Source organism: Clarias gariepinus, chromosome 19 (genome assembly GCF_024256425.1).
Source record: "Clarias gariepinus isolate MV-2021 ecotype Netherlands chromosome 19, CGAR_prim_01v2, whole genome shotgun sequence".
In the NCBI taxonomy this organism is placed as follows: Eukaryota; Metazoa; Chordata; class Actinopteri; order Siluriformes; family Clariidae; genus Clarias; species Clarias gariepinus.
This window is the reverse complement of record NC_071118.1, coordinates 18,473,489-18,617,667: the sequence shown is the minus strand read 5'-3', so window position 1 is coordinate 18,617,667 and position 144,179 is coordinate 18,473,489. Positions and strand designations below refer to the sequence as shown.

Sequence of the window (144,179 nt, the reverse complement as noted above, 5' to 3'; positions counted from 1 at the left end):
TACATACATACACCTAGGACAGGACTGAATCAGCTCCACACACAAAGACCCACAGAACATACACAGAAACATTGCCAATAAGAGAGCCCAAGTCAACACAACTTAAATCAAAATATAAACTAAACAAAGAACAAAAACAAACTAAAACAAAATGCCCACTCGGCTCAGGTGTGCACTTGCAAAAAAAAAATTGGCTGGTATGCAATGCTCACCTATACAATTCAATAAAATTTTATTTGTATAGTGTTATGCCTTTTGTAGTAACACCTTTTATATCCTGTACCCAGACAAGTATGCGTGCAAATGGCTCTTGTCCGCTAGAACCTTTTTGTTTAATCAGGAGAATGCAAATGTATTCCTCTCTCCTGTCTGTCTCCGGGTTCCTCTATGACTGATATGTTAATGACTTGTTCTTTTGATGTTCGGGACGTAGCACTGTTTAAATGTGCTCTCTTTGCTGAAAATAAACAGATCTTCAGACATCATGTCTGCGTGTGTGTGTTTTTCTCTCCCGGTCGATCGGGCCTGGTTCTTGTCTCATGTCTGCATGTGTGTGTTTTTCTCTCCTGGTCGATCGGGCCCGGACCAGTAAGTATATCAAGGTGCAGCAGACACAACAAGCAATAACTCTTCTTAGCTTAAAACGTAGCTCGGACACACTTCTTCTTCATTTTAACCTAACAATTTTGGGGCTCCGTCCAGTCTTCCCTCTTCCAAGCTTTATATATTTTTTGTCACGACAAGAAAAATCTGCAGTGTTTTGAATTAAAAAGCGTTGTTGTGGTCTCAGTTCCGTCGTGTTTTATAAAAGCATTATTTATTTTTCAACTAAATTTATTCCATGTTTCGAGTCGCGCTTTTAAATAACTTGTTAATTAATCTGGTAAACAACAATTGAAATGAATATGGTATGTATGACAAGCATGCGAAATACTCTTTCCTTAGTGGAATAGAAACATAACGCTTCTGTCGCAGAGTACCTACGTCATCAAAACTGCGTCCTGTTAGAGAAGACGCGCTCCTTCGGGTGTGTTTTAAAAATGTATATGTTCGCAAACTTCTTTTGTTTACATAATTTATGCATGTCATGTCCTGCATTATGGAACAGGCGAACGCAGATGCAGGGTGAAGTACACAGATTTATTCATTGTTCAGTTCAAAAGAAAAAAATAATAAATAAATGACACGCTGGTCGTTTCACCAGGCTGGGTCTGCAGACGGGTTCACGTACGAAAGGGAAACCAGGAATAACTCAGATCTTTCATGAAACGAACACGAGGGCTAATATTCTCTCAGCCTTGACGATGACCTTTAAGAAGGTTCTCCAAAAATGTGCCCACCTACGCCTGCAGACACTGCTCAGCCCTGGGGAGAAGAAACACACACACACACACACACACAATGGCGTTAGTGACACAACACATGAGATTGCACAACAGCGACCAGACGATGTGGTATGGGTTCGGCTGGGTTAAATAGTGCAACACACGAGGTAGACACAGGTGACTTTATTTTGGTGTTAGTAGAACTTAATGGGGAACAATTACACACGCCAGGTTCTTGTCTCATGTCTACTCATGTCTAGGGGGAGACAAAGCGGCGGCTCAGTAATCTGGTGAGCCAGATCTTACTCCCCAGGGCTAAGGTGGCTTAGATGTGACAGTAACCCCCAAACCCCCCCGAGGACCAGCTTCCCGAGGGGGATGTGGGTGCTCTCTCTGCATTACCAGAGGGAGTCGGGACCCACTGGCCTGATGGGATTGCCCGCGGGTGGGTCGGCCTGGGGGTCGTGGCGTATCCTCTCCTCCGGGAGTCCAGTAGTTGTTGGACTCTGAACGCAGGGGCACCCGCTATCTCCATAGCCCCGGGGAGCAAAGGCTCTGTGACGCCTTCATCCAGGGGCCCCCATATCACTGGCCTGAGAAGGGAAATATGAAAGACAAGGTTTACACGCAAATGATTGGGAAGCTGTAACTTAAAAGAGACGGGGTTGACTTGTGAGACAATATGTTCTTTGTAGTAACATATGTCTATGGCACAGGCGTTTGGTCAAACATATATAAACCCCATCTTTTGCTGTTAATAAACAGAGACCTTTCTGACAGACAACGTGTGTGTGTGTTTGACTGAGTCTCTCCTGGCGCCAGAGAAGCTTACCGAAGCACAGCGGACAGACCGAGCAACTCGCCTCTCCTACTACGTAACTTTAGAAAAACGTTACAAGAGCTTTTTAAACCAGTGATTTTATTTATTTTGCATGAAATATAATATTTAAAATGATCTTGTATGTAACGCTTTCTCTTATGCAGCTCCTTTCGCACGTCACGCACATTGGTCACCCCTCCCTGCTCTGCTGTGTTTGGTTGCCCTACCATCACATGACTCAGCAGCGCCAAAAACAAGCAGCTGCAGAGAGAGTGAGAGCGAGGTGCGTGTCTGCCCTGGTATCATGGAGCTGGCAGATAAGAAACGGAGCGCTGTGTGGAGGTATTTTACTGCTGTGAATGAAAACCTAAAATTGCTATGTCTATAAAAAGGTCATTCGCTACCGTGGTAACGCCACCAACTTACAGAAACACATAAAACAACATGACAAAGAGAGCTCGGAACTACAAAGAGGAAGACAGGAGGCAAAAACTGAGTCCTTTCACCCTCAGAAATATCCAGGTAGCTAACACTGGTGAAGAGATGTTTTTAGTCATATTGGATCGTCAGCATGAAGTGTCATCACCATTGTAACAAAACATAACCATGGGTAATATAAACCACAAATTAACAATGCTTACACTAACCATAGTTTAACTGTGGTATTTTTTGTAAAACTGCGGTTTTATATTAAAACTAAAGTGATTATTTTGCCGGTGTTGAAAAATGGTAACACTTTACAAATAAAGTGTCATTTGTTAACAATGTATTAATGGACAACTAAAAATTAATAATACATTTTTTACAATATCTATAAATCTTCATTAATTTTATTTAATGAAAACTAAGATTAACAAATAACTGCACTGCGCCAGGTGTGTTTTCACGGTGTGTGTGTGTTTATTTTTAACCATGAAAGGGACACTATTTTTTTTAAGCTACAATGAATAGGCTATAGACTAAAATAGATTATTTTGTAGATGTATTTAGAATTTATATTGTGTGCTAAAAATTTAAAAAGTATCAGTATCAGTATCAGTATCGGCGATATTGGCCCTGTATTTACTTGGTATCGGATCGATACAAAATTTTATATTTTATATTCTATTTTATATAGACAGTTACGTTTTCCAATTAAAACAGCAACGGCATGATTGTTTTATAAAGTAGACTACAGGTTCATAGAGTGTGTATTAAGGGTGTAAGGGTTAACCCCTAGAGGGCGCCAAAGCACCCAAAGACTGCTTTTCATTGTGTTTTATGTTTGTAGTTTTGTTTAAGTTGGACTTCGTGTCCCAGACTGCACCTCGGTCAGGTGACGTAAGCATTCACCTGAACCGAGGAAAAGAAATTAGGTTTATTATAAATAGCCTGACTGAAGACTCAGGCGTCTAGCTTTAGTTGTATTTTTGGTTATGTCGGTTTTGTTTATGTTAAGTGTTTACATTAAAGCTGCATCCGTACTCTTAAGGAAGAGCTATACGTTTGTGCTTGTGTTTCGCTTAAAAAAAACCTTTATTGAACCGCCAGCTCGCCTCCTGCAATTATGCCACTAAAACACTCGCCGACTGTGGAACCATGACAAAGGGCTTCATTTTCACTAGAGGAAACAGCTGGTGTGATGAGGGTGAACACAGCAAAGATTTAACTGATTAATCCCTCATGATATTTTGTAAACTGTATTGATGAGAAAGGACTGCACTGATGCAGATATAACAATTTATCAAAAACCACACACCTTGCCTTAATCCTCCCTCTGTGATGGCGAATTAAAGACAGCGCTGAAAGATGGGGAGGAGCCGAAGGAGCCAAAGTCTGCCGGCGCTTTTATATCAAATTTAAAGGGGACGAAGGGCGATGAGCAATTTGTGCGAAGTTTATGGAGAATTTTTAGGGGGGCTGAGTACAAAAAATGGCCTAGCGACGCCCATGGTTCCGCCGCATAGTTGTACTTTGGCTGTGTGCATCTCAACCCCCAGTGGTCCTATGTGATAGCCCAGAAATGCAATCTCCCTTTTGTGAAATTCACATTTCTCTGCCTTCGCATAGAGACCATGTTCGCGCAGTCGATAAAGAACGGTGGTAACGGAGTATACCAGGATATCATATAGATATACTATAACAAAACGGTTCAACATATGCCGAAACACGTCATTCATGAACCCCTGAAACACCGCAGGTGCGTTTACATTTACATTTAGGCATTTGGCAGACGTTTTATCCAGAGCAACTTACATAAAGTGCTCTAATGTTTACATCATTGGATACATACTTACACTGGGTTAACTAGGTTAATAACTAAGTTCCATTAGTCAAACACAACTGGGAATAGTTTGTTTTTTTTGTTTGGGGGGGGGGTGTTTAGTCCAAGTACTGGTGAAACAGATGCGTCTTGAGTCGTCGTTTAAAGATAGTCAAAGTCTCTGCTGTACGGACATCTAGAGGAAATTTATTCCACCACCTAGGTTCCAGAACAGAAAAGAGCCTGGATAAATGCCGCCTTGATCCCTGAGAGATGGTGGGATGAGACGAGCAGTGCTGGAGGATCGGAGGGAACGTGGTAAACGTGGTGTAATTAGCGCAGAGAGGTAAATGGGTGCTGGGCCATTTTTAGCTTTGTAGGCAAGCATCAGCGTTTTGAATTTGATGCGGGCAGCTACAGGAAACCAGTGCAGGGAGCGGAGGAGTGGGGTGGTGTGGGAGAACTTGGGAAGGTTAAAAACGAGTAAGATTAGTGATGTGTGGGGAAAATGACAGATGACTGTCCACGGTTACCCCAAGATTGCGGGCGGTGGCTGAAGGAGTGATTTGGTGGTTGTCCATGGATATCACAAGGTCTTGACCTAGGGATAAGTCACAAGGGATAAACAAGAGTTCGGTTTTACTGAAATTGAGCTTCAGCTGATAAGCAGCCATCCAAAATGAGATGTCTGCCAGACCTGCTGAGATCCGGGTGGAAACATGAGTGTCAGAGAAAGGAAAGGAGAGAACAAGTTGGGTGTCACCTGCATAACAATGGTACAGTATGAAAATCCATGCGATGATATGACCTTACCAAGAGACCGGGTATAAAGGGAGAACAAAAGAGGACCAAGTACTGAGCCCTGCGCGACACCAGTAGAGTCTCTACGTGGAGCAGATGTAGATCCCCTCCGTGTTACGTCATATGACCTATCTTCTAGGTAAGAAGCAAACCATTGCCACACTGTTCCACAAATTCCAAGGCTTGTAAGAATAGATAATAGAATCTTGTGGTTCACCGTCTGTCAAATGCAGCTGACAAGTCTAGGAGCATGAGGACAGATGACAGTTTAGCAGAAGGGCAGTCTCTGTGGAATGGGCCACTTTGAATCCAGATTGGTTGGGATCATTAAGGTTGTTCTGTGAGAGATAAAAAGACATTTGGTTATAAACAGCTCTTTTAAGAATTTTGGAAATAAAAGAGAGCAGTGATACCGGGCGATAGTTGTTAACTTCTGATGGGTCCAGGCAGGTTTTCTTGAGGATGGGAATAACCCTTGCCTTCTTAAAAGCAGCAGGTACATAACCAGATAATATGAAATGGTTGATGATGGCTGTGGTGAAGGGAAGGAGGTCTCGTGAGATGGCCTGGAGCATTGTGGAAGGGATTTGGTGTAATGAACAGGTGGTGGGGTTAGATGACGAAATGATTCAATTCAATTCAATTCAATTTTATTTATATAGCGCTTTTAACAATGATAATTGTCTCAAAGCAGCTTCACAAAAATGAAAGAAATTCATAGAATAATAATAATAATAATAATAAATTGTGTATGTGTGAGAAAAATGTGTCTAGATAATAATGAGATGGATGAATAAAATTTCTCTGATAAAGCCAAGGGTGACAGCGACAGTGGCAAGGAAAAACTCCCTGAGATGGCAATAGGAAGAAACCTTGAGAGGAACCAGACTCAACAGGGAACCCATCCTCATTTGGGTAATAACAGATAGAGATGATATAACATCATGTGTGTTATGCAGCTGAAAGTACAATATAACAGAAATTCTTTAAATTAACATGAAGTCCAGTTCAGCATAGGGATGAGTCAGTAGGTGCAGAGGGCAGATGGGGTCTGGATCACAGGAAGCAAAGGAGGAGGATGTGAAAGCTGTAGTGAGCTGGTTTTTGGGACGATGAGTAATGTCTCTGTTTTGTCTGAGTTTAGTAAAAGAAAGTTATTGGTCATCCAATCTTTTATGTCCTGGAGATGATCTGTTGAATCTCATTAGATGACAGGTTGGAGAATTTTGCTAAGGTTCTGCCGTAGGAGTTTGGTTGAGAGCGAAGGACTGGCGGGTTGCTGCAATCTTCCCATTGTAGAATGTGGCAAAATCGTCAGCAGTCAGAGAGGAAGGGGCAGGAGGAGTCGGTGGGTTGAGTAGTGAGGAGAAGATGGATCATGTGCAGAGGCTTCCAACTTTTGTCTGAAGAAGGTAGTTTTGGCAGAAGTCACGTCACATGAAAATTTGGAGAGAAGAGTCTGGTAAGAGATGAGATCTGCATCAAGTTGCGATTTCTTCCATCTTCTCTCTTCAGTTCTTAATTCTCTCCTGTTGTTGCACAGTACATCAGTTAGCCAAGGAGCAGGACAAGACGTCTTCCTTGGTTTAGATGACACCGGGCAAAGGAGATCTATGGATGAGGAGAGAGAGGAGAGGAAAGTTTCAGTCTCAGTCTCTAGTGGTAGAGAGGAGAAGGAGTCTGGGTCTGGGAGGAATGATAGGGTGCATAAAGACACAGAGGAAGGGGAGACAGAGTGAAGGTTTCTGCGGGTAAAAGAGACATTTTTGGTGGTTAGGTTTACATAGAATAGGAAGGGTTATGGTGAAGGATACCAGGTAATGATTAGATTTATGAAGAGGAATAGTAGTGATATCTGTGACTGGGAAAGGACGGCAAAAAACAAGGTCTAGAGAATTCCCTGCCTTGTGGGAAAGAGGATTGGAGTTTATCAGATGGAAGGTTGAAATCTCCTAGAACAGTGAGAGGAGTGTTAGCAGAGGGAAAAAGACTAAGAAGCATGTCCATTTCATCTAGAAAGTTTCCTAGAGAGCCAGGAGGACGGTAAATAACTAAGATGTGGAGGTTAATTGGAGAGGTTACCTTAACTGCATGAAATTCAAATGATAAAAAACTGAGATGGGACAGGGTGATAGGCGAGAAGGACCATCTCTTGGACAACATGAGACCTTTCTTTACAGCAGATTGGCAGTTCAAGAGCCCACCTACCACCAGTGCAGGGCAATGAGACAGTACTGGAGGGTAGATGAGGTTTCTGGGAGATCTGCCTCTGCTGTGGGAGTAAAAGCATCTTGGTCTGTGAGAACTGACAGAGATAGGTTGAAGACACATGCTAGACTGAGGTAACTGCCTATTAAACTTGTAATTTCGTGGTAAACAAGAGTTTGAGTCAATTCTCTGTGCACTACCTTTGTTGCAGGATATGCTTATTAACACCTTTAATATATGTAGCTAAACCCTGCCCACAATTCACACCTTAAGGAAGCCTGAAACTACTCTTGATTAATTACCTGAGAACAAATTTCTTTAGACCTACCTCAATCACACTGCAATCAACACTACCAAACAGCAAAAACTAGGTACAGTATACAGTATGAATCAATTGTGTTTCAAAAACAGTACAAAAGTTAAAAACCTACCTTACCAGTGGAGAAGAATCCAATTTAGAAAACTAAAGCACACTAAAGTTGTCAAGAACTAACCTGAGATGACCAGAAGACGTAGCTTTAGCGGTTAGCCCTGTGTAGCGTGACTGGTAAACCCAAACGCGGAGTGACACGAATAGGCAGGATAATCACGCAGTTAGTCTAAGGACTCTCACGATTGGGGAGCAACGGAAAGACACAATCTAACCCGCGTCCTATAAATACACACTCAGCAAGAAAGCGAAACCAAAAGGTGAGTACTCACAGTTAGATGACCGCAAACGAGGCAACATCGGGCAACTCAATGACTGAGCGTTGTACTGTGGTTTGTTTACTCCTTTTATACTTCCTGGTTTGCGACCGCCTTACTTCCGGGTCCTAGTGCCGGTCGTGGCTTGAGTGTGCATGACAGTACCCCCCTGTCCAGGACTGGCTCCTGACGGTCCTGGGGTGGAGGATACCCGACGACGGTAGTCTTGAATGAGTTCGGGGTCGAGGATGAACCGGGCCGGAATCCACGATCGTTCCTCGGGGCCGTAGCCTTCCCAATCGACCAGGTACTGGGTGCCTCTGCCCCGAGGGCGTGAATCGAGGATCCGACGCACGGTGTAGGCGGGACCACCGTCAATGATGCGGGGAGGAGGAGCAGGGGGGGTGGGTGGAATCATAGGAGAGGTGATGAAGGGTTTGAGTTGAGATGTGTGGAAAACCGGGTGGATCCGGAGCGCCGCAGGCAGCTGGAGCCGGTAGGTGACAGGGTTTATCCTTAGGGTGATGCGGTATGGTCCTATGAAGCGAGGTGAGAGTTTCCTGGATTCGGTATGAAGGTGGAGGTTCTTTGTGGATAACCATACCTTGTCACCTACTCTGTACAAACGTCCCGGAGGGTGTCGACGGCGGTGTTGAGTGGTATATTGTTGATTGGCCTTCTGGATAGCGAGGTTGGCTTGGTTCCAGAGCCGTCGACACCTACGGACCAACTGTTGGGCTGATGGTACGTCGACCTCCGGTTCTTGATGGGCAAACATCGGAGGTTGGAAACCATAGCATACCTCAAATGGGCTTAGATTGGTGGCTGAGGAGACGTGTAGGTTGTGGGAAAGTTCTGCCCATGTGAGGTAGCGGGCCCAGGAGTGCTGGCGGTCAGCCACAAAACATCTTAGGTAGCGCTCCAGTTGTTGGTTGGTCCGTTCCGTCTGACCATTAGTCTGAGGATGGTATCCGGATGACAGACTACTGGTGGAGTTGATCAGACGGCAGAAGGCCTTCCAGAACCGGGCGGTGAACCGGGGCCCCCTGTCCGAGACGATGTCTTTGGGGAACCCATGCAGGCGGACTACGTGTTCCAGTATTAGCTCAGCGGTGGTTTTGGCTGATGGGAGTCCGGTGAGGGCCACCAGGTGCACAGCCTTGGAGAACCGGTCAACAATGGTGAGGATGGTGTTCTTCCCTTCGGAAACCGGCAGGCCCGTGATGAAGTCCAGGGCGATGTGCGTCCAGGGCCGCCGAGGAACAGGAAGTGGTTGAAGCTCTCCCGGGGGTGGCTGATTGGTGTCCTTGGCCCTGGCACACACCGGGCACGCCTGGACGAACTCGATGATGTCCCTTCTCATGAACGGCCACCAGAACGCCCGTTGGATGAACGAGAGGGTCCTTCTCGTCGCTTGGTGTCCGGCGACCGCGGAGGAGTGGCCCCATTGGAGGACGTCTGATCTCACGTTCTGGGGTACGTAGAGTCGTCCAGGCGGCACGCCTGCCGGCCCGGCCTCTGCGGCCTGTGCCTGGCGGACCCTTGTCTCCAAGTTCCACTGAAGAGGTGCGATGATCCGGGAAGCGGGGATGACAGGCACGGGATCCGCCCGGGGAAGGTCTTCGTCATGTTGTCTTGAAAGTGCGTCGGCCTTGGTGTTTTTTGGATCCCGGGTGGTACGATAGGTGGAAATCGTACTGTTCGAAAAATAGAGTCCACCGTGCCTGTCGTGGATTCAGTTGTCTTAAGTTCCTGATGGTGATGAGGTTCTGATGGTCGGTCCAGACGATGAACGGCTCACTGGCGCCCTGGAGCCAGTGACACCATTCCTCCAAGGCCCACTTTATGCCCAGCAGTTCGCGGTCCCCTACCCCGTATCGCTGCTGAGTGGGGTTGAATTTTTTGGAGAAGAAACCACACGGGTGCAGTTTCTGGTCTGGACCTCGTTGAGAGAGAACGGCGCCAGCGCCCACATCCGACGCGTCCACCTCCACAACGAAAGGTTGGTTGGCGTCTGGGTGGAGAAGGATGGGAGCGGTGGTGAAACGATGACACAGATCTTGGAAGGCGGAGATGGCAGCAGGTGTAAGGCGAAACGGGTGAAGCGAGGGCCTGGTCAAAGCAGTTAATGGTGCTGCAACTGTACTGTAGCCCCGGATGAAGCGACGATAGAAGTTCGCAAACCCCAGAAAACGTTGAAGCTGTTTGAGGGTCCTGGGTAGGGGCCAGTGACGCACAGCTTCGAGCTTCTGAGGATCCATGGCCACACCCTGGGGCGAGATGACAAAACCCAGGAACGTGGTGGAGTGCTTGTGGAAAGCACATTTTTCCAGCTTGCAGTACAGTTGGTGAGCGAGCAATCTCTTAAGAACCGCCCGAACATGTTGGATGTGCTCCTGGAGGTTATGGGAATAAATGAGGATATCGTCCAGGTAGACGAACACCCATCGGCCCAGCATGTCTCTGAGGACGTCATTAATAAATTGTTGGAAGGCCGAGGGTGCGTTGCAGAGTCCAAAGGGTATGACCAGGCTCTCGTAGTGTCCAGTGGGGGTGATGAACGCCGTCTTCCACTCATCGCCCTCTCTGATACGCACCAAGTTGTAGGCGCTCCGGAGGTCCAACTTCGTGAAAATGGTGGCACCAGAGAGGGCGTCCAGGGAAGAGTTGGTGAGTGGCAGCGGATGTCGGTTCTTTATTGTGATCTTGTTTAGCCCCCGATAGTCGACACATGGGCGAAGTTCGCCCCCTTTCTTCTTCACGAAGAAAAACCCCGCGGCGGCTGGTGAGGAGGAGGGCCGGATGGTACCGTGGCGCAGGGCGTTGGCGACGTACTCCTCCATAGCTTGTGTCTCGGTGGTCGATAGAGAGTAGAGATGGCCGCGGGGGGGGGGCGGAGCCTGGCTGAAGTTCAATCGCCAGGTCGTATGGGCGATGAGGTGGTAGGTGAGTGGCTCTTTTTTTGCAGAATACTTCAGCCAGGTCTCGATACTCAGGTGGAATGGCGCAGGTGTCGACGTCGGGGACCTCGGACTCCTTGGAACACGTCCCAGCCGGTGCCCGGAGGCAGAGCTCGGTGCAGGTCAGCCCCCACTGAAGGATCCGGTTCTGTGCCCATGAGATGAGAGGGTCGTGCTGCAGTAACCAGGGATAACCGAGGATGACCGGAGGTGATGAGATAGGTGTGAGGAAAAACTGTAGCTGTTCGTGATGCTGATCGATGATGAAAGAGAGAAGTTGGGTCTGGTGAGTGATGGGGCTAGATGACAGGGGCCGACCGTCGACGGAGGTGATGTGAAGCGGCTGGGATAACGCCTCGATCTTTACCCCCATTTCTTTGGCATACGTGGAGTCAATGAAGTTCCCCGCGGCACCGGAATCGATGAACGCGGTACTTCGGACCCGTTTGTGGCCAAATTGGAGGGTTACCTGAACCGTGAGACGCGAAGTGTTGGTGTGGGTGGTGGTGGAGAGGTGGATGGCGCCCGGTGAGTTTCTCCCCTTGTTCACCGGGGCTGCGCGTTTCCCGGGCGTAGCGGGCAGATCGCCCGGTGATGGGCCGCTGACCCACAATAGGCACACAGACCTTCTCGGAACCGGCGTTCTCGTTCTGTCACGGTTAGTGAGGCGCGTCCTAGTTGCATGGGTTCTGTCGTGGCAAATTTTTTGTGTACTATGCCAAATTTCCCAAACAAAATCAATAACTACTCAAGCACTGAAATAGCAAAAGAGTTTATTGCAGCCAAAAGTAAATGGACAGCACTGGACCAGCCAGACAAAAGACAAACAGACAAACTGCGAAGCTGTCTATCTCTCACCTCCTCTAACTTCCCTAATTTTACATGGTTTATATACCTTCATTTAACACTTACATCATTGTTTGCTCCTCCTTAAGTCAAGAAATCACTTAATATTTATTAGATGTAAGCCATTTTTGCCTAGGTTAGGTTGGTTAGGTTGATGTAGCGCCTCCCAATTGCATAATCTCCTTTTTTCCTTTTTTTTTTCATCTCATATTTATTTAAGTCTGGGCCTACGAAGTCTTATGCTTTCCCTTTTTTGGAGAAAATTTGGTTTGTTCCTGTTTCTTGACCAGAGCATTGACCACCGCTGGTGACTTGAGGTTTTGTTGCAGCCGCAATCAATTTTTCTAAAATTTCCTCATCAAGATGTGTAAGTTTTTTATTTTCATAATTACATTTAATTTTTTATTATTCTCATCACAGTATATTTTGTCTTATTTGTTTTTAACTGTCCATTATATATTTTAGAGATTTTAGCTATTCTTGAGACATTTATAGAAATTAGTTGTCTATTGGTACTTTAACATATGTTCTGGTTATTCCTTTAGATTATGCTTATACTAATTAATTTAACAGATTATTTTAATGATTTTTTCCCTTATATTTTAACTGAGATAAGCATTGAAGTATATTTAATCGGCTTAAATCTGATTAAAGTATTGAAATGACTTTAATCAGATTAATTCAATCAATTGATCATGTTTGTGTCAAGAACTAACCTGGAGTGACCAGAAGACGTAGCTTTAGCGGTTAGCCCTTTGTTGCGTGAATGGTAAACCCAAACGCGGACGAACACGAGTGAGCAGGATAATCACGCTATTTGATCTAAGGACTCTCACGAATGGGGAGCAAGGGAAAGACACAATCTAACCCGCGTCCTATAAATACACACTCGATCAGGATTTTAAACCAAGAAGGTGAGTACTCACGGTTTGAAGAATTCCGACGTAGCATCGGCGACTCAATGACTGAGCGAGGTGCTATGGTTTGTTTACCTCTTTTATACTTCCTGGTTCGCGACCGCTTAACTTCCGGGTCCTAGTGCTAGTCGCGTTCCGAGTGTGCATGACAGTACCCCCCTGTCCAGGACCGGCTCCGGACGGTCCTGCGGTGGAGGATACCCTGTGACGGTAGTCCCGGATGAGCTCGGGGTCGAGGATGAAGCGTGCTGGAACCCAAGACCGCTCCTCGGGGCCGTAGCCTTCCCAATCGACCAAGTATTGGGTGCCTCTGCCCCGAGGCCGCGAATCAAGGATCCGTCGCACGGTGTAGGCGGGACCGCCGTCAATGATTCGGGGAGGAGGAGCAGGGGGGGTGGGTGGAACCATGGGTGAAGTGGTGAAGGGTTTCAGTTGTGAGATATGGAAAACCGAGTGGATCCGGAGCGCCGCAGGCAGCTGGAGCCGGTAGGTGACAGGGTTAATCTGTAGATTGACGCGGTATGGTCCGATGAATCGTGGGGAGAGTTTCCGGGATTCTGTGTGGAGATGGAGATTTTTGGTTGAAAGCCAGACCTTGTCACCTACTTTGAACAATCGTCCCGGAGGGTGTCGACGGCGGTGTTGTGTGATGTAACTGGCGTTGGCGCGCTGGATGTTCCGGTTGGCTTGCTCCCATAGCCGTCGACACCTACGGACCAACTGTTGGGCCGAGGGTACGTCAACCTCCGGTTCCTGGTGGGCGAACATCGGAGGCTGGAACCCGTAGCATACCTCAAATGGGCTCAAGTTGGTGGCTGAAGAGACGTGAAGGTTATGAGACAGTTCTGCCCAGGTGAGGTAGCGGGCCCAGGAGCGCTGGTGGTCGGACACGAAGCATCGCAGATAGCGCTCCAGTTGTTGGTTGGTCCGTTCCGTCTGACCGTTAGGGGTGGTAGCCGGAGGACAGACTAGTGGTGGAGTTGATCAGACGGCAGAAGGCCTTCCAGAACCGGGCGGTGAACTGGGGCCCTCTGTCCGAGACGATGTCTTTGGGGAACCCATGCAGGCGGACTACGTGTTCCAATATCAACTCAGCGGTGTCCTTAGCTGAGGGGAGTCCGGCGAGGGCCACCAGGTGGGCTGCTTTTGAAAACCGGTCGACGATAGTGAGGATGGTGTTCTTCCCTTCGGACACCGGCAGGCCCGTGATGAAATCCAAGGCGATGTGCGTCCAGGGCCGGCGAGGAACGGGAAGAGGTTGAAGCTCTCCGGGGGTTGGTCGATTTGAGTCCTTGGCCCTGGCGCACACCGGGCACGCCTGAACGAACTCCTCGATGTCTCTCTTCATGGAAGGCCACCAGAATGCCCGTCTCACGAACTGCAGAGTTCTTTTGTTTCCCGGGTGTCCGGCGACGGGCGAAGAGTGACCCCACTGGAGGACCTCAGCTCGTAGTGGTGGTGGAACGAAGAGTCGTCCAGGCGGCGCACCTGCCGGCCCGGCCTCCGCAGCCTGAGCCTGGCGAACCCTCGTTTCAAGATCCCACTGGAGGGGTGCCACGATACGTGAGGATGGTAGGACAGGCACGGGGTCCGCCCGGGGAACGTCTTCCTCCTGTTGTCTTGATAGGGCGTCTGCCTTGGTGTTCTTGGACCCCGGGCGGTATGACAGATGAAAGTCGAACTGTTCGAAAAATAATGCCCACCGTGCCTGTCGTGGATTCAGCTGTTTGAGGTTCCGGATGGTGATGAGGTTCTGGTGATCCGTCCAGACGACGAATGGCTCACTGGCGCCCTGGAGCCAGTGACGCCATTCCTCCAAGGCCCACTTTATGCCCAGCAGCTCGCGGTCCCCTACACCGTATCGCTGCTGAGTGGGATTAAATTTCTTGGAGAAGAAGCCACATGGGTGTAGCTTCTGGTCTGGACCTCGTTGGGAGAGAACAGCGCCAGTGCCCACATCCGACGCGTCCACCTCCACAACGAATGGTTGGTTGGCATCAGGATGAAGGAGGATAGGGGCGGTGGTGAATCGGTGGCAGAGTTCTCTGAAGGCCGTGATGGCAGCAGGAGTGAGTTGGAAGGGGTGAGATGCAGGCCTGGTCAGATTGGTCAATGGTGCTGCAACTGTACTGTAGCCCCGGATAAAGCGACGGTAGAAGTTCGCAAACCCGAGAAACCGTTGAAGCTGTTTGAGCGTCCTGGGTAGGGGCCAATGGCGCACAGCATCTAGTTTCTGCGGGTCCATGGCCACACCCTGGGGCGAGATAACAAAACCCAGGAACGTGGTGGAGTGCTGGTGAAAAGCACATTTTTCCAACTTACAGTACAGCTGGTGGGCGAACAATCTCTTTAGTACAGCTCGGACATGTTGGGTGTGTTCTGTCATGGTGCGGGAGTAGATCAGAATATCGTCCAGATAAACGAACACCCATCGGCCTAACATGTCTCTGAGGACATCGTTGATAAATTGTTGGAAGGCCGAGGGTGCGTTACATAGTCCAAACGGGATGACCAAACTCTCATAGTGTCCTGTGGGTGTGATGAAGGCCGTTTTCCACTCATCGCCCTCTCTGATGCGCACCAAGTTGTAGGCGCTCCGGAGGTCCAACTTAGTGAACACGGTGGCACCAGAGAGGGCGTCCAGGGCTGAGTTGGTGAGCGGCAAAGGGTGACGGTTCTTGATGGTTATCTTGTTTAGCCCCCGATAGTCGACGCACGGGCGAAGTTCTCCCCCTTTCTTTTTCACAAAGAAAAACCCTGCGGCCGCAGGAGATGAGGAGGGCCGGATCGTTCCATGTCGCAGAGCGTTGGTGATGTACTCCTCCATCGCCTGAGTCTCGGTCTTGGACAGAGAGTAGAGATGTCCACGGGGGGGAACGGAACCCGGCTGGAGCTCTATCGCCAGGTCATAAGGTCGATGAGGTGGAAGGTGGGTGGCTCTCTTCTTGCAAAAGACTCCAGCCAGGTCTCGGTAGGCAGGCGGGATGGCGTTGATGTCGACATCGGGGGCCTCGGACTCCGTGGAACACGTCCCAGCCTGGGCCCGTAGGCAAAGTTCAGTGCAGGTCGGTCCCCACTGGAGAATGCGATTCTGATTCCAGGAGATGAGGGGATCGTGCTGCAGCAGCCACGGGTAGCCGAGGATGATGGGAGGAGATGAGATGGAGGTGAGGTGAAGTTGGAGCTGTTCCTGGTGTTGGTCGATGGTGAACGTGATTGGTTGGGTCTGGTGAGTGATAGGGCTGGAGGAGAGGGGCCGACCGTCGACTGAAGTGATCTGAACTGGCTGGGATAACGCCTCGATCTTCATCCCCAATTTTTTGGCATAAGTTGAGTCAATGAAGTTACCAGCGGCACCGGAATCGATGAACGCCGTACCTCGAACTCGTTTGTGGCCAAATTGGAGAATTACCTGAACCGTGAGACGTGAAATGGTGGCGTTGGTCGTGGTGGAGAGGTGGAGAGGGCTTGGTGAGTCTCCTCTCGAACTCACCGGGGCTGGGCGTTTCCCGGGCGAAGTGGACAGATCGCCCGGTGATGTGCCGCTGACCCACAATAGGCACATAACCCCTCTCTGTACCGTCGTTCTCGTTCCGCCACGGTCAGGGAGGCGCGTCCTAGTTGCATGGGTTCCCCGGCTCCGGTGTCAACCACGGCAGGAGGTGGAGATCCGACAGATCCAGTAGTTGGGGCGGTGAAAGTAGTGGATGGTCGTGGTACAGTGTAAGAGAAGGTGGGTGCAGGCGGCAGGGTCCTCGGGGCTGGCTTCGGGCGAGAGAGGATACGCTGGTCAATACGGAGGGTGAGCTGGATCATCCCCTCCAGGGTGGCAGGAAGCTCTCGCCCGGCGAGCTCGTCTTTTATGCGTGGAGCCAGTCCCTCGTAAAAGGATGTCCGGAGCGCGGCATCTCCCCAGTCGGTCTGCACAGCGAGGGTCCGGAATTCAGCTGCATACCGGCTCACGGACGATCCTCCCTGCCGCAGGTGGTAGAGTTTGGTGTCGGTCTCCACCTCGCCCGCTGGGTGTTCGAAGGTAAGCCTGAGTTGGCGGGTGAACTCATTATATGAATGCGCGGTGTCTGTATCCGCCCGGAGAACTGCCGTGGCCCACTCAGCTGCCTGCCCGGATAGCAACGAGACCAGAAGCGCGATGCGTAGCCGATCGGTGGAGTACCTGGTGGCATTAAACTCAAACACCAGATCAAGCGATGTTAAAAACACATTACACTTTCCGTCCGTGCCATCCCATTTATCAGGAAGTGCCAGAAATACATCAGAAGGAGGGGGGGGAGGTTGGGGCGGCGCCGCGGCCGCCGCGACGGGGGAACGGCTAGCCGCGCTATCTACAGCCGCCCGGAGATCCGCGTTCTCCTGCCGAAGCTCCGCGACCTCGCGGCGCAAGGCCGCGACGTCTTGGAGGTCCCGGCGCAGATTAGCGATCTCCCCGGTTAGCGTGTTGATAAGCTTGGCATGCTGATCTACCACGTCGCAGAGGTGCGCGTAGTCCGCTGGGTTCACCGCGGACGGCTCAGTCATTCTGTCAAGAACTAACCTGGAGTGACCAGAAGACGTAGCTTTAGCGGTTAGCCCTTTGTTGCGTGAATGGTAAACCCAAACGCGGACGAACACGAGTGAGCAGGATAATCACGCTATTTGATCTAAGGACTCTCACGAATGGGGAGCAAGGGAAAGACACAATCTAACCCGCGTCCTATAAATACACACTCGATCAGGATTTTAAACCAAGAAGGTGAGTACTCACGGTTTGAAGAATTCCGACGTAGCATCGGCGACTCAATGACTGAGCGAGGTGCTATGGTTTGTTTACCTCTTTTATACTTCCTGGTTCGCGACCGCTTAACTTCCGGGTCCTAGTGCTAGTCGCGTTCCGAGTGTGCATGACAGTTTGTTAGTTAGTATTTAATTTTTGTTTACTTACTATTCCCATATTACGTGGGAATATAAGGTTAGTTTAAACAATCACATTACTCTGATCATTGCATGATTATTTGTAATTATTTGCCAGTTTTGAACTTACACTACTAAAATCAAGATTACATGATTACATGTATACATATATGTAGATATTACAATATTAGTTTAATTTGGTTACTGGTTGGTAAAGAGATAATAATTTTTTTTTTTGTTGTGCATGTTTGCTTTCTTTCTGTATGCTTTGTTTTGTTATATTTCTTTTAATATGTGCAATGTGCATTTATTTCAGATTTTCTTATTGTTCTAGTTTGCAGGCAGCACTCTTCTCGTCTACGATTCTGGGAGCAGGTGGCTACATCTTCCCTTACCCAAATCGTCACCATTTGCGTCTGATTCAAGCTCTGATGGGCCTAGTCCGCCACCTGGAAATTGTGATTTACTTCAACAATTTACCTGATATACTTCTTATATTTTTCTTAACAATTTGATAAATCTGATCTTGTTTATCTGTTTTTCAAAGCAGAAGTCTGGCTTTTTTGCACTTTGTCCCAATTAAAGCGGAACCGAAAGTTTATTTTTATATTTTGGATCACTGCCTGCACTTTCTGAATTTTCCATTCCAATAAAGTTGCACAACTTTTTTGCACTCTGTGTGTACGGGTTGTTCTTGGGTCACACTTTGCACATTTTCTTTAATTTACATTACCCAACCATCGTTAATCATCCTAAGCGTAAACGTAGTAAATATTATTAGTATTATTATTAAAGATTACAGGTTATTATTTTTCCTAATGTTAGTTTTCTTATCTTATTGCTCTATTATCTAACTCCTGCCTTCTGCCTGCATGTTTTTTTCACTTCCTCAATTTGTCGTGCAGGCTGCGAGGATTAAGGCCTCTTGAACTAAGGCCTTCTGAGTATTTGGTACCTTCCACTCAACTTCAATTATAGTTCAATAATTTTTTTCCACATTCCCCCCTGAAAGCCATGATTATGGCTTTACTCAATTTTTTCCACAGTTCCCCGGCTCCGGTGTTAACCACGGCAGGAGGTGGAGATCCGACAGGTTCAGTGATGGCGGGAGTGAAGGTGGTGGATGGTCGAGGTGACGTGTAGGCGTGGATTGGAGCAGGCGGCAGGGTCCTCGGGGCTGGCTTCGGACGAGAGAGGAGGCGCTGGTCGATGCGGAGGGCGAGCTGGATTAGCCCCTCCAGTGTGGCGGGGAGTTCTCGTCCGGCCAGTTCATCTTTGATGCGTGAAGCCAGTCCCTCGTAGTAGGATGTCCGGAGCGCGGCGTCTCCCCAGGCTGTCTGTACTGCGAGGATGCGGAATTCGGCAGTATAGCGACTCACGGACAATCCTCCCTGCTGCAGGTGGTAGAGCTTTGTGTCGGTCTCCACCTCGCCCGCAGGATGTTCAAAGGTGAGTCTGAGCTGGCTGGTGAATTCGTTGTAAGAATGGGCGGTATCTGTGTCTGCTCGAAGCACTGCCGTGGCCCACTCAGCTGCCTGCCCGGACAACAACGATACGAGAAGAGCAATGCGAAGCCGATCGGTGGAGTACTTGGTGGCGTTGAACTCAAACACCAGATCTAATGCTGTCAAGAACACATTACATCTTCCGTCCGTGCCGTCCCATTTATCTGGTAGAGCTAGAAAGACATCTGAAGGGGGGGAGGCGGCGCTGCGGCCGCCGCGACGGGTGGCCGGCTCGTCGCGTTAGCAACAGCCCGCGGAGATCCGCGTTCTCCCGCCGGAGCTCCGCCACCTCGCGGCGCAAGGCCGCGACGTCTTGGACGCTCTGACGCAGAGTAGCGAGCTCTCCGGTTAGCTGATTGATGAGCGCGGCATGCTGATCCACCACACCGCAGAGACGCGCATGCTCCGCTGGGTTCACCGCGGAAGGCTGAGTCATTCTGTCAAGAACTAACCTGAGATGACCAGAAGACGTAGCTTTAGCGGTTAGCCCTGTGTAGCGTGACTGGTAAACCCAAACGCGGAGTGACACGAATAGGCAGGATAATCACGCAGTTAGTCTAAGGACTCTCACGATTGGGGAGCAAGGGAAAGACACAATCTAACCCGCGTCCTATAAATACACACTCAGCAAGAAAGCGAAACCAAAAGGTGAGTACTCACAGTTAGATGACCGCAAACAAGGCAACATCGGGCAACTCAATGACTGAGCGTTGTACTGTGGTTTGTTTACTCCTTTTATACTTCCTGGTTTGCGACCGCCTTACTTCCGGGTCCTAGTGCCGGTCGCGGCTTGAGTGTGCATGACAAAAGTTTGACCTAGATCTACCTTCAATATATGTAGCTAAGCCCTGCCCACAATTCACACCTTAAGGAAGCCTGGAACTACTCTTGATTAATTACCTGAAAACAAACTGCTTTAGACCTACTTCAATCTCACTGCAATCAACACTACCAAACAGCAAAAACTAGGTACAGTATACAGTATGAACCAATTGTGTTTCAAAAACAATACAAAAGTTAAAAACCTACCTTACCAGTGGAGATGAATCCAATTTCGAAAACCAAAGCACACTGTTTACCAGTGTGCTTTAGTCCATAAGCCATTACGCTTATGGCGTTTACCAGTCCATTAGCCATTACGTTGTATTGGTAATGACCTGATGTCATGCTAAACGCAGTCTTCCACTCATCGCCCTTGCGAACACGAACAAGGTTATAAGCGCTGCGGACGTCGAGCTCAGTGAAAATGTGATCCAGCCGAGAAATCACAAAACATTTTAATTCCTCGGTGTGACCGGGGGAAGTTAATCGTAGGGGCACGGAAATAAGTTCAACGGGCGATTGTTTTAAAGATTAGCCATCTAGAGCTTTGATTATGATAGTGTCTGGAAGCTTCGACACTGGAGCTCGCAGCGAGGAAAAAAGAGAAGATGAAATGAAATTCCCAGCCGACCCGGAATCTATTAGGGGGAAAACAGAGACAGTGTGGTTATTATACAACAGGAAAGCACGTAAACAAAAAGAGTGATGTGCGCATTAGTGATGCGCGGGTCGGTATTTTTCCAACCCGTGGGTCCCGCTTTTATGTAATTATTTGGCCTGCACCACTGTATCTTTATTTTTACGCCCCGCACCCGCGACTATTAAATAGACATACTAGGCATTGTAATTCATGTAAATGAAAACAGCCGTTATTTCAGCCTGAAAGTGCTTGGAAACATTGCCCTGTAAACTGGCAACAACATATGATTATGAATATGAACAATAAATCAGGTCATATTAATAACAAGATAATGATACACATTTTAAACATTTACAAAGCATCGTTTGTAATCTAGGCTAAACATTTTTTTATTTTAGATTTGTATGGGGCAGGCCTACAGTTTACAGCCTACGCTAAATAACCACTGACATTTTTTTTTTCATTCATCACACGGAAATTTAGCGTTTTTATGCTATGTCTGAGAACCGGTCCCAAACATTAGATTTAGCAGCCTGATCTTTTTTTCTTTTAATGGTGTAAATTCCCGACCTCAACTTCTCTCGCACCCCCTCTTCCATCTTCACTTTTATTTCTTTGTTTTTGTTGCGACTGGCAGCGGTAGCTGCTTGGCGCTTTTGTGACTTGTCACAAGATGTAACCTTATCAAAGAACTTAATAAAATATGAAAGTAGATATTTCCAAATATTTAATATAGGCTATAGGGAATTGCACGCAACATACATGAATTTTTTTATTTAATTTTGTTTTTACTGATGCGCCCCAACCCGCTTGCAAATGAAGCGACAATTTCTCTACCCGCCCCAACCCGCGGGTTACCAGACAACCCGCGCATCACTAGTGCGTGTGGTGGTGTGCGTAATGTTACTTAAATCGGCGGGCAGTCCCAAATTAGGTGTGTCGTCGGTTCGACGAGAGCTTTGCTGAGGCTGTCCTGTCAGTGGAGATCGGACCTCCCCCCTACTCCCTTGGGTGGGGGGGGGCCTTCATTGGCCGCGGAGGCGCTGGTTCAACTTGATCACTTGAGTTCTATGCATTCGTCAAGTTCAAATCCTGAATCTCGACATGCCAGTTCAAGCTGTATCTCCGGCTGTAATCCATCCCGGATACACGCGAGTAAGCTTTTGCTGCACCACTCGCTCTCCGCGGGCAAAATCCTAAATTTGATGGCATAATCCGCAACGGTTAAGTGTCCTTGCTTGAGCCTCAGCAATTGTTGTTCCTCCGTCTTCCCATGAACTGGGTGATCGAGAATCACGCGAAAGGCGTGGATGAACCTGTTATAGCTGGACGTGACAATCCCGTCGCCGCTCCACACTGCGGTGGCCCAGTCCATTACCCGCCTGGTAAGTTGTTGGGTGATGAAACTGATTTTCTTTCTGTCTGACAGCTCGGGATAGTCTGTGAGGTACAGCTCACAGGCCAGGAGGAATTTCTTGCACCCCTGGTGAGGGTGCGGAGCGCCGCCGAGGAAAGGAAGGGGCCGACTGACCTGCAGCGATGTCACAAACACTGGGGGCTAGGTCATTAATTGCTCTCGCTAGGCTGTCCATCTGCCATCTGTCATGTCCTGCATTATGGAACAGGTGAATGCAGATGCAGGGTAAAGTACACAGATAATGATTGTTTAGTTCAAAAGAAAAAGGAAGAAAATAAAATAAATGACACGCTGGTCGTTTCACAAGGCTGGGTCTGCAGGCAGGTTCACGTACGAAAGGGAAACTAGGAATAACTCATATCTTCCATGAAAGGAACATGAGGGCTAATATTCTCTTAGCCTTAACGTTGACCTTTAAGAAGTTTCTCAAAAAATGTGCCCACCTACGCCTGCAGACACTGCTCAGCCCTGGGGAGAAAAAACATACACACACACACAAACACAATGGCGTTAGTGACACGACACATGAGATTGCACAACGGTGACCAGACGAAGTGGTATGAGTTCAGCTGGGTTAAATAGTGCGACACACGAGGTAGACACAGGTGATTCAATTTTGTGTTAGTGGAACTTAATGGGGAAAAATAGGGGGAGACAAAGCGGCGGCTCAGTAATCCAGTGAGCCAGATCTTACTCCCCAGGGCTGAGGTGGCTTAGATGTGACAATGCATTACAATATTTGTAATTTAGTGAGGCATTTGTAGCGTGCACTTTGTGTATAAGCTGGCCCTGGCATAAAGGTGCATTTAGTTAGAAAATAACAAAAATAATTAGTTATAATAACCATATTCCTTAGAATGTTCTTTGAAATAGGAAGCGGCGTGCAGTTGCAGTTATACACGTGTGATGTGCATTTTTGTGTTGATTTTGTGTTGATTATTTCCCTGACGTAGAGGTGCGCGAACTCGGCCCGACGCACCCGAGGTTAATTTTTCTGAGAGTGTTCTCAGAAACGGCAAATTGGCAGAATGCGTTATCAATTTACTATATTTGTATTTGATAAATGTGTAGATAATCTCCAAATTAAAATAGAATTCATATTCCTGTGAGTGTTCTCAGGAACGCAGAGCTATTGCACATTTTGATAATACACTTATAAATTACAGTATTCTTTAGTTTTAAATATATACTTATACACTCTGTTCGAACATCACACTACCCTTAAGTTGAAGAAACAAACAAACAAAAAAAAAGTATATTGTAGCGTTTTTTTACCGCTAAGAAGGATCTTGGAGAGACGAGTGGCCTTGCTGCCCAGTGCAAATGGCTGGGAGTACTTTATTAAGCACAGCACTGTATAGCATTAACAGCACCTTCACAGAAGAACCACGTTCAATTCAGCCTCAGGACAAATCAAAACATTCAACAGAACACACACACCTAACACACACATACACACACACACAATATGGCCGAAGCCACTAACCCAAACATCTTTCCCCAACAGGGTGAACACAAAGCAACCACAGAAAAAGGAACTGACTGACTGACTTCAACAATATTTAAACTAACACACCTAACATGACAAACATTTGTACAGATTCTATGTGACAAAGATTCATGTCTTCCATGTTGTATGTGACTGTACTCCTGTTTACATAACTATATTGCTTTTACAGACAAAACAGCAGCAGCAAGATTTAATCCTAATTTCCTCAAGAGAAAAAAGCACACTGGAAGGAAGCAGGCCGCATAACAAATTGTGACAATGTGTGATGCCATTAAACAACCTTCTCTTTTATTTTAGATACAGAAATTCCATTGGATCAGCTGATGGTTAACTTTACTATGTTCAATGAAATTTTGAATGTTGTTTATGTCTAACCAAGGGCTATCTTATAGCAGCATTAGACAAGGAGGAATTCTGGCACAATTCATCAGAGATATCGCGAAATTGTCCATATGTAACTCTAATCTAAGATCTTACTGATTCATACTGTATGCTGATACACATCTTCTATACTGAAGGATTAAAGGCACAGGCCTATAATGAAGTGCTAGTAACCTCTCTTCTGGGCTCCAGCTGACTCTGATATGTATAACTATACTGGGTCAAAGAAGAGATCAGCTTGAAAGATGACTTGGATGTTTTGGACACAGGTTTTTCCTCACCTTACCCCATACACATATAGTAAACACTACTGTATTAGTCTGAAAACACACATGGCAGAATTGTAACCACAATATAGATTATATTAAGTTATGATTGGCACATTGACATGTTATATCTGATGTACAGGTAGATTAGTCAGACTTTAAGTCTTTTACCCTTTCCTAGTCAATTGTGGAGAGAGATGTTTGGCTTCATGGTCTGGGGAACTGGTTTTGAATGGAATTTTGATAAAAGACTAAAAGGACTGGAGATGGCCTGCTGAATTCTTAAACGGTGGTTTGGAGTTCAGGGCTCAGTTTCTAGAGTTAAATATTACACTCACAGAGAGGAAGTTCATTATCAGTTCCTGTAGCTTAATAGAACCACAGGCGTCATGAAGACACAAAAGGGGGCATATCTTCTCATTTCTTTACACAGACACTGAGTTCATTCATTGTCATTTTTATTGAAAAAGAGTAGTAAATTCTGTAAGAATTTAAGGGGGTACTGTAAGGTTTTATAACATTGTAAGACATTGTAATTTAATAAGAAGATTCCTGTGCTTGAGAACAGACCCCTCACTGTGCTTCCTCATGCCTTCTGTGGTAACACCTTCTATATCCTGTACCCAGACGAATATACGTATAAATGGCTCTTGTCCGCTAGGACCCTTTTGTTTAATCAGGAGAATGCAAATATATTTCCTCTCTCCTGTCTGTCTCCGGGTCCCTCTATGACTGATATGTTAATGACTGGTTCTTTTGATGTTTGGGACATAGCAATGTTTAATGTGCTCTCTTTGCTAAAAATAAACAGAGATCTTCAGACATCATGCCTGCGTGTGTGTTTTTCTCTAGCAGGTGTTTGGGTCCGGACCGGTAAGTGTATCAAGGTGCAGCAGACACAACAAGAAATAACTCTTCTTCTCTTAGCTTAAAACTTAGCTCGGACACACTTCTTCTTCATTTAAACCTAACAACAAGTAAGTACAAGTGTGTCCTTTACTGTAAAGGCTAGCAGCCTGGTAAAATATTACTTCCATTCAAATATATGTTATACTAAACTAACTAGGCAAGGGATGTTCAAGTCAAAGCAGAATTTGTGATGAAAATTATCTGAAATGAAGATGATTGCAGTCATTCTAATAAACATTCCAGTGGAATGCTTTTAGGAAAAACGGACTGATATGATCACCAAAGGCAGGAAAAATTGGAATTTTGTAAAAAAGTAAATTTTCTTTTGGAATTTAATTTAAAAGTGAAACTTGTGTATGCTAGACTCATTATAGGTAAAGTGAAATATTTTATCAAGCCTTGTTTTAATTTAATGTCTCAATGGTTACACATTTAATACTCCTGTAACAAGAAAATAAATAGTTGACATTTATTTATGTTTTTATCTTCATTCAACTTCTCTTCTTTAGTGGTGTTGTTGCTGTGAATAAGATAATAAGGGAAAATAACAGTCCCTATAACACTAATATCCAGAGAAGAAAATAAAGTAAAATTAAATAATTAAAATGCATAATCTGGTGGAACAACATATTCCATGCTACATTTATTAACAGCAAAAAATTGGGTTTTTATATGTTTGACCAAACGCCTGTGCCATAGACATATGTTACTACAAAGAACATGAAGCATTGTAAATGTCCTGGTGAGATCCTGAAGAATCAAAGGAGAGGAAGATAGAGAGGTGTTTGTCCAGAGATGGATCACAAGATGTTGGCTCGAGTTAGGGGGAGAGGGGGAAGGAGACAGAGGGAGATAGAGAGAGAGGGAGGGAGAGAGACATAAAGAGTATGGAAGGGTGAGCATGGGAGCGTTCACACCTTATAGAGCAGATGCAAGAGGAGAAAGGAAGATAGCAGCAGGAAAGATTTAACACATTAATATCAGATCTACGAGGAAGAGAGCAAGGGAGTAGAAATAACTTCTTTATATATAAAACAATTCTAACACCGGTTAATCGCGTTAAAAGTAGGTGACACTGGCGCGGCACTTCTAGTGTTAAAGCTACCTGCGCATTGTTTTCTTAGTGTGTTGCACTAGTTATTGTACTGTTTGTTTGCCTTTTCTTTTTATTTTCACTGTTATATAAAGGATGTGGGGTTTTATCAAATAAGTCAAATAAATATCGGTGGTATATTGCACAGTACTATTGCACATATTTTTATTGCACAGTAAGAAGAACGTTTAACTGTTCATGAGGTAAATTGGCTGTGGGGAAAAACTGTTCCTGTGCCTGACTGTCCTGGTGTTCGGTGCTCTGTAGTGCCGACCAGATGGCAAAGGTTTAAAAAAAAAGGTGGCTTGAGTGTGAGGGGTCCAAAGTGATATTCTATTCTTCACTCTGGATATATACAGTTCCTGGCCTGGTTGTTCATGGTCCTGTCCGCACTCCTGTAGGCATTATCTGTTTTGCTGTAAACCATGGTTTGCCATTGTTGTATGTTAAATAACCCAAGTAAAAAAAAGTATGCTAAGTATATTAAATCCTTGTATACCAAAGCATACTTTAATTTACTTGCAGCCAGACTAATGACTAGTATACTTAAAGTTTTTTATTTTGGAACAACTAATTTTGTACCAAGTGTATTTAAGTTGTAATTAAATTATACAAAAGCACAATTGTTTAAGTATACTTTTGTGTGGTAAAAGTGGAACAACTTAAATAAAACTTTGTACACTTAAAGTATATCGCTGTATGTGTACTAACGTACATACCAGACAGTTATTAATTAAATAGAAGTATACATTTAGGCATTTGGTAGATACTCTTATCCAGAGCGACTTAGATTTTTTTTTATCTCATTACACATCAGAGCAGTTGAGGGTATACTGTATATTTAATGTATTATAACATTACCGCTATTAATATACTATGAGTATATTCTTATTGCAGCAGTAGCATGCTGTTATAATTCTGTTCAATTCCAAATACTAAAAAAGTACATTGTGAGGTTAATACAAATATACTTTATTGTATCATACAGTAAACACAACCTTCTATACTACATTATTGCAAATGTGTTACCAGTACACTAAAGGTGTTTAAAATTTTTTTTTACACTAAAACATTTTTTAAACACATTACATCACACTGTAAACCCTAATGCTTAAAGTAATTAAACATATTGAGTACTGTTAATTTAAATAATTACAATTAGTTCAAATTAATAGACCTTGATGAGTATTTAGAACTTTTTGGTATTTATAAGTTTGTAGAAATGACACTTTTCAAGTTAGCTAAACAAATTAGATATTTTAAGTACTTAAGTAACAGTAACTGTCCCCTAAAAGTTCCACCAACTTAAAATCTTTCAAACTAGCAATTTTGCGTCTGACATCATCAGGGCACTAGGACACTGGTGGCTCAGTGGTAGGTGTTTCGCCCGCCATGCGAAAGGCCCGGGTTCAATTCCCAACAACTGGATGAGGTGCCTGTCCCAAGCCCAGATGAAATGGGAGGGTTGTGTCAGGACGGGCATCTGGCGTAAAACCTGTGCCAAGCTTGTGTGCGGACTGGATCGTCTGCTGTAGTACAACAATTTATTTGATTTGCAACAACTAAAAATAATAAAAAGATAATTGCTATGAAATAGTATGAGTTAGGCTACTAACGCTACTCAATAATGCAACTAAAGAACGATTCATATGAATGAAACAAACAAACTCAAAAACTCATAGTTCCGTTTACTTAAAACTGGAAACATCATTACTTAAAAAATTTGATGTAACTGATTACCTCAATTTTTTAAAATTTTGCCAACTTATTCAGGTTTACAGTGCAGTTATTATGAGGCAGATTTGATTCATGAGTTCAACAGATTTAATTTGCAAAAAAAGCCCTTTAATAAACTATAGTTTATTTGTGTTCAACAAACGTGTTCACAAACTAACAAACACACAAACTAAAATTTAAACTGTTGTCTGAACAAAGACAGACATTAGTATTAGAATATACAGGTACAGTATTAGTTTAAACCTGGTGTGTTGTTTCTAGCTGTTACACAAAGTGTCAGGCTCGGTAGGGAAATGTATTCAAGTGCAGATGTTGACAGTCGATTACGGATAGAAGTGGAGTTTTGAGTGCTTGTGACAAGTCGACAGGGTGGTAGTTCAATCCCTTGGCATGAGTTTCATGTTGCAGTGTGAGTAGGAAAGTCCCTGCTACAGAAACACAATTGCCGGCACGAGTATGTTAAGATGAGGGGCGTTGTGTATGATGCTTGGCTCACAGGAATACGGAAGCGTGCAGAGTGGTCCCCCTCCAACCAATGTCTCCATTCCTCGACTGCCATCTCGACTGCAGTTCACGGTCCCCAATGCCATAATTTGTTTCAGGGGGTGTGAGTCGGCGGGGGAAAAAAACTTTTTTTCAAGTCTCTAAGAATCCCCCCAGTGCCCTCGGAGACCCACCTCAAGGTCCAGGCCCTCAATGGGAATCTGCTCAAATCTATCACTCACAGGACCCCTCTTACAGGCAAGCACTCAGAGCAGACCTCACATGGCCCTCCTGGGCCTGCCCTGGTTAATTTGTCAGAACCCGGCCAGGATCTCAAGGAATGCAAGGTTCCATTCCTCATCTGGACCGATCAAAAAAACCTTGAGTACCTATGGAGCGCCAAGAGGCTCAAAGCCTACCAGGCTCTGTGGTCCCTCTTCTTTTCCAGATTCAACTTCGCCCTCTCCTATCACCCACGATCAAAAACTCCAAGCCAGATGCTCTCTCAAGACAGTTTATGGCCACTCATGACTCCATCGCCGATGACACTATTCTGCCTCTTCCCTTATTACTTGCTACTGCTGAGCTCAACATCAAGGCAAAATTAAGGCCAAGTACCCCCTATTCATCTTTTTCGTTCCACTCTGTGTTCTCAGGTCCTGGAATGGGCGCAAGACATCTGCACAAGATTTAAACATGTCAGTGGGCCCCCTCAGGCCCCTCCTTATCCCGTACCGCCCTTGGTCTGACGTCGCTTTTTACTTACTTACCCATCTGGGTTATCCTCTGACGGCCACACCTGCATTATGAATGTGGTGGATTGGTTCTCGAAAGTCCCTCACTTCCCCTGCCAAATCTCCCATCCACCATGGAAATCACAATTAATCATGTCTTCAAGCTCCATGGCCTTCCTACAGTTTATTTCTTAATTTTGGAGGGCTTTTTGCAAACTAATTGGGGTCGCTCCGAGCCTGTCCTCAAGGTTTAACCATCAAACAGTCAGACAGAGAGGAAAAATCATTCCCTCCAGATTGCCCTGAGGTGCATGCACTCTGAGGATGTTGCCTCTCGGAGCAAGTTCCTGCAATGGGCAGATTATGCCCTCAACTCCCAAGCCTCATTATCTATTGGTCTGTCTCCCTTCCAGTGCTGTTTAGGGTATCAACCTCCCTTGTTTTCTTTCCAGGAGTAGGTCTATGGCAGCAAGCTAGAAAGACGCTATTATGGGTAGCAAGCTACAGAAGCTACAAGGGACAAGCTGACTGCAGGTGCTCTCAGGCTCCTTGGGGCAGAGAGTCATGCTCGCTACCCAAGACATCCCCCTGAAGACCATCTTCTGTAAACTCTCCTCGTTACATTGGACCTTTCACTATCACTAAGATGTCAATCTCTGTTCTGTTAAGCTCTTGCTTCTCTCAACCATGCGGCGGATTAACCCCACCTTAACGTGTCCCAGTTACACTGTCTTACTTCATGCCTATTAATTAATGGTTTGTTGCTTCGGTCCTCATTTTTTTTGCCATTTTTGCCTCGCTCTTTGTTTTCCTGATCTGCTTCCCCTTTTGATTATGGCTTTCCTTTCACTTTTCTTATCCAATGTCTCGCTCTTTGATTACTCCCAATCCCGGTTACTGAACTAATGCTGCCCCTTTTTAACTATGGCTCTTGTTTTGCTATTAGGCTCTGACATTCAATTGTTTCCTTGGTTTTTAACCCTCGCTTCCAAACACGCTCCTGTCTAACGCTGCAGTCATTCATCCACGCTTGGATTCACCTTGTTCTGCTCCGCCGCAAGACAAGTTGTTTACATGGCAAATGTATTTAGCTAGATAATAGCAGTAATAAATTTTCAATCATTACTTTGGATAGGTTTACTATTGATTAGGTGCAAGAGATTTTAATCATGGTTATTAAAATAATAGATTAGAATAGAAAATTGTGCCTCATTCCTAGATAGGGTGGACGGTGTTAAGTCAGAGGAGAAGAATACAGAGGCTGGAGTGAAAGAGAGGCACTAATGCACAACCAGGTAAGAGTAATTCAAAAGAATGGAGTAAAAAGGGACCTGCCGTGAGAAAGGTTACATTCTGTTTGAATGTGGGGTGTTACAAATGAACAGGTTATCCTGTAAATTATGTTAGTGTATGGTTTATTTTAAAAGAAAATATTATTAGTCTGTCAGCTATTCAACAAACATAATTCTCTTTAAGGGTGGCACGCTGGTGTAGTGGTTAGCACTGTCGCCTTGCGCCTCCAGGGTCCGGGATCGATTGGATTTCTTTTAGTTTTTTTTTTGAGCGATTCAGAGGTCGACTTTTTGCACAACCTTTGCTTGAGCTTGAGGTCAAGACTTGATAGCCAGACATTTTCCTTCAAGATTTTCTAGAGTGCAGAATTCATGGTTCCATTATTTACAACAGGTCATCCAGGTCCTGAAGCTGCAAAGTCCATCACATTACTACCACCATGTTTGACTATTGGTATGATGTTCTCTTTCATGAAATGCTATGTAAGATTTAGATGTAACAGGATGCACACTTTCCAAAAAGTAAAAAGTTGTCTTATTAGTCCAAAGAATATTTGCCCAAAAGATGATAATCAAGACATTTTTTGACAAATATGAAAGAAGCCTTTGTGTTATTTTTGGCTTTGGGAATCTCCCATGGATGCCAGTTTTGCCCAGTCTTTTTCTTATTATTAAATCATGAACACTGACCTTAACTAAGGCAATTGAGGATCTATAGTTCTTTAGATATTGTTCTGGGTCCTTATGAGCTCCTAGATGATGCGTTGTTGTGCTCTTGGAATAATTTTGGTAGGCCTGCCACTCCTGTTTTAAGTTTTTTCCATTTATGGATAATTTTATATGTTTAGCTTGCGTCCCAAAGCCTTAGAAATGAAACCCTTTCCAGACTGATGTCAATTACTTTGTTTCCTATCTGTTCTTGAATTTCTTTAGATCATGTTGCTTTGTTAGATTTTTAGCATGCTTGACTTTGTCAGACAGGATCTACTTGATAACTTAATTAAACAGGTCTCTCAGTAATCAGGCAAGTGAAAATTTACATAGCTTTCCAAAAAGTACAGTTTCTTTATGATTTAGCAAGGGGATGATTACTTTTTCACAAACGGCCAGGTTTGGACAGGTTTTTCTCTTAATAATTCAGCATTTAAAAAATGCATGTTGTATTTATTTTGGTTATCTTAGTGTAATATTAAATTTGTTGAGCTGGATCATTTAAGTGTGACCAATATGCAAAAAAGGGGGAGGGGCAAATACTCACTAAGTACCCCACTATTAATTCTATATGTGTCTTAATTCTAATTCTACAACCTATTTTTTCACTGTGCCATAATTGATTTAACAAACTTAAGCCAAAATGCAAAAGTGGGTCTGCATAGTATACAGCTTCTGGCATATATATATATATATATATATATATATATATATATATATATATATATATATATATATATATTCAATTCAATTTTATTTGTATAGCGTTTTTACAATTGTCATTGTTTAATTGTCAAAAAAAAATTTGCACAATAAACTGAGCACTAAAACATTTGCGCATGGTCACTCTTTGCCTGCAAAACCAGAATTGCCATCAGTTCTTCTACAAAAACTTGCAAACAGCTTTAAAAGGAACTTGGCAGGTAGGTTGTTCCTAACATCTTGGGAACTAAGCACAGATCTTCTGTTTCCTTATATGAAGATAATTCTTAATGAAACAGCTTTAAAAGGAATTTGGCAGGTAGGTTGTTCCTAACATCTTGGGAACTAAGCACAGATCTTCTGTTTCCTTATATGAAGATAATTCTTAATGATATTTGCTGTATATTTGGGGTTGTTGTCCTCCTGCAGAGTAAATTTGGGGCCAAGCAGATGCCTCCCTGTTGGTATTACATAATAAATATAAAAAGTATTTGCCTGTGTTTTTTAGCATTGCGGACACTATGAATCCTAAAATGCAGCCCCAAACATGCAAGGTAACGCCACCATGAGTCAGTGTTGCCTGCAGACACTCATTATTGTACAGCTCTTATCAAACATCCTGTCTCTTGCTACAGCCAAATATTTTACATTTTGACTCATCAGTCCTGGGGCATCTGCTACCATTTTTATGCAGCCTAGTTTCTATGTTTTCATGCATAGTTTAGTCACATAGCATTGTTTTTTTAGCCATAATTCTTCCATGAAGACCACTTTTAGACTTAGCTGGCAGCAGCTGGGTGTATCTGGGCCCCACTGGTTTCTGCCAGTTCTTTGCTGATAGCACTGCTGCACATCTTACACAATCTGCCTTGAAGGCGACTCACTCTAAAGCATCGTAAACAGTTTAATTTCTCCAGCATCTTCCACTTTTAAAATGTTGCTCCTCACAGGAAGGCCGTCCAAAACTTCCACCATGGCATGTTTCTCCAGGGCTGATGGTGAACTCAGGACATCAGTAGTGCTTTTTATGACTTTGTCAGTCTGTGGCACAGGTTCTTTACAGAACAGATACTGGTCTGAGGCAAAACTGTCATCACAGACCTGGAAAACGTCATTGTGCAAGACCATACCGCTTGTGTTGTCCTGATAATTCAAAGGGCTGTGAACAAAATTAAACAGAATTCTGGTAATTATTTTAAGTACCACAGGAACACTTTATTTGCAACTCTTTGACTTCTTGAACAGTTCCAGTGCAGCAACCAGCTCACCTCGTCTGGGTAAATGATGGCTCAGGCATGAAGGATAACTGAGCAGGAAAGGGAGGTAGGGCAGAGATCAGGTCTGGATCCGGTCTTCTCTGCGAGGCTGTATTCTGCAAACTGCCTGCAAAATTACAAAATTTACTCCCTATTTAAAAACTTATTAATTCAGTTGTCATGAAACGTAGGGTTGTGTTTATAGATAAAAAAGGATAGAAACTTGCCATTTGATTATAAATCATGATGCAATGTACTTTTGAATACTAGACTTTTGGCCTATAGAGTAAATAGTAAATCATGTAATAATAAACAAGCATATTCATAAGGATTCCACTATTAAGATAAACTACTAACCTACTAAATCAGTGGATCATGCATCAGCAAATGCTAGTCTTATAGAAACAAACCAATTACTTTCTGGAGAGAAACTTTATTCATTTCCTCAAAATAGACAACAGTATTAAATCTACTGAGTTGGTATTGTATGTAGGAAGAATAAAATAAATAGTGTTCTTTACCAGAGAGCATGAGATTGGTCTGCATGACTATAGTTTCTTGAACTGTCTTTTTTTGGCCAACTTGCTTCCCCTTCCGTGGACGTGGATTATACTCCCAATCTACATTTAAGGACAGAGAAATTTAAAGAGCAACCCATCATTGGTTATAAAAAACAAAAGGTCAGTGATTATTTTCTTAATTATCTGAAAAACCTGTTCACCTCACCAGGAAACTGTTGTCTGTGTTCCCAGTGGAGCTTCCGTGACTCTGCATAGTACAACATCTTTTGTTCTTCACTCAGTTTCCGCCACTCAATCCCAAGCTGCTCACTAATCTCTGCATTGCTGGCATTTGGATTGGCTTTCGTCAAGGTAGGTCGGTGTGTCCTTGCCCAAATCATGTAGGCATTCATGGGCCTCTTGATGCGGCGTTTGTTATCTTTGCCTTTTGCTGTTTTAAAATAATTTAGAATAAATAAAAACAATATTAAGTTAAAGCATATTAGATGTTCAAAAGTCTATGACAGCACAATTAGAAAACCGCTTCTGTTTAGAAGAAAACTGCATCGGAACAAAGCACAAGGCATCTGGAACAATGTCCTATGGATAAATAAGACCAATATGGAATTGTTTGGCCTTAATGCCCAGTGCCATGTTTGGGAATAAACCATTCAGCATTTCAGCAGAAACCTGCTGAAATGCTGAATGGTTTTACTACCCAGTCTCAAAAGCACACCACATAAAAAAAATAAATAAATAAATTAAAAAAAACACACGATGCTCTTCTTCCATGCAAATCACATGTGGGGAATTATGGGGCCTGGAGATGACCTGCACTTTCCAAAATTCTCCTGAGGTGAATAACATTGGTTAATATTTTTACCTGCTACATTTAAAAAAAATTTTTTTTTAATTAATTGTAATGTGCAGAACTCTGTAGACTACCCTTTCCATATATCAACTAAAGACAAAAAAGTACGGCTGCATAACTATTGGTTGTCTACCTCAAGTTTTTGATTGCCTCAGCAATATTGTGACACTGCCCGGAGACGGCCTGCACTTGCACTTCTGATTGGCTGAGCAATAGTGTGACCCTGCCCAGAAGTCTGCACTTTTCAGAATTCTTCTGGGGTAAGTGGCATTAGTTACTATTTTTAACAGCTCTCTGAGGTGAGTAGCGATAGTTACTATTTTTAACTGCTACCAGAAGTGAGTAGCATTAATTCATATTTTTAGCCCCCTTCCTGAGGTGTATAGAATTATTTACTATTTTTAATTTCTACATGAGATGAATAGAATTAGTTACTATTTTAACTGCTACATGAGGTGAGTAGCATTGGTTTGTATTTTTAAATGCTGCCTAAGGTGAATAGAATTAGTTACTATTTTAACTGCTACATGAGGTGAGTAGCATTGGTTCATATTTTCAGCTACTGCCTGAGGTGAATAGAATTAGTTACTATTTTTAGCTGCTACTACACTGTTTCGTGCTGCTTGATCAGGACTGCTATAAAATAAATTTTGGTAGAGATTCGTTGCACGGTTTTCCCAAAATTCCCAAAAAACTAATTTTTCAAAATTCATCTGTATTTCTTCTTCCTCTTCTTCTTCTTCTTCTTATTATTATTATTAAGTACTTATTATTCTTCGACAAAAATGTTCCACGCCCCCCAGGTTTAAGACAACCCCCACGTATGTTACACCACTATAAATTGTGGGGGGGAATTGTTGCACGGTTAATTCATATTTCACAAATTTATATGGGTTTTGTTTTAAAAAAAAGAATTTGATTTACCAGACTTAATGAATATGCTAATTCTATGACTTATCTATGCAATTTTTTTTTTATTGATACAAGATTGGTATAATTGTGAAGTAGCCTAGTACTTAAACCTCAAGGGAAAAATTTATTTTATTTAAAATGTCTTCAGAGCTTACTATTTACAGTGCTATTTGAAATGGAAATGGCAGCTGGCATCAAAAGCAAAACAGTATATATTTTAGCTTTAGATTTTTGTTTTTGGCTGTCATATTGTTTAAAAAAAAAAAAACTAAGCAACTTCTTTTTTAAATTTACTTATTTTATTATTATACATTTATTTTTTTTGATGTTGGTTTTCCCAAAGATATATTGTGTTCAGGTGATGAATATGTTTTTATTTGAATGATTCTCTCTTTTTTCTCCTACAGTGTCCTGAAGTTTCGAAATGGAATTCGCCTCCAAACTCAAGGTTTTGATGGACCAAACAAACAAGGAGAACAGAAACTGAGAAGGTCAGAGACAGAGGGGTTTTAGAGAAAAAATATTATTTGACGGTTAAGTTTTGTGTATTTTTCTTGCTGTCTAGTTTACTAACATGCTTAGCTCATCATCACTGTTAATCATAGTTTTACATTGCCATATTAATCATTACTGTTAATGTTGTAGTATTTATTAGTTTGCTGTTTACTTACTGTAGGTTTATTAATGCTAAATTATGTTTTAGAGGTTTATAAAGGTATTATTAGTGCGAAACTATTAAAAGGCCTTAGTAATTATTTCAGCGTAATGAAAGAACAAATCATTTGGTAGCTAGCTATGGCTAAGTTATTTTTTATGGGTTGCTTTGTGAATATTTTAGTTTTGAAATAAGTTGTAAAAACCGTGTCAAATTTTAGTGGTCATGGCTATATTATTAATGTAGTAATTTTAAGACTAAATACCCATGCAATTTTCCTTGAATCATACAAGATTGGTATAATCATGAAAAAGCTTAGTTTTATTTTATTATTATATATATTTTTTAATTTTGATGTTGGTTTTCCCAGGTACATTGTGTTCAGGTGATGAATATGTTTTTATTTGAATGAGTTTTCCTTTTTTCTCCTACAGTGTCCTGGAGCTCCAAAACGGATTTCGCCTCCAAACACAAGGTTTTGACAGACAAAACAAACTAGGAGAACAGGAACTAAGAGGATTGGCATAAGGTCAGAGACAGAGGGGTTTTAGAGAAAAACCGTGTCAGATTTTAGTGGTCATGGCTTCAAGTGTAATGGGTATATTATTAATGTTAAGCGCAATCATTAGCAAAGCCACCAACTTTATGTGGCCTTTAAACTTATGTGGACTGTATGTTAAACTGTAGAACCGGTGCAAAAATTTCACAGCTATTCTGATTTATAATACACATAATTCAAGTTTGCACTTATTTATTTTTTTATTTATGCAGTTAATTCATATTTTACAAATTTATGAGTGTTTTAAAAAGTTTTCAAAAATATTTTGTTTAGGTGATGAATATATATATAGGTGATGAGTCTCCTTTTTTTCTCCTACAGGGTCCCGGAGCTCCAAAACGGAATTTGCCTCCAAACACAAGGTTTTGATGGACAGAACAAACAAGGAGAACAGGAACTGAGAGGATTGGCATAAGGTTAGAGACAGAGGGGTTTTAGAGAAAAATAATAATTTGACCGTAAGTTTTGTGTATTTTTCTTGCTGTCTAGATTACTAACATGCTTAGCTCATCATCACTGTTAATTGTAGTTTTGCATTGCCATATCAATATTTGGTATTAAACAACGACTTTATATTATGCAGTCCTATTACTTATGAATGGGACAAAGTGCCATGCCCAACATGGCGAATAAACCCTGCCTTCTAATTGAAAGAGATAGTTGTTGATTAATAAAGCCATCCCGTCACTGCAGCAGCTGTTATAGGCTCCGGTTCCTATAAAAACAAGCAGCGTTCGCACATTCGCGTTCATGACTGCGCATGCACATTGGGTGCTCTAGCATCAAAAAAAGGATTTTTTTTATGGTATGTGAACATAAGAAACAATTTTTATGAAACTGTTGTTGTCAGATTTCATTGGTCTTTTCAAATATGAAATTTAATTGTAAGCTTACAAACCACTTACAGAAGTTGATGTTTTCCCATTCAAAGAGATAGGAGCTGCACTTGCATGCTTGAGAGGCATTTCAAAGATGGTGACCAAGTGAACTGACTTGTCTTAAGGGGACTTTGTATTAAAGGTGATCTAGGGCTGGGCAGTATGATGGTATATATCGTTACCGTGGAATATAATTTTATTTTGTCTATTCCACGAAATGTAAATAGGTGGGCATGGTTAACTCCCAAGCAGCACGTGCGATAATGTCAGAATAAAGGTGCAACAGTCAACCGCGATAGCAGTGCAGAACACAGACAGTTTAGAGGAACATACAGGCTCACGACAGAGGAAGCATTATGAATCATGCTTACTTGACTACAAAGGTTTAAATATCAACGTCGTAACAAATAGAAATACTTTAAATACTGTGTAGCTATTGCCATCTTTCCGCCTCGTATGTGTACAGTTTATTTTTTACACAGAATTGTATTAATTGTGGATACACATACAGTTGAAAAACCTACCTTAAAAGCTATACTGTAGTACTGTCAAAAATAATTTACATTTGGCAGATGCTCTTATCCAGAGCGACTTACATTTTTATCTTATTACACATCTGAGCAGTTGAGGGTTAAGGGCCTTGCTCAAGGGCCAAACAGTGGCAACTTGGTGGTTGCGGGGTTTGAACCTGGGATCTTCCAAACCGTAGTCCAATGCCTTAACCACTGAGCTACCCCTGGCCCCTAGTCATAAATAATGTCATAAATAGTTTTTATTTATCAATTAACTTCTATTAACTAAATTTAATTTTAAATATATTTTTTTTAAGTTTAATGGAATGGCTGTGTGAAAGATGCTGAAGCTGACGTGCCACTGGTCTTTTATATTAATGTTGTTTTATTAATGATGTAGTTTCGACATCTATCAACTGAACAGCGTTTTTTTTTTACTTGTTTCATGTTATTGTTGTTCAGCAATGGCATGGACGTGATGTTTTGGCAAAAGAAGGTTGGTATGGTGGTTGGTGCTCGAGGTGGTGACTGAAAGCGGTGACTGAGTAGATTGGACGTCACAGCAGCTCGTGAAAAGGCACAGCTACTTTATGCAGGCTGTGTGCATTGACTGTTTTGAAACTTATATGGTAGTTTCATAGCCCCTAGACCTCAGTTACCATGAAAAAAGCCATGAAATTTCAGTTTTGACCATATGGGACCTTAAACAAGGACGTCATCTTTTTTAATTATTGTTTGTTTGGGGAGGAATTATAGACCACAATGTCAGCATGATCTTGCGTTGTTTCCTTATTACTTTTTGTGTGCGTTTGGCAGTAGCTTGCACACCAGACAGAGTTGTTGGCGATTCTTCCTATTGTAAAGTCATGCAGTGTGTAACCTCCTGTCGCCAATTCATTGTGCAGTGTAAACACAGCAGCAACTGAATGCTAACACAATGGTGATCCGATGACTTTGAAAATCATGCAGTGTGAGTTTGGAGAGGAGAAGGTAAAAAGCAATACAAAACAAATAATGTACAGTTTATGTTGTCATTCCCTAGCTCTTAAACTAAATGCAACGTATTAGTAGGCCTTATTTAATAATAACATTAACAGTGCAGCAAGCATCTAACCCTGGGTAAAAAGCTTATAATAAAATCACCAAAATAATTCTTCATGTTAAGAATAAATACGCAAACAGTACGGTATCTGGGCGTACAGATTGGAAATTTGTCGGTACGGTTTGTTAATTCGTGGCCACGATTTGTTAAACTGAGGGAACAGTTTAAGTATTTGTGAGTGCCGTTTATAAACTAAGGAGACAAATTGCAAAACTGTCGCCACGGATTGATTTTTTATAAATTTTTTGTCCTACAGGTTTTTTTTGTTTTTGTTTTGCACATAATATAACAGACTACATTGTTACATTAAGTATATTTGTTTTTATAGCATTGAATATATAAATTGTAGGACAACATTTGCAGATTGTGAAATAACACGTAAATAAAAAAATAATCAAGTGTGTGCATTATATCTATGGAAGATTGTAGGAATTTTAAAACATATGTTGTATATCTGTATATTTGTAAAAGTCACATTTCCAAAAATTTAGGACCCACCTTCTGTCATTCATAAACAACTACCACTCCAAGTTTTTAGAGCATTGTGCAGTTCTAACTTTTGGTTTGTTTTTTATTCTTTAGATGCCCTAAAACAACAGCTGAAAGCTGAAAAAAAGGAGGCCTCAGAGTTTGTCTTTGCTTCAACAGTTCAGAAATGGCTTCATTATGCCCCAGAACGGCTGGGGGGAATTGCTTGTGGTGGAAAACCATAAGTTTAGACTTACTGTATGTCTTATCTGTTTTGCTGAGTAAATACATTTCAACTGTACTAATAATGTTTTAGTCATCTGTTGTGTTTCTGTCTTGGTTGTTTTTATTTGCATTTGAGTGAATTTTGCTGAGGCAGGTTGCAATTTTTATATGCTGTTATAGTTTTCCAGTCTCTTCTCTTGGCAGTTAGATTCTGTTTTATAAATTCAGAATAAACAATCTCTTCCAATAGATAAAGTCATTTTGTCATCCAGTTTATAATAATTTGTATGTAAGTTGTAGTGTGTTTTATTATATAGTTGTTTTATTCTAATTGTGATGTTACTTCCTGTTTAAATGGGTATGGAGCATAAATAAATAAATACGTTTACATGTAAACTGAAGGATGTTGAGTTACTGACTTTTTGTTTAAAAAAAAAAAGCTTTTCAGCCCTACATGATCTCTGATTAAAAGAAATAAATCAAAACGGACATGATTCACTGTCATAGAATCTTGCTGTACATAAAGCAAGACTAAACTATAATTGCTTCAATGTTGATTCAATGTAAAATAAGTGATTTAATTTAAGTTGAACAAACATTGATTTTATGCCGATCTTGATCTATTTTTCATCATTGAAATAACATTATTGTAAGGTGCAAACCTGATAAAAAAATCAATGCTAAACTTCAACATTGATTCAATGACAAGTTGGTTGATGCTTCAATGTTGATTCAATGATGATTCAATGTTGTTCTGCTATCTGGGCAGGATGACTGCCTGACGGCGGCGTTGCCTGGCGTGTAAATGGCCTTTGCCTATTCTGTGCGGCTCTGCCCCTTGCGCGAGCCACATCGTTACCTTCCTCATTTTTAAATAGAGAATGTTTATGACAATTAAATAAAAATCAACACCTCAAACTAGCAGGTAAAGGCATGGTCCAATTTTGCTGAAAAATGTCACACACGAACATTTTCACACACACAAACTATCAGGGGCAGACTGAGACCAAAAAGTGGCCCTGGACTTTCTGGCCCACAGCAGCCCACATCATAATACATTGGCTCGATAATGTAGAAATAAACTTTTAACACCAGTTACAAGTATAAAAATATAACACAATACAGAAATCAATGTATATAAAACATATTATTTGAAGTATCACTGAACATATATTGGGTCATATTAGTAAAACAAAGAAACAAAGGAAAGTACATCAACACAAAGAACATTTAAATCTATAAAGACAATATTTTAAAAAGAATGGCAATAAATCCGAACAGGTAAGCTGAAATATAATCAGTAGCAGCATTAGCTCACGCTAGTAAACTAGTTACTTATTTTAATTATTTTGGTAGTCAATATTAGGTCAAAATAATGCTGAGAAACACTATTTTAAATTAATATTGACTGCCATAATAATAACAAGCACGAGTTAGTACGAGTTAATGCTGCTACTGATTTTATTCCAGCTTACTGTACCTGTTCAGTTTGATTGCCAACCTTTTCACTTGGCTCTTGTAAATCAGGGGAGGGGCATCATCAGCAGGCACTGGTGGTTCATCATCACTGACCTGCTGCACTTACAGCTTATACTGATGTGTGGTATATCTTACAGGGCATCACGATGATACCCTCTGCAAAATGTTCATGATATCTCACAAACAAAAAGGCCAATTTGCTTTTTCCTCATAAAGTGTTGAGGTGAAATTCCACCCATACTGTACAAGTGTGACAAATATGCAAAGAAAAAAAATCTGAAAGGGGAAAATACTTTTCTATGGCACTGCACATGTGGTCAGATTGTGCCACTGGGATGAAACTGTGCCAGGTGGCGTTATAGCACTTACTAACTTTACACTGATCTGAACAACTTTGAATAATGAACTTATTGTTCTTTTCTTTGTTTCTTTGTTTTACAAATATGACCCAATATATGTTCAGTGATACTTTTTCATTTACGTTTTTGTTTGTGTTATATTTTTATACTAGTATGTGGTTTTAAAAATGAATCTCCACTTTAATGAGCCAGTGTATTATGATGTGGGATGGGGTGAGCTGCTGGATCCAGCCTCACTGTCCCTGACAGTAATGTTCGAGCCTGCAGAACCTTTACACCAAAGGCAGAATCTGTTCATTTAAAGTATTTCACAGCATTTACTGTGCATTTAAGGTACATTTAGAGCATTTCCTTATTTTCGTGTAACTTTCAGCTCCATCTTTTCTTCTTCCTCCTTTTCATTCATTTTCAAAATTATCATTAATTTGCTCAAAGAAATTCGCTGCATCGAAAAAGGATCAATATCTCTCCCTCCGTAAATTAAAAGTGAAGGTGTCTAATTAATATTGAGGGAGGGCAATACATCCGCACACGCGGTAACAAACACACTGTTAGCTTCTCCGCTATATTATTAATGTTGCTCGCAGGAGCGTAACAGCCCATTAATTCATGCTCGTGTTTGGATGAGAAGGACAAACTGGTAGATGCCCTTTCTTTTAATTGCTGCATTGTCGGGCTATAGTACAACCTTTCAGTTGGATCCTGCACTTACATCCAACTTAAAACTACTGAAAAGAAAACAAAACTCAGGCTCTATATACCAGCTTACATCTCGCATTCGCATTCAACTTTACACACACCGGATCTCATTACCCACAATGCATCTCCCGCACTGGACTACACTGCCATAAACAGCTGTCGTAAATTAACCTCTCCCGCAACCACACGCTCTTTGTCGTCGGCGTCTGTGCGATCGACGCACTCATCCATATGAGTAGGAAAAAAATGAAATATTATGGTTTCCGTCATATTTTATATATTAGTGTACTGACTGGGCCGGTCTTGGCCAGCGCCCACCGGGAAAATTCCCGGTACTCCAGATGGCAAGTCCAAAATTTTTTTTTATCTCAGCACAAATCACTATAGTTGGCAGAAACTAATCCATCACCCTGAGCACTGTCCCCATAAGTTACAGTCATGTGATAAATTAGGACAACCTACGAAAATTTGGGTATTTTGTAACATTTTTAATATATAGAAATTTAATCTTAATGTAAACAAAACTGAGAGATTAAAGTAGTATAATTAAACAATTCAAACTGAAGAAAAGCTTTTAAAATCTTCTGTAAATTTAAATCTACAAAATGCATCTTCTAACTGAGAAAAAGGTTAGGACACCCTACCCCTTAATAGCTAGTGTTACCCCTTTTGGCTGAAAGAACTGCAGTGAGACACTTCTTATAGCCATCTACCAGTCTCTGATATCTGTCTGAGGAAAGTTTTTCCCACTCCTCAATGCAGAATTCTTTTAGCTGTGAGATTTTTGCTGGGTTCCTTGCATGTACAGCCCGTTTCAATTCACCCAACAGCATCTCAATGGGATTTAGATCTGGGCTTTGACTCGACCATTCCAGGACTCACCATTTCATTTGGTTGATTTACTTATGTTTTGGGTCACTGTCATGTTGCATGGTCCAGTTCCGCTTCAGTTTTAATTTTCTGACAGATGGTCTCACATGTTCCTTAAGCACACTCTGATACACAGTAGATTTTATGGTGGATTCTATGATGGTGAGCTGGCCAGGTCCTGCTGCAGCAAAGCAGTCCCAAACCATCACACTTCCACCTACATGCTTCACAGTTGGTATGAGGTTCTTTTCCTGGAAAGCTGTCTTTTGTTTACGCCAAACATTTCCTAGGTTCTGGTGTCCAAATAATTCAATTTTGGACTAATCTGTTCAAAGAACATTATTCCAGAAGTCCCGGCCTTTGTCAACATTCTTTCTAGCAAACTTCAGTCTGGCCTTGATTTCTCTTAGAGGTGCAAAGGTTTCCTCCTTGACCTTCCCATGTAAGTTAAACTTCGTCCAGTCTCTTTCTAATTGTAGAGGCATGCACTTTCACATCAACAGTAACCAGAGCCTGCTGTAATTTTAGGTTTTTAGTGAACTCTTTTAGCATCTTGCTAAATGACTGATTTTCATTTAGAAATGAATGATGAATGACTGATTTTAAGATCGTTTGAGATCTTTTTAAATCTCTTCCCAGATAGCACAGGTACTGTACGTCGTGGAGACGTCTGCTAAACAGCATATCATCTGGTAAACATCGCGTTAGTTTTTTAGTCGTATATATATATATATATATATATATATATATATATATATATATATATATATAATCTGGAAAAAGAGTGGAGAAACACCAAAGGAGAATCAACCAAAAGTTGGCGGTAGTGAAACACTTACAGATGCAAGCCGCCATTAAACTCCAAAGAAGAAGAAGAAGAAGAAGACCAGTTTGTGGAGAAGACAAGGTGTGGAAAAGGTAAGCAGGAATTAATTCCCATCTTTCTAAATAGAAACGAAATACTGAACATAAATGTCACCTGCTGTTTAGCGATGTTTAGTCACGTTACTTAGGTTTAAGCTATTTCATGTATTTTTAATCCCACTTAAAATACCGATGGTTATATACGCGTGCTTAATCTGCGGTTCGGTTCTGGTTTCGTTCTGTTCTCATGAGTTGTGAAGCGATAGGAACAAAGTATAAATATTGTTCATTTGCTAAATTAAGTAACATGAATTTCATTTGAATCTATCTCTATATTTTTTCACAGCAGTTTGTGACTGAAAAGTGTCCTGTCTGCATCTGATTTCAGGAGTTTCCTGACCAACCGTATCTAACGGTCATATTTAAAAGTCATAACGTACAGTTAAAGCACAAAACGTGTCTGTTGGTGTATAATTTTTTTTCTATGATTAATACTTATTTGTGGTGTTTTATGTTTTGTACTAGTGATGCGCGGATCGGGTATTTTTCCAACCCCCAGGCCCGCTTTTATGAAATTATTTGGAGTGCCCCAGCCCATCCACTGTATCTATTTTTACAACCCGCCCCGCACCTGCGACCATTAAATAGACATACTAGGCATTGTAATTCAAATGAAAACAGCCTTTATTTCAGCCTGAAAGTGCTTGGAAACATCGCCCTGTAAACTGGCAACAACATATGAATATGAACGATGAATCAGGTCATATTAATAACAAGATAATGATACACATTTTAAACATTTACACAGCAGCATTTACAGCCTACGCTAAATAATCACTGACTTTTTTTGTTAATTTATCACACAGAAATTTAGCGTTTTTACGCTATTTCTGAAAACCGGTCCTAAACATTAGATTTAGCAGCCTGGGGTCTGTTCTTTGTACGTCGCTAACTCAATTAGCCGAATTTGATTGGTGTGAATTTGTCCTGATCTTGGATTGTTTCGTTCTTTGATGCGCTTCTTGCATTTGTCGTCATAGCAACATATCCGTAAGCTTGAACCTGCTCGGGAGCAGGTTTATTTAATGTAAACAGGATTTAGGCTGAGCTCCTGGCGGGTTGTGATTGGTTGAAATGGCGAGGTCACAGGATTGGTTAAAGAGCATGACTGAGGCGGACTGACTCAGGTGGGAAAGTAAAAGTATCTTGCATATATATCACTATCAAATATTATATTAGAACATAAATTCATAGGTTTATTATTATCAAATATGATATTACTATTATAATAAACCCTAGGCACGAGACAGCCATCAAGACCATTAATACAAATTCTTGTATAATGTTTATTTTGTAACACATTTATTTTTCAAAGGTTTGTCATGAATATGCAAATAAATATTTATTTAAAATAAGAATAAGTATTTTTTATAATGAAAAATCAGACAAAAATAATTTTATTATAAAATAAACAATAAAAAAGTATACATGTTGTATTTGAAAAAAATATAAATATTTCTAATTTTACATAAAACATATATATTTTCATATTGCTTATTTTATTTTATTGGCCCATGTAATTTGTAAACAATTAATCTATAAATTTATGTTCTAATATAATATTTGATAGTGATTATGTACGGGGGCAATCCATGGAAGGGGGGCATTTCAGCGCATAACTCGTGTTACAAAAAAAATCAATCAAAGGGGTTGTGATCAGGGTTTCTACTGTTGATGCATATTGCCTTTTAAACCAACGCACGAACGCACAATAATCCTAGACAACTCAATCCAGCTATACTAATCATCAACAACAGGTGTGCTCGAAGAACCAACTTAGCCAGATTGTAATTAGCACGATGATCTCATCTTAGATTTTCTTTTAATGGTGTAAATTCCCGACCCTAATTTCTCCCGCACCCCGTCTTCCATCTTCACTTTTAGTTCTTTGTTTTTGTTGTGACTGGCAGCGGTAGCTGCTTGACGTAACCTTACCTTACGGGGCAGGGGTAGCTCAGTGGTTAAGACATTGGCCTATGGTTCGGAAGATCCCAGGTTCAAACCCCACAACCACCAAGTTGCCACTGTTGGGCCCTTGAGCAAAGCCCTTAACCCTCAACTGCTCAGATGTGTAAATGAGATAAAAAAAATATATAAGTCGCTCTGGATAAAAGCGTCTGCCAAATGCCCAAATGTAAATGTTATCAAAGAACTTAATAAAATATAAAATAGATATTCCCAAATATTTAATATAGGATATAGTGAATTGCACGCAACATACATGGATTTTTTTATTTAATTTTGTTTTTAATGACCTGCCCCAACCCGCCCCGCAGGTTACATCTTTTCAAATTGAGCCCTCATTTGTAAGTTGCTGCTGATGTAAAACATTAAATATAAAATAAAAATCTCAGTTTTATCCCATTTGTCTTATGCTTCCTTCCTTCAAGAATTCTGTTGACCATGGTTAATTATAATTAACCGAAAGTATTTAATTAAAATTATGGGAGGGGGTGTTTTAATAAAACAATGTCTATCCGACATAAATCAGACCTTTGGCAGATGTATGAACATCTGATTAACATTAATTTATGTCTTAAATAGGTAGGCTAAACGTTATTCTAACATCAGGCATGGACGTCTCGGCGACGTCTGCCAGATGAGCAAACGCCATAGTGTGTGTGCTATCTGGGTTACCAGACTCATAGGCTGCTATAATTTTTTTCTGAATAGGGCAAGCCTCATTTAAACTGATAATCATGTGCACCTGGTGTGATCCACCTGTGTGTGATTTGAGCCGTTTTAAGTTGGAATAAATGTGAGGAAGTCCTAACTTTTTCCTCAGTAAGAATATGCATTTTTTAGAATTTCATTTACAAAAAATCTTGAAAAGTCTTTTCTTCGGTTTTAATTAAATTTTAAGGTTTAATTACTTTAATCTCCCAGTATTGTTAACATTGAGATTAAATATCCATATATATTATATATATATATATAATATCCTAATTTTTTCACATGACTGTATGTGGGGAATGCTTTTCATTACTCAAGAAAGAAAACCTGTTTAGATCTAAGGCAATATAAAGCCAAATGCCCTTGTCTTAGAAGCAAACCTGTTCTTGTCTACAATCGATCTAGGACAAGAACAGAAACATTTGCTTCACTTTAGTTAAAAAAAATAACTATTTAGTGTATTACATATATATTTAAATCTTTTATAGGACATTGCAAATATACTAACATTAAAAAAATGTACCCTTAGATAATATAAATATATAATATAAAAAGTATACTAACATCCTACTTTAACCAATTTTTAGAATTAAACATTAAACATACGTCAAAATAATTGTATTATGGTACACTTTTCAAACATATGGTATAGGAAAATATACTTTAAGCGCATGTAGATAATATCAGGATAGCATTCTTTCACCTTAAAAATATTGCCAAGATAACGAATATATTGTCATCAAACGATGCAGAGAAACTTTTCATGCTTTTATCACCTCTAGTTTGGACTTTTGTAATGCCTGACTGTCTGTTTGTTCAACTTTCAGTTAGTCCAGAATGCAGCAGCGAGATAGAGCACATCACCCCTATCTTATCCACACTGCATACTACTTTTGACATGTAAAGCAATAAATGGTCTTGCGTGCAGTATCTGGCTGAAATGCTACTGTAGTGTCTTACGATCAAAGAATGTAGGCTGCTTGTAAGTATTATAAAAACTACAGAAGGTGGCAGAGCTTTTTCTTACAAAGCCACAAGGCTATGGAGTAGTCCTCCAATTAATGTTCGGGATTGAGACACATTCTCTCATTCTAAATAGGTTTTTAGTCTAAAAACCAATTTATTTAGCCTAGCATTTTTGTAATTAAATTTGCCACAGGTAAAGGAGCAGATCTGGGGGACTTATGGAGGTGGACTATTATGGTAAACTGGTATGTTTAGATGCTGTCTTCGCCACTCGTCATTGATCACTCAGGTTTGTTGACGGTAAAGTGATTTACATCTCAGGGAGCCGTCATGTCTGTCTTTCCTTCTGGTTCTCCTTTTCAGTTATGCTGCCGTATTTAGCCCTGCCAGAGTCCCTGCTTGCACTCTGCACTAAATATACATTCACCTTATACAGTACAGTCGTGGCCAAGTTTTGAGAGTTACATAAATATTGAAAAAGTTGCTGCTTAAGTTTTTATAATAGCAATTTGCATATACTCCAGAATGTTATGAAGAGTGATCAGATGAATTGTATAGTCTTAATCCCAAAAAAACCTTTTCACTCCATTTCCTTGCTGTCATTAAAGGACCTGCTAAGATCATTTCAGTAATCGTCTTGTTAACTCCGGTGAGAATGTTGATGAGCACAAGGCTGGATGGAGATCATTATGTCAGGCTAATGGGGTTAAAATGGCAGACTTGACATGTTAAACAGAGGGTGATGCTTGATTGTTCTTCCATTGTTAACCATGGTGACCTGCAAAGAAACGTGTGCAGCCATCATTGCGTTGCATAAAAATGGCTTTACAGGCAAGGATATTGTGGCTATTAAGATTGCACCTAAATCAACAGTTTATAGGATCATCAAGAACTTCAAGAAAAGAGGTTCAATTCTTGTTAAGAAGGCTTCAGGGCGTCCAAGAAAGTCCAGCAAGCGGCAGGATCGTCTCCTAAAGAGGATTCAGCTGCGGGATCGGAATGCCACCAGTGCAGAGCTTGCTCAGGAATGGCAGCAGGCAGGTGTGAGCGCATCTGCACACACAGTGAGGCGAAGACTTTTGGAAGATGGCCTGGTGTCAAAAAGGGCAGCAAAGAAGCCACTTCTCTCCAAAAAAATATCAGGGACAGATTGATCTTCTGCAGAAAGTATGGTGAATGGACTGCTGAGGACTGGGGCAAAGTCATTCTCAGATGAAGCCTCTTTCCGATTGTTTGGGAAATCTGGAAAAAGGCTTGTCCGGAGAAGTAAAGGTGAGCGCTACCATCAGTCTAGTGTCATGCCAACAGTAAAGCATCCTGAGAACATAGTAGTGAATAAAGAATGGTACCAAAACACCCTCCAACAGCAACTCCTTTCAACAACCAACAACAGTTTGGTGAAGAACGATGCATTTTCCAGCACGATGGAGCACCGTGCCATAAGGCAAAAGTGATAACCAAGTGGCTCGGGGACCAAAACGTTGAAATTTTGGGTCTATGGCCTGGAAACTCCCCAGATCTTAGAACCCTAGAACTTGTGGTCAATCCTCAAGAGGCGGGTGGACAAACAAAAATCAACTAATTCTGACAAACTCCAAGAAGTGATTATGAAAGAATGGGTTGCTATCAGTCAGGATTTGGCCCAGAAGTTAATTGAGAGCATGCCCAGTCGAAATGCAGAGGTCCTGAAAAAGAAGGGACCATTTGCTGACCATTTGCATAAATGTCATGTAATTGTCGATAAAAGCCTTTGAAACGTATGAAGTGCTTGTAATTATATTTCAGTACATCACAGAAACAACTGAAACAAAGATTTAAAAGCAGTTTAGCAGCAAACTTTGTGAAAACTAATATTTGTGTCATTCTCAAAACTTTTGAATTGTGACAGTGACTATACCTAACTGTTATCACTCCTTCTTTTCTGCTGTCTCCCCTTCTTTTTCTCCCCTTCTCTTTCTTTCCTGTCTCTTTGTTGAGCTACACATGTCGCCCCCAAGTGATCCAGATCCCCCTCTGCCCTCTGGACATGTCTGACTTGTCCTGGCTTCTGTTCGGAATTGGCAGTGATGCCTGTGTGGTTTGTCAGGGATGCGTGTGGTGACTGGGGACGGTTCCACTTTACCACAAAAACAATCCTGGCCTCGGCTGATCGCCAGGTTCTCAGAGGACTCGTGACAACAGTCGCTCAATAGTTCAGGAATGGAATTTCCTGCAAGTCTACCTGAGCTTCAACAAACTGGACTCTTATACTGTACATCCTCCTTAACTCAAACCCATCTCCTATTATACTAAACTTCCAGCATCCTAACACAAAGTATGACTGGAGATCAATGAGAATGGGTTTCCTGTCGAGTCTGGTTTCGTATTGCCATCTCAGGGGGTTTTTCTTGCCACTGTCTCTGCCGCCCTTGGCTAGCTCATCAGGGACAGTCTTATCATTTTAATTTATACACATTCAAATTTCATACAAACTTCCATAATTCTTTTAATTGTGTAAAGCTGCTTTGTGACAATAATAATTTTTAAAAGCGCTGTACAAATAAAATAAAATTTAGTTGAATTGAACTGAATGAATGACTTGAATACATTGTGTTTTTTGGGTTAGGCCTTATTTGGCCTCTGACTTTTTGTCCCAGATCCCATCAAAGTATTTCTGTTTTTATATATATGTATATAGACATTAGATACAGTATATATATATATTGTGGCGTAGGCAGGGTGCAAGTGTGAGTTTTATTGAATGTGTTCTGGTTTATGCTAAGGCTAAATTAGATGTGGTTTTGTACGCCTGTGTACTTAATAAAGTACTCCCAGCCATTTGCATTGGGCAGCAGAGAAGGTCACTCGTCTCTCCAAGTTCCTTCCTAGCGGTGGAACAAATGCTACAATATATTTATATAAGATATTCTTTTTGTGTGTTTTTCCAGCCAGTGCCCAAACCCCAGCCACAAGATGCAGTGCCAGTCCCAGGCCCGGATAAAATGGCAGGGTTGCATCATGTAGGGCATCCGGCGTAAAACCTGTGCCAAGTTGTAGTGCGGACCGGATATTCCGCCGTGGCGACCCCTTGCCGGGAGCAGACCAAAGACCAACAACAACAATGTGTGAGGTAGGTCCATCACAGGTATGTCACAGGCAGGTAACAGGAGGCAGCGTCGTTATTAACTTTTATGTCGTATTGTGTGCATGTCACAGAGGTTCTTTCCCGACTGTAACAGTAGGCAGCGTCATCATCAACTTTGATTTTCTCACTGAATGTAACAGTAGGCAGCGTTGTCTATAGTAAATCAGATCAGACTTTTACAGTGTGAGGAGTGGCAGCAGGTTGACCACAAACTCCAATCGCTGGCAAAGGTAGCATGCAAGGATCAGAATCTGCAGGCGGGCGGAGCTGCAGGTAAACTTGTAGTTGGGTATAAAATGCAGTGGGTCTTAGGATTACCATGTGACTTTTAGCCAGAGGGGTCAGAAGCTTAATCTCTTGCTTTGTGGTAATGTGGTCCATAAACTTCTTTTAATTTTGTAAAGCTGCTTAGAGACAATGACCATTGTTAAAAGTGCTATATAAATAAAATTTTATTTAATTGAGTGTGACTGTATCTCTTAGCTTCTGTGCTTTCATCTATCTCTTTTTAAAAAGCATATTTAGACAAAGAAATGTTAATCTCTTGCTTTGTGGTGAGGTGTCTGTGTCCTTAATTTTCTGTCTAAAGTTGCTGATGTGATATCCTACCCCACATCTCTCTCCCTCTCTTTTTCTCTCCCTCTCTCTTTGACATACATGCATCAACACATACAAATATTACAAAAGTAGGATTAACATTTAAGGGTGTTCGGTGTGTGGGCTCATTGGTTAATTTTTTGTTTTTACATTTTTATACTGAACCCTAAGGCATACATGTGGCTGGTGTTTTAGACAAACCCAAATCACCCACATGTACACACATTCTGCAAGAGGTAGGCTTCAAACAAAGGGATAAAAAAGTCCCTAATAAATCTTCAGACTTACATTTCTGTGTGTGTGTGTGTGACATTCACACAGGCTTGGGATCGGCACTGTCTGGGTAGTATGGGGTGTGGCATGTATACAGTAGGTTTTCATGTTTAGCTCTAATTACACTTGTATATGTAATCGTTTCATTTAGTAAAACATGTAGCCATTTAATACATTTTATTTCATGAAATAAAAATGGTTTAACCCCATCAGTTGTGAACAGGACTGGGTGATGTGTTACTAGGAACAGAAATAGTTTTTTTAGGATCTTGTTTGTTTAACAGAGCTCAAATAAAAGACTTGTAAAAAAATAGTTTACTATTAACTAACATTTAATTCATCTACAGCAATGTTGATCAGCCATGATATTAACACCACATAAAAGTAACATATTCACATTGATTATCAATTATATACAGTACCAATCAAAAAAGTACCATTCCAGTCAAAAGTCTAGCACCTCAGATGAGAGCCGTTAGGAAGGCTTTAAACAGCATAAGTAGCAGACACGTCTCAATATCAACTGTTGAAATTTTTTGTATATTGTACATCAACATTGCTTTACAATTTAGAATAAAATAAAAAGCAGGAAAGTGGCATCAGAAGGTGTGTACCATAACATTAGAAGGTGTTTTGAAAGTATATATACATAAGAGTTTAAAGGTTTTAGGCACCATATTATCTGTAGTACAAGTGTTGTTATATATATTTATCATGCCTGCATTCTCATGTAAAACCATTCACTATTTCCAAACATGTATAAATGTATGAATAAATAAAAAACACTGACTTATTCTCCCCTACTAATACTAGACAGTTATATATAGACAGCAATTATGCTCTTGGTAATATGGTGCTTAAGACTTTGCACTATATATATATAAAAGTACAAAATTTTATTACAGTTCAAATGTTTAATTAATTAATTTTAATTAAAATTATTAATTAAATGCAGTCTGTTCCTTAAAGCATTCGTTTTCTCCAAACATATCATTTAAGCAAAACAAGATAAAATTAAATACATTTAACATTTAACTTTAAGTTAAATTAAAGAAAAACGCATTTTTTTAACTGAGCAACACATATCTCTCAAATCGGTATGTATCTCTCATACACCATAATTATTATTATTTCTAAACAAACTTAGAAATGAGATAGCAATGTAATGGCAATGTGTAAATAGTAAAAAGGATAGTAATAAGGATTATAAAGACATATTATAAAGAAATATGTAGGATTTTAGAGAAACGGCAACGATTTACCTCCTCGATGCCTCCTAAGCCTCTTGCAAGTCAAAACTAAACCTGACCGAGAGCGCGCGCAGGGCTCGCAGGGCTTCTTTTGGTTAATTTGCGCTCGCGTTTTTTTTTTTAGACTGGTGTAAGCGTGTCTTATGAATGTGACACACAGAGTTTGTAGAAAAAAAGCACCTCGGAGGCTTTTGACGGGCACGATTTTTGATAATGAAACTTAATAGAAATGTGTCTGTTGCGCCACAAGGAAGCTTCTGCGCTTGATAACAGAATCGTTTATGTCTAAGGCCAATGTCACGGGCAATCAAACTGAAAACCAGCCAATTCTAATCAGTGTCCGGTGGACCGGTTTATCTCTATTATAAACGTAACAAAAAATAAATAAATAAATAAAATAAATAAAAATTTGGAGTGCGGCGATACTTTCTCCATGATTCACAACAACAACAATAATTGCTTTTTTGCTTTCCTTCTTTTTTGTAGTTTTCATGATTTTTAAAAGGGTTTTCTATGCTTTTTCTATGCTACAATTTATAATATCTTAATTTTTATCTCTTTTTATCTGTTTCTGCACGGCCCAAGTTTTCTCTCTGCCCTCATACATTCTCATTGTTCCAGAGCTCCCGTATGACCGTTGCATTTCGCATAATATTGTGTTATTGCTCTTAACCCTACCTGTTCCTGAAGGAAGCTGAGTGAGTTTCAAGCGCTCGGTAGCCGGTTCGACCCCGATCGGCTGATCGCCGCGGGTGCTGACAGCGCCAGTGGACTCTTTAAAATTATGGTTGTCTTCTTCCCTCATTATTTCCTATCCACGTTCTATCACTTTTCTGAAACAGACATGAGCTCCACGTCGAAGACGTAGATCAATCGGTATGCTAATCAAACAATTGATTTCTCCAGCGTACTGCTCTCGCATTCAAACGCAATAGACAATGACGTCATAACGTCGGATTCTACACTTGGCCACCGTATCACGATTTCCTTTTCCTCTTCTGTTTAAAACATAAAAAAATGCAAAACGCGTATTTTATTTTTACAGAGAATCAAAAAAAAAATTAATATATAATTTTACATCCTCTTTCGGTAAATCCTGCTGGAACTAATCTTTCAGCAACGCTGGCTACCAGAACTTTATATGTTGATGGTATCAGCTGTCTTTAGAAAAGTGCGTGAGATAGACAACTATATTTACCAAGATCACAAACTGATTAAAAAAATTCAACAACAACAAAAAAATGAAGTATATAACACTATATAAAACTATATAAATTTTTGACAAATAAAAAAAAAAACAAAGTTATGAAATATCTCATTTAGCCCTCAGCATGTAGCCCTTAAAACCCAGTGCATTTTCATCCACCTTATTGGCATTTTTACTATTTTTTGTTTGCATATGGAGTAACATATCCTTGTTTAACACAACATAAAAAGTATGATTGATTTAAATGTATACTAACTATACAAACATGTTCAAGCAAAAAGTGTAAAACATGGGTAACATAGGCAAAGAAATAGCAATAATTTATAATATCACTTTCTGTTGTTTTCTGTTGTTTCTGACACCAAAATAAAAATAGTATGCACATTTTGTGAATTCTAAATTTTTTCAATGTCATTCCCATATTCCGGTCGCAGTAAAATTTACGTGTTAAAGTGCTAAGTAATGATAACTTTGGTTGTACATGATGTAGAATGTAGACATGTCTGGAGAAGAAAATGTGAGTGGCAAAGTTGGGCTAAGGTTACTCAATATTTGAGTAGTCTTTTCACCAAATACTTTTTTACTTGTACTTATTATACTTAGTAATATTTTGTATGACTACTTTTTACTTCTACTTGAGTAATAATATTTTAAATTACAGCTACTCTTACCTGAGTACAATTTTGTCTACTCTACCCACCTCTGAATATGTATAATGACAATGTGTAATATTGTGTAATATGACAAATTGACAAAAATCAGGAGGGGGCAAATACTTTCACAGCACGATATATACCTATATTACATATACTATTATATCACTCAAGTTTTTTATTTCATTAAGCAATATTTATATGAAAAGTATTTCTACTGTTTATAGCCTACATGAATATTTTCCATTTGGTCACTGTTCACATTTACAAATTAAAATAAGTGAAAAATGATCTTAAAGCAATTTTAATTTAAAAGTAAATAAAAAAATTGAAACACAAATAAATGCACACAAATTCAGCAGCACTAAAATTCACTACTAGAACACAGCAGTAGAACAAATTAATAGGTATAACATTAGTATGTCTCTATAGATATTTATTAAAGTTCTTTTTATTTAAAAAAGCAAACGTTTACTTTTATCACTTTTTTTCACCTAAAAACAAAACTTTCAATAAAATGTAAGACTCAGTAAAGTTAAACAATAAAATATCAACTTTATCTGTTTGCAAATGTACCAAGACCTTATACGTTGACTGCAGAACAAGTAAGAATAGGAAAATATATTTTTACATGCCATTCACATGCTTTATTGACCAAATTGCATGCAAATGATCACACAAACCCTAATAGAATGTATGGCAGCAGACACTGTCAGATACAGTACTGCAGATTGTAATTTCAGAGTCTTATAATAGATACAACTGTGGCAAAGTGTCCAGATTTTTAGGTTTAAAATGAGGGAAATTTACTTGAAGTGTCCGCCGTCTATCTATATGCTCACTGACCGGTTCTGATGTTTGCCGCCTGGGACAGAGAACATTACATTTACATTTAAGGCATTTGGCAGACGCTCTTATCCAGATTACATTTTTATCTCATTATACATCTGAGCAGTTGAGGGTTAAGGGCCTTGCTCAAGGGCCCAACAGTGGCAACTTGGTGGTTGTGGGGTTTGAACCTGGGATCTTCCAAACCGTAGTCCAATGCCTTACCACTGAGCTACCCCTAAGACACCATGTGTGTGTGAGTGAGAAAGAGATCAATTACGTCACGCTTTAAAACAACAGGAGAAAAGATTTAGTAAACTGGCTTGTAGAAGAGCTGGCCATTTAGAAGTCGGCGTTTTATTTCTTTCCTAAGCAGCAGTTGCTCTTTCTGTGAGCCTTTCATGAAGCCACGATTTTCTTGGGCGCGGCGAGACAGGTATGGGATCACCTTATTCACTGGGCCATATGGCACGTATTTATACACAGGGAAGCCAGCTTGACCTGGTCTCACAAACATATTAAATCTTAGACACTGAAAATTTTTTGAATTTAAATCAAAGAAATGATACAGTGAAACCTTGGATTGCAAATAACATGGTTTGCAAGTGTTCCGTAAGACGAGCAAAGGTTTTTTAACAAATTTTGACTTAAAAAACGATCAACGAACGAATTATGCTCGTAATCCAAGGTTCCACTGTACTTATTTTAAATATATCTTGACTTTGTTAAACCATTTGTCATGCCTAAAACTGTTATTGCAATGTTTTTAAAATAATATACTCCTTAAACTACAGACACATTCCAATCCCATCTTGATCACTTCATTTCAAATTGTTAGTTGTGGCATACACAATCAAAATTATTAAAACTGTTGCAGTCCAAGTACTTATAGCATATAACATATACTATATGCCTCATACTATTTTAGTTTGTAGGAGTTCTCACCTAGAGGGAAGCTGATTTGGTCACACATTCCCAGCAGCTGGCCAAAATAAACCTTGTTTTCCCTGGGAGAAAGTCCCATCTCACTCATTCTGTGCACAGAAAGCCAATAACACATTATTCAGTCAGACAAATCGACAGAGTAACAGCATGTTGGTCCACACTCACCTTTTCAGCGTGAATTTAACCGTTTCTTCATTGTGTGATGCCACCATGACATTAGCCACCCTGTTGTGGCAGATTTCCTTCAGAATATACTCCAAACACCTTTTGCATAAGAATCTCTATTAAATGTTTAAGTAAATGTAAGCCTTTCTTCTTCCACACACCTTCATTTTAACCTCAATAAAATCTACTTTGCATTTGCAAGTTGTGTTTATATTGACTTTTTGCCATGAACAAATTGAACATTTTAAAAGAAAAGATGACTACAGATGAAAAAATGAGAGAGACAGAAAAAGATGACCTGTGGTACATTGTGTTTGTAGACTCATAGTCAGGGTTAATTGGATCCTTGTAACCAATCTCAACTGCTCTCTGTCTCTCCTGATGCATGTAAGCGCCACGAACCAATTTTGCTCCAAAATACCAGCCCTCCCGCCGTGACAGCTCCATATCCATTGTCACATCATCGTAGGCCTCCTACACACCATGAAAAAATATTTTAGATTTTTTTTAAACTAATAAATAGTACATAATTTGAAAGTTGATATTAAACACTAGAAAGTTGATATTAAACACACGCAAAAACTATGCATCATTAGGGATGATAGGGATAATATGCTTCGGTCTCTTTAATACAAATACAATACAATGTCAAGTTAAATGACAGAAAGGATGACTGATGAATATCTAATGATATAAGACCACAATACATAACACAGGCCCAACAATATATTTTGTGTAATTTTAGTTTTGCGATATATCGAATTTCAATTAATTTATGACACAGGCTTCAATGGTGTGTGCGTAATAAAGATGGCACTAATGTAATACTCTGGACTAATTAATATTAAATGAAAACAAGCATGAAATGGTGTACTGGAAGTGTTTTGTTGCAGAAAAAACAACAACTGAAAGACTAGAATTAGATTAAATTTCTACTCGTATACTTTCAGGGAGGAGTAGGACTGCTCCTAGGAAAGCAGGAGATGTTGCTTTTTACAACAATAAGAGCCGCAGCGTAGACTACACATTATAGTGGGTGTTACAGTTTTTTTTTTTTTAGTTTTAAACTGTGGATTTTTCCTTAACCACCATTGCTCTTGCCTTGCACATCAGAGACAATCTGATAGTTAGGATTTATGGATATTTCCTCACACTTTCTAATCTAATTTCCATATATATGTATGTGTGTGTATATGTATTTTATTGTATTCAGTAAAGCTGCTTTGTGACAATGACAATTGTTACTGTAGAAGCCTTATACAAATATAACTGAACATTATTAAACATAATACAGACTGTGAAACATGACAGATGTTATTACAAAATCATGACCTACCCTTCAGTGTGGTTAGGCGGAATCGGGACCAGCGCTCTCTAGCTGCAGGGACTGGCGCTGTTTGCCTACATTGGACATTTTCTATCCCCTGTACCCTCATCGTTGCAATGTTTATGTCTTGTGATTACATGTTTTTATGTGCTCGTTGCTGGGGTATTTTTTACCCCTGATCGCACACTGCCCTTTTCGAAGGACAGTCTGGGAGGGGATTTTTTACCCTCATTATCCTAATGTATCTTATTCCTTATTTTCTATGATGGCGCCGGTTAGGTGGCTGCCGTCGCGACTCTGTGGTCGCACAAAATCATTTCACTGCATATTGTACTCTGTATGATTGTGTATGTGACAAATAAAATTTGAATTTGAATTTAATATTTTCTATGCCTGACTTTATACACTTTAAAACTAGCCTGCCTTCTGCCTTCTATCACATATAAATTAATTAATAAAACATATACAATCTGACTAAGGCCAATACTAAGACAATAAGTTAAAGTATGTAAAGTAATACTAGTAAGCATTCTTATGTACATGTGTCTCATACTTTGAGGTAACACTGGTAGGTGTTGAAGATGATGGGTGTGTGCAGGTTAAATATCCTCTGCATCTCTAGAGTCAGTCTGCTGATCGCTGGCTGGAAATATGTCTGCTCAGCATCCACCATCAGTCTCACCCCATTCTCAATAGCATGCTAAACACAAACACACACACACACACACACACACACACACACACACACACACACACACACACACAATAGGGACTATACAAGTGCATCTCAATAAATTAGAATATGATCAAAAATGTGATTATTTCAGTAATTTTATTTAAAAAGTGAAAGTCATTATATAGATGCATTGCACAAAGACTGATATATTTCAAGCGTTTACTACTTTTAATTTTGATTATGGCTTAATTAATTAATTAATTAATTAATTAATTATTAATGGCTGCTAATGAAAACCAATGCAAATTGGGCATTTAGACAATCAGTCTCATTGATTAATAAAAATTAATGATTAATTTCATCTTTAAAAAACTACTGTGCTCTTGTGTGCAAAATTATTGGGTGACTTTTAGTGTTCAGAATTATTATGCAACTAAATAAAAAAATAAACATCACATCTTACTTATCATCATCTGTCAAAGTAACAATAATAAACAATTTAAAACTTACAAATTAATATTTCTTACATAAAATATATAATTGACCTTCTTTTCAATAACAGTCAAGTCTTCTATTCATGGACTATCTTCAACCCAAAAAAGTTCCAACTAGCTCATCTTACCAGCTGAAAGCAGATCTCTTCAGCTGACTTCCTGTGACGTAGCTTCCTGTTTTTGTATCGATGCCGCGAAAGTTTCGCGTTTGTATCAGCGTTGAAATTATATAGCTTTTTCGTTTATACAATAATAATATTAATAGCAACTAGTTTTTAAGTTTTTCATACTACTGGTCTTCTTTCCATTTTTTGTGCTTTTTAGAGAACACGCAGGTATCTTTGTCTAAGAACAACAAACGGAATTCAGCTCAGAACAACTAAACTCCGACTCGGGTACGTTATCATGTCTACCATTCAGCTTGTCCAGTGTGTAGAGTGTAGGATGTTTAGACATTCTTCCTGCGTCGTTAGTGATAATTTTACTTGTGATGTATTAGTGAGCACTCTGACGGAGAACATATTAGCATTAGAGGAGCGCATCCAGGCTTTAGAGAGGGTTAGAGAGCGCGAAAGCAGCGTTATTCCCGTAGCGAAAAGTCTGGGTGCTGCAGGCGGAGATAACCAGCCCCCAACTCCGGCATTAGAGCCCTCACAGCAGGGCGAGTGGCGGCATACTTGTTTAGCCAAAGCTAGTGTTTACCCAATCAGAATGTTGGTTTTACAGTTGCGGCGCTCAGCGGCAGCATTTGGGTTTGTGTGTTTGCTGGCTTTTACCACTGAGTGGCGCTATATAACTATAGACTGACACCTCATGCCTTAGTTTATTCTCTGCAGGATTAATGAGCCGCAGCTCCTTTAGAGCTGCACGTAGTAGCTGATAAAAGCTAGTGAAACATTGTAGTTAAACGAATTCATAATCATCTTCTTTGTCTTTCGGCTGTTCCCTTTCAGGGGTCGCCACAGCGAATCATCTGCCTCCATCTAACCCTATCCTCTGCATCCTCTTCTCTCACACTAACTAACTTCATGTCCTCTCTCACTGCATCCATAAATCTCCTCTTTGGTCTTCCTCTAGACCTCCTGCCTGGCATTTCAAACCTCAGCATCCTTCTACCAATAAATTCACAATCTCTCCTCTGAACATGTCCAAACCACCTTAATCTGGCCTCTCTGACTTTATCTCCAAAACATCTAACAAGGGTTGTCCCTCTGATGAACTCATTCTTGATCCTATCCATCCTTGTCCCTCCCGAAGAGAACCTCAACATCTTCAGCTCTGCTACCTCTAGCTCTGCCTCCAGTCTTTTCTTCAGTGCCACTGTCTCTAAGCCGTAAAGCATCGCTGGTCTCACCACTGTCCTGTACACCTTTCCTTTCATTCTTGCTGATACTCTATCGCACAAAACACCTTACACTTTTCTCTACCCATTCCAACCTGCCTGTACCCGCCTCTTCACCTCCTTTGAGCACTCTCCGTTGCTCAAATTCATAATCACAGTACTAAAATTACAATTAATTTTTTTATTAATTAATTTATAAATTAAATGTTATTAGGACCAAATTTAAGCGAAATAAATGTTAACACAGTGAGCCTTTAGATTTTATGTGTAATTAAAAAAAGCTACGCGTGTGGGGTTTTGTGTCATCTTATATCTTGTGTTCCTTAAATTTGTAGTAGATTTAATAACTGAAATAAATGACCATAAAATTAAAACATTGTCAGGACATTAGAACTTTTTCAGTCATTCAGCCCCGCTTGTGTTTTTGCGTTATTATAAGAATGAAATGCAGTAGGCTGTTATGAGCTGTACCGGGTTCGACCCATGTTGCATGGGCAGCACCATAAAGCAGGGACACGAGGCGAGGTCTTACAGGGAAAAGGGTAATTTATTTAGGTAAAATGGTGAAGGAAAAGGTTGAAGAAGGGAGAATGGAAAGAAAGGGAAAGCGATAAAGGTTGGGCATGTGCAGGTCCAGGGGCAGTGCTATGCTGGCATGCGGGCACACAGCTGATAACAAGTGGTGGTGGGCGCAGTGGCAGAACAGAGCACACGGAGGCAGCGCGGCAGGGCTGCCAAGGTGGGCTCGGTGCGGGAGTGACGGTGCCGCGGGAGCTCGCGTAGCTCTTTCTCGCGCTGTCCTCGGGGATCAAAAGGCGGAATTCCAGTGTCCTTGTTTAAAGTCTCTGGGGCGCGTCACATCGCCCCACTCACATGCCACTCTCCTATTCTCCACCACATCACGTACTTCCCTGACCTCGGACTAAACTCCGCGCCTCACTTTTATAATGCGGAGCAAGCCCGAGATCATATTAATGTTAATTATCGCCAGGCAGCACGAATAGGCGGCTCCGTCCCTTTGCCGCCTATTCAGGTCAGGACACACGCCGTGACAATTTTTTTAAATAATAAATAATGACCCCCGTTGCACTGTACCACTGCTGGCAAAACCTTATGAAATACAAGTTAAACATTAAACGAATTTACAAAACTTTATGCATGCGGTTAAGCGCTGGGTAGACTACGTAGGAAAGTAAAGAGAAGGATCACGATGCTTAACATCCCGGAGCCCAAACCCCATTTAAATTAAATTAACAAATATAATAAGTAAAGAACAATAGCCCACATTTATAAAACCATTCTTATTTAAATTATAAAAATAACCCTGCATCTCTTTTAGGTGTTCCAGCTGCCACTGTTCTCATGGCTCTGTCAGAGTAAATCATTCAGTAACAAGCCTGTAAATTTCCATATAAAATAGGTAAGCAGGTGAGCTATTGATCAGTGACTTATGTAAACGACTCAGTTCAGATGTAAGTAAAAGCTCATTGCTGCGCTGTTTGGGGAAGGGACGTGCTAATGACGATTTGGTCTGCTGTGTGTGTGTGTGTGTGTGTGTGTGTGAGAGGGCTGTCAAGTGGTCTTACATACTCATGAAAATTCGTGGATTATTCAGTGAATAGGGGCTGTGCTGAAAAAAGTTAGGCACATCAGTCACTTATCCCCAAATCAAAGGTCTTTCTGAATGTTATGATATAGTTGTAAAATAACAGATGTACAAACAGCTCATCCATGTGTCAGTGGATCTCCAATTTTCTGACTGGCAGACCACAGGCAGTAAGGATGGGCGGACATGTGATTGTTTGCTTTACATGTCAGGAAGCCCTCATGTCTGTGTTTCCTTCTGGCTCTCCCTTTTAGTTATGCTGTCATAGTTAGTCCTGCCGGAGTCTCTGCTTGCACTCTACAGTTAATATACATTCACATTATACATTGTGTGACTGTGACCATACCTAACTGCCATCTCTCCTCTTCTTCTCTTCCCCCCCCCTCTTTCTCTTTGTTCTCTCCTCCTGTCTCCCCCTTTCACTCTTTCTCTCTCTCTGTCGAGCTACACATGTCGTTCCTGAGCTGCCAGTGATCCAGACTCCCTCTGCCCTCCGGACCTGTCTGACCCATCCTGGTGCCCCGCTTCTGGCTGAAGATCTCGTCACATGGATGCCCCGTGTGTCTCTCTGGGATGCGTCTGGTGTCTGGGGATGGTTCTCTCTACCTAGAAGACGGTTCTGGCCTTGACTGGTGTTGGCAACTGTTTCTCTGGGGACTTGACAGTACGATAGTTCATGACTGGAACTTCTTACAAGTCTACCTGGGTCTTCAATAACTACCTGGACTCCATATTAACATCAATTAACATCCGCTATTATAGCTGAACTGCCTCCCACCCTACACACTGTATAAATGCAAATCATTTACTGCTTTCTGTTTCACCCAAATGAGGATGGGTTCCCTGTTGAGTCTGGTTCCTCTCAAGGTTTCTTCCTATTACCATCTCAGGGAGTTTTTCCTTGCCACTGTTGCCCTCGGCTTGCTCACCAGGAACAAACTGACAGTTTTGATTCATACAAATTCACATTTCATACAAACTTAAATAATTTTTTTGACTGTGTAAAGCTGCTTTGCGGCAATGAAAATTGCTAAAAGCGCTATACAAATAAAATTGAATTGAATTGAATTGAACATGTCTCAGCCTCACTCACTCTCAGCACCGGAGCCCCCCAGGGTTGTGTTCTGAGCCCCCTGCTGTACTCTTTGTACACCCACGACTGCGTGGCCACTACCAACTCCACCGCCATCATCAAGTTTGCTGACGACACTGTCGTGGTGGGCCTGATCACCAACAATGATGAGTCGGCCTTCCTAGAGGAGATTGTAAATCTGGAAAACTGGTGCCAGAGGAACAATCTCCTCCTGAACGTCAGCAAGACTAAGGAGCTGATAGTGGACTTTAGTACAAAGCAGGAGAGGAACTACCAGACCCCCATCATCAACAGGAGCCCAGTGGAGAGAGTGGACAGCTTCCGATACCTCGGTGTTCACATCACGCAGGACCGGTCATGGTCCTGTCACATCAACACTGTGGTAAAAAAGGCCCGGCAGCGTCTCTACCACCTCAGATGCTTGAGAGACTTTAGACTGCCCTCTAAGGTGCTCAGGAATTTCTACTCCTGTACCATAGAGAGCATCCTGACAGGAAACATTACGACCTGGTTTGCAAACAGCACCATGCAGGACAGACGAGCTCTACTGAGGGTGGTGCGATCAGCTGAGCGCATCAACCGTACCGAGCTCCCTGACCTGCATGGTGCTGTTTGCAAACCAGGTCGTAATGTTTCCTGTCAGGATGCTCTCTATGGTACAGGAGTAGAAATTCCTGAGCACCTTAGAGGGCAGTCTGATCTACAGCAAGCGGTGCTGGACCAAGGCCAGGAAGATTGTGAAGGACCTCAGCTTCTTCCCGCATGCGATAAGGTCTCTCAATCACAACACCACACAGGAGTAATATCTTTTAAACATTGACACTGACTGGACAATCATGAACACATTCATGCAATACATATTTACATATCTGAAGCCATTGCACATGTCACTTTATACAATACATGTTTACCTGCCATTGCACATGACACTTTAAGACATTTTAATGCCACTTTAAAACATTTTAAAATTTTTATATATATATATTTATCCCCCCATATTCCTATATTCTATATTTTGTGATATTTTTACATGCCCTTATTTGTACAGTTTGTTTATTTTACTAGTTACATTTATTTTTCTTTGTATTTTATTTCTTTTATTAATATTTATTTCTTATATATAGTTTTTTATTTTCTTTTTAAGGTCACCGGCGGTTGTATAAGCATTTCACTGCATATCGTACTGTGTATGACTGTGTATGTGACAAATAAAATTTAAATTTGAATTTGATTTGAATTTGGTGCGCACTAAATACTAAACCTAAAAACAAAATTTTTTTTTATTGCATTTAAGTTTCTCTGAATGTATGATTGAGAACAGCTAAATTACACCTGGGGAGGGTGAATAATTTGCATTTGAATGTTGTCTGGCATTGTAAAGCACACACAGTAACACTAAAAGTACAACCCAGGATAAATAGGAATAAGAGGCCATGATTATACCGCAAAAATATTATTTAGTACAACAAAATTCCTCAGGGCGCTTAAAAACCTTTTGCATGCGGTTGAAACCTAATTAGTCTACGATGGAAATTAAAGAGGATGATTTTTATTTAGACTATAAATTTTTTTTTTACCTATTTTTAGGCGTGCCAGCTGCCACTTTTTAGTTAGATGTTTTCAATACAAATCCTATAATGCCCACATGACATCAAACATTTCCCTTGTTAATATTTTAACTATTAATTTTACTATTTTGGGTATTACTGTTTTATTTACTTCAAAATACCATTAAAACAAAAACAATAAAACGTTTTTTAAATATTGTTGACTACATTTGGACCATGTAACGGGTTCGAACGGGCTCACACGGACTCGAGGCGAGGTCTTACGAGGAAGAATGGGGAGGAAAGGGTTAAAGGAGTGAGGATGTAAAGGAAGGAATGTGCACGTTGGGTTGGCAGTGCCCCACTGGCATGGGGGCACAGGCTGGTAAGTGGTCAGCAGCGGACATAGTGGCAGCACAGGCTCACAAGGACAGCAGCTCTCCGCTGGTGGCTGGATTGGCCCCTCCCAGCTCTCGCTTTTTTGAAGTCCCTGAGGCGCATTTGCCCCGCTTGCATGCCGCACTTCCACGTTGTTGCGTGCACGCCGCACTTACACCGTGTAATAAACTGTACCCCAACAGACCCCGAATATTTTCTAGCGCAGGGTCCAAGACCAGGATCATTAGCAAGCATAGCTCACCAGCCGTGCCTAATTCCGCGGCCCCGCTCCTTCACATATCTGAAAGGAAGGACGTCTAACTAGTGAGCGAGGAGCGATATTAATTTGGGCGCACGCTGTGACAGGCTGAAAAAACTATTGTCCTCAACAGATGAGGACACAGATTAATGTGCAAAAACTATATAATAAAACTATATAAGACTACATAGCCTTTATAAGACTCAACTCTAATTTAAGCACACTCACAATAACGAAAAAAATGTTATGATTTTGTAAATATTTGAAAGCAAACAAGGTGCGCTGTTCTGTACTGTTTTTGGTGAACTTGAGCACGTCAGAAAATGAACCAAAACTTTGTGTATAAGAGGTAAGAAGAGAGGAATTAAAGAGGGGGATTACGATGCCGAATCGAAGTCCTTAGCCCAAACCTAATTTAAATTAAATTAACAAATGTTATAAGTAAAAAAAAATAGCCCACGTTTAAAAAAAACGTTTTTTTAATTCTTTCCGCAATGAGTTGGTCGAGCGCCGGGAGTTTTCCTGAAGGTTTTGAGCTGTACACACACACGCATTCTGCCTAAACTCGTAAAACTACACCTGTGACACAATAACTAATATTTGCACAGAGCGCCGGGAGATTTCCTGAAGGTTTTGAGCTGTACACACACACGCATTCTGCCTAAACTCGTAAAACTACACCTGTGACACAATAACTAATATTTTGAACATTTAAGGCTGTCATTTGGAAAAACAAAAAAATAATGAAACCATTTGTTGGGTCAAAATAACCCAACCAGGTGTTCATTAGTATATGACCCACTACATCTCATATGACCCAAATGAGCAACCCAACAATGTGTTAAAAGTACCTGAAATAACCCAGAACCTAAATAACAATAAGCATATATAATATATATATATATATAAAACAGTTCATACTTTGTACAAATTAAATTGTCAGCTAGTAAACTTGATCTAAATAACATTTAACTCATTTTTCTTTTTTACTTATTACTGTACAGTACATATCAATAGCTCTGGTTCAGATTTTTCAAGTACTTATGTGGAAATTACCATCACTATTGTATTTCTTCGATACAACGTTTTCATGACTAAATTGTATTTTAAGACTGCATTGAGTGAAAATGTCACTTTGTGCCATCTGGCGACAGTTTTACAAATGACTTTGAAATCCAACTGATTTATTTTGGCCGCTGTCGTGTTTACGCGGCGGTGAGCGCGACGGTAATAACCATTCCAATTGGGTACCTACTGTAACGCTAAGGCTAGCCCACGGGAGCACACCTCTTCTGCACTTCACGTGTCCAACAGGTTTGCTCTCCTCAGTGATGCACCCGTGAGAAACCTGAAAGAGCTCTGGTTATAGGAGACTCTATACTGAGGCATATAAAATTAGCTACGCCTTTAGGGGCGCCAGCGGCAGTGGTTAGGTGTATCCCGGGAGCTAGAGCACCGGACATAGCAGGTAATCTTAGGGCTCTAGGACAGCATAGGTTCTCAAAAATAGTGGTACATGCTGGAGCTAACGATATACGCCTTCGTCAGTCAGAGGTTAGTAAGAGTAACTTTACAGTCCCATCCCAATGAGACATGGCGACATAGCTTACAGCAGGTTATGGTCACTGAACCGCTGGATGTCCAGGTGGTGCTCCGAGAATAATGTGGGCTTCATAGATAATCGGAGTACCTTTAAGGGCAAAACTGGCCTGTTAGGGCGGGACGGTGTCCATCCCACTCGGGAAGGTGCTGCTCTTATTTCCTGTAGTATAGCTCATAGTCTCAGAAGAGGCCTAGTTAATCGGTGACAATTCAGAGCCCAGGCCAGAGAGCAGACAGACAGGCTAAACCAACCGTCTGCTAGCTGCATAAAGTCGTCACTCAGGGTTCATCATATTGAGACTGTGTCTTTTCCTCGAGCTAAGCAAAAATGTAGAAAGACTCAGAAAGTCAGTTATAGTAATTTAATTTACATAAATACCACAAACTCGGATCACCCTGAATGCGCAGCCGGCACCTCTGATCTGAAGCTTGGACTGCTAAATATTAGATCTCTCGCATCAAAAGCAGTTGTTGTTAATGAAATTATCACGGATCAGAAATTTTATATACTCTATTTAACTGAGACCTGGATTAAACAGGATAAGTATGTAGCTTTAAATGAAGCTAGTCCTCCTGGATACAGCTACATACACCAGCCTTAGATAACTGGTAGAGGAGGAGGCGTCACAGTTATTTACAATGATAATCTGTCGTACAAAAACACAGACACAAATTTAATTCATTTGAAGTTCTCTATAGTAACATAAGTGTAGCTACAAATATGAAGTCAGCTCAGTCGGTCACACTAATTATCATTTACAGACCTCCAGGGCCATACTCTGAATTTCTTTGTGAATTTGCAGATTTCCTCTCAAACCAACTCGTTTCTGTAGACAAAGTGTTAATTGCTGGAGATTTTAATATTCATTTTGAGAATCCAGAAGACCCTCTGAGACATGAGCATTTATGTCCATATTGGACATAAGTAGGAGTAAATCAGTGTGTATAGGATGCACTCATAAAGCAGATCACACTTTAGATTTAATAATATTTTTCAGATTAAGCATAAGAAATGTACTTACAATTACACTATCTGAAGTTATATCAGATCACTATTTGTCTCAATTAAAGTGTGTCATAGTGATTCTGTACGCACAGCGCTACTGTATTAAACGTACATTCACATCAACTACACATAGAGCTTTATCAGTAACCTCCCAGAGTTATCAACTGTAATTGGATTACCATTTGACCCCACAGAACTCGATCAGGTGACTGAATGTTTAGAGTCGACGTTCTGTTATACCGTAATGTAGCTGCAGTTAAAAACATTTTTTTTAGAGATAAGAAACTCGCTCCCTGGTATAATGAACACACACACTTTAAAACAGACTGCTCAGAAATTAGAATGTAAATGGCGTCAAACTAAACTGTTAATATTTCAAATAGCATGGAAGGAGAGCATCCTGAACTATAGAAAAGCTCTTAGTGTAGCTAGATCAACATATCTCTCCACTCTTATAAAAAAGAACAAAAATAATCCTAGATCTTTATTCAACACCTTAGCAAAATTAACTAGAAATAAGACCATTGCACAAATCTCCACAATAACATTGTGCAATAGTGAGTACTTCATGAACTTTTTTATTAATAAAATTGTAAATATCTGACATAAAATTAAGGTTTTGAAACCGGACAATGTAATGGATGCAGATCTTAAACTAGCCATGTCAGATTGGAACCTAGAATACTATATATAATAATATAATAGTATAATAATTTCACTCATCTCTTCTGCAAATTCATCAACTTGTATATTAGATCCTACACTGACACATTTTCTTAAACAGATAGTACCAGCAATAACAGAACCCCTGTTGAAAATAATTAATTCTTCACTCAGCATTGGGTATGTTCCAAAATATTTTAAATTAGCAGTTATTAAACCGATAATTAAGAAACCTGACCTCGACCCCTGTCAGCTGGCGAATTACAGGCCAATATCAAACCTCCCCATTATCTCTAAGATTCTGGAAAAGATAGTAGCGGAGCAGCTATGCTCATATCTACATAGAAATAGCATACATGAACTGTATCAGTCAGGATTTAGGCCTCATCACAGCACAGAGACAGCACTAGTTAAAGTAATAAATTACCTCCTATTGGCCTTTAATCAGGGTCGTGTAACTATGCTTGTATTACTCGACCTCAGTGCAGTTTTTGACACCATTGATCATACTGTACAGATGTTACTCATGCAGTATTCTGGTTTTACCGTCACGCGTCACGGTGGCGACATTTGGGTTTGTGCGTTTGCTGGCTTCTACTGCTGAGTGGCGCTGTATAACTATAGACTGACGCCTCGGGCATCAGTTAATTCTCTCAAGCACTAATGAGCCGCGCTCCGTTAAAGCTGCACATAGTAGCTGATAAAATTAAGTGAAACGTTGTAGTTAAACGAATACATGATCATAGTATTAAAATTACAGTACAAATGTAGAATTTAAATTAAATCACAGTGAGCCTTTAGATTTTATCATGTGAAATTAGAAAAGCTACGCATGTATGTTTTTCGTCATCTTATATTTTGTGTTCTTTAAATTTGTAGTAGATTTATTAACTGAAATAAACGAAAATTAATTACCATAAAAATTAAAACATTGTCAGGCCGTGCTACTGCGTCAGCAGATGTCGATGTGTTTTTGCGTTATTATAAGAATTAAATGCAGTAGGCTGTTATGATCATCATAATGTTCTTTAATTAATAAATTAAAACATTTTAACAAATTACATTTTCACATCCCAGCACCCCCGTTGCGTTGTATCACCGCCGGCAAAAACCTTATAAAATACAAGTGAAACATTAAACGAATTTATCATCACAGTACTAAAATTACAGTACAAATTTTGAACTTAAATATAGGGGTTTCTTAGTTCCATCGAATTTAAGCAAAGTAAATGTTAACACAGTGAGCCTTTATATTTTATCATGTGTAACACTCGCGTAGCCAGAAAACGCTGTGTGTATCAGAAAACGTGGGTGAGTCACAGGTGTTGTCAGATTAATGGGCAAAAACTATATAATAAACCTATATAAGCTACATAGCCTTTATAAGAGATTACTTTTATTTAAGTGCACGCACAATGACGACAAAACGTTATGATGTTGTAAAATAGCCTAATGAAAGCAAACAGTGCTATTCTGTATCGGTTTCTGTGAACTTGAACCCGAAAAAAACAAAACTCTGTGTATACTCGCCTCACAGACGTGAAAAATATATACTTAAAGAAAGCAAAATGTCTGCTTTTATATAAACTAATGGGAAAAAAAATCAGCTTATGTAATTCGTATGAAACGTGGATTACTACAGCGCATCCACTCACAGCCGAAATGAAAAGACATCAACTTATCAATGAAGTTTTCTTGCTGTTTTCCCCGACGCATTCATAATCATTAGTCTAGTTCTGCCGGTTCGGTGTTTCTTATCCCCACCCCTGTTAAAACGGCGTATTCAGAGGCTCGCCTGCGAGAGGTTTTGCGCGCGCGGTCCACTACACAGCTAAAACACATTTGTATATTATGACTGAGATAAGGCGGCTCACATCGGCGTGCGTTTCGCACAGCGCCGCAAAGACAGCGCTTATTTAACACGTATAAATGTGTTAGTTATATTTCTGGGAAAGACAAATCTCTTATAAATTTCTCATAACCGGGGGGGTCACGCGAACATTTTACATTCACTAAAAGATTTCTTTACAACCACATTTCGGCCATTCACACACATGCATTGTGCTATGTTGTTTGTACACACTTTTACTATTCCCCTTCTAATCTCCCCTTTGATCAAAATGCTTGCGATATGAGCCGACACGATTTAAAGTGAAAGCGCGCGCGATGTGAGCAGCTTTAATTATTGATGATTAAATAATTATCAAATGGTGGACATAAACAGCAAAAAGGACAGTATCTTTTTTACTTTTGATTATTATTATCATGTTATCGAATGATTATTTGAAACTGAAGCGCTCCGTGTAAACTCATGCCACGAGTCATTTTATCATACAAAGATTATTATGTTGTGCTCGGACCATTAAGCGTCTGTGGATTGCAAAATTAACATTTTTACCGTTTTTTAATCACTGGAATGGAAGATAACATGCCTTGTATTGTTTTTAATTGCTCGATACACAACCATCTGAAATAAAGCGGCTCACATCGGTGTGCGTTTCGCACAGCGCCACAAAGACAGTGCTTATTTAACACGTATAAATGTGTGTTTGTTATATTTCACTAAAAGGCTTATTCATAACCACATTTTAGCCATTCACACACGTCCATTGTGCTGTGTTGTTGTTACACACTTTCACTTTTCATCTCCACTTTGATCAAAATGCTCCCGATATGAGCCGACACAAACAGCTTCGAAAAATCAGATTATTCATCTATCATAAAGAGAAGCGACATATACTTGCTGATTAAACACTGCATTTTTTTAAGTGAAAGCGCGCGATGTGAGCAGCTTTAATTATTAATAATTAAATAATTATTCAATGCTGGACATAAACAGCTAAAATCAAGATAAATGTTATTCTTTAGATTGTTATTATCATGTTCTTTCGCTGTTTGGGTTCAGCATTAAATGATTATTTGAAACTGAAGCGCCTCTTGTAGATTTATGCCACGCGTCATTTTATCATACAAAGATCATTACGTTGTGCTCGGACCACTGACTCCAAAATTGACATTTTTATCGTTGTTTTTACAAGCCCTTGTGCTGTTGTTTGTGCTATTTTCTTCAATAATAACAAAAACAGTAGACAGAGAGAAACATAGAGTCTGTCTAAACAAAATTGCTGCCGTTTGCAAAATGTCCCCTTGCGCCACCTGGCGGTCATTTCACAAATTACTTTAAATTACAACTGGCTGTTGCCGTTTGCCGCGATAGAGTGCAAGGCAGTCATAGACATTCCGCGTGAGTAACCACTGTAGTATTCTTCCTCACAGATTAGAAAATGTGGTAGGAATTAGGGGAACAGCCCCTTCCTGGCTCAGATCCTACTTGACTGATCGTTATCAGTATGTAGACTTAAATGGTGATTATTTTGCATGTTCTTTAGTGGAGTTTGGTGTTCCACAGGGTTCAGTTTTAAGTCCACTGCTTATTTCCCTTTACATGCTTTTTCTGGGCAACATAATCCGTAAGCATGGTATTAGTTTTCATTGTTATGCTGATGACACGCAGTCATATGTCTCAGCAAAACCAGATGAGAAAAAACAGCTTAAAGTTGAACAATGTGTGCAGGACATAAGAGATTGGATGCTAATTAACTTCCTTCTGCTTAATCCTGATAAGACAGAAGTTCTAGTCATAGGACCGCATACAGCTAGGAGTAAGATTTTAGATTACACTGTAACTTTAGATGGCCTTTCTGTTCCATCAAGTGCAACAATAAAAGACATCGGTGTGATTATAGATTCCAGGATTTCATTTGAAGCACATGTAGATAATATTATCAGTATAGCCTTCTTTTACCTAAGAAATATTGCCGAGATAAGAAATATATTGTCACTTATCAATGTAGAAAAACTAGTTCATGCTTTTATCACCTCTAGGTTGGACTATTGTAATGCCTTACTGTCTGGTTGTTCACCTAGGTGCATAAACAAAGCTTCAGCTAGTCCAGAATGAAGCAGCATTCTTATCTTCACTTTTTTGGCTCCCTGTGAAATTTTGAATTGATTTAAAAATACTACTCTTGACATATAAAGGATTAAATGGTCTCGCACCGCAGTATCTGAGTGAACTGCTAGTGTCTTACAATCCACCAGGCCTACTTCGATCTAAAAATGCAGGCTGCTTGTCAGTACCGCATATTATGAAACTACAGCTGGGGGCAGAGCTTTTTCTTACAAAGCCCCAAAGTTATGGAATAGCCTTCCAAATAGTGTTTGGGACTTAGACACAGTCTCAGTGTTTAAGTCTAGGCTAAAAACCTATTTATTTAATCAAGCATTTTTATAAATAGATTTGTCCTGGGTAAAGGAGCTCATGGACATAGAGTATTAGGTGAACTGGTATGTTTAGATGCTGTCTTGATCACTCAGGTTTTTTGACGGTGAGGTGATTGTTTGCTTTACATCTCAGGGAGCCCTCATGTCTGTGTTTCCTTCTGGCTCTCCCTTTTAGTTATGCTGGTATAGCCCTCATGTCTGGTTCCTCTCAAGACTTCTTCCTATTACCATCTCAGGGAGTTTTTTCTTGCCACTGTCGCCCTCGGCTTGCTCACCAGGGACTATCTGACCATTTGATTCATGCACACTTACATTCCATACAAACTTAAATAGTTATTTCGATTGTGTAAAGCTGCTTTGCGACAATGACAATTGTTAATTAATATAATTATAATAAAATTGAATTGAACTTATATCTTGTTCTGTAGTGATCAGGTTTTAGCCATCCTTACCTTGGCCATGTCTTTAAGCACAGAACACATTGTACTTCTGAGAACTCCAGGGAGGTTGCAGTTTCGAATTATGACATAATGTCATAACGAGTTAGTAGCTCCACGTTTACATTACATTACATTAAGGCATTTGGCAGACGCTCTTATCCAGAGCGACTTACAAAAAGTGCTTTATTGTTAACATAATTGGATACATACTTATACTGGGTTAACTAGGTTAATAACTAGGTTAATAACTAGGTTAATAACTACGTTTGATTCTTCTCAAATCTTCGGGAGTTAATTGGCATATTTTTGTCTCAACAGGTTTCTTGCAACCCATTTGACTATTTGCAACAAAATGTTTGATGGTTCTGTGATCATGCCCCAATATCTTGGCAGTTTCAAGAGTGCTGCATGAAAGTGCTGCCCTCTAAGAGACGTTTACAATTTTTTACTTTTTAGAGTCAAATATATCCTCGACAAAAGCCTTCTCCAGAGTGCTCAGGACCTCAGACTGTGCCAAAGGTTTACCTTCCAACAAGACAATGACCCTAAGCACACAGGTAAAATAACGAAGAAGTGGCTTTACAACAATTCCGTGACTGTTCTTGAATGGCCCAGCCAGAGCCCAATTGAGCATCTCTGGAGAGTCCTAAAAATGGCTGTCCACCAAAGTTTACCATCCAACCTGACAGAACTGGAGAGGATCTGCAAGAAGGAATACTGAGCAAGAGGTTTGAATACTTAGGCCTATGTGATATTTCAGTTTTTCTTTTTTAATAAATCTGCAAAAATGTCAACAATTCTGTGGTTTTCTGTCAATATGGGGTGCTGTGTGTCCATTAATGAGGAAAAAAAATGAACTTGATGATTTTAGCAAATGGCTGCAATATACAAAGAGTGAAACAATTTAAGGGGGTCTGAATACTTTCCGTACCCACTTTATATCATAATATTTTATCATTATCCTCTGACAAATAAGATAGCCTTAACGTGACACTATATATTTTTGGACATAACAGATAGCTAGCTTAAACATCTTACCTTTGCTAGACTGTTAGCATAATTGTTAGCATGTCTGGAACTTTCTTTACTCAGCATACACACATTCGAGGCCCAAACTATTTTAGGAACACTAATAGATAGATTTTAGATGAAGTAATGTATGCATCAATCAGTATACATACATTCATCTTATAGTTGACAGTACATAGTGGTGGCCATTTTAAACCTGGACTTTATATAATTCCTATACAGTTGATTTACAAAGTCTAATAAATATATATCAGTGACCTGCTAGAATAAGTCTACAGTCGTGGCCAAAAGTTTTGAGAATTTCATAAATATTGGAAATTGGAAGTTGCTGCTTAAGTTTTTATAATAGCAATTTGCATATACTCCAGAATGTTATGAATTGCATAGTTCTTCTTTGCCATGAAAATGAACTTAATCCCAAAAAAACCTTTCAATTGCATTTCACTGCTGTCATTAAAGGACCTGCTGAGATCATTTCAGTAATCGTCTTGTTAACTCAGGTGACAATGTTGACGAGCACAAGGCTGGAGATCAATATGTCAGGTTGATTGGGTTAAAATGGCAGACTTGACATGGTAAAAGGAGGGTGATGCTTGACATCATTGTTAACCATGGTGATCTGCAAAGAAACGCGCGCAGCCATCATTGCATTGCGTAAAAATGGCTTTACAGGCGAGGATATTGTGGCTACTAATATTGTGGCTACTAAAATCAACAATTTATAGGATCATCAAGAACTTCATGGAAAGAGGTTCAATTCCTGTTAAGAAGGCTTCAGGGCGTCCAAGAAAGTCCAGCAAGCGCCAGGATCATCTCCTAAAGAGGATTCAGCTGAAACAAAGATCTAAAAGCAGTTTAGCAGCAAACTTTGTAAAAACTAATATTTGTGTCATTCTCAAAACTTTTGGCCACAACTGTAGTATGCATACCCTGTTATAACCGGGAAATTTGGCATTGTTCAATATTCACTAATCACATTCAAACTGATGTTAAGTATTGTCATCAAATAAGCTGAGTAATGGACCACAAACAAAGTACAGCTAGCCCTATACGATTTTCTGATATCAACTTGGGAAGATCTAATTAGAACACTCATGAATTACAAAGAGCTTGCAAAAAAAAAAAAAACTGTTTAGCTTAAACTGAAAATTCTGAAGTTTAAAGTCACAAATTGGGGGTGGGGTAAAATTTGGGGTTTAAAATTATAATGCAAACTTACAAGAAAATAACTAAGAAAATTCACAAGAAAAACATTAGGTGACAGTCTCATTTCTTTTCCAATGGTTTCATCCAGTGGAGGAAAAGTTTCTCTCTCACAGATTAAAGTGGGTCTTCCCTGTCATGGTCAAGCACATTTGCAATGTGATTATCTCACTATCATAGCACAGTGGTTATCTTGGCCAATTAACCAATCTATAACCTACCAACTTCATTTATTTGACTACTGTAGGTAAACTTATCTATGCAGCCATGTTCCTGAGGCACATTCTTACTATCTTACATGAATGCGCCCTGTTGGTGCACACCTGGTTTTACTTTTAAATGCTCAAGCGTTTTTTCTTGCAAAAAATTAAGACTTTAAATCTGAAAATGTTCTCATGAATTTGTGACATCAAATTTGAAAATTGTTAGTTGTAAATTCTAAAATGTAACACCCCACCCCCAGGTCCTGTTTTAGACCTACAGTGGCAAACACAGAGGAACACTATTTCCACAGTTTTTGGGCAGCCTTTTCCAAACAGGAACTGGGGATTGAAAAAGACAATGATGCATGAAAAATCTAAAACAGCCAATAAGAAATAAACCTCCTTTAGTCTGTGATTGGTTGGTTTCATGTCATGCCTCACACTATTCCATTTGGACATGTACAAGAGAAAGCGAAAGTTTCTTTTTTAATTATTATTAAATTGCGAAAAATGTAAGTGCATGCAAAAAAATACCTTTTTGCTCAAAAATTCTATATACAATATTCTATATACAATATTATATTACATATATGTTACAGAACTAGTGTACATAAACCAACATACATAATAGTTTATTTTTTCTAAAATAATGGGGTTGCTTGAGCTCTACAGTATCTGCAGTGTTTTACCTTAGCTAGATGGTCCATTCTCTGCAGCATCCTTTTCATCTGTTGCTCTTCTTCATCATTAAACCTGCTCAGTAGAGGCTCCAGATAATGTGTCTAAAAAAGATCAAAAGACAGACACTAGACTAAAGAAGTACATCAAATACATGACTGGAGGGCCAGCACAATTAATTTTTCTCATGAAACTCCAGTGATTCAACTAATCTGCAAACATCCAGAGTGGGTTTACGTTTTGGTGATTTAGAAACTCTGCTGGACACTGGCCCTCAATGATTAGAATAGCCCTAATGTACATAACAATCTATTTATTACTTAGAAATTACATTATATTCGAATACCTTCGCGTTGGGCACTACAAGCAGATTTGAAATTTTAGTTCTGTCATTTATCAGGCTGTTCCAGTTCAACAAGTCAATAGTCCTGCAGATAGACAAAACATGTAAGGCAGTTGCAACCATAACACATTCTTCCTAGGCGTTTTGCCTGTAACAAAATAATGCATGATTGATGATGCAGAATGATTGCCCAGATGTTTTAAGTTCTTTACTTGTATATACACTCTTGTACTCTTTTCAAAAGAGGAATAGGGATTTCAGCGATGTTAAAATGTTTTACCCAGATAAGCCCCGTTTCTCCCCACTAAGCCAGTTTTCAATGTCATTCTTGGATGCCACACCCAGTTTAGTCAATGTTTCCTAAGAAAGAACAAGATCAGCAAAAGTGAAACAACTTAATATGCATAAATCCACCGGCTAAATAAATAAGCAAGGCTAAAAGTATAATGGAGATTAATTAAGCTTCTCTAAAAGGTTAATAACATTTAAAGTCAAAGTACCTGTAGCGGCTCAAGCTCAAGTTTCTGCTCCAAAACATCCATCCCATCCTTCCCTTGCTGAGCAGCAAGCCATTTAAAGAATCGCCTCCATTTTACCAGCACTTCAGAAAACTGCAGCTACAAAGACAGAAATTTAGAACTGGGAAGATTGATAAAGTAAGACAATGAGATGTATTACTTACCAAAAACTGTGGTCGACCCAAAGCTGTCATCTTAACAGCTGAAAACCCATCAGCAGAGCTGCCGGCTAAAACACAGACCAAAGCCTAAGTGCTTACAGGTTTTTAATCCATTGTTAAATTTCCAAAACAGTAAAAATCTAACCAGATGCTTTGATGCATTTGATAAAAGTCTCCATGTGATGGTCACACTTGGTCTCGTCAGCATAGAAGTATGTACGAGCACTGATCACACCACCACACCGATCAAAATGATGATGGGCTTTGTATTTCTCCTCATGATGGTCAGTACCTGGGAATGTTTTATGACAGCAGTTACAAACATCCAACCAAGAGGAAATTAAGTCAAATAAATAAGATAAGATAAGATAAGATAAACTTTTATTAGTCCCACAAGTGGGAAATTTGTTTTGCCATGGCAGCAAGCGGACAGTACAAAGTTAAAAATTAAGAATTCCACCACATCCTAAAGATGATCATTTTAGTACAGTGAACTCATTGTCATGTTCAAGAAACAAATTTAAAATGATTCGAGCTTTGTGACATGGTGCATTTTCCTGCTGGAAGTAGCCATCAGAGGATGTGTACATGGTGGTCATAAAGGGATGGACATGGTCAGAAACAATGCTCAGGTAGCCCGTGGCATTTAAACGATGTCCAATTGGCACTAAGGGGCCTAAAGTGTGCCAAGAAAACATCCCCCACACTATTACACCACCACCACTAGCCTGCACAGTGGTAACATGGCATGATGGATCCATGTTCTCATTCTGTTTATGCCAAATTCTGACTCTACCATTTGAATGTCTCAACAGAAATCGAGACTCAACAGACCAGGCAACATTTTTACAGTCTTCAACTGTCCAATTTTGGTGAGCTTGTGCAAATTGTAGCCTCTTTTTCCTATTTGTAGTGGGGATGAGTGGTACCCGGTGGGGTCTTCTGCTGTTGTAGCCCATCCGCCTCAAGGTTGTGCGTGTTGTGACTTTACAAATGCTTTGCTGCATACCTGGGTTGTAACAAGTGGTTATTTCAGTCAAAGTTGCTCTTCTATCAGCTTAAATCAGTCGGCCCATTCTCCCCTGACCTCTGGCATCAACAAGGCATTTTCGCCTACAGGACTGCCGCATACTGGATGTTTTTCCCTTTTCACACCATTCTTTGTAAACCCTAAAAATGGTTGTGCGTGAAAATCCCAGTAACTGATCAGATTGTTAAATACTTAGACCGGCCTGTCTGGCACCAACAACCATGCCACGCTAAAAATTGCTTAAATCAACTTTCTTTCCCATTCTGACATTCAGTTTGGAGTTCAGGAGATTGTCTTGACCAGGACCACACCCCTAAATGCATTGAAGCAACTGCCATGTGATTGGTTGATTAGATAAATGCATTAATGAGAAATTGAAGTGCTCCTAATAATCCTTTAGGTAAGTGTATTTAGACTATAAGTAAACACAGTTGACTAAGTAATTAAAGTTTGTACCCAAAGAATATAGTGAATGACAGGCATTTACAATAATATTCTAAATGTTTTAAATGTTCTAAATTGCACTTTGCCCAGTTATGGTGGTTCCCCGAGACAGAAAGAAAAATTCCACGTTCCACCATAGTATTGCACATGACTAGAGATATTGCACATCACTATAAAGTTTAAAATGTTCTGTCATAATATTGCACATAACTACAATGGTGTATTTGATAAGTGTGTTTGTTCGTTTGCTTGTGCGTATGTGGTCAGAGTCTAAGTTGTACAGTCTGACATTATAATGGGCGATATTGTCATGATTCCTCAATCGGCGTGTGTGTGGTCGTGGCATAATTGCAGGAGGCGAGCTAGCGTTTCAATAAAGTTTTTTATACATACACAAAACAAAAGTAAAGCTCTAACCTTTAGAGCACGTTAAAGCAGAGAAGCTTTAATATAAACCTTAACGAAAACCACACCGACATAAATCGTAATAATTTCAGCTTCAGTCAGGCTATTTATAATAAACTTAATTACCTTTCCTCAGTTCAGGTGAATGCTTACGTCACCTGACCGAGGTGCAGTCTGGGCCTTGAAGTCCAACTAAAAAAATAAATCAACATAACACAAACCAGACTAAGAGCGCTTTGGCGCCCTCTAGGGGTTAACCCTTACAGTACCCCGTCTTTAAAAAAGCGGAGGTCCGGGGCTCCCACCCCAATGTACAGTGCTTGATCTGCCCAACCCGAGGCTGTAGATATTGTTCTCTGGGCTGGGCTGCTGGACCCGCAGGACAGGATTCCCCAGGCCCAATGATGGCCGAACTGACCCTGGATAGATGTCCCTGTCGCAGAGTGATGTGGCTAGCATGGGACCCCATCGCCACACAGCCCAGCTGGCACGACGTCCTCAGGGCCCAACTGTAGAGCGGGCATGACGTCCTCAGAGCTTGGCTGCTGAGGAGCTGAAGCGACGTTTGCTGCACTCGGCGGCTGAGGAGCTGAAGCGACGTCCGCTGCACTCGGTGGCTGAGGAGCTGAGGCGATGTCCGCTGAGCTGGGCGGCGGCGGAGCTGGAGCGACGTCTGCTGCACTCGGTGGCTGAGGAGCTGAGGCGACGTCCGCTGAGCTGGGCGGCGGCGGAGCTGGAGCGACGTCTGCGAAGCCTGGAGGTGGAGGAAGGACGATGCTCTCCCAGTCGCTCCACGGCTCGCCACCCTTGCTTTCGAGCAGAGGCAGAGGGAGCCCTCACCGATTAGCAGCGGCGCTTCGTCCTCAATGAGCAAGAGGGGCAGCGGTGATGGAGGAAACACGTCCTCGTCGCCGTGCAGTAGTGCCGCGTAGTCCTTCGCGTCGACCACAGGCGGAGGCGGGAGAAGGAGCGCGTCGTCCAGATCGGAGAGAGGGAGAATATCCGGGACTACAGCGCGGCTCTCCCGAACCTGGACGAGCGGCTTTTGGAGCTGCACCACCTGCTCCCGCAGATCAGAAATGTGCTCCTCGTTTTGCTGCGCCAACAACGTGTAGACGTCTCCCATTTGATCCTCGCCACCGTCATGCCAGACCCCCTCGGCCCGTGCCTCTTGGTCGGTGCTTGGGGCCATGTATCTGCCCGCTGCCTTACCTTTAAACGGCGTCCGCCGAATGGCGAGCCTGCAGCCTTCCCAGCTCTGTCGCACTCTTATCTCTCTCTGCTCCTCGCTGTCTTCCAGCCAGTCCGCCCGTTCGGCAAGCCTGCAGCCTTCCCAGCTCTGCCACAGCTCTCTCTCTTCTTCCTCCTCGCTGTCTTCCAGCCATTCCGCCAGCTCGGGCAAGATGGTAATAGCCCCTCCCAAAAAAACATCTGGGGGAGAGACCTCCGCTATGCCACTTTTACGGTCTAGCTTTCTGTCATGATTCCTCAATTGGCGTGTGTGTGGTCGTGGCATAATTGCAGGAGGCAAGCTGGCGTTTCAATAAAGGTTTTTATTCATACACAAAACAAAAGTAAAGCTCTACCCTTTAGAGCACGTTTTGAAGCTTTAATATAAACCTTAACGAAAACCACACCAACATAAATCATAATAATTAGTACAACAAAAGCTAGACGCCTGACTGAGCTTCAGTCAGGCTATTTATAATAAACTTAATTACCTCTTCTCGGTTCAGGTGGATGCTTACGTCACCTGACCGAGGTGCAGTCTGGGCCTTGAAGTCCAACTGTCAAGAACTAACCTGAGATGACCAGAAGACGTAGCTTTAGCGGTTAGCCCTGTAGCGTGACTGGTAAACCCAAATGCGGAGTGACACGAATAGGCAGGATAATCACGCAGTTAGTCTAAGGACTCTCACGATTGGGGAGCAAGGGAAAGACACAATCTAACCCGCGTCCTATAAATACACACTCAGCAAGAAAGCGAAGCCAAAAAGGTGAGTACTCACAGTTAGATGACCGCAAACGAGGCAACATCGGGCAACTCAATGACTGAGCGTTGTACTGTGGATTGTTTACTCCTTTTATACTTCCTGGTTCGCGACCGCATTACTTCCGGGTCCTAGTGCCGGTCGCGGCTTGAGTGTGCATGACAGTACCCCCCTGTCCAGGACTGGCTCCTGACGGTCCTGGGATGGAGGATACCCGACGACGGTAGTCTCGAATGAGTTCGGGATCGAGGATGAACCGGGCCGGAATCCACGATCGTTCCTCGGGGCCTTCCCAATCAACTAGGTACTGGGTGCCTCTGCCCCGAGGGCGTGAATCGAGGATCTGACGCACAGTGTAGGCGGGATCACCGTCAATGATGCGGGGAGGAGGAGCAGGCGGGGTAGGTGCAATCAAAGGAGAGGTGATGAAGGGTTTGAGTTGAGATGTGTGGAAAACCGGGTGGATCCGGAGCGCCGCAGGCAGCTGGAGCGGTAGGTGACAGGGTTTATCCTTAGGGTGATGCGTTATGGTCCTATGAAGCGAGGTGAGAGTTTCCTGGATTCGGTATGGAGGTGGAGGTTCTTTGTGGATAACCATACCTTGTCACCTACTCTGTACAAACGTCCCGGAGGGTGTCGACGGCGGTGTTGAGTGGTGTATTGTTGATTGGCCTTCTGGATAGCGAGGTTGGCTTGGTTCCAGAGCCGTCGACACCTACGGACCAACTGTTGGGCCGATGGTACGTCGACCTCCGGTTCTTGATGGGCAAACATCGGAGGTTGGAAACCATAGCATACCTCAAATGGGCTTAGATTGGTGGCTGAGGAGACGTGCAGGTTGTGGGAAAGTTCTGCCCATGTGAGGTAGCGGGCCCAGGAGCGCTGGCGGTCGGCCACAAAACACCTTAGGTAGCGCTCCAGTTGTTGGTTGGTCCGTTCCGTCTGACCATTAGTCTGAGGATGGTATCCGGATGACAGACTACTGGTGGAGTTGATCAGATGGCAGAAGGCCTTCCAGAACCGGGCGGTGAACTGGGGCCCCCTGTCCGAGACGATGTCTTTGGGGAACCCATGCAGGCGGACTACGTGTTCCAGGATTAGTTCAGCGGTGGTTTTGGCTGAGGGGAGTCCGGTGAGGGCCACCAGGTGCACAGCCTTGGAAAACCGGTCAACAATGGTGAGGATGGTGTTCTTCCCTTCGGAAACCGGCAGGCCCGTGATGAAGTCCAGGGCGATGTGCGTCCAGGGCCGCCGAGGAACAGGAAGTGGTTGGAGCTCTCCCGGGGGTGGCTGATTGGTGTCCTTGGCCCTGGCGCACACCAGGCACGCCTGGACGAACTCGATGACGTCCCTTCTCATTGACGGCCACCAGAACGCCCGTTGGATGAACGAGAGGGTCCTTCTTGTCGCTTGGTGTCCGGCGACCGCGGAGGAGTGGCCCCATTGGAGGACGTCTGCTCTCACGTTCTGGGGTACGTAGAGTCGTCCAGGCGGCACGCCTGCCGGTCCGGCCTCTGCGGCCTGTGCCTGGCGGACCCTTGTCTCCAAATTCCATTGAAGGGGTGCTATGATCCGGGAAGAGGGGATGACAGGCACGGGATCCGCCCGGGGAAGGTCTTCGTCGTGTTGTCTTGAAAGTGCGTCGGCCTTGGTGTTTTTGGACCCCGTGCGGTACGACAGGTGGAAATCGTACTGTTCGAAAAATAGAGCCCACCGTGCCTGTCGTGGATTCAGTTGTCTTAAGTTCCTGATGGTGATGAGGTTTTGATGGTCGGTCCAGACGATGAACGGCTCACTGGCGCCCAGTTTCTGGTCTGGACCTCGTTGAGAGAGAACGGCGCCGGCGCCCACATCCGACGCGTCCACCTCCACAACGAAAGGTTGGTTGGCGTCAGGGTGGAAAAGGATGGGAGCGGTGGTAAAACGATGACACAGATCTTGGAAGGCGAAGATGGCAGCAGGTGTAAGGCGAAACGGGTGAAGCGAGGGCCTGGTCAAGGCAGTTAATGGTGCTGCAACTGTACTGTAGCCCCGGATGAAGCGACGATAGAAGTTCGCAAACCCCAGAAAACGTTGAAGCTGTTTGAGGGTCCTGGGTAGGGGCCAGTGACGCACAGCTTCGAGCTTCTGAGGATCCATGGCCACACCCTGGGGCGAGATGACAAAACCCAGGAACGTGGTGGAGTGCTCGTGAAAAGCAAATTTTTCCAGCTTGCAGTACAGTTGGTGAGCGAGCAATCTCTTCAGAACCGCCCGAACATGTTGGATGTGCTCCTTGAGGTTATGGGAATGAATGAGGATAACGTCCAGGTAGACGAACACCCATCGACCCAGCATGTCTCTGAGGACGTCATTAATAAATTGTTGAAAGGCCGAGGGTGCGTTGCAGAGTCCAAAGGGTATGACCAGGCTCTCGTAGTGCCCAGTGGGTGTGATGAATGCCGTCTTCCACTCATCGCCCTCTCTGATACGCACCAAGTTGTAGTCGCTCCGGAGGTCCAACTTCGTGAAAATGGTGGCACCAGAGAGGGCGTTCAGGGCAGAGTTGGTGAGTGGCAGCGGATGTCGGTTCTTTATTGTGATCTTATTTAGCCCCCGATAGTCGACACATGGGCGAAGTTCGCCCCCTTTCTTCTTCACGAAGAAAAACCCCGCGGCGGCTGGTGAGGAGGAGGGCCGGATGGTACCGTAGCGCAGGGCGTTGGCGACGTACTCCTCCATAGCCTGTGTCTCGGTGGTCGATAGAAAGTAGAGATGGCCGCGGTGGGGGGGCGGGGGGGCGGAGCCTGGCTGAAGTTCAATCGCCAGGTCGTATGGGCGATGAGGTGGTAGGTGAGTGGCTCTTTTTTTGCAGAACACTTCAGCCAGGTCTCGATACTCAGGTGGAATGGCGCCGGTGTCGACGTCGGGGCCCTCGGACTCCTTGGAACACGTCCCAGCCGGTGCCCGGAGGCAGAGCTCGGTGCAGGTCGGCCCCCACTGAAGGATCCGGTTCTGTGCCCATGAGATGAGAGGGTCGTGCTGCAGTAACCAGGGATAACCGAGGATGACCGGAGGTGATGAGATAGGTGTGGGAAAAAACTGTAGCTGTTCTTGATGCTGATCGATGATGAAAGAGAGAAGTTGGGTCTGGTGAGTGATGGGGCTAGATGACAGGGGCCGACCGTCGACGGATGTAATGTGAAGCGGCTGGGATAACGCCTCGATCTTTACCCCCATTTCTTTGGCATACGTTGAGTCAATGAAGTTCCCCGCGGCACCGGAATCGATGAACGCGGTACTTCGGACCCGTTTGTGGCCAAATTGGAGGGTTACCTGAACCGTGAGACGCGAAGTGGTGGTGTGGGTGGTGGTGGAGAGGTGGATGGCGCCCGGTGAGTCTCTCCCCCTGCTCACCGGGGCTGCGCGTTTCCCGGGCGTAGCGGGCAGATCGCCCGGTGATGGGCTGCTGACCCACAATAGACACACAGACCTTCTCGGAACCGGCGTTCTCGTTCTGTCACGGTTAGGGAGGCGCGTCCTAATTGCATGGGTTCCCCGGCTCCAGTGTTAACCACGGCAGGAGGTGGAGATCCGACGGGTTCAGTGATGGCGGGGGTGAAGGTGGTGGATGGTCGAGGTGACGTGTAGGCGTGGGTTGGAGCAGGCGGCAGGGTCCTCGGGGCTGGCTTCGGACGAGAGAGGAGGCGCTGGTCGATGCGGAGGGCGAGCTGGATTAGCCCCTCCAGTGTGGCGGGGAGTTCTCGTCCGGCCAGTTCATCCTTGATGCGTGAAGCCAGTCCCTCGTAGTAGGATGTCCGGAGCGCAGCGTCTCCCCAGGCTGTCTGTACTGCGAGGGTGCGGAATTCGGCAGTATAGCGACTCACGGACAATCCTCCCTGCCGCAGGTGGTAGAGCTTTGTGTCGGTCTCCACCTCGCCCGCAGGATGTTCAAAGGTGAGTCTGAGCTGGCTGGTGAATTCGTTGTAAGAATGGGCGGTATCAGTGTCTGCTCGAAGCACTGCCGTGGCCCACTCAGCTGCCTGCCCGGACAACAACGATACGAGAAGAGCAATGCAAAGCCGATCGGTGGAGTACTTGGTGGCGTTGAACTCAAACACCAGATCTAATGCTGTCAAGAACACATTACATCTCCCGTCCGTGCCGTCCCATTTATCTGGTAGAGCTAGAAAGACATCTGAAGGGGGGGGAGGCGGGGGATGCGGCGCTGCGGCCGCCGCGACGGGGGGCCGGCTCGCCGTGTCAGCAACAGCCGCGCAGAGATCCGCGTTCTCCCGCCGGAGCTCCGCCACCTCGCGGCGCAAGGCCGCGACGTCTTGGACGCTCTGACGCAGAGTAGCGAGCTCTCCGGTTAGCTGATTGATGAGCGCGGCATGCTGATCCACCACACCGCAGAGACGCGCATGCTCCGCTGGGTTCACCGCGGTAGGCTCAGTCATTCTGTCAAGAACTAACCTGAGATGACCAGAAGACGTAGCTTTAGCAGTTAGCCCTGTGTAGCGTGACTGGTAAACCCAAACGCGGAGTGACACGAATAGGCAGGATAATCACGCAGTTAGTCTAAGGACTCTCACGATTGGGGAGCAAGGGAAAGACACAATCTAACCCGCGTCCTATAAATACACACTCAGCAAGAAAGCGAAGCCAAAAAGGTGAGTACTCACAGTTAGATGACCGCAAACGAGGCAACATCGGGCAACTCAATGACTGAGCATTGTACTGTGGTTTGTTTACTCCTTTTATACTTCCTGGTTCGCGACCGCATTACTTCCGGGTCCTAGTGCCGGTCGCGGCTTGAGTGTGCATGACACCAACTAAAACAAAACTACAAACATAAATCAACATAACGCAAACCAGACTAAGAGCGCTTTGGCGCCCTCTATGGGTTAACCCTTACAGATATAAACGATATGCGATATAAACGATATGCGATATAAACGATACAAAATTGGCCTACGATAGAGATTCTAATTCTATTCACATATCGCGATAATGCATGTTTGATGACGCAATCTACCCGCGAAATTTAGAGCAACGAGCTGCAGACGGCTGCAACGCATTATGTTGAATAAACATGGCTGAAAGCGTCAGCGAAACAGAGGAGCTCGTGAAAAAAACTAGTGCAACATCTGTTATTTGGATGCGGTTTGGCTTTAAGCTGTCCCACGAGCATCAGCAAAATATACTCTATAGAGTGTGTGGGGCAAAAGTTCCAGCTAAGAGAGGTAACACGACTAATCTGTTCTACCACCTCAAAATGTCGTCGAATACCAGCATTGCCAGGCAATGCAGCCAACCGCAAAATTCAGTATGAAGAACGCAGGACAGAAAAAACTGGATCTGATCCAAACCTCAATCTAACAGTCATTTTTAAAAGGTACTCCTTATATTAGGAAGAGCCCACGATGTATTGAAATTACTAGGGCCATGGTCCCTTTTCAAACGGTAGAGAGACGCGGCTTTAACACTAGAAGCGTAGGTGACACACCGCGCCAGTGTCACCTACTAAAAACGCGGTTCAGCGGTCATTTGACCGCCTATTGTTTTGAATGGGAAGCTGCTGCTGACACACAATGATCGCCAGATGGCGCTTTCACCCAAAGCAAATAGTTTAGCTCCAAGATCAACTTGCACTTGGACAATGCGCCATTCATTCCCGCGTTGATAATAAGCGGTATCTTTTTTTCATATTCAACTGAGAAAACCTACTACAGAGTCTCTAAGGGGACAAACGAAGAGGGAAAAAACAAGTCAGAGGGAAAAAACAAGTCATGTTTGGAATTATAACCCAAAGTTTTTGACTTTTTTCTGCCGTTTTTTTTCCTCCTTTGTCCATCTAGGGGCTTCGTACTATAACAAAAAGGAAAGCTCTACTTAATTTTATATCGTATGGAGAAAATGTTATTAGTTTGTTCATTCTATTTGAAGCTTCTGAACGTCTCGGAGCAGCGATTTAGTTCTGAACTCGCTTCCGTGAAATTATCGCTAAAACAATATTAAATTTGAATAAATCAGATCTACCACAGCAGATAATAAACTATGCTATGGCATAACCAAAGCAAACACCACGAATATGTCTCGTTTCGTTCAGTGTTGCTAGGCAACGGACCACGCGCCTAATCGGTTCACTTTGCCGCGGTGTATTATAAACCTGCGGAATGTTTCACTGTTATGTTCATGTAATAAAAGCGAGGGAAATGTGGAAGTGATGTGTGGCCACTGAATGAGAACTAAATCAAAGATTTCGGTAACTACACTGAGTGTAACATCTGCATAGTGACACTAAACAGCTGAACACCTTTACTTTTCCGTTTACCTCTGAGAAAAAAAAAGCTGTATTTTGTTTGTTTATATGTAGAATGTTTATAAAAGTACACGAAGTAGGCGCGCGCGCGCACAGACACACACACACACCTCCCCTGAGCCCTCGGTAAACATCTAATGACCGTCGATATGCAAATGAGTCAAGACGCAACCGTTAGACAAGACGTTATGACATAGTGACACAGTTACATAGTTTTCAGTTACAACAAGCACAGCGATGAGTCCACGTTGTTTCACTGGTTATGACATAGTGACACTAAACAACTGAACCACTTTACTTTTCCGTTTACCTCTGAGAAAAAGTGTAGTTACCGAAATCTTTGATTTAGTTCTCATTCAGTGGCCACACATCACTTTCACATTTCCCTCGCTTTTATTACATGAACATAAGCAGTGAAACAATTCGCAGGTTTATAATACACCGCGGCCAAGTGAACTGCGTTCCCGCCGATTAGGTGCGTGGTCTGTTGCCTAGCAACACTGAACGAAACGAGGCATAATCGTGGTGTTTGCTTCGGTTATGCCATAGCATAGTTTATTATCTGCTGTGGTAGATCTGATTTATTTACATTCAATAATGAGGCTTTATATCCTCAGGAGGGGTCATTACATATGTAATATGTAAAAAAAATATTGTTTTAGAGATAATTTCACGGAAGCTTCTAACAGAACGAACAAACTAATTAATTTTCTCAAAACCTTATAAAATTAAGTAAAGCGAAATTCCCTAAATGTCCTTATAAAATATCGCTGATTATCAACGCCAGAACGAATGGCGAATTGTCAATATTTTACGGAAGCATATATATATATATATATATATATATATATATATATATATATATAAACTGCATATATGGAATGAAACCTGAGATAGTTACATATACGCACTGAATGACGCATAAATAGTATGCGCGATTCCTTGCGCCATCTGCTGAGAGAAATGAGAATCGCAGGTTGGAAAAGACAGGAAACGTCATGCCGCCGCGCAGCTGTCAGCGATTTCACGTAAATAAGAGCAAAATAGTTTTATACTGGCTTTTACTGGTGCAATTAAAAAAATTTAAGCATACAGGGTGATTAAGCTCACAGAACTAGGAAAAGTCATGAAAGGAGGGTCCTGGAAATTGATCGAGTGTGAAGTATTTTTTTTTTTTTACCCCCTTGCGGTCAAATGACCGCTGCTCGGCGCTTCTAGTGTTAAAGCCATGATCAGAGCTATTGATCCACGATATGAGGTGCCAAGCCACAAATACTTCACAGAAACAGAGATGCCAAAATTGTATGCCGAGCTCCACGAAAATGTTGAAAAAGAGCTGAGTGACCTGAAATACTTGGCTACTACAATGGATCTGTGGTCGAGCTGTACCATGGAGCCTTTCCTCAGTCTGACCATTCACTTTATAACGGATGATTGGAATCTTGGCAGCCGGTGTTTGCAGACGTCGTACTTCCCCGCTGAACATACGGCTGAGGAGATCGCACAAGGACTCAAGGAAGCGCTTGAGTCATGGGGTTTTAAAGAAGAACGCCAAGTTTGCATTACTACTGATAACGGAATGAACGTGGTCAAGGCAGCGTCTCTGAATGATTGGACCAGGCTGCAATGTTTTGGACACAGGCTGCACCTCGCCATCGGTAGGTTAAAACATTTTGTGCATATGCATAATATTAATATTTTAATAAATATTTATATATATAAACCCACTTGGTATTATATATATATATATAAAACTAAAATAATTCATATAATATTCATATAATACTGCAGAATTATAATATTTTGACATTATACTGTAATATTTGCCTATATTACTGCACAGTAATGTTGCATTTGCGTTTAGAGATGTAAAATTTGCCTCTGATCAGTTGTATACCCAATGCTATTTCAATGTTGCATTTGTGTTAAGTGATGTTCATTCAATCTTAATCAAGCATTTCAGTAGTTGTAATCATAGTTGTTCAGTGTGTGTGGGGAGAGAGAGAGATTATAGATGAAATTAACTAATAATATCTTACAAATTTGTCAACAGAAAAAAGTTTGAAAGACCCCCAAATTTGAATTTGAAATTGACTGTGCTGTTGGCGTATGCAAGAAAATTGTGAGTGCCTTTTCATACACTTGGAAAAGAAGAAAGGAGTTGAAGAAAGCCCAGGCAGAGCACCATCTTCCCTTTCATCGGCTCTTTCTAAAAGGCACTACATTTAGTTTATTTAACTGCAACATTGTGTTGTTTAATTACAGTTTTGCTTTTGCACAATAAATGTTCTCAAAACGACATGCAACGTTTCTTTATTTCTTAAAAAAAAAAAAATAAATAGCAGTTTGGCTTTCCTAAGGGTCTATGTAACCTGTTCTGAAATGGTTCTATTATAATTTATATATCGCAATATATATCGTTATCACAAGAGGCTGCAATGTATTTCCCAATATGGAATTTAGGCCATATCGCCCATCCCTACTCTGACAGCAGTTGGTAAGAAATCTCTCCTTCCCACATTGTGGGTGCAGCAGCCTGCCACTGAAAGAGCTGCTCAGTGCTTTCAAATACAAATAATATGCATGTTTTTTCTGGATTTTACTGTAAAAAATTTGTCTATGCATCACATCTCTAATTACTTAATCACACAATATAAAACCTCTCTGATTTAAACTTTTTCACCTTGAAAAGTAGTATTTGACTTTACTATCACTACACTGATGATTATGCATTCAATACCAAATTGAACAGAACTGTCTTTTAATCACAGGGCAAATGTTCCACACATCATTACACCACCTTAGTCTGAACCATTGATATGAGGCAAGATGGATCCATGATTTTATGTTGGTTATGCTCAATTCTGACCATATCGTTTGAATGTTGCAGAAGTCAGCAAAATTTTTCCAATCTTCTAGTGTCCAATTTTGGTGAGAGCATGCCAATTTTAGCCTCAGTTTTCTGTTTTCAGCTGACAGGAGTGGCACCTGGTCTTGTTGCTGTAGCGCATCTGCCTCAAAGTTTAATGTGTTATGCATTTAGTGACAAAACATATTGCAACTGTAAAAAAAAAAATGTTATTTTAGTTACTGCTGTTTTTCTATCTATTTTTCTATCAACTTAAACCAGTCTGGTCATTTTCCTAACCTCTGGCATCAGCATGAGAACAGAAAACTGTAAATCACTGTATATTTTACTTTTTTTAGACCATTCTTTGTAAACCCTAGAGGTGGTTATATGTGGAGAACACTCTGACAAGCACATCTGGCACCAACAATCATGCCATAATCGAAATCACTTAAATCACCTTTCTTCCCTATTATAATGTTTAAACTTTAGCAGATCATCTTGATCACATGCATAAATGCATTCAGTTGCTGCCATCTAATTAGCTGATCAGATATTTTTGTTAATGAGCAGTCAAAATGATGTACCTAATGAAGTGGCTGGTGAGTCTAATTCTAATATTACAACATATTTAGTACGTACCATTGCTTTCCTTTTCAACCTGAGACATGCAGGAACTGGAAAAATAAAGAGAAAACATTACTGGAGGAAAAGTGCATGAATACTGCAACATTTTATCCTGGTAAATTAATAATGTTTTAATGCAGTTTTTATGGTAGAAGTGTTACCCCAAGTCCTGGCACCCAGCAGAAAAAAAATACACAAAGTATACACAAAGCAATTGAGCAAGACAGTCAAACATACTGTAACAGTTAAAAAGACATCAACTACATCTGCATTTCTGGCCTCCCACACCACACACTGACTGGTCTGCAGCTGTGCAGCCCCATGACAACAAATTACATTGCACTGTGTGTTCTGACACATTCCTATCATCTGTGGGATTGTACCAGACAGGCTAGCCTTCCCTCTTCACACATTTTTTATGTCATCTAGCCTGCCTGATCTGTTCCCATGAAAGATCTCCTGTTGTTCAAAAAGTGAATGCTGGCTCTGACCGAAAAAGTGTCGGAACACAGTGCGCCACACTTTCTGTGTATGAAGCTGCATAGCAGCAGACCAGTCAGAATGCCCATGTTGACTACTGTCCACCACCGAAAACACCTACAATGGGCACGTGAGCATCAGTTATGGAGCACTGACAAACAGAGAAGGGTGGGCTACATAGTGTTCCTGTAGATCATACATAAATTTCATTTATTATTTATTATTGTTTTTTTATTATTTTTTATTTTTAAACCTCGGTTGCTACCAGTGTTTGCATCCAGTGGAAAAAATGGTTGAGGATTTTTTTGAGAAACATTATAAAGAGTTCAAGGTTTTGACTTGGCCCTTAAATTTGCCAGATCTCAAACTGACCAATAACATATGTGCATGTGTGTGTAAAGAAATACAGTAAAGTAAGAACTGTAAAGTGTTTGAAGAAATAATGTAAAAAAGAACATTTGTTTGGTATCAATTTACATTTAGGCATTTGCCAGACACCCTTATCCAGAGCGACTTACATTTTTATCTCATTATACATCTGAACAGTTAAAGAACCTCGCTCAAGGGCCCAACAGGGGCAACTTTGTGGTTGTGGGATTAAAACCTGGGTCTTTCTGAAACTATTGTCTAATGTCTTAACCGCGTGACTGTGGGTAAAACACCTTTTATTCTGTAAGCACATGTGTGCAGCGTGTGTGTACTGTTTTTTATAACACAGGTGTTTGAGCGCGTTTAAAGCAAAAGAAACTCTCATTAGAGGTTAAAAATCCATTTTCTCCCTCAGCCCTCTCTGTTTCAGCCTGTTTGAGCTTATGTGTGTGCGTGTGAGTAATTTGACACCGTTCCGGGTCACACACTTTCTCTCTCTCGCCTTTACTGTGTGTGCGGTATGTGTGTTTCTCTCTCTTGCGCTGCGGAGTGTGTGCGTGCGCGTAATTTGACACTGTGGCGATTCACACACTCTCTTTCTCTCTCTCGCCTTTACTGTGTGTGTGTGTGTGTGTGAGAGTGAAGCACCCCCTCTCTGCTCCTCACACACACACACACACACACACAGCGCCTGCGCGCATAAATGGAAACACTTATCTTTCAGAATTAATTTTTACTTTTTTTTTTTTTAAGGTAAAGTGCAGGTTACTTATTTTTACTTTATATGTAGTGTTAATTCTTTTTAAGTATTAATTTTTTGGGGCGGAACGAATTATTTGAATTTCTATTATATCCTATGGGACAATTTGGTTTACAAGTGTTTGGGAATACAAACCCACTCCCGGAATAAATTGTGCTCGTAATCCAAGGTTCCTGACCACAAAAGAAAAAAACAGTCCAGTGTTGGAGTGGCTGAGGTCCTTCACTCTCCCTGACCTTGGTCGAGCACTGCTTGCTGTAGATTGAGTGCAGGTCTGGAAGCACAGTACGAATGATGCGCACATTTTTTACCCTGTTTTTGCAGGCAAATGGTGGTCTCACCAAATACTAATTTGATTAAAAGTTTTCTTCTGTTTATTTACTGTCCCTTTTGTCAATTGATAAAATTAACTAGTAATATCTATTTTTAAAAGAATTCTTACTTTACATAGTATTTTTCCCACACCTGCCTAACACTTCTGCAAACGTGCACACACACATCCATGAAAGAAAAAAAGAAAGAAAGAGGCATACAGTATGCATAAATGCTGGCAATAGCTACTGTAATTAAAAGATGGTAAATTTTGGCCATGATAAGATCCGCAATATCAGCTACAATATTAAAAAATAGTCTGTGGCATGAAAACATTGTTTGATTTTTATTAACGGGTCTAACATGTGCCAAGAAACTTTCATTCAGTCACCTGACGCTGTCTGATTAAAGAAAAAAATTTAGTCATTATGGGCGGCATTATGGTCTGCTGTCCAACTATCATACATTATTATGTATGATATTACATATCGTATTATTTAAAAGCAGATGCAGGCCAGCTACCAACTATCTGCATACTGCATTTTACCCTAGGGAAAATTTTGAGGACCCCTGTCCTAAACAGAATGTTATAATGTACAATATTAAAACCGCTGTAAAACCCTACCTATAAGTGTGCATGAGTGTGTGTAAGAATGAGTTCATGTGTCTGCGTCTGTGCATGTGTGCGTGCGTGCGTGTGTTCAACCCCACCACAAACATCCAAAAAAAAGATAAACTGTCTTTACAGTAATGAACTCTGCTCTTTTATATTAGTGGCATCATCTAGAATTAATTATAGTGACTCTTTAGTGAAGTTAGTGAATAAAACTATAAATAAAAAAGTCAAGATTTTCTTCATTTGTAATTAGTGAAATGCCTGTCCATATGTTCTTCTTCTCTCACTTGTTTCTCTCACTTCATGTTCCCATGATGGGTGTTTTTGTTTCATGCTGTGCCATCAGAACAAGCCCTACATATCAGCTTACCCAAAACATCTTATGCAACATTTGCTGATCCTCCGGGGGATGTGTGTTACTGTGTGTGCCATAACTATGTTCTCCTACGCACCATGCAAGGGGTGTAAACACTTTCCTACTTAGCTGACCAATCATTTGGGGGGCTTGGCCGAACTGACCAAACAGGATATACTGTAGAAGCTGATTTAAATTTATACTGTGGCCAGAAAAGCTTTGAGTAAAAGGGATACTGGGATATCATGCTGAACATTATGACTAATATTAATTTTAACACAGTTGACAAGCTGATAATGGACCATACAAAAATAATTGATTACAAAAGAATTTTTTGAACAGTGCGGATCTTTGAAAAATCAAGCAGTAAAATTTATCTGAAGCCCCAACCTTAACAATGAGAAACGTCAATAAATTTACGACACATATTATGCTTATACTAATAACTTAACAAAAGAAAACATCTTCACTTGCTAGCTAACAAACATGATTCAAAACATTAATATTTTAATCAAATTGGAAACTGTGCCAAAAAAACAGAATATGTGATCACATTAAAGTAATTTAATTCAATTCAATTTGATTTGTATAGCGCTTTTAACAATTGACATTACCGCAAAGCAGCTTTACACAATCAAAGGAATTATTTAAGTTTGTATGAAATGTGAATGAATCAAAATGATAAGATTTAAACTATAAATTTAAGCAAATGCTCGATAAGTAGCTGAATTGGTGGTTATTGGTAGCAATTGAGTAATCATGTTGACTATCAGTCTCAGTTTTGTGTAGCATATCACAATAGTCCTGTCATACTCACTCCATCTCCTTTTTCTCAGCTTCCTCCTGTGTGAGGTCTTCCTCTACACTGTAGTCCAGAATTGAACCCACACCAAAAGCCTGATTCTTTTGCATCACGGGCTTAATAGCATCCTGATCTTCTCCTGCTACAAACTGCCCATAGAATGTCATCTTCATCAACTTCCCAAAAAGGTGCTGACCTAAAATTCTTCTACTCCAGTCCATTAGCTAGAAGGTGATATAGTAGGGTGCCAATTACCAACAAATATATTAAACAATCAGCATCACACAAGAAAAGAAAGACAGGGTGTATAGTTTTTCACACATTCAGATCGATCTCCAGTGTGTGTTCAACAAAAAGGAGGGAATGATCCTTTTTTGTTAGGATTTCCATAAATTTATCGGACAGGGCTTAAATAACCCAATTAGATTATCCCCTTCATGACCTCAATTAAGAAAAGCCCCAGTTAGTTGCTTAGCTATGTTCTTCTTTAGCGGGATGTTACTATGCAGTAGCTCAGAATGTCTATTTTATAATAATGCATTATCATAATCATCATCTGTATTTCAGATGGAACATTAACACAGTTAATGTGGAACACACTTAAGTGGAACTCTGAGACCTGTGTTACATAAACAATAAAAAAATAAGATCTTTAAGTCTTGGATAAATGTTACACAGGCTGACCAAAGCAAATACTTTTTTTTTTTTTTTTAATATTAGTAGACCATTGTCATGAGCTTTTGAGTAACCAAACATCACATGCCATCCTTAACATGAACAATGTCTCCCACATGGGTCCTAAATGTACTGGTAAATGTACAATACAGTGATGGCTTTTAGGTAAATGGCTGTTAAATGTGACATGTACAAGTGCTTCTTTAGACAATGTAATGTTAATCATAATAAAATTGTGTTCAAGACAATGACATGAAAATTAATTGTTGGAATGACATACTACTAATTCGCCAAGACAACTGTAAACCCTTTCTCACCTCCTTGTTCTTATCCACGAGAAAGTCAAACGCGCAGAGTTTAAACACGAGCAAACTTCGCAACAGTTCAAGTGTGTCTTTGCTCCTGTACGCCTCCTGTGTATTCTCAAAATCGATGAAGATCTTTTTGCCAATGCTATCTGCATGGCTTATCACGTCCACTTCATGATCAACTAGGGGACAAAACTTTGGCGCCTCTTCGCCTTTCTCCTGTTTTGATGCTTTTGTGAATCTTAATCTTTTGGGCGCAAACTTGATGCGGATCAGTTTATCCAAATTGACTCTGGCCAGAGCCTGCGTCACCTTGGCGTACTGCATTGTTCTAAGGACTTTTAAAGCAGCCAGTAGTTTCCCCAAAAACCGCACGGGAAAGCACGAGTGCTCGCACGCGCACTCTGCTGCACGCGGACGAGTTTACAGAGAGTTTACGAGGGATGAACTCTGACGGCGCCTCTGGAAGGCTGGCATATGCAAGGCCATAAGGGCCAAAAGAATCCCTTGAGCCCAATTAGCCTCTATCTAGGGGTGGATTTATCATTAGGCAGTGATGGCGAGATAAAGCTTTATTTAGGTGTAGTGGCTTCCCAGCCAAAAAAAAAAAAAATCACCAAAGGCTCTTCATGAAAAGGCTTAATTTAAGGGCTCATTGTACTGACATATAGTGGACAAATTTTGTGTAGCTAGCATGCAGCTTAAAGTAATACTGCATTCATCAACAGTCGTGTGTCAGTTGTGTGTATATGTTGTTGCTTTAAAATCTTTTAAATGTTTAAAGGAAATGTTTATGCATATACTTTTCAAAGATGCAGATATGATAAGTAAAGAACTTGAACAGAAAGGAAATGCGAAGAGCATATAGAGAAGTCCTTAAATATGTTTCTGAACATGAAATTGAACTACATTACCTTTCAAATTATTACGCAAATGATACTTTTCTCTGATTTTCATAATTAGTCAATGCAAATGACAGTCAGTATAATTTTCTAGTCAGGGGCGTATCAAGCTTTTCAAAAGTGTGGGGGATGAATGTGGTTTGTTTGTTAGCAATAAAAATAATGAATACAATGACAGAAGGGTACAAAAGGTATTAACATACAAGATATAAAAAGCTTTCAATTTAAATGAGTGATAGTAATACTAGAGTAATACTAAAAACACACTCAGAACACACTTGCTAGACTTGCTAAAGATTTAGAATCAGAAATGCTTTAATAATCTCAGGGAGAAATTATTTTGTTACTCCAAATATACAGACAACATTTCACACAAACAACATACTGTATATTCAGAACAAAAATATAAACAACTATGCACATATATAAATGCAACCAACAACAACAACTGACCAAATATTATATGACCAACTATCTCTCATTTAAAAAAACCAAAAGTGCTCTTTCTGCTCTCCTTACAAGAGATTAACTCCTCAGCAACCTTTTTTCTGTTTACCCTGTCCAGCTTGTCTTTATGTACATGGCACACAGCAACACTGTTGAGGCGAGTTTGGGTCAGGGAATATTAAAAAGTAATACAATGAAATAAATTCAAACAGCATCTAATGGTAATAGGCTACTGTTGTTTAATGTCAGCATTTTTCAACTTTCATCTCTCAACTTCACTTACAGGATTTCTCTTGGAAAAAGTGTCAATCTTCTCCTGCCTCTTTCTTTTCTGCATCTTAATAATACTGTGTGACAAAAGGACAGTGGTAAGCTTGATAGTGGCATGGGTCTGACAGGACTGATACTGCTACATTTTGTTTACTTGCAGATAAGTAAGTAAGCAATGAAGATATAAAACAAAAAAAGTCCTCACAAAGAACTTTTTCTAAATAATAATAATAATAATATAAACAAAAGTATAATAATATAAATAATAGTATAAATAATTTAACAATTTACTGTTTTTAAACATTAAAATAGAATACACATTAAAATTATATTCTTCCATAATCAACAGCTATGCAAACTGACATTATTCCTCACTTTTTTCTCCTTAACAGATACAATCAAACACAACAGGCAAGTCAGCTAATGAACAAACAATGCTCAAAATATCAAAATCAATTGCACTGGCAATAAACCCATAAATACATTGCTTAACATTGTCAATTTGTCCCTCCTCATCAATTTCCTGCCTTCATCACAGTTACTTTATCCATTGCATGCCACACACATAACCGAATTTAGCTAAGTTAGCTACTGAACACTATCCCAATTAGCAATTGCCATAGAGAAATCATTCGACATGTCAACAAAACATAAACAGAACATCTTCCCAAACATATATCAAGCTTATTTAAAAACCTCAAAAGCATAAACATTTAAAGGGGTCATACGGGCCTACATGCACTTTTTCAAGCTGTTTGGACTTAAATGTGTGTTAGGAGAATGTGTACACAACCACTCTACAATGATAAAGAGCCGACCAAAGAGATTTTCTTTTCATTTATTAAAATAACATCCCCCTTCTGAAATCAGGCCAATCGCAAATGCCTGTCAATGTGACGCCACACCGCAAGAGGCCGCTTCTACTATAGTTGATTGACACTGGTGTTTTAGCAAAGACCCGCCCCGAGTGAGAAGAAGCTGTCGGCCATTGTTTTTCGCCCCTGGAGCAAAATGTCGCCTAACGAGTGTGGTGTACAGTTGTTGGGTGTATTAGCGAACACAGCAGTCGTCATTCACTACCGACATCTGAGCCGCTGAGGACGCAGTGCCTGAATTTTGTTTTTGAAGCTAACATCCCCGCCGATCTACCTAAATGTGTTTATGTTTGCGATAATCATTTTTCACCAGACTGCTTTATAAACGCGGGTCAATATAAAGCAGGTTTTGCTAGGAAGCTGCTCCTGAAAAATGGATCTGTACTAACTTTGTGTTCCTGCTTCATCTTCACCAGGCTTGGTGAGTGTGATTTCTTTTTCTATGAATCTTTGCAGATCGCCTTTTCTAATAATCACGATGAATGCGGAGTGTAAGTTAACTTACACTCTCATAGAACATGGTTATGGCTTCTTCTCTATGTACATCCTTCTCTATATAATTCTTAATCGCCCGTTTATAATAAACAATGCATTAAGGTGTTTGTCTAGTTGCAAACTGTGTACGTAGTCGGAAAACTATATTATGCTTACCTTTGTTACGTTAGGTGGTTTATAACGATGTCTGTCAAAGATTAAGAAGTCATGTAAACACATCGCGTCCGTATCTCTCCCAGTAAGCTTCTCCGCTTTTGTTGTTGTTGCTCGCGGCAGCGTAACAGCCTGTTAATTCATGCCCATGCAGTAATGAGAAAGACAAATCGAGTTGATGCATGACCATTCTCTTAATTTCTGCGTTGTCAGGGGATATTACAAACTTCCGGGTGAGTTCCATACTGTACTTAAATCAAACCAAAAACTACTTAAGAAAACTCAGGCTCTATATTCCAGCGTTTTTCAGTTTGGACTGCATTACCCACAAAGCATTGCCCGCACCCCTTTAAAGTACCTGGAAAACGGAAATGTAAATAATCATAACAACCATAAGTTCCCGCCTCCTCTGCACGAGCTGACCGATAAATCTAACACACCAAGAGAGGCAAGACTTAAGGCAGAACAGCCAATCATCAGCTGGTGTCATGTTTGAGAGGGAAGGGAGGGGAGAGGAGAGCTGAAGCGAGCGTAGACACAGAGCGGCCAGAGAAACGGAGGAGCGAATGTGAAGGCGTTTGTTCAAAACTGCGGGAAAACTGTAGAAAAAGTGTGGGTGTTGAACCCTCTCACCAGGAAAAGTGTGAGTGTTAAAACACCCACATCCCCCACGGGTGCGACGCCCCTGTTTCTAGTTATCAACCATAAGCATATAATTTGAATTTTATTGAACGTCCTATTGATAATATTTATTTCAAAAATAAAAAACTGAAAATGCATTACAATAATTTGTTCCAAATTATTATGCACAACAACATTTTATATGCTGTAAAGAACTGAAAATGGGCTTTTGTTGAATTTGCAGCTTTAGAGGGTCATATTTACTGAAATTAAAAGCTATTTTAATCCAAAAACATCCTAACAGGGCATGTTGCATCTTGACATAGGACCCCTTCTTTAATATCACCTTCACAATCCTTGCATCCATTGAACTTGTGAGTTTTTGGACAGTTTCTGCTTGAATTTATTTGCAGAAAATAGCCTCCCAGAGCTGCTGTTTTGATGCAAACCGCCTCCCACCCTCATAGATCTTTTGCTTGAGGATGCTCCAAAGGTTTTGGGTTTGAGGTCAGGGGAGAATGATGGCCACACCATGATCTTTGATGCCCATAGCAACCAATGACACAGAGGTATTCTTTGCAGCATTAGATGGTGCATTGTCGTGCATGAAGATGCTTTTGTTACGGAAGGCACGGTTCTTCTTTTATTACCATGGAAGAAAGTGGTCAGTCAATATACTTTGCAGAGGTCATTTTCACACTTTCAGGGACCCTACAGGGGCCTACCAGCTCTCTCCCCATGATTCCGGCCCAAAACATGACTCTGGAACCTCCTTGCTGATGTCGCAGACTTGTTGGGACATGGTGGCCAGCAACCAACCATACAACCATCTGAAACATCCAGGGTTGCATGACACTCATCAGTAACCAAGACTGTTTAAAAATTAGTCTTCATGTATGCCTGGGCCCACTGCAACCATTTCTGCTTGTGAGCATTGGTTAGGTATGGCTGAATAGTAGGTTTATGCACAACTGCAAGCCTCTGAAGGATCCTACACCTTAAGGTTCGCGAGACTCCAGAGACACCAGTAGCTTCAAATACCTGTTTAATGCTTTGTAATGGCATTTTAGCAGCTGCTCTCTTAATCCGATGAATTTGTCTGGCAGAAACCTTACCCATTCTGCCTTTATCTGCACAAACCTGTCTGTACACTGAATCAACCACAAATGTCTTCACAGTATGATGATCGCGCTTAAGTTTTCTTGAAATATCTAATATTTTCATACCTTGTCCAAGGCATTGCACTATTTGACGCTTTTTGGCAGCATAGAGATCCTTTTTCTTTCCCATATAGCTTGAAACCTGTGGCCTGCTTAATAATGTGGAACAACCTTCTTCAGTACTCTTTCTTTGATTGGGTTTATCTGGCAAACTAAATATCACACGTGTCTGAGATTCATTTCAGTAATCCAAAGAGCCTCGAGACACAACACCATCCATAAGTTTAATAAAACAATTATACATTTTATGTTTATGACACTTACATACAATTTGCATAATAATTTGAAACACAGAGTAAAATATATAATATATATAGACATACATTTTGTCTACATATTTATAGGCAAAAACTATATATTGCCATAATATTTCATGCAAATAATATATGTAGATTACTTACAAATTCATTGATTCATTCATTTTTTTATACTGCATATCCTGTATAGGGTCTCAGGAGGCCTGGAGGGAACTTGGCACAGGTGGCAGGGTACACCCTGAATTGTTAATTACAATTTATTAATAGGTGATAATATTCTAATCATAGTTCAGAATAATTAATGTTTAATTAAATTAATACCAGGCTCATGAGATCTCCATGTGTTTTTAGGCTCCAGTGAGGCGCAGTGACTGATGAGTAATTATGCTTGTCCACTTTTGGCAAAATGATGAACCATTGTTTAGATCAGTGGTTCTCAAAGTGTGGGGCGCGCCCCACTAGTGGGGAATACAGATATGACAGGTGGGGCGCAATGAACGGGAGGGAATTAGTGGAAAATAATAGGAAAGTACCTATTCTAATTCATGCTTTTCTTTATTGATTTTTTTTATCTTTATTTTCTTTATCGGACACTCGAAACTAAATAATGACACACAAAGAAATGGATTATTAATACAAGTAAATTAAAATAACATCAGAGAAAAAGTGGAACCATAGTGCAACAATAACGGTTTAACGTCGGCATGTTGATTGCAGAGGAACGATATATAAGGAAACATTCGGTATTATATATGTCATTTCATTTATTTCAATGTGTATGCTGATGTTTCTGTGTTTTTGTTAAACATTAATATTTTATCAGGCAGTACTAGTCTGGCATTTCTAGTTTCTAGTGCGGCAACAAAGTTGCTTTTTAATCCTTCAGGCGCTGAACAGAAGGGAAGATCAATATCGTTCTACGCTTTTTGTTGGTGTGCGGCATTTTGCGATGATCCCTAAATCACTCGTTGCGCCGTAGAGAATAATGGTGTTTATGCTTTAAAACATGTATAATTTAAGGCGGATGTAGCTTAAAGACAATGTAGAGAGGAAATATATGTGGGTATCTTTTTTGCGGGTTTATTTACGCAGCTATTGAATTCGGAGATGCGAATATCAAACTAACTTTACCGCGGACACAAACAGGTGTTATGCGCTAAAGTGCCCCCCTGCCACGGATTGCCCTCCTACATAATCTCTATCAAATATTATATTAGGACATACATTCAAAGGTTTATTATAATCAAATATATTATTACTATTATAATTAACCCTAGGCACGTGACACACTTCGAGACGATTAATACAAATCCCCCAAAATGATTATTTTATGGCACATTTATTTTGCAAGGGTTTGTCAATGTACAAATAACAAATTATTTATCACAAATTACACTAAATATTGTTTGTGGTGAAAAATTACAGGAAACGATTTTTATTGTAAAATAAGCAATATAAAAATATACATGTGGTATATGAAAAAATATATAATTTATATATTTTGCCCCCTATACAACCTTTTTTTTATATTGCTTACTTTATAATTAAATTCATTTGTTATAATTTGTAATTTGTAAACCATAAACCTATGAATTTAGGTGGGCAATCCGTGGCCTAGGTCGGGGGCATTTTAGACAATAACACAGTAGCGTACTGTATGTAGTGAGCATAATAACATCAATGGATACATTTGTTACATGGACCACAAATAAGCAGGTGATTCAGCCCTATCAGCCCAATCAACCAAAGATCCAGCCGAAAGGAAAACATGATGAAGCCTATGTTGCGCTTGAATTCATGGTGGGGATGGTGAGGACAGAGGAGAGACCTCTGTGTGTTTTGTGTCTTAAACCGCTGGCAGCAGACAGCATGAGACAAAGTAGGAAGACACTTATCGACAACATCTTTTTTTGAAAGAAAGCTCTAGATAAGTGACGAAGTAAGCCTGTTATAACAATTGCACGTGTATTTTAGTTTTGAACTTGGTGTTATTTGATCTTATCGGTTTAGAAATTGATATTTCAATAAATAGTACACTTGGCCGTTTTCGTTATCATTTTGTTGACAAGTGGGGCTTGAAAATTCGCCCACCCTCTCAAGTGGGGAATGACAGAAAATGTTTGAGAACCACTGGTTTAGATGTTCCCTATACTGTTCACAGTTCCCTTTGAACTCTGCAGTTTTGCTTCCTAAAATTTGAAATCTTACTTAAGATGAGCTACTAGCCAGTGTGAGTGCAACACGTTTAAACAGGCTCGGTTTAGGCATGACATCAAAGCTCAGAAGCCTGTGTCAAGCAGAAGGAGTGTTTGCAAATAAAACTTTGCTTTGAGGCATGTGTTTCCCTGATAGTCACATGATCAATGACACACAAGGCCTCACGTTTGCTGGAATAACATGACCAACTCGTTGGTTGCTTAAACAGGATTAAGTAAAGGCTCATTTACATGGACGTCTTACATTTTTTTATTTATAATTTAAGATTGAGGAAAACTTTTTGCATTTTGCAATGAACTTAACATTCCCTTCTTATTTAACACATAAAAAAGTAAAATGCACACAACATTTAAAATAAAATGTATAAAACAAAATTTGTTTATATTAATGACCTCAAGCTATCTCATTAACTCTAGTGTTATTGTACCTAGCTAGTCTCTCTGTATCTTTCTTGGACTGACGAAATAATTTTCTTAGAAACTTCAAACAGTAGCTTGTTATTTTTTTTTTTTTATTATTACTGTGAAATTTTCACATTCGCGGGAACAGGGTAGGGCATGAAAAAAGTGATGTAAAAAATATACTGTGGAACGGAACACAGCAATATGGGCCTTGAAGGGCTAGTGTCCTGCACAGCTTGTTGATTGTTCTACCTAAACACAGTTGCCTCAACTAATCTGTTTTGTTTGTTTAGTTGTTCAGTTGTGCATAGCACACCAAAACTTTCTAGATGTTGTCCATGGGGTTTTCTTGGCAAGGATACTGAAGTGGGTTGCCATTTCCATTGGACAATCTACAAGCAATTTAAAACAACAATTAGCCTAATGTGACGCGGAGTCAGCAGGGTTACGATCCATATGCAAATTTAATAACACTCAAAACATGCAGATCAGGGTCAAATAGGAGCAAACCGAGCAATGTAGGTTAACCAGAGGCAAAGTCAAAAGTTCAGGCAGAAGCGCCAGGGCAGGCGGCTATCCGAGAGAGTAAATCCAGTGAGCAGAGCAAGGGTCAAAAGGCAGGCAGTAAGGAATAAACAGGCAATCTGGGTTGGCAACGAGAAATCAAAACAGGGTTAAACACTCAGAAATGTACTACAGCAAAACAAGACTTGGCGACATGGCGACTGTGAGTGTGCTCTTTTAAGGTCTGTGGTTAATGGCTGACACCTGTGCTGGTGATCAGCCCCAAGCACGGGGTTGTGGGTAATGGAGTTTGAATGGGAACTAGTACTCTGGTGATGGCTCCCTCTGGTGGTGATCGGAGGGAATCACTGAGGCTGAGTTTGTGACACCTAATTTGCATGTCTTTGGACTGTGGGAGGAAACTGGAAACCCTTGAAGATTCACTGAGCCTGGGAAGAATCCAAAATATGAAAACCATGCACAAGGACCAGTAATGGGAATCAAACCCATAACCTGATGATGCAAGGCAACAGCGCTAACCACTAATCTGTTAAGTGTCAGCTAATTCTCAGGTTTAGTGGGTGTGCTCAATTTTGATAAATATTGAGCACACCCACCAATTTTGGTGACTGGATTTCAATCAGTGTGAATTGCAACTATTCAAAGCTTTTCTTCATTATGGAAGGTAATTGATTATTTTAACGTCCTTAAAAATTTCTGGAAAATTTTTGAGCTAAGGTCAACACAGATTGACATTAAAAATATCACTGTTAAGTTTTGGACTGGCAGAGTGGTGGATGCTGATGTAGAACAATACCCCTCTCCAGATTTGGTGAAATCTGGACCAATTTGAATTATCCGTAAGCATTGTATTAGTTACAGTAGTTAATCAATTGGAATGGTTATTACCGTCGCGCTCACCGCCGTGTAAAAACATTAGCGGCCAAAATAAATCAGTTGCATTTCAAAGTCATTCGTAAAATGGCCGCGAGGTGGTGCAAAGTGATATTTTCGCTCGTTGCAGTAAATACAATAGTGACTGTTATATAGCGCATCTCTGTATCTGTTTATTGTTATTTAAGTTCTGGATTATTTTAGGTACTTTAAACACATTGTTGGGTTGCTCATGTTGGCTCATATGAGATGTAGTTTACAAATGAACACCTGGTTGGGTTATTTTGACCTAACAACTGGTTTATTCATTATTCTTTCGTTTCTCCAAATATCAGCCTGCAGACTGTTCGAAATATTACTGTTATTGTGTCACAGGTGTAGTTTTAAGAGTTGTATAGGCAGGAATGCGTGTGTATACAGCTCAAAACCTCCATCAGTTATTAAAGATAACGTCTATTTAGAAAAAATGCCCCGCGATTTCGGAGCTTCAGGAAATCTCCCGGCGCTCTGCGCATAACACCGGGCCAACTCATGTCGGAAAGAATTTATAAACGGTTTCTAAACATGGGCTATTGTTTTTTTACTTATAATATTTGTTAATTTAATTTAAATGAGGTTTGGGCTCAGGACTTCGATTCGGCATCGTGATTCTCCTCTTTAATTTACTACATAGTTTTAATCAGCGCTCAGTTTTCCGGAGCGCACCGGCAGAAGTAGACTAATGATTATGAAAGCGTCGGGAAAACAGCAAGCAGACTGACTCTGACCATTTAAAAAACGTTTGCGTTTATTTTCTGACGCGCTCAAGTTCACCAAAAACAATACAGAACAACGCACCTTATTTGCTTTCAAACATTTACAAAATCATTAAGTTTTTTCGTTATTGTGAGTGCGCTTAAATAAAAGTTGAGTCTTATAAAGGCCATGTAGTCTTATATAGTTTTATTATATAGTTTTTGCACATTAATCTGACATCAGTTTTTTCAGCCTGTCACGGTGTGCGCCCAAATCAATATCGCTCCTCGCTCACTAGTTAGGCGTCCTCCCCTTCAGACATGCGAAGCAGCGGGACCGCAGAATTACACATGACTGGTGAGCTATCGTTGCTAATGCTCCCGGGCTTGCACCCAGCGCTATAAAATACTCGGGGTTTGTTGGGTTACAGTGGATTTTACTACGCGCGTGCAACAATGTGGAAGTGCGGCATGCAAGCAGGGCAAATGGAACGCGCCCCAGGGACTTCAAAGGAGCGAGAGGTGGGAGGGGCGGTACGGCCATCCGCGGAGAGCAGAGTCAGCGCGAGCGGACGAATGGCCATTGCACTCACACCGCGTAGTAAAATCCACTGTAACCCAACAAACCCCAATCATCACCAGCCGTGCCTTATTCCGTCATGTCATGTGGGCATTATAAGATTTGTATTGAAAACTTCTAACTAAAAAGTGGCAGCTGGCACACCTACAAATAGACGCAGGTTAATTTTTTTATAGTCTAAATAAAAACCCTCCGCTGTAATTTCCTATAGTCTAATCAGCGCTCAACCGCACGCATAGTTTTTCCGAGCGCGAGGAATTTTTTTGTGCTAAATAATATTTATGCAGTATAATAATTCCTATTAATCCTGGGTTGTTCTTTTAGTGTTACTTTAGTGCTTTACAATGCCAGACAACATTCAAATACAAATTATTCCCCCTCCCCTTTAAAAACCTCTTGAATCTGAGGCTCTTCTGGAGACTTTCAGTGATTTAAATTTGTGTAATTTTAATCTTCTGGATTCTAGATTCTAAAGTTGACATTGTTACCTTTTTAAATCCTTGGAATAGAAGAACTTGTGATTTTCCTTATGATAGCGTAAATTGCATTGTTTTTAATCAGTCTATACACAATAATATTCTTTGGTATTTTTTTTAAAAATGGGTATGGGGGCTATCTTGGTTTATTAATCTCCGTGCCTGGTTTAGGTTTAGTATTCAATGCGCATCTGTTATATTACAACTATCATAACACTCAAATACCTTTTATTGGGGGTTAAGTGACTGATGTGCCTAACATTTTTCAGTAAGCCTTTGTTTCACTGAAAACGACCGCGACACCCCCCTCTCTCTCTCTCTCTCTCACACACACACACAGAGCCGACCAAATCATTAGCACGTCCCTCCCCCAAACAGCACAGACATTTACTTTCTATCCATTTACTTACATCTGAACTGAGTCGTTTGGGTAACATGGGTCGAACCCGTTACAAATCATAACAGCATACTGCATTTCATTCTTATAATAACGCAAAAACACAAGCGGGGCTGAATGACCGACATCTGCTGACGCAGTAGAACGTCCTAACACTGTTTTAATTTTATGGTCATTTATTTCAGTTAATAAAGCTACTTTAAATTAAAAAAACACAAGAAATAAGATGACACAAATCCCTACACGCTTCTTTTTTAATTACAAGTGATAAAATCTAAAGGCTCACTGTGTTAACATTTATTGTGCTTAAATTTAAACCTAATAAAATTTTATTTAATTTGAATTCTAGAACAGTGGCAGCTGGAACACCTAAAACAGGTGCAGAATTATTTTTTCTAATCTAAATAAAAATGCTTTTTTAAACGTGGGCTATTGTTATTTACTTGCAATATTTGTTAATTTAATTTAAATGGGGTTTGGTCTCCGGAATGTCGAGCATCATGATCCTCTTCTTTACTTTCCTACATAGAATCAGCGCTTAGTCGCACGCATAAAGTTTTGTAAATTCGTTTAATGTTTAATAGTAAATAATGACCCCCGTTGCGCTGTACCTCCGCTGGGAAAACCTTATGAAATACAAGTTTAGGACAATTATGATATATGGTATATGTCTCAGCAAAACCTAATGAGATAAACCAGCTGACTAAAGTTGAGCAAGTGTGCAGGACATAAGGAATTGGATGCTAATTAACTTTTTTTTGCTTAATCCAGATAAGACAGAAGTTCTAATTATAGGACCGCATACAGCTAGAAGTAAGATTCTAGATCACTCAATAACCTTAGATGGCCTTTCTGTTCCATCAAGTGCAACAGTAAAAGACCTCGGTGTGATTATAGACTCCAGCCTTTTATTTGAAGCTCATGTAGATAATATTACCAGGATAGCATTCTTTCACCTCAGAAATATTGCCAAGATAAGAAATAATTTGTCACTAAACGATGCAGAAAAACTAGTTCATGCTTTTATCACCTCTAGATTGGACTATTGTAATGCCCTGCTGTCTGGTTGTTCAACTAGGTGCATAAACAAGCTTCAGCTAGTCCAGAATACAGCAGCGAGAGTCCTCACTAGAACCAGAAGATACGAGCACATCACACCTATGTATATTCACTTCATTGGCTCCCTGTGAAATTTTGCATTGATTTTAAAATACTACTTTTGACATATAAAGCATTAAATGGTCTCGCACCACAGTATCTGAGTTAACTGCTAGTGTCTTAAGATCCGCCATGCCTACTTCGATCAAAGGATGCAGCCTGCTTATCAGTACCGCATATTATGAAAACTACAGCTGGGGGCAGAGCTTTTTCTTACAAAGCCCCAAAATTATGGAATAGTCTTCCAAATAGTGTTCGAGACTCAGACACAGTCTCAGTGTTTAAGTCCAGGCTAAAAACCTATTTATTAAATCAAGCATTTTTATAAATAGATTTGGCTTTTCCTAATAGCTCTGCTCCCGGGAGTTTTGGCGAGGGTCCATCAACAGCGTTTGTGCCTCTTATTAATAGCGCCCTGTTGGCCGACCAGAGTGTGGTTTTCGGATCTAGTATCCCTCTTCAATGGCTCACCATTGGTGATTCCAATGAGGTGGCATCTTCTGTCTCAGGCGCAGGGGACGATATTTCATCCCCGGCCTGAGCTTTGGAACCTTTACGTTCCAACTAAGTCAAGCTGGTCTTTCAGCCAGCGTAATTAAGACTATTCTAAGTGCTAGGGCTCACTCCCCTAGAAGAGCTTATGCCCTCAAATAAAATGTATTTGAAAGTCGGTGCATGACGAAGCTGGTAGACCCAGTCCACTGCCGAAATGTTTCAGTGCTGGAAAAGTTTCTGCAGGAAAAGTTGTCCTCGGGCTTGTGCCCTAGTACCCTCCGGACGTACGTAACTGCTATTTTAGCCTGCCATGTCCTGATTGGTGGGGTTACTGTGACACGGTCCCTTTTGTGGGTTTTATCTATCGTGTCAATTGACACCCTTTTTTTTTTAACCACTAGAGTCAGCGCCTCAGGTTTCTGACCTTTAAGATGGTTTTCTAAGGGCCGTTACCTCTCTAAGAGGATTGGAGATCTGTCTGTCTCCCCATCCTGCCTAGACTTTGCCCCTGGGCTAGCTGGACGTTTTGCATCCTCACTGAACTATCTTTCGAAAGTTCCATTCTCAACATGCACCCTATTGTTTTTGAAGCCTTCTGTCCCCTGCCTTTTACAGCTTCGGAGCAGAAAGACTTACTGTGTCCAGTACGTGCTTTTCAGATTTACGTCCACCTCATTAGCCAGTGGCGTAAGACAGAGCAGCTTTTACATGTTTTGCCACTACACTGGGTGAGAAATGCTTTTGCCCTCTCCTATGAGGCGCGTGGGCTCACTTTGCCTCTAGGAATCAGGGCTCATTTTACCAGGGGGATCGCCTCATCTACTGCACTAGCAGGAAGTATTTCCCTGCAGCAAGTGTGTGACGCAGTGGGTGGTCCCCTCCGCACACATTTGTTAGATTTTATAATCTGGATGTTCATGCCACTCCGGGCTCATGGGTCCTCGAGTCAGCTTTCCAGATATAGTTCTGAGACCTTCTCGGTCTTGTGCGCACACGCTACACAACCTTGGGGTCCAGACACTTGCAGTGCAGGGCGTTGGTATTCTCATTCTCATAGCGTTTTCATGCAGCATCGAGTGTAGCCCTTGAAAGGGAACGTCTCGGGTTACTTTGCTGTAACCCTGTTCCCTGAAAAGGCGGGAACCAGATGCTGCGTCCCAATGCCGCACTGCCTACGTGACCGGACGTCCATTCAGACAAATCAATCTGAGAAATGTTTCCGGTTCACTTCTATTTATAACCTGCAGGTGCGTCTCATCAGATGACGTCACCCGACCGAGGTTATATAAGCCAAAATTTGGCGTGTTTGATATACACATGCTTCACAACCGGCAACATGACAAGATGTTTCAATTCAATTCAATTCAATTCAATTTTATTTGTATAGCGCTTTTAGCAATTTTCATTGCCGCAAAGCAGCTTTACACAGTCAAAAGAATTATTTAAGTTTGTATGAAATGTGAATTTGTATGAATCAAAATGGTCAGTTTGTCCCTGGTGAGCAAGCCGAGGGCGACAGTGGCAAGGAAAAACTCCCTGAGATGGTAATAGGAAGAAACCTTGAGAGGAACCAGACTCAACAGGGAACCCATCCTCATTTGGGTGAAACAGAAAGCAGTAAATGATCTGCATTTATACAGTGTGTAGGGTGGGAGGCAGTTCAGCTATAATAGCTGATGTTAACTGATGTTAATATGGAGTCCAGGTAGTTATTGAAGACCCAGGTAGACTTGTAAGAAGTTCCAGTCATGAACTATCGAACTGTCAAGTCCCCAGAGAAACAGTTGCCAACAGCAGTCAAGGCCAGAACCATTTTCTAGGTAGAGAGAATCATCCCCAGACACCAGACGCATCCCAAAGAGACACACAGGGCATCCATGTGACGAGATCTCCAACCAGAAGCTGGGCACCAGGATGGGTCAGACAGGTCCGGAGGGCAGAGGGAGTCTGGATCACTGGCACCTCAGGAACGACATGTGTAGCTCGACAGAGAGAGAGAGAAAGAGTGAAAGGGGGAGACAGGAGGAGAGAGGAAAGAGAAAGAGGGGGGTAAAGAGAAGAAGAGGAGAGATGGCAGTTAGGTATGTTCACAGTCACACAATGTATAATGTGACTGTACTGTATATTAACTGTAGAGTGCAAGCAGAGACTCCGGCAGGACTAACTATGACAGCATAACTAAAAGGGAGAGCCAGAAGGAAACACAAACATGAGGGCTTCCTGACATGTAAAGCAAACAATCACCTCACCGTCAGCAAACCTGAGTGATCAATGACAGTGAGGAAGACAGCATCCAAAAATACCAGTTCACCATAATACTCTACGTCCATGAGTCCCCCAGATCTGCTCCTTTACCTATGGCAAATCTATTTATAAAAATGCTTGGCTAAATAAATAGGTTTTTAGCCTGGACTTAAACACTGAGACTGTGTCTGAGTCCCGAACACTATTTGGAAGACTATTCCATAATTTTGGGGCTTTGTAAGAAAAAGCTCTGCCCCCAGCTGTATTTTTCATAATACGCGGTACTGACAAGCAGCCTGCATCCTTTGATCGAAGTAGGCGTGGCGGATCGTAAGACACTAGCAGTTCGCTCAGGTACTGCGGCGCGAGACCATTTAATGCTTTATATGTCAAGAGTAGTATTTTAAAATCAATGCGAAATTTCACAGGGAGCTAATGGAGTGAAGATAAGATAGGGTGATGTGCTCATATCTTCTGGTTCTAGTGAGGACTCTCGCTGCTGCATTCTGGACTAGCTAAAGCTTATTTATGCATCTAGCTGAACAACCAGACAGTAAGGCATTACAATAGTCCAACCTAGAGGTGATAAAAGCATGAACTAGTTTTCCTGCATCGTTTAGCGACAATAAATTTCTTATCCTGGCAATATTTCTGAGGTGAATTAATGCTATCCTGGTAATATTATCTACATGTGCTTCAAATGAAAGGCTGGAGTCAATAATCACACCAAGGTCTTTTACTGTTGCATTTGATGGAACAGAAAGGCCATCTAAAGTTACGGTGTGATCTAAAATTTTACTCCTAGCTGTATGCGGTTCTATGACTAGAACTTCTGTCTTATCCGGATTTAGCAGGAGGAAGTTAATTAGCATCCAATTTCTTATGTCCTGCACACATTGCTCAATTTTAGTAAGCTGTTTTTTCTCACCAGGTTTTGCTGAGACATATAACTGTGTATCGTCAGCATAACAATGAAAACTACTACCATGCTTACGGATTATGTTGCCCAGAGGAAGCATGTAAAGGGAAAAAAGCAGTGGACCTAAAACTGAACCCTGCGGAACGCCAAACTCCACTAGAGAACATGCAGAATAATCACCATTTAAGTCTACATACTGATAACGATGGGTCAGATAGGATCTGAGCCAGGAGAGGGCTGTACCCTTAATTCCTACTACATTTTCTAATCTGTGAAGAAGAATAGCGTGATCAACGGTGTCAAAAGCTGCACTGAGGTCAAGTAATACAAGCATAGTTACACAACCCTGATCAGAGGCCAATAGAATGTCATTTACTACTTTAACGAGTGCTGTCTCTGTACTGTGATGAGGGCTAAATCCTGACTGATACAGTTCATGTATGCCATTTCTATGTATATATGAGCATAGCTGCTCCGCTACTATCTTTTCCAGAATCTTAGAGATAAATGGGAGGTTTGATATTGGCCTGTAACTGGACAGCTGACAGGGGTCGAGGTCAGGTTTCTTAATTATTGGTTTGATAACTGCTAATTTAAAAGATTTTGGAACATAACCAATGCTGAGTGAAGAATTAATTATTCTCAACAGGGGTTCTGTTATTGCTGGTACTATCTGTTTAAGAAAATGTGTCGGTACAGGATCTAATATACAGGTTGATGAATTTGAAGAACAGATGAGTGAAATTAGTTTATTCTCTTCAAGGGGAGTAAAGTATTCTAGGTTCTGATCTGACATGGCTAGATTAACATCTGCATCAATTACATTGTTCGGTTTTAAAACCTCAATTTTATGCCTAATATTTACAATTTTATTATTAAAAAAGTTCATGAAGTCCTCACTATTGCATGATGTTGTTGTGGAGATTTCTGCAGTGGTCTTATTTCTGGTTAATTTGGCTACAGCATTAAATAAGAATCTAGGATTATTTTTTGTTATTTTCTATAAGAGTGGAGAGATATGTTGATCTAGCTACACTAAGAGCTTTTCTATAGTTCAGGATGCTCTCCTTCCATGCTATTTGAAATATTAACATGAAGTATTAAGTGCGCGTGTGATCGTTATACCAGGGAGCAAGTTTCTTATCTCTAATAATTTTTCTTTTAACTGGAGCTACATTATCTAAGGTATAGCGAAATGTCGACTCTAAATATTCAGTCGCCTGATCAAGTTCTGTGGGGTCAGACGGTGATCTAATCGAAGTTGGGAACTCTGGGAGATTACTGATAAAACTCTGTTTGGTAATTGATGTGAATGTACGTTTCATACGGTAGCGCGGCGCTGTGTGTACATTATTACTGTGACACACTTGAATTGAGACAAGATAGTGATCTGAGATAACTTCAGATAGTGGAATTGTCAATAAATTTCTTATACTTAATCCGAATAATATTATTAAATCTAAAGTGTGACCTGCTTTATGAGTGGGTCCTACTACACACTGATTTACTCCTACCTAGTCCAGTACGGACATAAATGCTGTTCTCAGAGGGTCTTCTGGGTTTTCAAAATGAATATTAAAATCTCCAGCAATTAACACTTTGTCTACAGAAACGACTAGGTTTGAAAGGAAATCTGCAAATTCACTAAGAAATTCAGAGTACGGCCCTGGAGGTCTGTAAATGACAATTAGCGGGATCGACTGAGCTGACTTAATATAGTTAAATACACTTATGTTACTATAAAGAATTTCAAATGAATTAAATTTGTGTCCGTGTTTTTGTACAATAGTCAAATTATCATTGTGAATAACTGCGACGCCTCCTCCTCTACCAGTTAACCGAGGCTGGTGTATGTACCTGTATCCAGGAGGACTAGCTTCATTTAGAGCCACATACTCGTCCTGTTTAATCCAGGTTTCTGTTAAACAGAGTATATCAAATTCCTGGTCTGTAATAATTTCATTAACAATAACTGCTTTAGATGCGAGAGATCTAATATTTAACAGTCCTAGCTTCAGATCAGAGGTGCCGGCTGCGCATTCAGTCTGATCCAAGTTTGTGGTCTTTATGTTAATTAAATTACTAAAACAGACTTTCTGAGTCTTTCTAAATTTGTTTTTAGCTCGGGGAACAGACACAGTCTCAATACAGTGAACCCTGGGTGACGACTCTTTGCAGCTAGCAGACGGTTAGTTTAGCCTTTCTGTCTGCTCCCTGGTCTGGGCTCTGGATTGTCACAGATTAACTAGGCCTCTTCTGAGACTATGTGCTATACTGCAAGAAATGAGAGCAGCACCTTCCCGAGTGGGATGGACACCGTCCCGCCCTAACAGGCCAGCTTTGCCCTCAAAGGTCTTCCAATTATCAATGAAGCCCACGTTGTTTTCGGAGCACCACCTTGACATCCAGCGGTTCAGCGACCATAACCTGCTGTAAGTTATGTCACCACGTCTCATTGGGATGGGACCAGAGCATACTACTCCATCGGACATCGCCTTCGCTAATTTAAACACCTCTATAAAGTTATTCTTGCTAACTTCTGACTGACGAAGGCGTCTATCATTAGCTCCAGCATGTACTACTATCTTGGAGAACCTATGCTGTCCTAGAGCCCTAAGATTACCTGCTATGTCTGGTGCTCTGACTCCCGGGATACACCTAACCACTGCCGCTGGCACCCCTAAAGGCCTGGCTAATTTCATGTGCCTCATTATAGAGTCTCCTATAACCAGAGCTCTTTCAGGTTTCTCAGCGGGTGCATCACTGAGGAGAGCAAACCTGTTGGACACGTGAAGCGCAGAAGAGGTGTGCTCCGGTGGGCTAGCCTTAGCGTTAGCTTTGACTTAACGAGTATGCCGCCGAGTCGTCACCCACTCGCCCCGCTGTGAGGGCTCTAATGCCGGAGTCGGGGGCTGGTTATCTCCGCCTGCGGCACCCAGACTGTCCGCTACGGGAATAACGCTGCTCTCACACTCTAACCCTCTCTAAAGTCTGCATGCGCTCCTCTAACGCTGATATCTTCTCCGTCAGAGTGCTCACTAACACACACCTATCACAAATAAAATTACCACTAACGACGGAGGAAGAATGTCTAAACATCCTGCACTCTACACACTGAACGAGCTGAATATTAGACATGACAACGTACCTGAGTCGGAGTTTTAGTTGTTTGGAGCTGAATTCCGTTTGTTGTTCTTAGACGAAGAAACTCGCGCGTTCTCCAAAAAGCGCAGAAAAAGGCGAAGCCAAATAGTATAAGATGTAAAAACTAGTTGCTATTAATATTATTATTGTATAAATTAAAAAATATGTAATTTAAACGCTAACACAAACGCAAACTTTCGCGGCAACGATACAAAAACCGTTTCCTATAGCGTTTTCACGCAGCATCACGTTTCCGCCTTTTCAGGGAACAGGGTTACAGCAGGTTAAAGTTTTAAAGTAACCCGAGACGTTCTCCGGTGGAAGCGCGTGTGGAATAATAAAAACGCTGTCATGTCTTTGAAGAAGCAGAGGCAGAGGCAGATGCAGGAAAAACAGAACAGATTTATTGAATATTGAGCAAAAGAAAAAAAAACTAAATCACAACGTCAAACAATACAGGACTGTTGACTTCCCAGGCTGACACAGTAGACACAAAAGTAGACACAAAACACATGACAATCCCAACAAACTGTGAACAGACAAAGGGCTACGGGCTCGGCTGGAATACATAGGGATACACAGGGGTAGACACAGGTGAACTTGATTTGGTGATAACAAAAAAAAAAACAAGTACACATGTAGACACACTAGGGGGAGACAAAGCGGCGGCTCAGTAAACCGGTGAGCCAGATCTTTTTTCCCCAGGACTGAATTGTGAGGTGTGGAAGAGAGCCAAACGGAAGGACTTCCCTTAGAAAAGCGATCTACCACTACTAGGATTGTCGTTACCCTTTCGACACTGGCAGATTCGTCACAAAGTCCACTGCGATGTGGGTCCACGGTCTGTTAGGTGTTGGTAAGGGCATTTATTTCCCAACGGGCAAACAACGAGGACTCTTTGTTGTTGCACAGATTGCACAAGACGAAACAACTGTTTTCACCGTTTCCCACATATTTGCCCACCAGAACTTTGGTTCTAGCAGGTGAAAAGTGCGTAAGACGCCGGGGTGCCCAGATGATAAACTTGAGTGTGCCTCGATCGTCACTCGTTCCCGTAGTGCCCCCAGAACGTATGTTGATCCCATATGATCGGGCCACCATGAGTGCCGCGGGCAAGATGGTTTCTGTATCTGAATTATGATCCGGTGCGGGGAAACAGCGGGATAACGCATCCGCTTTTCTATTTTTCGAGCCGATAGTAAAGTGGAAGTGTGTGAAAAACAGCGCCTATCGGGCTTGACGAGGGTTTAGTCTTTTTGCTTGTTGGATGTACTCCAAATTCCGATGATCTGTAAGAACTATAAATGGGTGTTTGGCTCCCTCCAACCAGTGCCGCCACTCCTCTAACGCCACCTTTACTGCTAGCTGTTCACGATTACTGATATCATAGTTATAGTACGTTCGGCAGGTGTTAGTTTATGCGAAAAGAAGGCGCTAGGGTGAAGGTTTTCTGAGTTGCCATGGCGTTGTGACAGCAAGGCTCCTAGCCCTACCTCTGACGCATCGACCTCAACTAAAAAGGGCTTCTCTGGGTCGGGAATTTTTAATATAGGTGCAGAGGTAAAGGCTTGCGGCGCCCGGAAAGTTGTGCCCGCTTCCAGTGTGAACTCGCGTAGCCATTGCGGTTTTCCCTTTAACAAACTTGTGAGTGGTGCTGCCACTGTGCTAAAGCCTTGAATTAATTGGCAGCAGAAGTTGGCAAACCCAAGAAAACTTTGTAGCGCCCTTGACTGACTTCGGTTCCGGTCATTGTTGCACCGCCGTGCGTCGCCTCCATCTCTACCCCCTGTGGTCCTATGCGATAGCTGAGAAATGCAACCTTCCTCTTGTGAAACTCACATTTCCCTGCCTTTGCATAGAGCCCATGTTCACGCAGTCGACAAAGAATGGCGGTTACATGACGGACGTGTTCGGCATATGGCAGCGAGTATACTAGGATATCATCCAAGTATACTATAACGAAACGGTTTAACATATGCCGGAACACGTCATTCATGAACCCCTGAAACACCGCAAGTGTGTTTACCAGTCCATAAGCCATCACGTTGTATTGGTAATGACCTAATGTCGTGCTAAATGCAGTCTTCCATTCATCGCCCTCACGAACACGAACAAGATTATAATATTATACGCTAAACACATCTTTAAAATTATTCTACTCTGATGGCACTTTGATTGATACTTGGGCGCTTGGACTTTCAATTGTAGTTGTTTGGACCGTCAAAGCCGATGGTGTACAAAATTTAGCGCATCTAGGTGCCCAGGATATGATGCAAGATTGTGCCCAATTAAAATTGGGACTGTGGGAGCTGAGCCATGGTAGGCCTAGCCCGACGGACTGGTCAAGCCAGCTCTAGTTGTATATCAGGTTGCAGACCCGGCTAACAGGCTCCTATTGCACCATCCACTGTCTGCGGCTAAGATCCAGAATTTGACAGCATAGTCGCAACTGTTAGTTGTCCTTGTTTCAGCTTTAGCAGTTGTTGTTCCCCCGTCTTGCCGTGGTCCGATGAATGTAATCTATCGTCGTGATTTCATCATCCGGCAGGGGCGTCCCTGCTGCGTCTTGGAAGATCTGTTCATCTGTCATGTCTTTGAAGAGGCAGACGCAAATGCAGAGGAATCAGCACAGATTTATTAAATATTGAGCAAAAGAACAACGTCAAACAATATGGGATTGTTGACTTCCCAGGCTGGGTCTGCAGGTGGGCTAGTAGCAAAACCAAACAACATAAAGACCTTCAGCTTCGCGCTGAACTTGGCGGACTGAGAGTTCTTCAGTCTTGACCATGACCTAAACGTAGGCCCTTATTACCATCCACAAAAAGCCCGGTTCTGCAGGCACCGTTCAATCCTGGGGCGGAAAAAGAATAAACACAAAACATATGACAATCCCTACACAAACCAAGGGTGCACAACTGTGAACAAACAAAGGGCTACGGGCTCGGCTGGAATAAATAGGGATACACAGGGGTGGACACAGGTGAACTTATTTTTTTAATAAAAACACTAAAGCAGCTAGACTTAGCTGCTCAGACATCTAGGGGAATCTCATTCCACTACCTAGGTGCCAGAACAGAGAAGAGTTTTAACGCATGTCTTTCTTATAGGGAAAGATGGGATCAGTTAAACAGTCCTAGAGAATCAGAGGGAGCATGATGCAGGGTGACATCACACCAGGTGTTTTTTCCATACCATTCCATTCCATAGCTAATTAACCATAAAATAAAGCCATAAAATTAAATGATCAAAAAATTATTTAAGATTTTATGGGTTGAATGATGATTATATACATGTATGTATAGTTACCAACTTGATTTCTAACAAGCATTGTACCAAAAGGTAAAAAAAACGTTTAATTAAGTTTCAATAAGATGAAGCTGGCATCTGTGACAGTGTTCTTTTTAATGCCTGTAATTAAATAATTCCCTGACAGGTTTACAAATGTCAAATTTTGTGCAATTTACTGCTTAATTTAATGCATTAATCTTATTCACAAAAACCAAAACTAGACAAAATGCTAAATTTCATCAACTAAAACTGAAATACTTACACGTTAACAATGTCCACAAGCATCTACACAGAGTGAATAACTCTGGTTCTGAAATGGTTCAGAACATGCACCTGTGAATAACATAACATGACTATTACTGGTAAAAATTAATTATAGAATCCGCCAGGTGTACACTGATTGGTGCTTTGCAAGACCAAATTAGAGATATATATTTTATAGAGAGATATAACCCATTAGTTTTAATATAAGCTTAAAAATAGAGGGTATAGTAGATGTCCACTGTTAAATAATGCAGTTTTATATAAATTACTTTTTCTTTGTGTTTTGAACAAGTTTGTCTAACAGGCAAGAGAAATTAGGCATACCATTGTTAGAGATTTTACAAAAGACGAAACCTGATGGAACATCACTGCATATGCATGGCAGTTTCCCCTCTAGAGGGTGCCAGGGGAAAGAAAATGGAAAAAAAAAAAAAACTTTCTGGCAACTGGATTCAACAATATATGTAACTTTTTTATAATTCTTTTTTTAAGCATACAAAAGATCATTAATCGAAAAAATTAATTCCCCTACCCATAAGAGTAACACTTTTTTTCCCCACAAAATCCTTAGTTTTAAATATTTATTTATTGATTTATTAATTGGTTGATAGTTAGGCTATCCTCATCCAGTGAGGGTAAGTCACGGTTCAAACAGTCAGATTTCCAGTCATTCCAATCTTGGTCCACCATTACACTGTCTACCCTATAACATTATTGCAGGTTATACTTTATGTCCTTGGTCCTGCCTCTCCTTGCAACATCCTCAGATTAAGGGCCTTGCATGTTCAGAGGAGAGATGGTGAATATATCGGTAGAAGGCTGCTGAGGTTGGAACTGCCAGGCAGGAGGTCTAGAGGAAGACCAAAGAGAAGATTTATAGATGCAGTGAGAGAGGACATGAAGTTAGTTGGTGTGAGAGAAGAGGATGCAGAGGATAGAGTTAGATGAAGGCAGACGATTCGCTGTGGCGACCCTGAAAGGAAACAGCCAAAAGAAGAAGATTTCTGGCAATCCGTGACTATAAATCAAAATGTGAACCAATCGAGTTTATTTACAGCTTTTTTTTTTTTTATATTGTTAATAAAATAAATAAATGTGGAATATTCTCAGCAAGAGTATCCACTATCCTTATGTTATTAAATTAATAAATAGAACGCCCCCCCTTTTTTTTGTATGTATGTGTTTACACTTTCTTAATCTGTGATTTACTTATTCATTTTGTGTGCTTTTCCCCCCATTTTAAATTATAACTTTTTTCCCCCTAACTCTGGAAGCATTGCATTTGTTTTTCATAATTGAATTTCCAATAAAAAGTTATTTACAAAAAAAATAATAAATAGAAAAGGGTTGTTAAACATCTGAATTGGTTATAAATACAAACATTAATGACATGAATGAATTAGGATGACACATCAATGAATTTTACTGTTATTTAATTATTTATACTGTTCAGTTATTTCTGATAGAGAAGAAAGCAGGTATTTATACATCTCTCTGTGGTCAAGCATTAATTCTCCCTCCCAATCTAATAATGGCACATGAAACAGCAGTCTGGGTCCTGTTTTATGTGACATCATAAAATCCTCTGAGGAAACCACGTTTACCATTTCTGTAATAACCTAAGCAGGTCTTAAATAACGTTTTACACATTTTGCATTCTTTTTTTGAATCTTAAATGAATCTCAAATTTCAAAAGGCACCCGTAATTCAGCCGTTGATGTTTCACTCCATTTTTCCCCAGTTCACAACACCTATAGCCAAAAACTCATCTAGAATTGTTAACCATGATACAGTTTTAAAAATACAATAAGCAAAATTAAATTTTTAAAAAAAAACGGACAGATGCTCACTGTCAAGCCATGCATAGTGTGCCTTTTGTCTAAACTCGGTCCTGTTCACAATTGCACTAAAGCAACTGCAAGAAAGCGAAAGATTTATGTAGGCAGCATCTCCATCCTGTAGCACTACTCCATAGGTAACTGAAAAGTATATGGAAAAGTTTTAACCCTTAATTTTTTTAAATGAAACAGGACAGTATTTCACCACTTAAGAGACGTACATCTAAAAGTGGCAACTGAGGAGTCATGATTGCCTTTTCTGCCTAAAAAGGATAGCAAAGAAGACATTTAATTCTCCACGTTACGAGAATACGGCCAAAAAAAGTCATATTAAGTGTAATTAAATTACATTATTTTTAGTTTGCCTCTTGAGTCTTTTTGTTGCACGTCTTTCTTTTTTAGACCTGTAATAAAATGTAGCAAAGGAGAGGTATGTTTATATTATGTAAATAAAAGTTTTCAAAATAATAAGTGCTATGCCCTTAAAATAAAAAATTGACTGATTCTTAATAAATGTACAAAAGTTACTCTTTGTGCTTTTGTTCATAACCCTAAATAAATTAAAACCTGAAGCGATTGTGCATATCGAAATATGTACATTTACAATACTTTAATCATTTTTATTATATTGCACAGGCCTAATATGTATAATGTAAAAGTGATACCTTAGCAAGAAGTTTAGTGCTAGTTCATAAAATGTAGAAAAATAAAGGAAAAACAATAAACTTCAAGGTGAAATTCTCTAAAAGAAGCAAACACCGCCATCTCCTAATACCTGTAAGGGTTAACCCCTAGAGGGCGCCAAAGCGCCCAAAGACTGGGTTTGGTTATGTTTTGTTTGTAGTTTGTTTTAGTTGGACTTCAAGTCCCAGACTGCACCTCGGTCAGGTGACGTAGGCATTCACCTGAACCGAGGGAAGTAATTAAGTTTATTATAAATAGCCTGACTGAAGTTCAGTCAGGCGTCTAGCTTTTGTTGCCATTTATAGACTTTATGTCGGTGTTTGTTTTATGTGTTTATGTTTAATAAAAAACCTGTGTTGAAACGCCAGCTCGCCTCCTGCGATTATGCCACCCAAAAACAGACACCGAGGTAAGAGACGTGACAGAAAGCTAGACCGTATAAGTGGCATAGCGGAGGTCGCTTCCCCAGATGTTTTTTGGGGGGGCGCTATTACCATCTCGTCCGAGCTGGCGGAATGGATACAGGACAGCGAGGAGCAAGGACAGAGGGAGCTGTTGCAGAGCTGGGAGGGCTGCAAGCTCGCCGAACCGGCGGACTGGCTGGGAGACAGCGAGGAGCAGCGAGAGACAGACGCGCGGCAAAGCTGGGAAGGCTGCAGGCTCGCCATCCGGCGGACGCCGTTTAGAGGTGAGGCAGCTGAGGGAAACAAGTTCCCACGCTCCGACGAGGAAGTACGGGCCAGGGAGGTCGGGTACATCGGAGGCGGACGGGAACAAGAGCCCGAGGAGGAGCGAGGTAAAAAGGAGGATGGGACCCGGGAACTGCTCAAGTTCTGGGCAGAGGTGAATGGGGAGCGCATTCGGGGCCTGCAGGAGCAGGTGGAACAGCTCCAACACCTGCTCATCCGACTCCACGAGAGCCAAGCAACAGGCTCTGAGCCTCCTCCTTCTCAGCCTCTGCCCAAAACAGAGGACGACGTGCTTCCGCCACCTCCGCCTCTCTTCCTCGTTGAGGACGCGTTTCCTCCACCTCCGTCACCTCAGCACGACGCGGAGGACTACGCGCCGCTACAGTACGGCGACGAGGACGCGTTTCCTCCACCTCCACCGCCGCTGCTCGGCGTAGAGGATGACGCAGCGCTGCTGAACAGCGACGACGACGCGTTTCCTCCTCCACCGCAGCGTGAAAGTGGGGAGACAAGGAGCAGCCTGGAGAGCATCGTCCCTCCTCCGCCTCCCGGCTTTGAGGACGTCGCCCCCGCTCCACAGCAGCCCTGTGTAGCGCACGTCGCTCCAGCTCCTCAGCCCGGCGGCGAGGACGGCATGCTTCTTCCTCCGCCTCCCGGCTTTGAGGACGTCGCGCTTCTTCCTCCGCCTCCCGGCTTTGAGGACGTCGCGCTTCTTCCTCCGCCTCCCGGCTTTGAGGACGCCGCTCCAGCTCCGCCGCCGCCGCCCAGCTCAGCGCACGCCGCTCCAGCTCCGCCGCCGCCCAGCTCAGCGCAGGCCGCTCCAGCTCCGCCGCCGCCGCCCAGCTCAGCGCACGCCGCTCCAGCTCCGCCGCCGCCGCCCAGCTCAGCGCACGCCGCTCCAGCTCCGCCGCCGCCGCCCAGCTCAGCGCACGCCGCTCCAGCTCCGCCGCCGCCGCCCAGCTCAGCGCACGCCGCTCCAGCTCCGCCGCCGCCGCCCAGCTCAGCGCACGCCGCTCCAGCTCCGTTGCCATTTATAGACTTTATGTTGGTGTTTGTTTTATGTGTTTATGTTTAATAAAAAACCTGTGTTGAAACGCCAGCTCGCCTCCTGCGATTATGCCACCCAAAAACAGACACCGAGGTAAGAGACGTGACAATACCAGGAATGTCTGTCTGAGGGGAAAAAAAATCTACTTTCTAATTACTTTCTATTTATATGGCAAATATACATTAGAGTTTTTACTTACCTCTGTAAAATCCCCTGTGGTTGCAAAGCTCAGGGAATACTGGAATTGTAAAAAAAAAATTACTAATACATATGTTTTACTGTATACTGGATCAAAATCTAGTAAAAAAAAAAATCAGCTCTATAAACTTACCATCAGGACAAAGATTCAAGATTCAACGAACTTTATTAATCCCAGAGGGAAATTGCTAATAACCAACAGACAACCCAGTGGGCACAAACTCGTGGAAACCACGTAAAGAAGATGTGTTTTCACCACGTGGAAAAGCCGGGTAATTTAGGCGTAAAAGGCAAGTCCAATTCCACGTGGATTTGACACATGGAATCCACGTGTTTTTTACCACTTGGAAAAGACATGGATATAAGCCCATGGAAAATACGTGTTGTGTTCAACGTAAATTCTGCAAAGTTCAAAATGTCTACAACATCAAGTGTAAAGCAGACACAAATTACATAAAAGTTGTAATAACCAATAATTTATTCATATTTCAAAACAAACAATACAAAATGCACATAAAAACTGGGTGTAGTGCATAATACTAAAATACCATAAAAATGTGAATACTAAAAGACTAATTAAACCAACAAAACATCTAAGAGAAGATAAAATAACTGTCTCAAACAGCAAAAGAAACAAAATTACAAAAACATTTACTTAACACTTAATAAATGACACTGCATCCAGCCTTTCTTTCCTCTTAGGTGCAAGGATTATTGGCAATGGTGCTGAGGGCAAAGGCTTCTGTAACATCATGCGCCTTTACTACACTGTCTGTCAAAGGACAAAAATGTTTAGTATAATTTAGATGCATGGACTGCAATTTATCAATACAATCATTGTTTTAATATAAAAAAAGACACAACCACAAGGCACTATTCAATTACTTACCAGTTATTAATTTGCACAGCGCTGTCAAATGATGTTTTATCCCCTCGTGATCCCTTCATGTTTAGTTGAAACATAAGTGAATTGGTAAGGAATCTAGAAGTAAACAAACTTATCTATTTATCTTCAAAGAAATAAATGGGTAGAGTAACCACATACTGTAAGTTACACTGAAAAGTTCCTACTTCTATTCTTAGAAATTCAATGGAACATATATTCTGCAAGTAAATGTTAGTGTTCACTTTCAGAACTCCTCAGTGCATATAATATATTATACATGGTGATGGTGCTGCATTTATGACAAATTATACCTGTTCATCAAATACTAGCCTGTTTTTATGATTTTTGACAAATTAACGTTTGCAATTGCCTGTTATGCTTCGAATCCTACGTTAGCTACATACATAGATTCACAATCAAGCTAACTGCGTCGGTTAGAACCTACACAAACTGCCACAGAACATACTAGAATATTACTGCTTACCTCAGTGCTCACCCTGTAACATCACACACAAATGTTCTCTGTATGAAACACAATTGCCACGGGTACTTTGTAACTTCAACAGACCACAAATTTAAACAAATTTCGAAGTTTCTAATTTCTTTTTATTAGCTATAAATGTTTCGCGCTTCCACTTAAAAAAACGGGATCCAGGAAAGGCTGATCACTGCGCATGCTCAGTACCACTCGCTAGACTGCAAAGTCACTCTGCGCAGCGACGCCTATGTGTCGCCTCTGATAGCACATCGTGTTCTAAACTACTTTTTAGTTTGCAAATCCAGTGTACGTTGTAGTCAGATGTGGCATTTAGGCGATCAGTAACACATTTTGAAAATGCCATTTTAGAACACATTTTGGCTCATGTGTTCAACTTTAGAACACATTGGACGCGTCATATGCGTCATTTTATTTTAGAGTGTGTTTTTTAATTAATGATTGTCACATTTATGTAAAAACATACAAAATATGCATTCAAAATTAGATCAAGCAACCATCAATAGGCGGTACGAAATTATTTTTCACGTGATATCCACGTGGAAATGCACGAAGAATAATGTAGAACTAAAACTCCATGTGGATTCCACATTAATTTAGAACAGGTTTTCCACGTGCCTAAAACCACGTGGAATCAACGTGGATATCAGGTGAAAATTGGTGGATCCACCACTTCACCAAATATCCACCAGAAATCCACGTGGATTACATGTGTTGTGCCCGCTGGGAAGTGACGAAGGTGGGATGCCACAGTTGTTGCTGAAATGTTGTTGTGGAAGGCCCCATTGATGTAGCCATGAACACAGTCAATCTACCTTGAAAAACAAATTATTTTAAATGCTTTTACATTTATTTATTCAAATGATGATTGGTACCATATTGTTGACACAGTATTCATACTTTAAAATCAGACATATTTAAAAATTACACATACACAGACATACTTAATAATCATGCACAGAGCATTACTGGCTGGTTTGGCACCATAGTAAACAAACTAAAGTGACAAAAGCAAAAATTTTACCCAAAAAAATTACCATCAGGGGCACAGCCAACTGGAACTGTTTTTTTGATGTGATAGTTCACCAACTGTGGCATACTGGTGTATGGGCAGTAAGGGCAATTGCTGCAGCAGTCTTTTAAATACTGCTCACACTGACCCTTGCTTAACACTGTTTTAAGCATGTTTGCAAAGAAAATGGCTCTTAAAAGAGCCCTTGGGTTATGTAAAGAAAACAAAGAGAAAATTGATGGGTAGCGTAAGGGTTAGAGAATAACAGCAAAACAAAACAAGCTAAACAAAATAGAAAATGTGTTGCACAGGGAATATTAATGGGGATGTCAACATCAAGGATCTGCAAATAGAAGAAATAGGTCATTGGTTTTAGTTTCAAAAGATTTAAATTGTGCATATATAGAATTTGCATATACAGTTGTTATAATAATTTTTTTTGTCACAGAAACAAATCCTAACATTTTGCTCTTTTAAAGTACAAGTTAAAATTACTACAGTGGAACCTCGGATTACGAGCATAATTTGTTCCGAAAGCGGGCTCGTATTCCAAAACATTTGTAAATCAAAGCACATTTTCCTATATGAAAAAATGGAAATGAAAATGAATTATTTCACAGCTTAAAAAAATTAATACATAAAAACAATTAACACAAAATATAAAGTAAAAATAAAACAAATTAACCTGCACGTTACCTTAAATTTCTTTTAAATAAATCCTAAAAAAAAAGTGTCTCCATTTATGCACACAGGTGCTGTGTGTGTGTTTTTCTCTCTCCTGCGCTGCTAAGTGTGTGCTATGTGTGCGCGAGCATAAATTGACACCCTGCCGGTTGTGTAAGTGAAGCACCCTCTCCCAGTTTCACATACACACACATTAAAGGGGAGAAAGAGAGAGAGAGAGAGAGAGAGAAAATGAACCGAGTGTAAACCGGCACGGCACGCACACACATAACACACACACTCTGCAGCGCAAGAGAAAGAAAAACACACATACATAACACACACACACTTAAACAGTAACACACAGTAAAGGCGAGAGACAAAGAGAGCGTGTGTGTGTTTGTGTTTGAACAGGTGCGGTGTCAAATAATGCGTGCACACACAACACACACTCTGCAGCGCCAGAGAAAGAAAAACACACACACATAACACACACTCAAACACTGACAAACAGTTAAGGCGAGAGAGATAGAAAGCGTGTGTGTTTGAACAGGCACGGTGTCAAATTATGCGCGCACACACAACACACATACACAGAAGAGACAGGGGTAGCTGCAGATCGGAGTAATGGGCGTGGTCGAAAGGTAGGGGGCGTGTCGAAAGCTCTTCATAATTGGTTGCACAAGTTGCCTGTTTAAAGGCTAATATTAAACGATATTGTTCTTTCTAATGCATTTACGTAGTGCAGCTAACATAATCCTCTATATTAAAACTCCATTGCCATGGGTTACTGACGTCATCCTCGCGCATTTGAGTCAGGGTCGTGGCTAAAAGGGATATATAGCTCCGACCGGAAACTAACAATAAAATGAATTGTTATACCCATTGATCATTTTTCATGTCTAAAACTAATCCTTTCTGTAATACAAAAAGTATTATTGTTGTATAGTGAGAGAAAAAAAAATGTTAGATTGATGTGCGCATGCCCATTAGAGCTCAAGCTCTATTCCTTCTAGTCTTAATTGTATCAAACCCATAATCAAAATCAAATTACAATTATTTAAAAGAATATAGTACCACAAGCTGTTCATAAAAATAATGTAATTTTAATATTTTTGGAATACTAATAACTTTGTATTGGTTAAACAAGGCCAAAAAAAGTTACAGAATTAGTCATTTAGAATGTTTTGAACTGACAGTTGTTTTTCTGTAGTTTTACTAAAAGTGCATAAAAACTAAAAACATTCTTGTTTATACTGTTTTGGTCACCGTTTTTTATACTGTTTTATATTGCTCTTTATAATGTCACTTTAATCAACTAAAATAAGCACACTTGCACTATTCTTATTGCACTGTTCCGTTTTTCGCCATATCAGCCTTCTGTGTTGTAAACTGTCCCATTTTGCAGAACAGTAACTCAATTATCTTACCTCTGTTGTTCTCCAAGTTTGTGTAGTATTTAAGGTTTTTTTTATTTTTATTTAAGTTTCAGTGTTATTTGTAACAAGGGTTGAGAGAAACGTCATTTCAATTATCTATATGTATGCACTGTACATGTAGCAGAATTGACAATGAAGTTGACTTTGACATTGCCTGATAAGGACAAATATGGTTTATAAAACACCATAATAAAGGGAGAAGGAGGAGGACAGTTTAGTAACCTTTGAAGTGACACTAATTCAGTAAACAGACACAATTTTAGCCAATAAAAATTTTTTTTTTAGATGCAGAGCTGCTTCGTTTAAGAGTGTACTCCACCCAACCTGTACATGCAATCTGCTCATTCATTCATTTATGCTGTAGTAGCAGTCCATGGAACAGAATCCTTTAAACTCTCGGTCGAAATAAAATGACGAGGCCTAAAAACATCTCTAGCGCAAAACGGACACTGATACAAACTGCCAAACCTTACCTCGAGAAAAAACCTGTCCATGTTTCGTCTCACAGTAATATGTGTCTATGTGTTCCTAATAATCCTTTAGGTGAGAGTGTGTGTGTATATATATATATATATATATATATATATATACACTCACCTAAAAGATTATTAGGAACACCTGTTCAATTTCTCATTAATGCAATTATCTAATAAACCAATCACATGGCAGTTGCTTCAATGCATTTAGGGGTGTGGGACCTGGTCAAGACAATCTCCTGAAATCCAAACTGAATGTCAGAATGGGAAAGAAAGGTGATTTAAGCAATTTTGAGCTTGGCATGGTTGTTGGTGCCAGACGGGCCGGTCCGAGTATTTCACAATCTGCTCAGTTACTGGGATTTTCATGCACAACCATTTCTAGGGTTTACAAAGAATGGTGTAAAAAAATTCATTTAAACGAACTCAGTAATGTTAGTCCCTTTACAGTTACTATTGTAATAAAGATACACACTTATTACATCAAGGCTCGTTTTCAATAAAACATGATCCGTGACAGACGGATATATATATATATGATATATGAATTCCTAACATTTATAGATGGAAACTATATTCATGACATATAACGCATGCACTGGGGAAGACACATCATCTCAAATGCATTAAAAAGCACACACAAACCAAAAAACTTTAACAATTAAATTTAACAATTTAACTGTAACAAATTAACATTTTACACATAAAATGTAGCAGGTGCACCCACTCACCATGCAGCAAAGAACACCAGAAATAAAGATTGCAACGTCATTTCTTTGCCACAAATGAGATAAATTGTGGGAGTTACGTCATCTTGACATTATTAATTTACCTACAACCAATGACAAAGCAGGTGGGCAGACACCCACAGGGGTACTTGGAAAAAAACGCAGAAAAAGGGACACTACACAATATGGTATTGGATTTCCCTTAAGTCTCTGTCTCTCTGCCCATTTGCTTTAACTTAGTTTTTTTTTTTATTATTCATAAGACAATCTTTAAGTTTTGTAAATATTCTAGTTATAGTGTGTTAAGTCTTACTTTAGGTTAAACGTTTTTGAAAATTAGACCATCCAGCTAAGATAAATATTATGTCGTTGATTGATAAAATCTGGATTAAGGATATATATATATATATATATATATATTTATATATATATATATATATACCTTATTGTGGTCAGGGGATTTGCGTGCCTCAGTGACCTTAAAATCTATACCAGCTGGAGCTTAGTCTTGAAGTGGGACACCCAAGTTGAACAGGTCTGAAGGTAGAGGCCTGACAAGGTGCAATCCACTTTGGACGCAGCTAACACCACAATTCAGCAAGGACCATACTGTTACTATAAGCACAGGGGGGAAAAAACAGTGCTCAAACATGTGTACAGTACACATGATGCGCCCTTCACATTTCTGACTGCCCCCCATATATGCCTGTCTAGAACCGGCCCTGCACGGCACGCGCATAGAGTGCTTTGTCTGCTCTCAAAATGTCAAACCGCGCACCCAGAATTGTGGCATGAATATAACACCATACATTGTAGTCTAATAAGAAGATTCCTGTGCCTTGAGAACAGACCCCTCACTGTGCTTCCTTATGCCTTCAGTGGTAACACCTTCTAGATCCTGTACACAGACGAGCAGTGGCGGTTCTACATGGAATTGCTTCCCGGGCGAGACTCCCTCCCTAATTTTGTGGTTAAATTTAATTAGATCTCATGTTGTATACTCTGCTGAAAAAACAATAGAACCCCACTCAAAAATAATAGAAGATGTAATGGATTTAATGGTTATAATGAGTATTGTATTGGTTTTACTGGTAGGTATAACAATGTCTGCTGGTACAGTATATGATGGATTCTATTGGTGGGTGGGATGGTAAATCCTATTGGAAAAGTGCCCAAAACACACTACAATAAGGAATTTTGTAATAATTTACTGAAAAAAGTTAATGGTTCATAATGGTATTTAATAGAAACCATTACAATTTCTGTGATGGTTTGTATATTAGGCTTTTATGGTGTTTTTTAAGCAAAGCTAACAAACCCAAGAGTTAACGTTATACCACTAATGAACATAATGATATGAATACCCTAATCCAGTGGTTTTCAAAGTGTGGGGCGCGCCCCACTAGTGGGAAATACAGATATGACAGGTGGGGTGCAATGAACGGGAGGGAATTAGTGGAAAATAATAGGAAAGTACCTATTCTAATTCATGCTTTTCTTTATTGATTTATTTAATCTTTATTTTCTTTATCGGACACTCGAAACTAAATAATGACACGCAAAGAAATTAATCATTAATTTGATCAAATTGATCATTAATACAAGTAAATTAAAATAACATCAGAGAAAAAGTGGAACCGTAGTGCAACAATAACGGTTTAACGTCGGCATGTTAATTGCAGAGGAACGATATATGAGGAAACATTCTGTATTATATGCGTCATTTCATTTATTCCTATGTGTATTCTGATGTTTCTGTATTTTTGTTAAAAATGTATCTTTTATCAGGCGGTACTAGTCCTGCATTTCTAGTTTCCAGTGTGGTAACAAAGTTGCTTTTTGATCTTTCAGGTGCTGAACAGAAGGGAAGCTCAATATCGTTCTACGCTTTTTGTTGGTGTGCGGCATTTTGCGATGATCCCTAAATCACTCGTTGCGCCGTAGAGAATAATGGTGTTTATGCTTTAAAACATGTATAATTTAAGGCGGATGTAGCTTAAAGACAATGTAGAGAGGAAATATATGTGGGTATCTTTTTTGCGGGTTTATTTACGCAGCTATTGAATTCGGAGATGCGAATATCAAACTAACTTTACCGCGGACACAAACAGGTGTTATGCGCTAAAGTGCCCCCCTGCCACGGATTGACCTCCTACATAATCTCTATCAAATATTATATTAGGACATTCAAGGGTTTATTATTATCAAATATATTATTACTATTATAATTAACCCTAGGCACGTGACACTCGTCGAGACGATTAATACAAATCCCCCAAAATGATTATTTTATGGCACATTTATTTTGCAGGGGTTTGTCAATGTACAAATAACAAATTATTTATCACAAATTACACTAAATAAATATTGTTTGTGGTGAAAAATTACAGGAAATGATTTTTATTATAAAATAAGCAATATAAAAATATACATGCGGTATATGAAAAAATATATAATTTATATATTTTGCCCCCTATACTGTACAACCTTTTTTTTATATTGCTTACTTTATAATTAAATTCATTTGTTATTTGGTTTTACAAATTAATTTGTAATTTGTAAACCATAAACCTATGAGTTTAGGTGGGCAATCCGTGGTCTAGGTCGGGGGCATTTTAGACCATAACACAGTAGCGTACTGTATGTAGTGAGCATAATAACATCAATGGATACATTTGTTACATGGACCACAAAAAAGCAGGTGATTCAGCACTATCAGCCTAATCAACCAAAAATTCAGCCGAAAGGAAAACTTGATGAAGCCTATGTTGCGCTTGGATTCATGGTGGGGATGGTGGGGGCAGAGGGGAGACCTTTGTGTGTTTTGTGTCTTAAACCGCTGGCAGCAGACAGCATGAGAAAAAGTAGGAAGACACTTATCGACAACACACCCCAGTCACGTTAATTAGCCACTTAACTTTTTTGAAAGAAAACTCTAGATAAGTGACAAAGTAAGCCTGTTATAACAATTGCACGTGTATTTTATCTGTTTTAAACTTGGTGTTATTTTATCTTACTGGTTTAGAAATTGATTTTTCCCTAAATTGGACGCCTGACAGCTTTGGCCTTTTTCTCTCCATCGCTGTGTTTACTTTGTAATCGACGGTTCGACAATCATCAGATTTCCCCCAACGCTGTCACTTACAACCAGAAGTCAAGACTAAACCAATTCACCTCCACATCCATGGGCGTAAATTTCATTTAACAGTAGGGGGGGACAATAAATATAAAATTTCTTGTTAACAATTTTTGAAGGGGACAAATAATACAGTCAAATTGTACTTATAAAGATATGTCCCCACAGTGAAAAACTTTGCTTCTATCATTATTATTGTAGCATGGAGACTGCACCATTATGGTTATTTGCAAAGTTTTTAAAAAAATAGTTCTTCAAAACTATTTATTGCATTGTTTGTTATGTTGTTTACATTCAAGCCATCAACATACAATAAAATTTAAACATGAGATCTAAACTAAAAACTGTGCTCCCTGTGCTAGTGCTGGCAATATCATCTCTTTGTTCTGCTGTCTCCGGCTCCCTCCCTGGTTCTGAATCTGCCCCTTCCTCTACTCTCACTGTCTCAGAACAGTCTGACTCCTGAAGCAGAAAAAATGCAAAAAAAGATGTTTTCCATACTTATAATAACTAACTTGTTTACATTACACTTGTTAAATTGAAAGATCATACTGTAAATTGGTAAGCCTGTGATGTTCATCTACTAAACAGCCACAACTCTGAAAACATTAAAGAAATTGTTCACCAAAAAAAAAAAATCTGTCATTATCCCTTCATAAAAGGCACCACACTTACCTGACAGTGTACATCTGATTGACCCTGGTCTACCCGTCACTCAATAATTTCTGTTATGCCTTAAAATGCCTTAAAATTGTATTTAAAATTATTTAAGACACTTAGAACAGAATGGATATTGATTATACAAAAAAATACACTTCGGACATACCAACCCTAACCCTAACCCTAACCCTAACCCTAGGGGGGCAAGCATTAAGGATAAAAGCTTAGGTTGTGCCACAGCCCTATATACTGCACCAACACCTCATAAATAAAGAAAAATGTGTTGTTGTTTTGTTGTATTTTTTTAACGGCCATAGTGATTTGGGATACTGTATATGGCAATTGAAAAAGAATGCATTTTAATACAACGAAAATACATTAAAGAACCATATATGTGTACTACTGAGCACATGTTTCATGGAGAAGAAGATATGATAACTAGTTGCCTAAAAGTATTTTAATGGTGCAAAAAGTCGAACTTCAGAGGCATGTCATCGGTAACCTTTATTGGAATGTAAATGTACATCCAAGATTAGCTGCAGAAATCTGTGAGGGCAACATACAAGAAAATTAGTGTACCCAGGGCAGGCTTAGTAACAATTACCCGTTAGTGTTGTCAGAATGAACGATTAATTCAAGTGATTAATCAAATATATATATAGTGGTTACTCAAGGGGAATGTCTATGACTGCCACGCACTCTGTCGCAGCAAACAGCAACAACCAAAATATATCAGTCGCAATTCAAAGTAATTTGTGAAATGACCGCCAGGTGGCGCAAAGGGACATTTTGCAAACGGCTGCAATTAATTTTGTTTAGACAAACTTTCTCTCAGCACAAACAACAGCTCAAGGGCTTGTAAAAACATTTTTATTTTAAACTGTAAAAATGTCAATTTTGGAGTCAGTGGTCAGAGCGCAACGTAATAATCTTTGTATGATAAAATGACTCGTGGCATGAATCAGTTTCATTCAATAATAATCATTTAACGCTGAACCCAAACATCAAAAGAACATGATAATAACAATCTAAAGAATAACATTTGTCTTGATTTTAGCTGTTTATGTCCAGCATTTAATAATTATTTAATTATTAATAATTAAAGCTGCTCACATCGCACGTGCTTTCACTTTAAAAAAATGCAGTGTTTAATCAGCAAGTATATGTCACCTCTGACTGAGACAAGGAATATTCTGACTGAAACAAAGCTACTCATGTCGGCTCATATCGGGAGCATTTTGATTAAAGGGGAGATTAGAAGTGAAAGTTCACGCGAACATTTTACATTCACTAAAAGGCTTATTCATACCAATATTTCAGCCATTCACACACATGCATTGTGCTATGTTGTTGGTACACACTTTCACTTCTAATCTCCCCTTTGATCAATATATGATATGAGAGATTTATAAGCGAAATGCACACCGATGAGAGCCGCCTTCCTATCTTAGTCATAATATACAAATGTGTTTTTGCTGTGTGGTAGACCGCGCGCGCACAACCTCTTGCAGGCAAGCCTCTGAATACGCCATTTTAGCGGGGGTGGGGATGAAAAACACCACACCGGCAGAACAAGACTAATGATTATGAATGTGTCGGGGAAAACAGCAAGGAAACTGACTGGCCAAACAAGCACTAACAACAGCTCAAGGGCTTGTAAAAATATTATTTAGACTAGCTAATTAAGTTCACTAGCTAACGATTTTATTTGTACAATGAATGAACTGTTATAAGGCTTCTGTTTGTATCGGTTTATTGTTATTATAATATAAAGAAAACAAAATTTTAATATAAAAAAGAAGAACTATAGAATAGAACATTAAAATAACTAAAATATGGTTCTATCTTTGGTATAATATTATAGCGTTTTTTTTTCACCGCTCGAAAGAAACTTGGAGAGACGAGTGAGCTTCCTTGCCGCCCAATGCAAATGGCTGGGAGTACTTTATTAAGTACGCAGTCGTACAAAAGCATGGACAACAAAACTACATCCAATTTAGCCTTAACATAAACCAGAGCACATTTGATAGAACACACACACAAAACATGGCCGAAGCCACTAACACAAACACCTTTCCCCAACAGGGTAAACACACAGCAACCCCTCCCGCAAGGCATGATGGTCGCCAGCCGAACGTGACGGTGGTCGGCGCTGGCGGTGTGAATGCCGGAGTCCTTTTGCAGGGGAGGGAGGGGCGCAACCATCTCGCTGAGGTGGACCAGCCTCCACAGCGTTCGATGTTTCGCTGGCGTGGGGCTGATAGTGAGCATGACGGTCTCGGTGGAGCACGACCACTCGCGCCTGCCCCGCCAACCGCACCCGGTAGACAACATCGGAGAGCTGGGCAATTATCGTACAGGGGCCCACCCAGTGAGACATAAGCTTAGGCGAGAGCCGCCTTTTCCTTCCGGGGGAATACACCCAAACATGCTCTCCCGTAGCAAAGTCCCGCCCCCGGCTGTGAGTGTCATACACACGGCTGTTTAACACCGGAGCAATTTGTCTTTGAAATAACAAAAATAACCCAACCCAGGCTTCGTGGGTAAGTCCAACTGGGGAGGTGGTCCAGTGAGAGAGCCATCCAGACGGCTGTTCCCGCCGGGGACTACCCCGCGAAGTCGGCGGCTAGCGCTACCTGGGCGAGGAACACATGGGGTTCGATGGCGCCGTTGTAGGAAGGCAGGCGCAGCTGCAGGTCACTTTGCCGGCACTTGCGCAGCGTCACTGTAGGTCACTGATCCGGGATCTTCATCTTACTGCTCCGCTCTGGTCGCAGCACTTTGCTCGCGCTGGCTCCGTCAGGAAGATTTTTTTTCATCCTTCTCATTCGCTCTGCTACTTGGCGGCCTACTTGGACCTTCTGTAGGTCCTCTATAGTGCGCTCTAACTCAGTCTCCTCCATCCCACTTCTGACACCAATGTAGCGTTTTTTTTCACCGCTAGGAAGGAACTTGGAGAGACGCTGCCCAATGCAAATGGACAGCGCCGAAACCCCGCCTACGCCACAATATGGTTATAGTACAGTATATCGCGGCTGGAATTTTGTTTTACTAAATAATATTTATGCAGTATAATTAGGGCCTCTTATTTCTATTTACTTTAGGTTGTTGTTCTGGCAGTGTGTGCTTTGCAATGTCAGACACATTCAAATGTTCTCACCTTTACACTCTGAGAAACTAAAATGCACCCCTCCCCACTGTGCATGGTTTCAGCAAAGTGGAGGATCTTGGATTTTGCTCCAGGCCTTTTATTAAATTTGTGTAAATTTAAAATCTTCTGGATTTTTAATTCTAAAATTGACATTGTTACGGTTTTTAATCCCTGGAATGAGATATTTCTTATCATAACATGCATGTTATTAATCACTCTACACAAGGGACGTGCACAGACATTTTGAGGGGCAGGGGCTCAAGTGAAATAAAGGGCACTTCTCATAATTACGTATTTTTTTTCTTTTTTTTAAACAAAAGAGTAGATATATTAACGCAACACTGACTTCCTTTAAAAAAATAATTTTAAAAGTTAATTTTATCTTCCTCAAACTTATGCAATTGTTAATTTTCAAAAGATGTCTAAAAAATAATCAGTTCACACAGAAACCATGGTCTCCTTAGTATTCACTAGGTTTATAGAGCAGCAAAGGAAACCATTCCACAATGTGCATGTTTTGAAAACATTTTCTATGCTACTAGTTTCAAGTCTATATTAAGATTAGAATAACCAAAATAACTGCATCAAGCAGAGGGGTGTGTTTTACTAATAATTTGTTTATTTTTTGCACAAGGCACTACATCATTTTAATTATTTTGCCATTGTCATGTATGTATTTGTGGTTGTATGGAATACTATTTTATAAAGGTTTAGATGAAATAAAAAAAAGTTAAATTGCTCATAAATAAAAAGTTAATTCATAAATATTGGTATTTTTTGTTAATGTTAACTTATTTCTACTCACTTTTATTGATTAATGTACCAGATGCAGTTACTCAGATTTACTACATTTTTTAGAGTGTATCTATCCTCCATCTGTTTGCATCTGTAGATTTCTTCTAAATTCACCAATTTACTGTATGCTATGATATATGCTTATTAGTAACTTTATTAAGCTTATTTAGTAAGCTTATTACTAACTTATTTTATTACATGATGGCTTGGTTGAATTCCAATGTAGAATGCGGTCTGTTATTTCTTGATAAAAGACCGCTGTGCGGAGTATAACAGAACATGAAAAACAGAGCGTTGCTATGGACTCACAGGATTCTAACCGTAGAGACGGAGTGTACTATTTTCTTTAGCGGAAGCAATACAATCGGGCTTAAATCAATAAACTCCCTTTTAATATTTTGTGTCAAAATAATTATTTATTTGGTAGATAGCCATGTAATAAGCGGGATAATATATAGCGATTATCCCTTACACATTAGCTAGTCTAGTAGCTCATGAGGCAGGCATGCTAGCAAAACACAGGTTAACTATATATATTTTTTTTGGCTAATCAGCAGTAAATTCGAGCCTTAGGCCTTGTTCAAATGGGCGTTCAGTTTGGATAAACGAACGTGCTCTGAACGTCCTAGACGTTAATGTTGCATTTTGTGGTGGCGCTTGATTGACTTCTACACCGACGTTGGTTTGTCTCTGTCTAACGTCAGCCTGCAGCCCAAATTATAGTTTGTGTGTTAACCTGTATATGAAAGCCCGCCGCTACCGGGTTCACTCTCTGACTGCACAACGTCGGATTAAAGGAAGTTTTTTTGTGGTACAGTATATGAAGAAATGTGTGTTCGCTTCAGAACTCCTGACCTGATATTTAGATATACTTTTCTTCAATAAATATATTTGTTTGACAGGGAAGCTGTGCGCAAACAGGAATATACATTATTTTTCAAAAAAAAAAAAAAAAAAAAAGCACCCCAGAAAAAAGTAAAACAGACTGGCCATTTTAATCATTCATTGATAAGTTGATGTCTTTTCGTTTCGGCTGTGAGTGGATGCGCTGTAGTAATCCACGTTTTATACGAATTACATAAGCTGATTTTTTTTCCATTAGTTTATATAAAAGCAGTTCACAAAAACCGATACAGAACAGCGCCGTATTCCTGTTTGCTTTTATTATTTTACATCATCATAATGTTTTGTTGTCACAGTGCGTGCACTTAAATAAAAGTAAAGTCTTATAAAGGTTATGTAGCTTATATAGCTTTTTTATATAGTTTTTGCCCATTAATCTGACAACAACTGTGACTCACCCACTTTTTCTGATACACTCACCCAGAGTTTTCTGGCTACGCAAGTGTTACACATAAATATATTTTATTACATAAAATATAAATGTTCACTGTGTTAACATTTACTTTGCTTAAATTCGATGGAACTAAGAAACGCCTATATTTAATTTAAGTTCTAAATTTGTACTGTAATTTTAGTACTGTGGTGATAAATTTTTTACCGGTGGTGGTACAGCACAACAGGGGTGCTGGGATGTGAAAATGTAATTTGTCAAAGTGTTTTAATTATTTATTAAAGAACATTATGATGATCATAACAGCCGACTGCATTCAATTTTTATAATAACGCAAAAACACATCGACATCTGCTGACGCAGTAGCACGGCCTGACAATGTTAGAATTTTTATGGTAATTTGTTTTCTTTATTTCAGTTAATAAATCTAATACAAATTTAAAGAACACAAAATATAAGATGACAAAAAAACATACATGCGTAGCTTTTCTAATTACACATGATAATATCTAAAGGCTCACTGTTACGTTTACTTTGCTTAAACCTAATAAGATTTAATTTAATTTAAATTCTACATTTGTACTGTAATTTTAATATTGTGATTATGAATTCGTTTAACTACAATGTTTCACTTGGTTTTATCCACTACTATGTGGAGCTCTAACGGAGCGCGGCTCATTAATACTTAAAAAAATAAACTGATGCCTGAGGCGTCAGTTTATAGTTATACCCAGGGTTCACTGTATTGAGACTGTGTCTGTTCCCCAAGCTAAAAACTAATTTAGAAAGACTCAGAAAGTCTGTTTCAATAATTTAATTAACATAAATATTACAAACTCAGATCACACTGAATGCGCAGCCGGCACCTCTGACCTGAAGCTAGGACTGTTAAATATTAGATCTCTCGCATCTAAAGCAGTTAAAGTTAACGAAACTATCACAGACCAGGAGTTTGATATATTAAGTTTAACTGAAACCTGGATTAAACAGGATGAGTATGTAGCTCTAAATGAAGCTAGTCCTCCTGGATACAGCTACATACACCAGCCTCGGTTAACTGGTAGAGGAGGAGGCGTCGCAGTTATTTACAACGATAATCTGGCTATCGTACAAAAACACAGATTTAAATTTAATGCATTTGAAATTCTCTATAGTAACAAAGTCAGCTCAGACGATTTCGCTAATCATCATTTACAGACCCCCAGGGCCGTACTCTGAATTTCTCTGTGAATTTGCAGATTTCCTTTCAAACCTTGTCGTTTCCGTAGACAAAGCGTTAATTGCTGGATATTTTAATATTCATTTTGGGAATCCAGAAGACCCTCTGAGAACAGCATTTATGTCCATACTGGACTCAGTAGGAGTAAATCAGTGTGTAGTAGGACCCACTCATAAAGCAGGTCACACTTTGGACTTATTATTATCCTTCGGATTAAGTATAAGAAACATAATAACAATTCCACAGTCTGAAGTTATATCAGATCACTGTCTTGTCTCGATTAAAGTGTCTCATAGTAATAATGTATGCACAGCACCGCGCTACCGCCTTAAACGTACATTCACATCGAGCTTTATCGATAATCTTCCAGAGTTATCAACTTTGATTGGATCGCCATTTGATTCCACAGAACTCGATCAAGCGACTGAATATCTAGAGTCAACACTTCGTCATAGCTTAGATAATGTAGCTCCAGTTAAAAGAAAAATGATTAGAGATAAGAAACTCGCTCCTTGGTATAACGATCACACACGCACTCTAAAACAAACCACTCGGAAATTAAAACGTAAATGGCGTCAAACTAAATTGTTAGTTTTCCAAATAGCATGGAAGGAGAGCATCCTGAACTATAGAAGAGCTCTCAGTGCTGCTAGGTCAATGTATCTCTCCACTCTTATAGAAAATAACAAAAATAATCCTAGATTTTTATTTAATACCATAGCTAAATTAACTAAAAACAAGACCACTGCAGAAATCTCCACAACAACAACATACAGTACTGAGGATTTCATGAACTTTTTCGATAACAAAATCATAAATATTAGGCAAAAAATTCAGGCTTTAAAACCAGACAATTTAAGTGATACAGATGATAAATTAATCACATCACATCAGAACCTAGAATACTTTACTCCCCTGCGAGTGAACTAATTTCACTCATCTCCTCTTTAAAATTGTCAACCTGTGAATTAGATCCTATACTGACATTTTCTCAAGCAGATAGTTCCAGCAATAACAGAACCCCTGTTAAAAGTAATTAACGGTTCACTCAGCAGTGGGTATGTTCCTAAATCCCTTAAATTAGCAGTTATTAAACCACTAATCAAAAAACCTGACCTTGACCCCTGTCAGCTTTCCAATTACAGGCCGATATCAAACCTCCCGTTTATCTCTAAAATTCTGGAAAAGGTAGTATTACAACAGCTATGTTTATAACTACATAGGAATAGCATACATGAACTGTATCAGTCAGGTTTTAGGCCTCATCACAGCACAGAGACAGCACTCGTTAAAGTAGTAAATGACCTCCAAGTGGCCTCTGATCAGGGTTGTGTCACTATACTTGTGTTACTCGACCTCAGTGCAGCTTTTGACACTATTGATCATAGTATTCTCCTTCATAGATTAGAAAATGTAGTAGGAATTAAGGGAACGGCCCTCATATGGCTTAGATCCTATTTGACTGATCGTTATCAGTTTGTAGATTTAGATGGTGACCATTCCTCATGTTCTCAAGTTGAGTTTGGTGTTCCACAAGGTTCTGTTTTAGGCCCACTGCTTTTTTCCCTTTACATGCTTCCTCTAGGCAACATAATTCGTAAACATGGTATTAGTTTTCATTATTATGCTGATGACACACAAGTATAAGTTTCAGCAAAACCAGATGAGAAAAACCAGCTTACTAAAGTTGAGCAAAGTGTGCTGGACATAAGAGATCGGATGTTAATTAATTTCCTTCTGCTTAATCCTGATAAGACAGAAGTTCTAGTCATAGGACCACAAGCAGCTAGAAGTAAGCTTTCTGATCACACTGTGATTTTAAATGGCCTTTCTGTTCAAATCAAGTGCAACAGTAAAAGACCTCGGTGTGATTATAGATTCAAGCCTTTCATTTGAAGCACATGTAGATAATATTACCAGGATAGCATTCTTTCACCTCAGAAATATTGCCAAGATAAGAAATATATTGTCACCAAATGATGCAAAAAAACTAGTTCACGTGCTTTTATCACATCTAGGTTGGATTATTGTAACGCCTTACTGTCTGGTTGTTCAACTAGGTGCTTAAACAAGCTTCAATTAGTCCAGAATGCAGCAGCGAGAGTCCTCACTCGAACCAGAAGATATGAGCACATCACCCCTATCTTATCCACATTGCATTGGCTTCATGTGAAAATTCGCATCGATTTTAAAATCCTACTCTTGACGTATAAAGCATTAAATGGTCTCGCGCCGCAGTATCTGAGTGAACTGCTAGTGTCTTACAATCCGCCAAGCCTACTTCGATCAAAGGATGCAGGCTGCTTGTCAGTACTGCGTATTATTAAAACTAAAGCAGGGGGCAGAGCTTTTTCTTACAAAGCCCGAAAATTATGGAATAGTCTTACAAATAGTGTTCGGGACTCAGACACAGTCTCAGTGTTTAAGTCCAGGCTAAAAACCTATTTATTTAGCCAAGCATTTTTATAAATAGATTTGCCTTAGGTAAAGGAGCAGATCTGGGGGACTCATGGACGTAGAGTATTAGGTGAACTGGTATGTTTGGATGCTGTCTTCTCCACTCTCATTGATCACTCAGGTTTGTTGACGGTGAGGTGATTGGTTGCCTACATCTCTGGAAGCCCTCATGTTTGTGTTTCCTTCTGGCTCTCCCTTTTTAGTTATGCTGTCATAGTTAGTCCTGCCGAAGTCTCTGCTTGCATTAAATATACATTCACTTTTTACATTGTTCGACTGTGACCATACCTAACTGTTATTTCTCCATCTCTTTGCTCTCTCCTTTTCTGCTCTCTCCTCTCTCTCTCTCTCTCCCTCTCTCCATTTTCCTCTACCTATCTCTCTGTCGAGCTATACATGTCGCTCCTGAGCTGCCAGTGATCCAGACCCCCTCTGCCCGCTGGACCTCTCTAACTCATCCTGGAGTCCTGCTTCCGGTTGGAGATCTCATCACATGGATGCCCCCGTGTGGTCTGCCTGGAATGCGTGTGGTGACTGGGGTTGTTTCCACTTTTCCATGAAGGTGGTCCTGTCCTCGACTGATGCAGACAGCTGTTCTCTGAGGACCTGTGACTTCAGTCGTTCAATAGTTCAGGACTGGAATTTCTCACAGTCTACCTGAGCCTCCAGGAACAAACTGGACTTTAATCTTACACATTTCCTCTTATACTGAACTTCCAGTCTTGCATATTATTATGCACATCAATCCCTGCTATCTGTTTTCACCCAGATAAGGATGGGTTCCCTGTTGAGTCTGGTTCCTCTCAAGGTTTCTTCCTATTACCATCTCAGGGAGTTTTTCCTTGCCACTGTCGCCGTCGTCCTAGGCTTGCTCATCAGGGACAATCATATAATTTTGATTCATACACATTCACATTTCATACAAACTTAATTCATTTGATTGTGTAAAGCTGCTTTGTGATGATGTAAATCGTTAAAAGCGCTATACAAATAAATTTGAATTGAATTGAATTGAATTGAATATAGCGCCGCTCAGCGGTAGAAGCCAGCAAACGCACAAACCCAAATGTCGCCACCATGAGGCGTGGCAGTAAAACCAGAATACTGCATAACTAACATATACAGATGTTACTTATGCGGTATTCTGGTATATCATTCCTGTTACCTTTCTGGTGCTGTTACCTTCCTCACTGGTGCTTGGTTGTGACATTTCGCTCGAATCTTGAGTCTCTATCACGGACATCTTCGTCTACTTATCACAACCTTATCAACCGAAAATGATATTTTATTCAAACATCCTTGCTGGAGTGTGTTACGTGAAGTCATGTGCAGGTGCAGTGGATTGCGTCCCAACCAATAGGGTGTCGGAATGGTATGTTTATATTTCTCATCCAACCACAATCAAATTTGCTCTATCTGGGGTCCGTTCTTCGTATGTCGCTTGACACATCCGAGATAAACTGACACATCTAAGATGAGATGAGCAGAAGCTCAGGCTAAATGCTGTTTACATGAAATAAACCTGCTTCCGAGCAGGTTCAAGTTTACGATCAAGCTTCCTGGGGTCTGTTCTTCGTACGTCGCTAACTCAGTTAGCTGGATTTGATTGTTGTGGATTTGTCCTGATCTTGGATTGTTTCGTTCTTTGATGCGCTTCTCGCATTTGCTGTCATAGCAACATGTCCGTAAGCTTGAACCTGCTCGGAAGCAGGTTTATTTCATGTAAACAGGATTTAGGTTGCGGACACAGCTTATTATTTATTCCTCCAAGTTCGTGTGCCATGCCAAACCATGCCTGCGTTGTTTTTGTTGTTGTTACATAATTACCTAATTCCGTATGTGTTATTTTATAGTTTTGAAATCCCCAGTTGTTGTAGAATGCAGAAAATAAATCACTTAACAAAAAAAAAAAAAAAAGAAATTTGCAAGTGATCCCAAACTTTTCAACAGTAGTATATACACAATAAAACAATGTTTCAAAAGCACTGTCTTTCAAATTCAGTGTGGGGAACTTATTTTCCTGGGCATCAGGTAAATCTGTTCCCGCCTCCCTACTGGCTGTGGAAGTATCAGGGATGTCTGAAACTAACTCAGAGATATGTATGCCTGTAACAAAAATAAAATAGTGATCAGAATGGTTTAAAAAAACATTGTCTTTTAAATTAAAGTATGGGAAATGTATTTTCCTGGGCATTAGGAAAATTGGTTTTCCCCTTCCCACTGGCTGTGAAAGTACCAGGGATGTCCGAAACTGCCTCAGAGACATGTGTGCTTAGGTAATACAATGAGATTGTGTGTTTTTTTTAAA

General features: G+C 40.8%; 2 protein-coding genes and 1 long non-coding RNA gene across 3 annotated transcripts; all 3 read right to left on the bottom strand.

The window, feature by feature from the left end:
• Positions 1-32,061: 32,061 nt before the first annotated feature.
• Positions 32,062-53,920, bottom strand: LOC128507944 (sex-determining region Y protein-like). Its single transcript, XM_053479106.1, has 5 exons — positions 53,747-53,920; positions 33,899-34,123; positions 33,694-33,792; positions 33,185-33,299; positions 32,062-33,075 (listed from the first exon to the last, which is right to left on the bottom strand). Exons 1-5 carry the CDS (start codon positions 53,871-53,873, stop codon positions 32,802-32,804), a joined length of 840 nt encoding a protein of 279 aa, XP_053335081.1. The 5' UTR covers positions 53,874-53,920; the 3' UTR covers positions 32,062-32,801.
• Positions 53,921-55,349: 1,429 nt separating this feature from the next.
• Positions 55,350-96,371, bottom strand: prodha (proline dehydrogenase (oxidase) 1a). Its single transcript, XM_053478680.1, has 14 exons — positions 96,054-96,371; positions 95,077-95,285; positions 91,383-91,417; positions 77,864-78,010; positions 77,722-77,786; positions 77,540-77,656; positions 77,320-77,399; positions 77,043-77,124; positions 76,708-76,800; positions 58,747-58,893; positions 57,165-57,340; positions 56,867-56,965; positions 56,702-56,790; positions 55,350-56,257 (listed from the first exon to the last, which is right to left on the bottom strand). The coding sequence occupies exons 1-14, from the start codon at positions 96,369-96,371 to the stop codon at positions 56,067-56,069; spliced, it is 1,848 nt and encodes a 615-aa protein (XP_053334655.1). The 3' UTR covers positions 55,350-56,066.
• Positions 96,372-124,109: 27,738 nt separating this feature from the next.
• LOC128507305 (uncharacterized) lies at positions 124,110-125,261 on the bottom strand. The gene is made up of 3 exons (XR_008355804.1): positions 124,830-125,261; positions 124,349-124,441; positions 124,110-124,231 (listed from the first exon to the last, which is right to left on the bottom strand). It is a non-coding gene; the product is annotated as an uncharacterized LOC128507305 (long non-coding RNA).
• Between the last annotated feature and the right edge of the window lie 18,918 nt (positions 125,262-144,179).

What these genes read in the sequence shown, in the direction of transcription:
- prodha (XM_053478680.1), bottom strand. Translation starts at nt 96,371, where the DNA reads ATGCAGTACGCCAAGGTGACGCAGGCTCTGGCCAGAGTCAATTTGGAT. An exon ending in TTGTAGTGCCCAACGCGAAG is followed by an intron (nt 76,801 to 77,042) that starts GTATTCGAATAT and finishes GATCTTTTTTAG; the next exon opens with ACACATTATCTGGAGCCTCT. An exon ending in CCAAATCAGCTTCCCTCTAG is followed by an intron (nt 56,258 to 56,701) that starts GTGAGAACTCCT and finishes TTGTGAGACCAG; the next exon opens with GTCAAGCTGGCTTCCCTGTG.
- LOC128507944 (XM_053479106.1), bottom strand. Translation starts at nt 53,873, where the DNA reads ATGAGGGAAGAAGACAACCATAATTTTAAAGAGTCCACTGGCGCTGTC. An exon ending in TCAGCTTCCTTCAGGAACAG is followed by an intron (nt 34,124 to 53,746) that starts GTAGGGTTAAGA and finishes ATTTTAAAACAG; the next exon opens with CAAAAGGCAAAGATAACAAA. An exon ending in CCATCATTTACCCAGACGAG is followed by an intron (nt 33,076 to 33,184) that starts GTGAGCTGGTTG and finishes TTTTGTTCACAG; the next exon opens with CCCTTTGAATTATCAGGACA.